Source organism: Pseudochaenichthys georgianus, chromosome 8 (assembly GCF_902827115.2).
Source record: "Pseudochaenichthys georgianus chromosome 8, fPseGeo1.2, whole genome shotgun sequence".
Lineage (NCBI taxonomy): Eukaryota > Metazoa > Chordata > Actinopteri > Perciformes > Channichthyidae > Pseudochaenichthys > Pseudochaenichthys georgianus.
Genome location: NC_047510.2, coordinates 14,715,615 through 14,859,793, shown reverse-complemented (window position 1 = coordinate 14,859,793; position 144,179 = coordinate 14,715,615). Strand labels below are relative to the sequence as shown.

The 144,179-nt window shown below is 41.0% G+C and overlaps 4 protein-coding genes, 1 long non-coding RNA gene and 1 other non-coding gene across 9 annotated transcripts in view; 3 read left to right on the top strand and 3 right to left on the bottom strand.

Moving 5' to 3' along the window:
* Positions 1 to 993, top strand: part of LOC117450719 (neurogenic differentiation factor 2-like) — a 4,920-nt gene extending 3,927 nt beyond the window's left edge. For both annotated transcript variants that reach the window (XM_034088642.2, XM_034088643.2), the window contains exon 2: positions 1 to 993. This exon is cut by the window's left edge and continues 1,255 nt beyond it. The gene's annotated coding sequence lies outside the window, so the exon portion shown is untranslated.
* Positions 994 to 49,926: 48,933 nt separating this feature from the next.
* cdk12 (cyclin dependent kinase 12) lies at positions 49,927 to 73,977 on the bottom strand. Of its 2 annotated transcripts, none has more exons than XM_034088555.2 (14): positions 71,655 to 73,977; positions 70,141 to 70,821; positions 69,081 to 69,260; positions 68,850 to 68,989; positions 68,568 to 68,738; positions 57,569 to 57,758; positions 55,108 to 55,164; positions 54,606 to 54,707; positions 53,536 to 53,613; positions 53,300 to 53,416; positions 53,080 to 53,211; positions 52,661 to 52,866; positions 51,932 to 52,354; positions 49,927 to 50,338 (listed from the first exon to the last, which is right to left on the bottom strand). In XM_034088555.2, the coding sequence occupies exons 1-14, from the start codon at positions 72,833 to 72,835 to the stop codon at positions 49,941 to 49,943; spliced, it is 4,056 nt and encodes a 1,351-aa protein (XP_033944446.1). In that variant the 5' UTR covers positions 72,836 to 73,977; the 3' UTR covers positions 49,927 to 49,940. The 2 variants fall into 2 exon arrangements, with proteins under 2 accessions (XP_033944446.1, XP_033944445.1); XM_034088554.2 differs by having other exon boundaries at positions 52,649 to 52,866; positions 71,655 to 73,976.
* A 1,614-nt stretch (positions 73,978 to 75,591) lies between these two features.
* fbxl20 (F-box and leucine-rich repeat protein 20) lies at positions 75,592 to 92,274 on the top strand. Its single transcript, XM_071203999.1, has 16 exons — positions 75,592 to 75,685; positions 75,992 to 76,177; positions 79,470 to 79,531; positions 82,177 to 82,231; positions 82,370 to 82,444; positions 83,155 to 83,249; positions 83,369 to 83,437; positions 84,215 to 84,310; positions 84,653 to 84,779; positions 86,168 to 86,242; positions 86,793 to 86,923; positions 87,708 to 87,768; positions 87,938 to 87,982; positions 88,076 to 88,132; positions 88,235 to 88,447; positions 89,161 to 92,274. The coding sequence occupies exons 2-16, from the start codon at positions 76,136 to 76,138 to the stop codon at positions 89,266 to 89,268; spliced, it is 1,311 nt and encodes a 436-aa protein (XP_071060100.1). The 5' UTR covers positions 75,592 to 75,685; positions 75,992 to 76,135; the 3' UTR covers positions 89,269 to 92,274.
* Positions 92,275 to 97,053: 4,779 nt separating this feature from the next.
* On the top strand, positions 97,054 to 121,076 carry LOC117451509 (SH3 and cysteine-rich domain-containing protein 2-like). 2 transcript variants are annotated; one of them, XM_034089842.2, is made up of 11 exons: positions 97,054 to 97,558; positions 107,161 to 107,509; positions 108,871 to 108,965; positions 110,826 to 110,910; positions 113,008 to 113,123; positions 113,897 to 113,966; positions 114,138 to 114,238; positions 114,333 to 114,421; positions 117,163 to 117,214; positions 118,217 to 118,354; positions 120,424 to 121,076. In XM_034089842.2, the coding sequence occupies exons 1-11, from the start codon at positions 97,472 to 97,474 to the stop codon at positions 120,520 to 120,522; spliced, it is 1,281 nt and encodes a 426-aa protein (XP_033945733.1). In that variant the 5' UTR covers positions 97,054 to 97,471; the 3' UTR covers positions 120,523 to 121,076. The 2 variants fall into 2 exon arrangements, with proteins under 2 accessions (XP_033945733.1, XP_033945734.1); XM_034089843.2 differs by lacking the exons at positions 113,008 to 113,123; positions 113,897 to 113,966.
* Positions 119,090 to 119,162, bottom strand: trnar-ucg (transfer RNA arginine (anticodon UCG)). The gene has a single exon. It is a non-coding gene; the product is annotated as a tRNA-Arg (tRNA).
* Positions 121,077 to 135,301: 14,225 nt separating the features above from the next.
* LOC139434314 (uncharacterized) lies at positions 135,302 to 136,895 on the bottom strand. The gene is made up of 3 exons (XR_011643674.1): positions 136,796 to 136,895; positions 136,354 to 136,445; positions 135,302 to 135,972 (listed from the first exon to the last, which is right to left on the bottom strand). It is a non-coding gene; the product is annotated as an uncharacterized lncRNA (long non-coding RNA).
* Between the last annotated feature and the right edge of the window lie 7,284 nt (positions 136,896 to 144,179).

Below are 144,179 nucleotides of genomic sequence, written 5' to 3'. Positions count from 1 at the left end.
AGTCAGAGATGTAGTGGAAGATCATCCACCTAAACCACCACCTGATTCTGTGCAACAGCTTAAATCAAGCTGAAATTAATCTCTAAAAGGAAATTTGCTGAGCAAATCATATTAAGACCAAGATGATATGGGATTTTTCAAAAATGTTAATGTTTCTTAAAGTGTAACTTGGTGTATCGGTGGTTGTTTGCATTTTGATGACTGAAAGTGTAACCCACTTATTTATTTACCACTACATCACTGGCTACAGCTACCTTGACATTGGGGGTGACTTTCTATTATAAAGTCCAAAAGAAGTCAATGAACAACAAAATGCAAATCGTCTGTACGTGCGAGATTTGGTTTTTGGAAATAGTGAAATATATAGAAATGCAGTTTAATGCTGAACTGATTTAAAAAAAGTGCTGTTTGTGTTGTGTAAGAAGAGCCTGCAGCAAATCACTCATTTCGCATCTATGCAAAAGCCGAGACCACAGAGCAAGGCAATAAGGCCCAAAAAGATACTGCACACACACACACACACACACACACACACACACACACACACACACACACACACACACACACACACACACACACACACACACACACACACACACACACACACACCAATTTTGACAATGGCTGGGCTGGTCATAATCGTTCGGTTTCTAAAAAAAAATTCTAAATCAAACATGTATTTTATAATTGTATTCACTCTAATTTATTCATATTAGCCGTATTCTTCTTCTTGAGCCATTGCACCATATTTTGGTTTCAAATCAACATTTTGGTTAAACCTTTTCGTTTTGATTTGCAGTGCTATGTTGAAATATGATTACTATTATTATCATTATTATTATTGCACGTATTTATTGTGTTGTTTCTTTGTAATTAAAGGTAATAGTCAATGGAACTGAAGGGATCCTATGTGTTGCTAAGCATTTTTTCATAAAATTCAAGTCAACTTTGTATTCAACCAACTGTGTGGTAAAATAAAACAAGAATAAATGAGACTGTGCAACTTGATTCTTTGTCACCTATCGAAAAGCCTTGGTATTCTATAAATCATTCAACATTAACCAACTTTCTTATAAGCATGTACTTTTCAATTCATTCATTCGTTTTCTTCCATCGAATTTAAATAGGACATTTGTAATATGAGGATAAAGAAAAACATGAACCTGCAGCAGGCTTTTTGTTATTGGTGAAAATGGGGCTGAACATGCCTGCTGCCACAACCTGCAGGAGTCCCTCACAGAGCCTCAGGGCCTTATGTTGTAAACTGGGACAGGAGGAAGAGGGTTAATGCTGTCATTCTTCAAGATGATGCAAATTGGTGCCAATGCGTAATTTACTCTTGGCATACAGCTTTCATTTACAATGCAGTCTTTAAAATACATAGAATGATTTAAATTGCAGGAGGAAAACAGATTTGGTTGGTTAATATACGCTTATTAAAATCTGGACAATAATTCAAAAAGTGCATGTTAAATGTTAAATTTTAAATTTGCAAACACTGCATTGTATTTCATCAGGGAAATAACTGAGGTCAGCTTCATATGATCTTGACCGTTAAGACAAGAAGTCACATGTGTCTCAGCGCCGCGGAGAGCTCCTGCAGCCCCCGCTGATTCAGACGGGTTGAGCTTCAAATTGATAAAAATCCAAACAATCTATACATATTGTAGGCAGTATGTGTTTTGCTAACAATACTAATAATATGATTATCATTATCATATTGCTTTAGTGAACACACTACCCAACATCTCCAGAACACACATGTTCTGCAGGTGTGTTTCGTCAATGCACAAGAAATGACAGGAAAGGAAAACCAATGTCACATCAAGACATTAAGATACAAATAATTAAAGAAAAACATAATCCTAAATCAGGAGATGTGTGTTAATTCAAGAGTGGATACTTGTTGAAAGAAAATCGTTACTTTTCATCCTTTCGAATCTGTGAACACAAAAATGAACTTTACGGCAATAGAGCTTTGACGCAAACTGACAAAAGGTAAATATTAATTTTTTTATCTTAGATTTCCCTCTCTCGATAATGCATTAAACATCACATATGAATTATGAAGACGACCCCCCTTCGCTACACCTCTTGTTACTTTTAACACACATCTCATATTTATGTCAAACATCGATTTGGATGGCATTATAAATGTATCCAAGGTTGTTTAAATCAATTAAATAACTATGTTTGTTGAATCTATGTAAACATAACACGCTCAAGCATTTACGTATCCATATAGGATAGGTACGTTTTTAACTGTTCGTTCATAAACGAAACTGAAATATCAGTTTTTAAAATGTGGCGACCACACACACACAAAACACAACACAAACACACACCCACACACACGCACACACACACACACACACACACACACACACACACACACACACACACACACACACACACACACACACACACACACGCACACACACAGTGCAAAGGGCAGCCGTTGCCACCCCGGCTGAGTTTGGAGCGCTGCCCCGGGACCCATATGTTACCCAAAATGTCCTGGGTGCTCTCTACTGTAGGGACACACCCTTTGGATGACGAGTGCTGACCAATGTAAATACGAATATTAATATCAGAGGCTCCAATATTTTAACTCAGATTATCTTGCATTGTATTCCAAATAAATCTGCGTGGGCATCAGCTGTGGGTTTTGGAACAGAAAGCTTCAATACTAATCGTGTAATGTTGATAATCAATTATATAAACATGTATAAATAGCCTTTCATTTCAAAGAGGAGCATCTTTTCTGGATCAACTGATTTAGCGATTTTTCTAGCAATGTTTTTCTTGTCTACAAGAAATGAATCTCTTTATATGCAGGTTTAAAAGTGTTGATGGTAAAGAAGTAACATTATAATAAATAAATCACTGCTTGTGCATAAGTAATTCTACAGAAGGATACATTATGATCATTTCAACAATTGTGGGCATGCTTTGGAATATTTGATAACAATTGTGGTATCTGCTTATTTCTATAAGGCATGGAAATTACCCTTGTAACTTTTTAACAATTACAAGTATATAAACTATGAAATATATCTGAAGGTTTTATAGGTCAAGTTTGCACATAACACTTGTGGGTTCATGCTACTGTGAATTTCGTTCTTTGCACTTCATAAAAGAGCAGAAATATTATTATTGTTAAATCTCATCGTCATGGCAAGACGATTGATAGTATCCTATAGTCCGTGAAATACTTGTATACTTTTTAAACAGGGAATAAATTCAGATATACATTTCGTTTTTATTTTATTTATTTAAAACAACTCTGTTTTTAGGTTAATTTCAAACCACCTTCTTAAATTACTTTGGCCTCAGCGATTGGCAGGCCCTACCTGTTAATTCATTCATTAAAAACTCCAGGTTGGGAATCAAACCCGCAGCACTGCAGTACAGGCTATTTTTTAACCCAACAACCAAATGCTTGTGTTACACTTTTGAGTTGTAGGCCTCTAACTCTTTCTTTTTTTGCCCTAATCAGCTAATTTAAAAAAAGTTGCTTGCAGTTCTGGAGTAGCAAGCCCAAAAGAGAGGCCAGCAAGCTTGCATTGGGAGAGGGCATCTATCAAAATACTCCCCGACCCCCTCACACCACCTCCTCCTCCTCTTCCTCCACAGTCCGGAGAGAGTGGGAGAGAGAGGCTGGCAGGCTGGCGAAGGGGAGCCGTGCCAAGTCCCTTAATGTTCCCCAGCAGCAGCACCAGGAGCTCCGGAGAGGACAACCCAGTGTGTGCGCCAGTGTGCCAGTTCACCGGGCCAAAGTGGCACTGCTGGGAGGAGTCGATGTTTCTTTCCTAATTTTTGCAGCATCTGTTCATTATCCAGGACGTTTAAAAACGAGAGCGCTCATCCCGAGTAACCCCTTCTCACGCGCACACACTCACACACAGATACATAACACTGAGGCCTTTTGGTAAAGAGTTGGCCTATGAATATGCATACCTCTTATCTTATGTTATGTTGTTCATGAGCTCATGCATCGAGAGAAGGCCGGGTTGCATCTTTAGAATTCACTGGTTGTTTTTACCAGTCCTGCAACAAATAAGAATCGACACACAATGAAGCCACATTTGATTGAAGGAAAATTACAAAATGTTGGTTAAATTTGAATTCAATGAGTTTGCAGTATGATTTTTAGCTTTGAAGGAATTTTTGTTTTACTTTAACAAAAAAAGCGAATCCGTTCATGGACATGGTTTTATTTGTCAAATGTTCAATGTTAAGTGTTCATAGTGATAAAGAATCAAGCTTCAAGATTCTGCAGGACATATGTGTGTGTGTGAGTGTTATTTCATTAAAACAACTTTTTACAAAGTTTCCTAAAAAAATTGATAATATTTGACATTGAAAATATAAAATATGAATGCTTTAAAAAGTGTTTTTAAATGACATAAGTGATATTTAGATAAATTAAACAGATATCCACAAGCTTAATTTTTTTTGCACTTTTGCAAATTAATACTTCAATTCTTTGCCATAAACATGAACAACAGTCTGACCAGTAACTTGCAATTGCAGTCAGTCTTGAGAAGAAAAAAACAACTTTCAATCTATGCTCCACTCAAGATGAAAAGTGAGTGAATGAATCTCGCTGTTTAAATTATCATGTTCATGCCCACTCTTTTTCTCACTCAAGTTGGTAAGGGAAAAAATCAAAAGTGTTTGTCCGACATAACAGTCAATAGTGCGATTATCAAAATGTCACAAGTATTATGGTGTGAATTCCAATTAACGTGTAGCTAAAATAATAACCGAGTGTTTTTGCAAAATGCAGATATCACATCATAATATGAATGTAAAATATGTGGGGAATAGAGGCATTTAGGAGGAAGAGCAGATTGGGGTAGGGGTAATCTGATCATCTGATTGTGAGCATTTGTAATCTGTCAGTGATTTTTTTTTAAAAGCATGAAAAAATGAAGCTGAGATCTGATATTCAAAAATACACACAAGCACACACACCAATTGTCAACTCTCTGGCCCCACACTCCTGCAACACCCACATTATGAGGAAACAATAGTGCACATTTAGGCCAACATCTTTGCCAAACTGAGAACAGGCAGCCCCCCCCCCCCCCCCCCCTCACATTGCCAGACAAGGGAGAGCAGGCCTGTCATTGGCACAGTCCATTCAAAGGAAATTCCACAACATCTGTTTGTTATCACACAATGGTGCACGGTGCAGCACGGGCACTGGGGCAGAAGACAAGGCAGAAGCTAAACTGAGGGTGTGCTACTGCTGGGGGTCCCGCCAGGGGAGAAACAAGGTCTGCGGGAGGGGGAGGATGTTGCGTAAAGGGGGCAGGAAACAACCGGGTGGGGGGGGTGAACAGACAGAGGTGGAGATCCGGGTGAGCGCCAGGTATGTTTCAGGCCTTTGGCGGGTGGCCAGATGTTGACGGGGGGTGTAGTGTTTGTTCGGAGAGTTTTACTGGTGAGTGTGAGACAATCTTTCTGACCTGACCGACAGTTCTCCGTCATTCTCACGCACGCCCAGCGCCGGTATGTTGCGGAGGGTCCGGCGGTATTGCGGGGCGTGGCTGGCCCCTGTTTAGGAGGTTAAGTAGGAGCGTGCACGGGGACGCAACTGGACCAGAGAGGAGGGGGGGGGGGGGGTCGATGCTGGTCTGCACAGATGGCATGTGTGCGTGCGCGTTTGTTATGATAGGGTTGGATGATGCCCTGGTCACATGGGCAGCAGTAATTGGCCTCCATATTGACCAGTTTGCAGCGCTGGGGGGCGGGCAGTCTCCCAGCTGGACCTGTCAGATGGCATCGCATTCACCTCACTGATCACCCCCCGGACGACCTCCGTAACTCTCCCCTCTTCCTTTCATCTCTCCGTTCTCCTTCATCCCTCTCGTCACCTTTAATCTTCCGTTGCCCGCCTTTCTGCCATTGCCTGTCCATCACCAACGCTGTCTACTTTCCACAGCTCCTCCAAACTTTTAGGACTTTTTAGAAACTTTCTTTTCCTAAGCAAGACATTATATCCATATGTTTGGGTAATCAGTGTCGGTTGATTAAGATATAGGACCACTGTAATGTCCATGTAAAGGAACACATTGAACCTTGACGCCAACCAGATTAAGCACATTTGAGCTAGTTTGTCTATTTTGGTTTGTCTTCATGAAAGTATTTCTTCTGATTTTACCCCTGCTGCTGGGGATTCATTGATTGACACTCATTTTGGGTGACAGCTTAAATATGCATGTGATCTTCTGTCCTGCAAATGCTAAATCAATCAAACAAATCTGATTTGGGCTAGTGAACAGTTTTTGGAATTGCTAAATTGTTAAAAAGCAGACAATTATGATTCTTACAAATACCTCTTAAAAATAAGGGCAGATCATTCCATCAACAAAATGTCATTTAATACCAGGATAATTCAATAAAAAGGATTCAATTTGAATTAGCTGCTCAAATGTTAGGTCTTAAGTTTTGCAGTGTTGGTGAAAAACAGACCTTTGTGTGTATCCGACTGACTTTTAGCGCGGTGTCGCCCTCCCATCCGGAGCAGTAATGGTGTGTGTTTTGCTGTGAGATGCCCGACTGTGAGGAGTTAGCGCTATAGAAAGGATTTCATCCCAGACTTGGCAGGGGAGGGTCTCTGGGTACGTGGAGAACAATCGTCTCTCCTTCGGTCCTGACAGCCAGCAAACACAGAGAGCTGGCACACGCTCAGTGGGGAAAGATCGGGAGTGACAAGGGGATGCACACACACCATCACACACTCAGACACACTTCTGCCCATCCCTTCCTCACAGTACCAAAATGGGTTCTGATGATGCCGCTGGGGGTTGTGGGTTGACAGGCCGGTTCTACAAAGTGGATGGGAGGACCTCATGAAAAAAGACTGTTAAAATGACCAGAGTGTTAGCCTGTCAGACTAACAGACACAGAGAGGGCGGGAGGAGGAGGAGGAGGAAAATAGAGGAAGATAAAGAGAGGAAGAGCAACACAATGCCCGCCATTCATGCTCCTCTGAAAGCTCACATGCTACATATATAGGATTGTCAGTGTTCAATCTACACTCGGTGGACACGTGTCTTGACCCTGCAGCTCTTTTGCTATCTGTGTTTCTGAAAACATGTTGATGCATGAGTGTAACTCCATGCTGTGTGAGCATGCATGCATGTGCGCCTTTACGCGTGAGCAAAAATGATGAGGAGGCGGAGGATGAGAGGAGAGGAGGGTGAAGTGTGTTTGTGTGTGTGGAGGAGGAGGAGGGGGGTGGGTATGCACGTTTAAATTCTGTGACATCTGTTCATTACAACTAGAGTGTGTTTATTTGTATACAGCCAGCCACAAGCAGAGAGCTCGGCTGGCACCGCTGGTTAATGTACCAGCCTGCTGCGACAGAAAGCAAATGAAATATTAACCGGCAGACAGAAAGAATGAGGAGAGAGGCGAGGACAAAGGGAGAGAAAGAGGAAAAATGACAAGATAACATGTGACAAAAATGCGCACATACAGCGTCTCCACTCACACACACAAAGTCCTCATTCTGATCTGATTAAGAGAGAGACACCATCAGCAGCTCACATGGAAAGGCCTAGAAAAGTGCACTCTTCGTCACTGCACGGCAGAAAAGGAACATGAAATGTGTCCAAAATGTGAGGCTTTATGGGAACAGGTTGCTGTACGTGAAGAGGTGTCTACTCTTTACTCCAAATGATCGACCTTTATTGACAGTTGAAAGCAGTAACACTGTATCTGTTCAAGCTAGAAGAGGACACTGCAAAGAAACCGATACATCACAAAGAGCAAGATGGAAGGAGTCGGAATGAATTCAAACTATAGGTTAATATGAAGGCCATTTCCTGTTTGGGTTCAAAGTTGTAAAAGTGTTGGTTGACTGGCTTGTGATGCGCAGATAGTCCTCAACATGTTAGGAAGGCCTGTGGCCACACGCTTATGCGATATTTGTTGTGTGATTTTATATTTATTCATATTTTGGTGGTTCAGATTAAGTGAAATGCTCTTATGCTTTTCAATCAATCAATCAATCAATCAATCAATCAATCAATCAATCAATCAATCAATCAATCAATCAATGTTTATTTATATAGCCCAATATCACAAATGTTACATTTGTCTCAGTGGACTTCACAGTTTGTACAGAATATCAGTATGACAATACGACACCCTCTGTCCTTAGACCCTCACATCGTACAAGGAGAAACTTCTGGAGAAAACCCAGTTTAAAGGGAACATGTGGATACAAATTAAGTGATATTGTTTGACCCTTTATCCGTGGATAACCTTGACTGAGTTTTATGATTCTACTGTTTTAGTAGAATGATGTATGTGATTTATTGTGGTCTGCGTGCATTTTCTTTTTTATTATTCTAATTGTTTTAGGGTGATACATTTGTGCGTTTGGGATATTTATAAATGCATCTCTCGGTGCATTGGGACAAAATCTGGATGCCATTCTCAATGTGAAAACCGCTGATGCGTCGAGCTCAGTTCAGGTCACTGTGTCCTGCTTTAAAGCCACAACTCATGAACGAGGGACCAAGGGAGGCGACCCTAACACCCCTCCAATCATCCTTAGCAACCAGACCTTTGCATCAACAAGCCCCCTCCCCCCAACCGCCCCCAGTCCCACTACCGCCCGGCCCCACTCCCATGCTCCCCTGGGACGTCCTGCTCTGGAATGCTGCTCATGGGGAAGAATCTTGCTGCAGGCGCTCAATATGTCACATGTGTCTCAGAGAGAGAGAGAGAGAGGGGGGGGGGGGGGGGGGGCGGAGAGAGAGAGAGGTGTGGCAGGTATGGTGCTGTACTCCTGCAAGGCGGTGACAGGTTGGCTGTGTCTATGTGGTTATGTGTGTGTGTGGTTGTGTGTGGTTTGTGTGTGTGTGTGTGTGTGTGTGTGTGTGTGTGTGTGTGTGTGTGTGTGTGTGTGTGTGTGTGTGTGTGTGTGTGTGTGTGTGTGTGTGTGTGTGTGTGTGTGTGTGTGTGTGTGTTGTGGTGTGTGTGTGTGTGTGTGTGTGTGTGTGTGTGTGTGTGTGTGTGTGTGTGTGTGTGTGTGTGTGTGTGTGTGTGTGTGTGTGTGTGTGTGTGTGTGTGAGACAGACTCCCAGATGAAAGGTTTACAGGGTTCAGAGGAACGGCTCAGGACACCCTGCTCTGAGCAAAAGGGAATTGGGATGGCATTAACGTCTCCTCTGCACCGGCACATTAGCCATTCATTACCGTGTGTTTGCACAATCAGTACCAGGCAGCCCCTCACTCCCCTCTGCGTTATTGCACTCATGACAATGTTAACATGTCGCGATGCTTTGTTATTCATAGACCATTAGCAGGTCTATAATTCAACTATTACTTATCATCAGGCAATTGTCACTCTAGAAAAAAGTCATTATTATTACTATGTGTGATTTTTTTTTATTTACACCCTTGCACTGCAATGCCATTTCTGATTTCTGCTACACAACAGTATCTATTTTTAAAGTGCTACATGTGAGATGTTCACATCAGTACATTATTATATCAAATGTGATTGCTAAAAAAAACAAAACACAGACGAAGCGAGGAAAGCTTGTGAGCCACAGCTGCTCTCTGCACTTCTGTGTTGTGTCTCTGTAGACAAAAAAGCAGGTATAAGGGTTGAGTCGGCTTTTAAGATATAAGGTCTAACATGTGTTTAGTACCATTTTTTTATATTATATAACCGCTAAAATGGAACAAGTAACCATTGCCAATTAAAAAACTGTGAACAAAAAATAGGGGAAATAGGGGAGTTGCTCAGTCAGAAATTAGCTCGGGATTTTTTTTTTCTTCTACAGTGGATGTCATGTTTGTGTTTTCCTCCCAATCCAATTTCTCCTTTTTTTAAACTTAGCTAGAGAGGCCATGATAACTCAGCTATCAGTAAGTAGAAAATAATAAAAACATTTTTGATTTGATTCATCGTTAAAGTTATCTTAAAGGCAAACATGTCAGAAATTGCTGTCACATGTCAATGTTGTGTTCACACACACAAATAAGCTTTTTGAGGTCTATAATGCAACTTCCTGTTTTGCCCAGGAAGCAACAGGATGCTTCGTAAAGGTGGTGTCAAATGTTGTAAATACCATCAGGACCCTAGTGTGAAATCAAATACAGGCTTTTAACTATGGAACATTGTATACATATACTGAGATATCTCAATAAAATTGGCATTGTAAATTGATGTTTGAATAAGTGTTAAAGGAGATGAAAAAGCTCCCACAGAATAACACGCCAATTAAAGTACAGCACAACTCTCGACTGCAAACTTTTCCGTGTTGTCTGTGCCAAGAGAGATGTGAAGACATGGATTGACACACCATCTCTCCTCCAAAACTCCTCATCCCAGCCAGATTAAGGGATTACCAGGGAAGACGAGCGCTAAAGCTGGCTAATTCTCACCCAAGCACAGAGAGCTAAGGCTAACAGAGCCTCAGAGCAGCTGTGCGGTGCGGCGAGCGCCGGAGCTGCCTCCCTCTGAGGAGAAAAGAGGGAGAAACCAAAGCATCAGTCAAACACATTCACATAGTGTTATGTATGCTTAACACACCCATACATAATACGTCAAATAACAACCTTTATCTCCATTCCTCTTTTCGTGAATTTCACATGAAATGTTTTTAATGTATTGATGTATTGTTAGTGTTCTCCAGTGCATGAACTCAGTTTAATTTTGTACACCTGTCAATGCAGTTTGTATTCATTTCTAAAATGTGTCCCCGTTTATAATAGTTGCTTTCTATCAATAATGTTCTCCTTTTTCTTATGTGTCTACTATTACTTGCTGCTCAAATAATCATAAAAGTTTCATTGAAATGACTAATTCAATTAAAATGAGCAAATCAAGGCGAACAGGAAGGAATACAGTAAAGATCCTTTTGCAGTGAGAGTGATCCAGGCCCGTCTGATGTCAGCGAGAGCTCACACTGAGTCACTGACGATGGAAATGTCAACTGAAAACACACTTATTGGATAGAAATAAAACTTAAATGAATATTTGTTATCTTGAAACACAAAGGACCTTGCGTTTTGCACTACATGTACCTCTCACTGTTGAAGATGCTCCAGCAAAGCTGTCTGTAACGTCTTGATCTCGAGCAGTGACTTCCCACTCAGGATCCTCTCTGCTCTGACTGGTCTGTATCGTAACATCAACAGGGAAGTGGACCAGAAACAAAGGATTCAACCAACCAATCCATCATGGGGGCACACACCAGATTACATTCCCAGATTTCCCTTTGACAGCGATCCAAGCTATCGACCATTTACGACGGCACTATAAAACAAGATATACCTTATTTGGATGAAGGTTGGGAAATTGGGCGGGACACAAAGGCAGACCATGAGGCACGGGAACGGGATTTCCCAACAGTGTTCCATCACAAACCCATTCATCTTAAGTTTCGGTGCACTTTGGAGACCGAATGCAAGCAAGCGACATCCATCTCAGTTCACGTACGGTAAACAAGAGGGAAAAGAGAGGAAGAGGGGGATAAAGACAGAGGAAGAGAGGGGCCACGGCTTTGGCGCGTGCTCTCCAGCGGGCAGAGGACAATGCAGAGCTGGCAGAGTCAGGGCCTCGTGCCAGAGGGAATAGAGTGCCACATGGTGCCCCTTATGAGCAGGGCCAGCCTGGAGGGGGATGAGGGCCACAATGCATGTACGCGCGTGTGTGTTTCTGCCTGCTTTTGTGCATGCACGTGTACGTACATGTGTATGCATGACCATCCACACATACGGTGTCTCAAGGCGTAGAAACAAGAAAGATGGAGCTTCAAGTTTTGGGTGTAATATATGTAGAATAATTCAGTGTGTTTGCAGAGTGTAAAACTAGTTGTGTGAGCGCATGTGTGTGTGTTGGAGGGGTTCAGAGAGGTGGGGCACGGGTTGTGTATGTGTGTGTATACGGAAAGAGAGGGTGGGGGGGGAGTCCCAGTTCCCTTTTGCATCTTAAATTCCTCAACATCTGTTCATCCCTTCTCCGCGGTAGCAGCAGCGGGTTGTGATGTCTGCGTGTATGTGTGCGTGTGCGTGTGTGTGTGTGTGTGTGTGTGTGTGTGTGTGTGTGTGTGTGTGTGTGTGTGTGTGTGTGTGTGTGTGTGTGTGTGTGTGTGTGTGTGTGTGTGTGTGTGTGTGTGTGTGTGTGTGTGTGTGTGTGTGTGTGTGTGTGTGTGTGTGTGTGTGTGTGAACAAGTGCATATGTGCGTGTTGAGTGTTTGTGTCTGTCTGCATAGTGCATGCTCTGCTGAAGGTGCTGGTTGTTACCCGCACCTTAATTAGAAGGAGACAGAGACTCCTTTTCGACAATACTTGCAGGTAAAGTGATCCGCTCGTGGTGAATACAAAAAGAGGTCCATTCACCTCCAAAAGCTCCACTCACAAATTACAGCTCAAGTTCAGAGTCTTTGATCAAAGCCATGATGCATGCTGCAGGTTGTCCTGACAGACCCAGAGTACAGAAGAGTAGGCTGAGGGGAACACACACACCAAGTAGGTCACCCTGCATGACACAGGAGAGAGTCCTAGCTGCAGTCAATACGCCTGAGAGCATTTAGCACAGTATTCTAGCACATATTTGAAGAAGTCAGCGAGAAATGTGGGTTAGCAATAGCATGCCATGCGCACGTATGAATGTGGAATGACAAAGATTTTTGAAATTAAATATTGAAGTCCTGTGTGCCATCTCCTGAGCGAGAGCGACAGGAGTTTCAAAGCACACAGCTGTGGGGCTCGTCAGTGTTGAGAGGTATGTTTTCTCAAGTATGGAACGCGTTTGAAGTGCTTACACTATATTTTTAAACAATTTACATTGTGGGCTTCTTTACATTACTACTTTACAAATTTGGATTGTACACATATAACATATAATGCATTGCTAAATGTAGAATTATATATAACTTAGATTAAATTAACGCCAACTCAAACAATTATAACATTTAAACAAAGCTTACAGCGCATTTCCCGTATAATATGTGTGTACTTTAAATAAAGTAAATCTTGTGTGGTGGTGCGACTTTTACCTCTGACAAGGCAAGTTGATTTTGTTTGTTTAAGGGAAGGATGTAAACACTTTCAATGTCAGAGTTAGATACGTAAACAAAGAGACTGCACTCCTCCCAGACACTGTCCACTCGGCCCCCCTCACTAACCCGATGCCAGTCTTATGCCACCTTGATGCCAAGCCTGCCAAACTTATGTCACATCAGAGCAGACCCGGTGTCAACTCCTCACAGTACATATGCCAACCCGATGCCCTCCTCATGCCAACCTCATGCTACATCGGTGGCAATACTCAGACAACAATATGCCACCGGTGGACCTCTGTTTGGCCCAGTGGGCGATCCCCTGACTGTGGGCACCGGGAGACACGGTGTGGAAGTGGAAAAGGTCAGAAGTCACTAGTGAGTTAGGGTTCTTCTTCAGTAGATGCAATTAACAGCGAGATCCGGCTCCCAAGCCCCGCTTAAGCTCTAATCTCAGAGGCTGTGCTCCTTCCAGCCAGCCTCCCATCAGCCCGTCTCCCACCAAAGCCCCTCACCTCTGCCTCTCTCTCCCTCCTGATGCCTGCTGGCACTTTGGGAGCAGTGCCCCTCCAATCCCTGTACCCCCCCCCCCATCCTTCCCTCCCTCCTCTGGATGCCAGCCGACGGCCCTCACAGTGTGGCACGCCATCTGCTGCCGCCCGCCCCGGCAACCCAACCACCCCACCCCTCCTCGCTAACTCTACCCCCCCACCCCTGCAGACAGCAGCTACCCACAATCCCCCTCTGCCTCAGCCGCGCGGCACGTAGAACAGGAGGCTTTCGCACAGATCACTTCACCCCCCGATGCCCCCGCCAGAGAGGAGGAAGCTGGGTAAAAAATGTGTGTGTGTGTGTGTGTGTGTGTGTGTGTGTGTGTGTGTGTGTGTGTGCGTGCGTGCGTGCGTGCGTGCGTGCGTGCGTGCGTGCGTGCGTGCGTGCGTGCGTGTGTGTGTGTGTGTGTGTGTGTGTGGTAGAGGCGTCAGCGGCCTTACAAACAAAGTAGTAAAGCTTTTTGTTCTGTGTGTAAATAAAAACAAACACACACACTCGTTATAAAACACAACTCTGTTTCTGGTTTAGTGCTGACATGCATTTACATTCAAAAGTTATCGGTTTAAACCTACAGTCTATGGTTTAAACACACACACACACACACACATTAGTTTTTTGGTTGATGCGCTCATGCCTAGACGTCAGAGCTAGTCTACGGCTTCCCATAAAAACATTGGTCTGTGTTGCGATCGTTTTCCTGTAAGAAGGTGTTTACAACATGACTAACAGCAATTTGTCTCTCATAATATCCGTAATACAGTTCCATGTACGTGTTTTGTTTTGGTTATGGGGCATCTTCTTTTTCATACGCATAAATCATCATGGAATGCACCTACGTACAGGTATGTTTAAAATGTAGATGTCACACACACACACACACACACACACACACACACACACACACACACGGTGGTGCTGTTGGGGATCCGATGGTGTCTTTGTGGCAGAGCTCTCTGATCAGCGTTTAGCTTTGAAAAAGGGAGAGCATAAGATGAGAGACATCAGACTATAGCAGGAACGTGCGGGAGAGAGAGAGAGAGAGAGAGAGAGAGAGAGAGAGAGAGAGAGAGAGAGAGAGAGAGAGTCAGTCCTACATCCATCTTGTGTGGGTATGGAGCCTCATGGCTGGCACTCTATCCATCAATGAGCGCAACATTAACTCTCTGGATCACAACCAACATCCCCAGATCTCTCTCCATCCTCTGCCCCTCCCCTCACTCTGCCAAATACACACACCAACACACACGGACACACACACTATTAGTATTCCTCTAACATCCATGAAAGACCTCAAAATACACCTATCTACCTTACCCTCGAACACGACCAGATCCTGGGGTTTTATGTATTCAAAACTCTATAACTCAAGTTCCTCTCTTCCTCTCTCGGTCTTTACACACCTACTAACCGGCTAACCCCCTCAGCCCCTCTCTGATGTCTACATCGCCTCCTCTTTTCTCCTCTCCAGATCTCCTCTCCGCTGAACTGCCTGATCCGCTCCTCTCTTTGTCTCTCCCCCAGTTGGTGTTAATAATTTAACTACTGAGCTGCTGCAGAGCTGGCTCGCGTCCAGGCCTCGGATTGGCACTGTCTGTCTATTTATGACACTGTGTGGCGGCACACATGTGTGGGATGTGCAAGAGTGAGAGGACGACACGTGTGTGTGTGTGTGTGTGTGTGTGTGTGTGTGTGTGTGTGTGTGTGTGTGTGTGTGTGTGTGTGTGTGTGTGTGTGTGTGTGTGTGTGTGTGTGTGTGTGTGTGTGTGTGTGTGTGTGTGTGTGTGTGTGTGTGTGTGTGTGTGTGTGTGTGTGTGTGTGTGTGTGTGTGTGTGTGTGTGTGTGTGTGTGTGTGTGTGTGTGTGTTGGAGACACAGTCTTATCCAAAACAGTGTTATAGTGTTATTAGCTGGCTACTGGTCTTTCAGGCTATGATATGCAATACTAAAGGAGGTCTGCTTGGTAAGAATTCTGAAATAATTTATTGAAGAAATAAGGCGGAGATGAGAGGAAAATGATGAACTATGGGACCTCCAAGTCACATAACACTGATGTATGACATATATATGCCAAGAATGGTAATAATGTCATATGTTATTCAAAATAAAGGATGAAAATATGACATGACTATCAGATTTCTCAAAAAAACAGGGGTTATTCAATCAATGATATCGCCCCTCTTTATCTTCAGAGGTGTCCTGCATAAGCAGACAGCCTCCCACTAAGTGGTTTGGAAATTATGTAGCAATAGAACTTGACAAGACAGAAATAATTAGCACCCATTGAAATGTAAAACGCTATACTTCTGTCGAAACTTTGCGTAAAAACTTTAACAAATATTCTCCAAAATCTGTTCCAGCACATTACCTGAAGACACTCTATACACCACGGATTCAACCGTTCTGAAAAAAAAGAAGTGACATTTCCGAAGAAAGTACGTGACACCGTGTGAATCTCGATGCCACCTCCCACACCTCTCGCACCCTCCTACAATCCTGCCCACAAGAGATCTCTGCCGGGTAAAATCAGTGCAAGCAGCGCACGGCATTCATGTATTCATCACTGGTATCATCAATCATCCTTAGAAACAGACGTCATCCTTTTTAAACATCACTAACGGTATTTAAATAATCCACTCATTTCACGAGTGCTTTTCCTCAGGGCTATTTTACTTAAATGTTAAAACAAACAATGAGATTTCTACAGATCCAAATGTCTTTGACCTTGCCTTATCTACACTTTGCCAACAATGCTTTTCACACTCAATTTGCTCTTCTGGTGTCTTCTCTAAAGTGTCACCAACAAATTAGGATTGTTTCCATTTGTTTGGTTTAGCAATGCATCTGTCAAAGTCATTTAAGTTAACTTGTAAATCTTGTGTGTTGAATCCATCGGTCGATCGGTTAAGGCCTTCTCGGGGATTCATAGTAAACAGACATATGCAAGGCCGCCCACCTTACCTTATATACATTTGATATCTCATAAGGGCCTTTCACACTTGCCGGAAAACATAAACACACCACAAACGGCTGCATGAACACAGAACCTGCACTGTCATTCATTTCAGAGACGGAGGGAGGTCAGTGTACCAGACGGTGTTTGTGTGTCTGCGTGCGCGCATGTGTGCAGGATCGCATGGATGTAGATGTGTGCTCACATGTATGTGAATGTGCACGTCAAAAATGGGGGAGGGAAACATGCATGTGCAAGCACAAACACACACGCATACACGCACCGGTGTTGACAGGTGGCTGTGGTAAAGAGGTGGTCCCTGAGCTGGGGTCTGCCTGTCTCTGGCTGAGAGAGAGAGGAGTAAAAAGCTCCCAGCAGCTGTCGCCCTAATTCCTCTAACACGGTGCTTGTGCTCTGATTAGAAAACAGATCTGGCCTCTAATTTACTCCTGACATCAACTAATGCTCTATATCTCAATTTCTCCGTCCCTGCTCGCCACTGGCCTGCCTGGCTGGACACACACACACACACACACACACACACACACACACACACACACACACACACACACACACACACACACACACCTGGTGACTAAGTGAGTAAGAAACGTACAGGCATACAAGCACACAGAACACTGCAAACCGAGAATAACATAGAGCCATGTAGTCCTTACCTGGTATCACCAAATATCACGCTCAGACACGCTGCTACTGAGCTATGAGACTGGATTGTTCTTCTATCCTCAGTCTGCAACACCAGGCTTGAAGAGGCTTCATGACAATTTTAGTTATCAAATTACTATTCATTTCCCCTCATTATCGGCTTGTAATACCTTTAGAATAAGAGTCTGCCCTTAATCAACAGTTGTGTATGTCTAGAGAGATGTTTTGCTTTTTATAATGGTTACAAATTATGACACCAATGCAGATGCGAAGAAGTGTATCATGAGGTTACTTAATGTCTATGCATGTGCTGAAATAGAAAATAGTTTTAATTTAATTAATGTGTCAATTCATTCCATGTTTTCTGGAAATAAAATCATTCAGAAAAACAACTGTGTGTAAGTACTACCAATCCTCTTTTTATCCTAAAACATATATCCATGCTTCCTAAGGTCTCATATTGTGCTGCAAACAAGGGAAAGGGAAAAAGGTAAAAAGTCACATAAAAATGTATTTTTATAAAGATTTCTTTGTGATATACTGGATGGAATAAGTTTACAAATTAATTGGGCATGCAATTTAGTGAAAGCTAAACTTCCCAACATTTTTAAATGATACTGGCAGTAGAGTTACAGATAGACAATGCTTTCTAATAAAGATTCAAATGCCAAATAGTTTTGGCATGTCTAATATAGATTACAAATGACTGCATGTTAGTAGGTCTATCTGTTTCTCAGAGAAGTTGAAGTGAATGAGGGAGAGAATGGGAGAGAATGGAAGTGATGTTCAGTGATACCAGTTCATCGGGGGAGGAGAAGGCTGGCCGGGTGTCGGGTGCTGTGACGGGGTTGGCCCAGCAGGGGGCAGAGGTGCGATGCAGGGAGTGGGAGGTGACAGCTCGGTGTCACACTGCACACAGGGTGTCACCTCACCAGGCTGGGAGAAAGAGAGAGACACAGAGAGACACAGAGAGACAGAGAGAGACACAGAGAGACAGAGAAAAAAGGTGAAAGATCTATCTCACTCTGCGTTCTTTTCCTCTACCTTTGTGAGGACTTGAGTTTAAGACCTTAAGGACATTTATGTAACGTGAGGATGTATTTAGATTAAGGTTAGGCTTAGTGAATGCTTTATTGTATTGTGATCAAGCTATACCTGATTCAACTGATAAGGAAACACACATGAAACCCCATTAAGAAACCCAGCTTAAAGTGTGTGAGCATGTTGCTGTGAAGGGCTTGTAAGAGGATAGTAGGCTAGGTTTCTTTGTGTAAGAGTGTGTGTGTGTGTGTGTGTGTGTGTGTGTGCGCGTGTGTGTGTGTGTGTGTGTGTGTGTGTGTGTGTGTGTGTGTGTGTGTGTGTGTGTGTGTGTGTGTGTGTGTGTGTGTGTGTGTGTGTGTGTGTGTGTGTGTGTGTGTGTGTGTGTGTGTGTGTGTGTGTGTGTGTGTGTGTGTGTGTGTGTGTGTGTGTGTGTGTGTGTGTGTGTGTGTGTGTGTGTGTGTGTGTGTGTGGGTGTGTGTGTGTGAAATCCTTTTTATTTCCTCTTTCTTCTCTCTCTGTCCCCTGTATCTGTCTCCTGGGACTCACTTGGCATCTCTCCCTACTTTTAATTCTCGCTCCGCAAACTGCTGCTGTCTGAACACAAGCTGGCATCACACACACACACACACACACACACACACACACACACACACACACACACACACACACACACACACACACACACACACACACACACACACACACACACACACACCCCTTTAATGGGCAATGGAAGACACACACAGCCGCCCCACTTCCGGTTCAAATGCAACACAAACCCTTTCACATCAGTGCCATCTGAAATATTGGAAATCATTTCAGACACATACAAGGGACATCAATGATAAAGTACAAGTTGAATTCAGAGAGAAACACACACATACACACGCAGTGATGAAAGACCGAGATGCTAACAGCCTCCCAGGAAATACACACTCACTCCCAAACGCACACACATTTCATCCCTGACAGTAGAGACACAGAGAGACAGCATCTCTGCTTCTCAGAATACAAATCCAGTGTGAAAGAAACACACACAAGATGAGCCCTTCAAACACAAATCGAGGAAGTAAAAGAACATGAACATTCCACCTTTATTTGTTTATTTTTCTCTCCCTGCTAGCTGCTCCTTTAGTTTCAAACGGGCTAAATAACACAACTGTCATCGGTGCTCACGCAGCCAGCCGCACGCATACAAGTTCTCCAGCAAAACATACATACTCTGACAGGCAGCCCAACTTCAAAAGCCAGAAATAAATAAATGAAAGACGAGTCTGATAGGGATGGATGAATAAATAACAAGAGGAGAGAAAACAGGAAGGAGTGTGCAGCAGTTAGAGAGGAAGCAGAGAGGGAGATGCAGTGATTTCTGGAATGAGGCTGGAGGTGCAGGCAGAGAGGCTGTCACACACACTTCTCATCTCATTTAAGTTAAACTGGCATGCAGAGATGGAAGCACACTCCAGAGATAGATGTGTGCAGCCATGCGTATGCTGCAGGTGATGAGTGCAAAATGCAGCATGAGGCCGAGTGACTTTGTTCTCTTTAGAGTTTAACACTGTGTGTCCTTCCTTTACAATTATTTGGAGAATGGTGTGAGTGTGAATGCAAATATGCAAATGGAACGGTTATTATTGCATTGCTCATCAAGCAGCGCGGAGCAGACATTAATAGGCTGATGAATATGCATGTGAATTTGTTAATTAAGTTAATTATTCTGCTGAAAATGCATTCGTCTTCCAAGGACATCTTCCCCAGGATTCCAACCTGCTCCACTCATTAGTCATGCGATATTTTACACTGGGCGTCGGGACAAGAGGTAGGAATGGGAGGGGCAGGAGGGGCCACCGGGGTGGATATGTATACAATATAAGGGCATCATGGCTTTCAAATCAACTTAAGAACAGCAGTAAGAGCCTGAGAAAGAGATATGATGGCATGATGATGGCATCCAATCATTCATCAGCGCTTCAAAAGTGGAGGGTCAGTGAAGGAGACAAAGCCCCGCGCCCTGCTACAGCGGGGCGTAGACGCTCCTAGTGGCCAGACATTCGCTCCATCTCTGCTTTTCTCTTTCCTCTCCAGTAATTCCCCCTCTTCGCTGCTTTTCCTCTAATTGCTTATTAAAACCCTCTTAAATGAACTTTTTGTGCCAACTTTCCAACACATTAATTAATTGTTGTAGCCAATTAAGTGTCGCTGCGCAAATGAGCTTCAGCACAAATGGTCCTGCAGGGCCCGTCTAGCCCCCCCCCCCCCACCACCCTCCTCCGCCATCCTTTGCTGACTGCTTTCCCAGCAGCCCCTCTGCCCTTAAAGCGGCAGCATCAGCACAGACAGGCAAACATAATGTTGCCTTTGAATTGAATTGGTAATGAGATGACCTTGGAAATATACTTTGCTGTGCAAAAGTGCAGCATCATGCAGAGAGGTTGAGGTTGCTAATTTGGAGAAAACTATTCAAACATAATGAATAAATACCAGTGTGTTCTCACTTTTAAAGGTCCCATGACATGGCCATTTCTATTGATCAGAATTCCATTGTTGAGGTCTACTAGAATAGATCTACATTGTGCAATGTTCCAAAATCACATTGGTTTCTCACAGCATCTCTGAATAGTGTGTGTATTCACTCTCTGTCCTAAACGCCTTGTTGGAGCTCCTGACCCCCCCTCCCTGTGAGCCCAGTGTGCTCTGATTGGTCAGCTCGCCCACTCTGTTCTGATGAGTCCACCACCATTACAGCGGAACATCAGTGGTTATGTGTTACAATGGCGTTTGTTAGCAACCAGAAAATGACACCAGTAATGACAAACAGATGAGAATGCTGCGTGCGGTCTGGGTGCCGTGTTGGCGGGACGTTGCGGGGCTCGCCGCTCCGCCCTTTGAGGCTCGAGGAGCGGACAGTGTGAGCTGGATTACTGGTGTAGTTTCCTGGTTGCTGCGTGGGATCTGCGAGACAGCGAGACAACTCAGCCTGAGCGCACGCACACGCACACACACACACACACACACACACTTAAGAGTGTGTGTTTGTGCAGATATCCACGGCTGAGAAAAGTTAAGGCTGAGTGTGTGTGTGTGTGTGTGTGTGTGTGTGTGTGTGTGTGTGTGTGTGTGTGTGTGTGTGTGTGTGTGTGTGTGTGTGTGTGTGTGTGTGTGTGTGTGTGTGTGTGTGTGTGTGTGTGTGTGTGTGTGTGTGTGTGTGTGTGTGTGTGTGTGTGTGTGTGTGTGTGTGTGTGTGAGTGAGGAGCCGTTACGTCACTATGACCAGGAAGTAAACGATGGAAAAAGACAAATCTCCAACGAGGAGTTCTGGGGCAGCACAGACAGGTATTTTCTGTGTTAGAGTTTTACTCGCTACAGGGTGTACTTTGAGGGTTTGTAACTCTGCAGACCGTTTACATGCAGAAAAAGCTGCATAGCACACAAGGGGACGGGTAATAACCGGAAAAGCATGACATGGGACCTTTAAGCTTTCTCTCTTTACAGAATACTCATGGAGTGGACACTAGAAAAACTTCAGTAGAAGGAATGTATACCAAAGGAGTTACTGCAATCCTGGATCATTTTTGGTTTATGACCTGGCACCAGCAACTTTATACAAAATCACGAAACATCTGTATCATCTGCCAATCCCAAAGGCTCCTAACAATTCTTTGGTTGGCGTCGCTGCTGTTGAACGATAAAGGAATAACGAGTGTGTGTGACAGCAGTTTCTCACAAAACTATAAACTGAGTAGAAATGGAGATGGTGTTATGGCATCAATAAAGCACGCTGTTGCAGCACTAAAGCATATATCACTGCCGGGATAAAGTCAATAAATTTTAGAAATATCACATAAATAAAGATGTAGCCATAAACGGAATGACTGACATTACATTTTGCTTGATAGAAGACAAAGAAGGGATCTGATGAAGACAGCAAATGTTGCTCACCACCCAAGATGCATTCATAATGGATTGTTTTTTTTCTGTTGCTTTGCTATAAAAGGGGGAAAAGGGAGCGAATGTATTTGTAATCTTTTGATTTTTACATGTTCAGTTAATACTCCACGCTTTGCTCTGTTCACGCAGCACGTGTGTGTGTGTGTGTGTGTGTGTGTGTGTGTGTGTGTGTGTGTGTGTGTGTGTGTGTGTGTGTGTGTGTGTGTGTGTGTGTGTGTGTGTGTGTGTGTGTGTGTGTGTGTGTGTGTGTGTGTGTGTGTGTGTGTGTGTGTGTGTGTGTGTGTGTGTGTGTGTGTGTGTGTGTGTGTGTGTGTGTGTGTGTGTGTGTCCTTCTCCCCTCGCCAAGTTTACACATAGTCATTGATCAAACAGCCTCAGTCATCAAACTCAACATCAAACTGTAGCATTGCTGAGAGACAACCGAGGCCCAGATTTAAACAAAGGAGTTAGCGCAGACACAGAACCACACAGACTAGCACATAGAAAGTCAGTAAACGGGGTATTACTACAGATCCCATCGTTTTACCTTCGATTTTATGTCGAATTTTATTACAGTAACGAGTAAGAGTCATAAAATATGAGTGACTGAATTTATGGACTGCTTCAGCAGCAGAATTCATAGTTATGTTTTGTCTGGAGAAGCCTTCTAACTTCTTCGTCTCTAACTAAAACTGTGCACTTAGAAATGTGAACAAGGACAATAATCTAATGTTGAATGTATTGAAATGTTTACCAAAAACATTAAATGAAGGATTACTCACTTCTTTCTCCCAAGCCATTGCATGTCTTCCTTCCTTTTCCATTACTCTCGCCTTCTCCATCCCAGATCTTCTTTATTTTGCATCCTGAGTGAGTTTTCTGCCAAATTGAAATGTAACAAGAGTTCAGACAAACAGAAGTTTTAGAGAACTCTTACATGTTTGTTGTGACAAGCGGATAAATGATAAAGAACGTTTTGGAGCCTCTAAACCAGACTTTATAACAAATAGAAGAAATGTACTATGATTGAATGATGCATGTGTGGCTGGTCGAGACATTCATTTTGTAGTGGATGCTGTGTGTTTAGGTAGCTAAGCGCTCTTTGCAGTCAGTCAGGGTACAGCAGATGTGTGATGTGTGAGCTGGGTGCATCCGTTACCATACATTTAGAAAATAAGCTGCTATTTGTTGAAGGTTGCCAGATTCTACATAGAGGACAAAGGATACTTAACTGCTGAGAGTGGTAAAATATGTCTTAGATTTCAAATGTGTGCTCCACCAATCCCACTGAACAGGGACTAATAAGACAAAATCCAAACGCATACTTATAATGTGGCATGTATTTAGTGAAATTAAGTGCGTGTCCATTTACTCTTTGTCTGGAAGTATACCAAAATCACTGCAGCAGACAGTGAAGCGACAGCATTCAAAATGGACGCTCCATTTTGAATGCCGCCACCGTTGCCCGTCTCTGCGTACGTGCCTCAGACTGGCAGCGTGGCACATTTATGGGCATTCCCCATAAGGTGCCTTCCTGATTGATGGCGCAGCCTCGTGCACCTCCCTCTCTTCACTCCTCAGTCCTGATTTATTCGTCTAGTCTCTGTGACTTGGCACTGGCATTGCCCACTACTTCTCCTGTGGAAACTCCCTGTGGGCACATTCACTATTATTTGGTGTCCCAATGGGCAAAAGCATCAGACAGAAACATACAGGCGCACACACACACACATACAGGCACACACACACACACACACACACACACACACACACACACACACACACACACACACACACACACACACACACACACACATACAGGCACACACACACACACACACACACACACACACACACACACACACACACACACACACACACACACACACACACACACACTACACACACACACACACAGAGAGAGAGAGAGAGACAGACACATACCCAGTCTGCGTGAACCTAGCAGGCTTCTCTCTTTGCCAATCTGCAGTTTATGATCCTTGTCCGCCTGTCAGGATATTCATAAAGAGATCAACCCAAGTGGTAAAGATATCAACACATAGATAATTCTATCATATCATAGATAATGATTAGCCCTTCATGAAACATGTAACTGTTTTACCTGATGCTATTGCTGATGTGATTATGCTTCTTGCCACTGCACAAATGGCCTTCTGTATTTATATTTGAATTGTATGTTTTTTTTGTTTAATGCCTTTGTTTTATGTTGAAACTTGTTGTGTGCCGTGTTGGTCAGGACTCCCTGGAAGAAGAGATATTGTATCTCAATGGGACATTCCTGGATAAATAAAGGATAAATAAAAAAAAAAATAAAAAAATAAGATGGATGCATAGGCAGCACTTCACCTCACTGTCTGGCTCAATCTTTTATACTTCACTTTCATCGCGGTGTATAGGAAATAATTATTTGATTCACAGGGAAAACCTAACCGTAATAAATATATAGTTTTTAAAATATGCCTCCAGCCCCGTGTACCAATACCAAATTCATTTGAAATAAGGCATACAACATATTACATAAATAATACAAATATGCACATTTTCATAAACATGCCTTAAATATTGAAAAAGCGTTTCCAATAATTAAACGGGATGGAAAAATGCCTAATAAAACAACTACAACATAGTCTTTACCATGTTTAAGATGTAGCATTGCATATTCATTGGGGCCAATTATTATTTTTAAGACTTTATGTCTTTCATTTCAGTTGATGTTTGTTATGTTTTTGGTCGAGTCATTTTAATTGTGTTCTTGTACAGTGTTCCTACAATTTCGAGCACTTTTTCTCCCATTAGTTTATGTAAATTGAAAATGCATATACACTTTTATACAATTGTTGCACTTTATTCAAGATTCAAGCACTTCAAGTGTCTCGCTGTCTCGCAGACCCCACGCAGCAACCAGGAAATCGACACCAGTAATACAGCTCACAATAGGCTTGTTTGAGACAAGCAAGACCTGCGCAGACCTGCGCAGTTGCGATCAACGTCTTGCTAGTGCGTTGCATGATGGTTAGTCATTTTGTCCGACTTGCTCTGGAAGCCCGCCCACATGAGACTTTGAAATATCGCGGGACAAAGACGCCCGCAGCCTTGAGAGCGAGGCGAGGCGAGTTGGCACAGTTGCTCTCCACGAGCTGCGGAAGCGAAATGCTTGATGGGAAACGGCTCGCTGGTATCTCGAGCTGAGCGCTCATTGGTGGTTTTTACACGTGCTGCTGATGAAACTCTCCAATTGGCTGGCAAAAGTTTGTTGTTGTTTTGTGTCAGTTTTACGTCGCCACATCCATTCCCATTTTTCATCATTGTTCCACAATGTTTATCATCATGAAATTAATATCTATATATTTTATACTATACTGCTTACCGTTTTCATACTTTATATATCTTAGCATATTCATACACACTGTTCATACTGCTCACAGGCTGATATCTAGTGTATTCTCATACCCCACTGTTTATTCATCATTCAATTCATTCTATATGTTATTCTGTAGATTGTGTACATTACTTTCCACTTCACTGCTTGTTGCACCTGGTTAGAAGCTAAACTGCATTTCATTGTCTCAGTGTCTGTAATATGTGCAATAACAATAAAGTTTCTCTTTAAGTTAAACCAAATCATTAAAATAAAATCTATTGTAATGTAATGATTTGGTTTAACCTTATTTATTGAATACATCATTTAAAATGGCAAGATTAAATCAAATTACATCCATGTTGTACACGTCATAAAGCTTAAAGTGGCAGCTAAAGAATTAACACAGCAGCAGGTCTGTTCAATTCATGCTCATAAAGCTTCATGTGTGCGGATCTGAAGGGACTGATCATTTGTAGCCTGTCCACCTATCAGTTTTGCAAACATTAAGAGGGAGGAGCATTTCTAATTATGGAACCCAGTCACTGGTGTGGTTCATCATCATGACTGAATTAACAAACCTATAAAGCAATGGAGATCACCTTTGTCTACAGTGGGTAAAATGGAATTTCCGCCATTTCAAACCCAGCCAGTCAAGCCGACTCCGAGTCCGAGCTGTCCGACTTAAGACAAGCTTTTTGACACCTCCCCCGGCTGCGATCGGCTACTCTCGTCTACTTTCGAGGCGAGCCGCAATGTGTCTCAAACAAGCCTACTGTCTGCTCCTCGAGCCTCAAAAGGGGCTGAGCAGCGAGCCCCGCAACATCCCGCCAACACGGCACCCAGACCGCACGCAGCATTCTCATATGTTTGTCACAACAAGTCCTCCAACTCATACGACCAAATGGGTCGATTGTTTAAGAACCTTATTACGACCAAATATGTCGTTTGTTCAAGCGCTTAATACGACCTATAATTACGTTTTAAAATTGTCGGCCTCTAGTGCTCCCGTTCAATGCAAACGTTACAGAGGGTTGTTTATTCACAAATAACCCTCTCTCTAAAATCCTAAATTGTAGGATAGTTTGGCCATTAAAACGCTTTATGATTAGATTTCTAGCGAGAAGTATATATTGTAATTTTAGAATCCACGTCCAGTCGATATGTAGGATCTATAGTTTGATAGATATTACGAAGATGATTTGAGGTTTCGTCAGGACAACGTGTATATGCGGCAAGCTTCCATGTAAAGTTACGGGTTGAAAACAGTATTTCCGGTCTGGCCGTTTTCATAATAAAACCAATGATCAAATGATTTAACAGTGATATCTGCACTACTCATCCACTAAAAAACATCAGTTTATCCTAGTTAATTATACGACATTAATTGGTTTAAATTCTGTTCAATGCTTTTGTGTTTTTCCCATAGGTTTTTCTCTTTCGATTCTGAGACACCTTTCTGTTTTCAGAGGTTTTGATAGGCTAAAATCACGCCGCAATGCACGTCGGGATATGGTGTTTATGTGATATGAAATCGGAAAACATTCAAAAAATAATAATAAAACTTTATTCCGAGTGCTCTTGCTTTTCTCTTTGAAAGTCATCACATAACGGCATTGCAATACACGGTTCGGCTGCATTAAATATTACATATCTGCCGTAGATATGTATTTATAGAGCCCTGATTAGAAGACCTTTTGACAAACTGGAAGAGATGCCGCCAAAACTGAATACGTGAAGTGGACCATACATATATCAACAATTAAACAACATCTTCCATTTCTTTTCACACAATACGTCTCCTTGCAGTATCAACACTAATTCGGCTGACTTTTATATTTGATCCAATTAGTAGATAGGCTGTGTTTACACCATAAAGGTGATATAAAGGGACTTTTTTGTAGTTTTTAAAGATATTACTGATTTTCTGAACTACCTTTCCAACTCCTCATGCAGTTGACTGTTACATGTCTATACAAGTTCATGGTACAATGCATAAGCTTCACATCGAGAGACTGAAACTGTATTTTCCTTTAACGTTCTGTTTTAATTTCCCAATAAAGTTTATAGTCATATTATGTACGATATTATTATGTTGTATTAACTAGACCACTGGTCTAAACCGCACCTCCTAGTGGTTAAAGCACGTTATTGAATTTAGTTGTAGAATAAGTTATATTTGATGAAAACATTTAAATATTAAGAGTAGCCTACATACAAAATAGGGGTCAATGATAGAAATATAGAATGGAAAATATCAAGAAGATACTGTAGTGATCTCTACAATAAAACAATTTAGTGCAGGACGTCCAAAGATATTAACAGGAGGATGTGCAAAACAGACAAACTGATAAGGCTGAATTTTACTCAGGTGTAACTAAAGTCTGATTTAAGGGTTGTTTATATTTCACATCATTAATCAGAATCTGCAAAGTAACAAAAATAAATGTAGTAGAGTAAAAATACCAGGTTAACCTCTGAATTGTAGTGGAGTAGAACAAAGTAGTACATGCTGCTGTAACAAAAACATTTCCCAACTTGGGATCAATAAAGTATCTTATCTTAAGATGATCGATGGCTACTGCCATATTTGCTAAATGTTCATCTGAACCTTGACAAGTGCATGTTTCAGGCTTATCAATTAACAACAGGAGGGGTCACAGACATAAGTCCAGCTGTCATGTGGTATTAATGCTGCCCATTATGGACACAAGCAATTTTCACCCATGTATTAATTATATGTTTTAAATTTGATAACCAATGTGTTTCGTATCCCCTAAACCTCCAGGGATGTATACAGTTTAATACTGGCAACTTCTAATTGTGGGAAATACGAAAACGTCTTTTAAAACTACATTTCCCAGTAGAGACGTGCCATAGAACATGTTGCGAAACACACAATAGCCAGCATGTGTAGTTCTGGGGGGGTCCAAGTCCAGTTTTGGATAGTCTGGCGTGGTTCCATTCCATTTCAAAGAGCTTTGACGCTCAGCGTAACCTTGTCACACTGCCACTCCAATATCCAATCACAGAGCTTGAGGGCTAATCACGGGGTTTGTAAAGCAAGGCGGATGTTGTAGTCCCAAACGATAGCTGGGGATTCTGGGTAGTGTAGTGTCTTCGGAAACTCTGTCGTGTCTAAACTCCGAAAAAACAATTTGTTTCTCCGAATCGAAGGTTAAAAACACAAAAGCATTGTACACAATTTAAACCAATCAATATTGTGTAATTAACAAGGATAAACTGATGTTTTTTAGTGGATGAGTAATGGAGATATCACTGCGTAATCATTTGACAGTGTGGGGAATACTTCCGGTTTTATTATGAAAACTTCGAGACCGGAAATACTGTTTTCACCCACGCTAACTTTACATGGAAGTTGCCCCATATACAGTACACGTTCTCCTGGCGAGACCTCAAATCATCTTCGTATATCTATCAAACTGTAGATCCTACACATCCACTGGACGTGGATTATAAAAGTACAATATACACTTCTCGCTAGAAATCTAATAAAAAAGCATTTTAATGGCCAAACTATTCCACAATTTAGGATTTTCCAGAGAGGGTTATTTGTGAATAAACGACCCTCCGGAGCGTTTGCAATCGACAGGAGCATGTTGTTTCTTACACGACCACTAGAGGCGCTACACTTTAAAACGTGTCTCTGGGTCGTATTTAGCTGCTGAACAATCGACCTATATGGTCGTTTTTTGTAGGAGGACAGGCTGGACAGGCACATGTATCTCACTAATTTGTAAGTCGGCAAAAATATTTACAATAGCACATGTTTCAATGCTGATTGCTGAAATGTTACATTTATAATTTGTAGTTCAGGACCATGGAAAATGCAGCTTCCTTGCATTGACAGTTCTCTGTGCTGAATTTCTGCTGAGTTTCCTTTGCCTCATTTTTAATGTTGTGACCTGTCTGGTTTAAATGAGTGTGTTGCTGTTTTGATGAAGCCTAATTTGATACAGTTTCAAATTAATTTCTGAAATATTTCGTTAATAAATATTTCATGAGTAATATAGTTGTCTTTGTCACATTTTATTTGGCAATAGTAAATAATTATTCACATTTACAAATATTTTACATGATATGAGTGATAACATGTGTTATAAGGGCTATTGTGCACAATAGGTGTGCCTTGAGATTTTTACTTGTCCTTTGGTGTGCCTTGGACACAAAAAGTTTGGGAACCACTGCTCTAATGGACTCTTTTACTCCCTCCTCAGCCGGTTGGCGTAGTTTTGGCACAATTCCATTGTACAGACTGACGTTAACAGCAGCCCTGTCTGTGCACATGGAGACCGACTCTGTCGTCCGGTGATCTAACCGCCTTCTGGAAAAGCTTCACAAGTACGTCTGTACGCAAATGCGCTTTGTGACACAAGTGACGGTACGCATTTCAGATTGTTGCTGCGCATGCGTACCAGTGATGTGCTTATATTGTTTGTACACCTGTGTTTGCGACCTTAATGTTTTTCTCTTCTGCTGTTTAAGTGGTAGTTTATCTTTATTCATGGAGCCTTGTGCTTAGTGTACACTGGTTAATTCTAATCTACTCAGGAATGCATATTTTATTATCAGTGATCGGCTTCTCAAAATGAACATATCTAAATAAAATGTATGCAGATAGTTCTACTTCCAGATCAGCAACTCATCACAATCCTTGGTGTGGATTAAAATGGTATTTGCTTGGGGGAAACAGGAAGTCAGCGAGCCAGTCCGCCTCAGAGATCACTTCAGACTTCCAGTGGTCCGAAGTGAGATAGTACGGAAAGATACTCACAACAAACTCCTGTAGTGGTAGCAAATCTGACCTTAATCTGGATTTCAATTGGACTTGGAGTCATAATTATAATTATGACTTACAGGATTTATTTTAGATTTGTTCTGTGGCGCAAACAGGCTGCCATACGTAAGTACCCGACGTTACAGCAAAAGCTAGCTCCGTTCACTTAATGTACTGTAGCTGTGGCAGGAGTTTGTCATTGTTTGTATACTGTCACTGCTGCTTAATACTTCAATAGAAATGTTCCCTTTGTTAACATACTATCTATATGGTCATTTCTGTATGCTCTTTTTTTTTAAATCTCTGTTGTGTTACAGTTTTACAAAAAAAAAAGCTCCCCTCCAACGTCCACCCTACTATCCCACCTCTTCCTTCAGTGTCTCTGTGTAGCTGCTCAGAGTGGAGTTGAAGAGATGCCTGCTGGTGAAATGTAGTAACACAGATTATATACTGCAAAAAGGTAGGTGCATTGTGGAAGATTGTTTCAGAACATTTAATAAAAGAGATCAATATTAACCAATTCAAGCAATACATTTTAAAAAGGCCTTATATTGTATGTTCTGTTCTTTCATATTTTCCATCTTACTTCATTTAGTTTTGTAATACAAACCAGATTATCAGGTTAAGAAGCGCTGGTAGCAATCAGCATGCATGAGATGATTGATATGTCTGCCTTAAAAACAGTTTCTAAAACATAATATTTGATTCGATACTCATTAATGTTGAAATATACTCAAGTAGTGGAATTTTTATTTTTTTATTTTTTTGCACAAGTAAATAAACAAATTAAATGATTCAAACAGATTGTGATTGTGAAATATAGAAATACAGAAATATATATAACAACTCTAAGCAAAAGTCACTGCAGCAAAACCAATATAATCCGTGCTGTATCTGCAGTATTGTTTCTTAATGTTCTGGCAGCAGCTAGAATTTTTTAGGATTGTGCATTTATTTATAATGCAGGAAAAAACCAGCGTACCTGGAGAAAACCCAATTTTATCTTATTTTACAATCCATTAGATTAAATTAGATATTTCTTTTCAATTACTTTCTAGGGGATTATTTCTTAAAACGTCTGAAAAAGGAAACCACTCTCTTTCTCATTCGCTGAAAAACATTTCGCCTCTTTGGTAATCCTGTGCGCGTTTTGTCGACATCGCCCTGATCAGTAGGTGTGATGGCGGCTGCAGCACCATCGTTGGAATTAGGTGTGGACTCGTTGTGTGTGTGTCAATATTGGACTTCTCTAGATTTGAATTGTGAGCAATGGAAGTCATGGGTTGCTCTTTCTGTGAGCTTTCCCTAAAAGATGTGATGGGAGGATCTTGACAGAAACCATCTGGCCGTGCGTCTGCATTACAGGAGATTTCCATGTCTTTCTCTCCACCACTCGAGTCAGTTTCGTAATCATTGACAGGAACATCCGATGCGTCAGAATGGTCCAGTCTGCAGATGGCCATCCACCTGACAGCATCTGTTACATAAGGGCTGCAGTCCAGGTCCTCCTCCAGGTGACCCATTGTTACAAAGCTGTGAGTCAGGGCTTGCTCGGGTGTGATTCGTGAGTTAGCATCCAGGTCAAATAACCGTTTAAGCAGTTGTACAAAGGCCATCCTGTCTCTCAACTCAACTCTGCCCTGTTCCTCTACGTAATACTCAAATGCTTTATCCAAACTTGAATACTGGTCTAAAACACGCTCTGAAATGTCAGACTCGACACCGGTTCCTTCCTTGTATTCCTCTGGTGTTTTAAATCTCCACTCTGGACTATTTTTCCGTTCCCTGATGAAGTACTTGGAGGAGAACTTTCCAGCATTTAGCAAGTGGTCTCCTGGTTGGCCAATAAGATGGCAAATTACTTTCATAATACAGTATTTTGAGCCGTGAGCGAAGAGGTGAGCAAAAATATACATCCCTGCAATAATACATCCCAGTGACCACATGTCTATGGCCTCAGAAATGGGGAGGCCCAAGTACACCTCTGGAGCTCTGTATGCTAGATATTGCGTTTCTGTTCCAATTTCTACTTCAGATGTTGGGATGGCATCACCAAAGTCGATCAATTTAATCCTAAAGGGCTGATTCTGCTGGTTCACAAGCATGATGTTGTCATGTGTAAGGTCTGAATGAATGATGCCAATGCTCTTCAGGGCTCTGAATGCTACAAGTAGCTGCTGTGTCATTGGACGGATTTCATTAAGCGTAAATGCTTTCTTTCTGTTTATCATAAAGTCAAAAAGGCTCTGATCCAAAATCTCAAATGCGAGGCAAGAAACGTCTCCGAAAAAGAAATTGTCAATACATCTTATAAGGTTGTTCTTCTCTGGGTCAAGTTTCCTGATGATTTCTAGCATTCTCACTTCTTCAACTCGATCTTCACTGTCTTTGTGAATCTTAATGGCTATAATCTCTGAGGTTTTTAGGTTGACACATTTTGCAACCTTGCCAAATACTCCTTCTCCAATAAAGTCCAATACTCGATATTCTGCAGACATGCTGGAGATTATGTCTTCTTTCTCTACCTGAAATGTTTCAGAATTGTTTGCAACATCCGATGAATCTGAAGGGTCCAGGGTGCAGATGCTTGACAAGCTACCTACTTCTTTTACAAAAGAGCTGGAGCCCAGGTCCTCCGACTTCTCTAGATTTGAATTGTGAGCAATGGAAGTCATGGGTTGCTCTTTCTGTGAGCTTTCCCTAAAAGATGTGATGGGAGGATCTTGACAGAAACCATCTGGCCGTGCGTCTGCATTACTGGAGATTTCCATGTCTTTCTCTCCACAACTCGAGTCAGTTTCGTAATCATTGACAGGAACATCCGATGCGTCAGAATGGTCCAGTCTGCAGATGGCCATCCACCTGACAGCATCTGTTACATAAGGGCTGCAGTCCAGGTCCTCCTCCAGGTGACCCATTGTTACAAAGCTGTGAGTCAGGGCTTGCTCGGGTGTGATTCGTGAGTTAGCATCCAGGTCAAATAACCGTTTAAGGAGTTGTACAAAGGCCATCCTGTCTCTCAACTCAACTCTGCCCTTTTCCCCTACGTAATACTCCAATTTTTCATCCAAACTTGAATACTGGTCTAAAGCACGCTCTGAAATGTCAGCCTCGACACCGGTTCCTTCCTTGTATTCCTCTGGCGTTTTAAATCTCCACTCTGGACTATTTTTCCGTTCCCTGATGAAGTACTTGGAGGAGAACTTTCCAGCATTTAGCAAGTGGTCTCCTGGTTGGCCAATAAGATGGCAAATTACTTTCATAATACTGTATTTTGAGCCGTGAACGAAGACGTGAGCAAGAATATACATCGCTGCAATAATACATCCCAGTGACCACATGTCTATGGCCTCAGAAATGGGGAGGCCCAAGTACACCTCTGGAGCTCTGTATGATAGAGGTTGCATTTCTGTTCCAATTTCTACTTCGGATGTTGGGATGGCCTCACCAAAGTCGATCAATTTAATCCTAAAGGGCTGATTCTGGTGGTTCACAAGCATGATGTTGTCATGTTTAAGGTCTGAATGAATGATGCCAATGCTCTTCAGGGCTCTGAATGCTACAAGTAGCTGCTGTGTCATTGGACGGATTTCATTAAGCGTAAATGCTTTCTTTCTGTTCATCATAAAGTCCAAAAGGCTCTGATCCAACATCTCAAATGCGAGGCAAGAAACGTCTCCGAAAAAGAAATTGTCAATACATCTTATAAGGTTGTTCTTCTCTGGGTCAAGTTTCCTGATTTGTTCTAGCATTCTCACTTCTTCAACTCGATCTCACTGTCTTTGTGAATCTTAATGGCTATAATCTCTGAGGTTTTTAGGTTGACACATTTTGCAACCTTGCCAAATACTCCTTCTCCAATAAAGTCCAATACTCGATAGTCTGCAGACTTGCTGGAGATTATGTCTTCTTTCTCTACCTGAAATGTTTCAGAATTGTTTGCAACATCCGATGAATCTGAAGGGTCCAGGGTGCAGATGCTTGACAAGCTACCTACTTCTTTTACAAAAGAGCTGGAGCCCAGGTCCTCCGACTTCTCTAGATTTGAATTGTGAGCAATGGAAGTCATGGGTTGCTCTTTCTGTGAGCTTTTCCTAAAAGATGTGATGGGAGGATCTTGACAGAAACCATCTGGCCGTGCGTCTGCATTACTGGCATTAAAACGTCTGTAAAAGGAAACCACTCTCTTTCTCATTCGCTGAAAAACATTTCGCCTCTTTGGTAATCCTGTGCGCGTTTTGTCGACATCGCCCTGATCAGTAGGTGTGATGGCGGCTGCAGCACCATCGTTGGAATTAGGTGTGGACTCGTTGTGTGTTGTGTCAATATTGGACTTCTCTAGATTTGAATTGTGAGCAATGGAAGTCATGGGTTGCTCTTTCTGTGAGCTTTCCCTAAAAGATGTGATGGGAGGATCTTGACAGAAACCATCTGGCCGTGCGTCTGCATTACAGGAGATTTCCATGTCTTTCTCTCCACCACTCGAGTCAGTTTCGTAATTATTGACAGGAACATCCGATGCATCAGAATGGTCCAGTCTGCAGATGGTCATCGACCAAACATCATCTGTTACATAAGGGCTGCAGTCCAGGTCCTCCTCCAGGACACATTTTGCAACCTTGCCAAATCGTCCTTCTCCAATAAAGTCCAATACTTGATATTCTGCAGAATTGCTGGAGATAATGTCTTCTCTCTCTACCTGGAATGTTTGAGACATTTTTGCTTTCAAAGGTTCTTCAATGGTCTCTAAATTGAGTCGATTTAAAGTGGATTTCTTTGTCCTACACTGAATGTAACCAAATGTGATAGAAACGGGTTCTTCCTGTAGGCATCTGGAACATGGAATGTGACATCGTTGTGAGTTCATACCACGCATCAAAGTAAAAGCATTCTAAATGTGTTGATGACATCATCATGACTCCAAAGGATCAAGCCAACAGGATTAGAAATATATTCAAATGATAATATGATGACATCATCAACACAGATCCAAACGATTTTTAAATGTATCTTTTACAATAAAAAAACAATAATATATTCCTGTTGTCCAATCCAAGTTTCTTAGAAAAAAAGTTTGTTCCTGTCACTGAGACAGAGTACCACAGCTCCTTACTGCTTACAATACAAATAACAATTAGTATTTAAATAACGCCTTATTTTAAATACATACAAAAAATAAAGGTTATTCACTTAAAACCATCAGCTTGATCAAATCACTTTTGGTTTCTTCTTTACATTGCAGAATAAGTCTAAGAGCTTATACGCGTACCTCAGAATAATTCATTCCACTTTCCAGTGATGATCGACCCGACCCAGTCCCCCATGGTTGTTTTTGTGAGCGGCATAGAGTGGTGCAGTGACGAGTCCTAAAACCCGGAAGTGAGTTAGCATTTTACCACTACCGGTTCCCTCGTCTCAGAGTCAATGGGATTTCTCCATAGGATTTGGGAAAATATCTGGAAATAAGGTCTGTGGTTGACACACATTTAAGAGACAGATCACGTTTTGTTCTTCGACATTAAATCCATCAGCAGTGACCCCGCTGGTGATTTCTGAAGAGTTTACGTGTCTGAAAAACGATGGTTGTTAACAAGTGGCTGAATAGGACTACAGAAGTTGTCGAGGACGTTGTACGTCATTACACCGAACACGTAAACACTCCCGCTAAGTTTGTTTGCCCCTGTTCTACTTGAAAGCAAGTCCCTGCGCTCTTGCAAACTGTTAAAACAAACAATTCAACTTGTACAATTTAGAATCTGTATTTTTGAATATGGATCTTAAGTTGGCATGACGTTGAAGTCGTGCTGCTGTACTCGGCTGTAGTTCCTTTATGGCATAATGTTAGCATTTTGCTTCTGGCGATTAGATTTATGATTCAAAAATTATAAAAGTATGGGTAGACATGTTTTCTATGCAGGTTTCTATGAATCCCACCCTCAAGCATTTTTCAGGGTATGGTTCTAGGACTGGTACCAATAAATGGAGCAAGTTTCATGAATGTCACACTTTTATTTTGTACGCATAGCGTATATAATAATATGACAAAGACTATGTAACATTTGTAAACATATATTTTGATTATTAGATGACAACTATGTAAAATTAAACAATACATTTTAAAGCACGTTTATACAGACAGGACGTAACAATAATGATAAAAAAAAAGATTAAAAAAAACTAAAATTGAAAAGGAAGTGACGAATGAATTTCGACACCTCAAATACGGAGCGAAAAGTTAAACCAGAAGAATCAAGACTATGGGCTACCACTAAACAACTCACAGTCTGACAATTACCATTAATAAAAACCCTGAACGTTTACTTTTCGTTTTAAACATCGTTTTAAGGTGTAAACGTGTCATTTAGAAATGCGCGTTCCCGTGACAAGGGGGGCATTTCATGACGGGGGGGAAAATGTGACACAACACCGGCATACATAAACCACGTGACCGGCTGGTGGGGACATCGAAGAGTGTCATAACTCTTATCTCTCTAGGCGGCAGTGGTTCCCAAACGGTGTGCCGTGGGATTTTGTGACAACCATACGTTATTATTGCAATATACAACTACACAGAAATAATAATTTTTTTATTTACTATATCAGTACTTTGTAGGTTTATATGTACGTAATCTGCGCGACTTGCGCGTCCACATCTCCACGTGCAGTGCTGCATAAACATGGCTGAGTCAGCGATAACTTTCGAGGGGTGGAGGTATGCCCATTACTTTGAGTTCGTCCGAGGAATAGACAGGAATGTGACGGTGAGGTGCAAACTGTGTCCAGGCCAGAAGCTGTTATCCACTGCTGGAAACACCACGTCAAACCTCAACAAACACCTGCAAAGAACACATGCTAAGGTGAAGCTACCGCACACGCTATTTGTTGTTTTGTTTATATCACGTAGTTCTTCTTCTCTGTCTTCCGGTTGTTGCCTGTTTTGAATGACAAATACACACTACCGCCGCCTGCTGGTAAGGAAAGTTATTGCCACTCACGCATGCGCAGTTCGTACGTGCTTGGCGAGTAAAGTAACGAGTTACTTTATGTAGATAGTAACGAAGACGAAGTAGTGTAATATATTACATTTTTTTAGTAACGACCCCATCTCTGGAGTTGGCGTTCTCTACTCTGATTTACATGAAGAACAACAGGAGGTCACGGCTCTCTGTTGAACAGGACTTGCGAGTGGCCCTCTCCTCAGTGCCACCAAGGATTACAAAATGCTGCGTGCCCCGACAGGCAGGGGCGGAGCTTCCTACAGGCGATATAGGTGGTTGCCTAGAGCGCCTCCCAGAGGGGGCGCCAAAAATTGGACCAATACTTTTTTTACCCCTCTATATCTGCAACCATTATTCTTACATACAAAAACAATATTCTAACATAAGGGGAAATGAGCCAAAAATCTAAAACGGTCGGTCGGTCTAAGAGCCTCGGCTTTAGGTGTTCACAGTCAGAACATGCTTGAGCGCTGTGCATTGATGGGTATCGGTCAAGTGTTTATAAAATTAAGCGCTGAGGAAAGAAAGACTAACGTTAGAGAACTATGAAGAGGCAAAAGCCATCCGGGGCGCAGTATAAAAACAGAAGAAAAGAAGAAGAGAAACGTGCCAAGGTGAAAGGTTTTGTATTTATTTGTTTGTTTATTTAGCATATTATATTTTGATTATTTGATATGTGTAACATATTTTACATTTCTTCTTAATTTTCTTTGAAAGCAAATTTGCACATTCTTTTATTGTTTGTTATTGTTGTTGTTATTATTATTGTTTGTTAGCTAAGTTGTTTGTTTTAATTCTTTAGTGTGCACTTTACATTTATTCTTAGCTCTTGTTCTTGCTTTTAATAAATAAAGGTGCAGTACTGTCACAGCAGGATTTGGAAAAACTTGTCCATGCTTTTATCTTCAGTAGACTGGACTACTGTAATGGTGTCTTCACAGGTCTCACTAAAAAATCTATTAGAAAGCTGCAGCTAATTCAGAACGCCGCTGCTCGAGTCCTCACTAACACTAAGAAAGTGGATCACATCACTCCTAGTCTGAAGTCTTTACACTGGCTTCCAACAAAATAAGTTACCATAGCTATGCAAATTACATTTCTGACCTCCTGCTAAATTATGAACCATCCAGAACTCTCAAGTCGTCAGGGACTGGTCAGCTTCCTGTCCCCAGAGTCAGAACTAAACATGGTAAAGCAGCGTTCAGTTATTATGCTCCAAGTATCTGGAACAAACTCCCAGAAACCTGCAGGTCCGCTGCAACTCTGACTACTTTCAAATCCAGCAAGAAGACTTTTCTTTTTGTCGCTGCTTTTAATTGAACTATTCATATCTTAGACTGCACTGTAACTTTTATCCATGTATTTTTTCTTAATGTCTTTCATTTTTCTTTTAATGTTTCTTTTATTATCTTTTACTGTTTTTAAATGCCTTTATCTGAATGTCTTTCATTTTTGTAAAGCACCTTGAATTGCCTGGTGCTGAAAGGTGCTATATAAATAAACTTGCCTTGCCTTGCCTTGCCTTCCTGTGTGTCAAAGAATAGATTTCAAAATACTGCTGCTGGTTTATAAAGCATTGAATGGTTTAGGCCCAAAATACATGTCTGACCTCCTGCTAAACTATGAACCATCCAGATCTCTCAGGTCTTCAGGGACTGGTCAGCTTTCTGTCCCCAGAGACAGAACTAAACATGGTAAAGCAGCGTTTAGTTATTATGCTCCAATTATCTGTAACAAACTCCCAGAAACCTGCAGGTCCGCTGCAACTCTGACTACTTTTAAATCCAGGCTGAAAACTTTTCTTTTTGTCGCTGCTTTTAATTGATTCACATCTTAAACTGCACTGTAACCTTTATCTTTTAATGTTTCTTTTATTATCTTTTCTTTTTAATGATTGATTTTAAGTGCCATTTTCTTAATGTCTTTCGGTTTTTGTAAAGCACTTTGAATTGCCTTGTGTTGAAAGGTGCTATATAAATAAACTTGCCTTGCCTTACTTTACTGTATAACTGTTAAGATGTTTTGATTTTTTTTGGGGGGGGGGGGGGGGGGCGCAGTGGTGAAGCTCGCCTAGGGCACCAAATGTGCTAGGTCCGCCCCTGCCGACAGGCACATGTATCTCACAAATTTGTAAGTCGGCAAAAATATTTACAATAGCACATGTTTCAATGCTGATTGCTGAAATGTTACATTTATAATTTGTAGTTCAGGACCATGGAAAATGCAGCTTCCTTGCATTGACAGTTCTCTGTGCTGAATTTCTGCTGAGTTTCCTTTGCCTCATTTTTAATGTTGTGACCTGTCTGGTTTAAATGAGTGTGTTGCTGTTTTGATGAAGCCTAATTTGATACAGTTTCAAATTAATTTCTGAAATATTTCGTTAATAAATATTTCATGAGTAATATAGTTGTCTTTGTCACATTTTATTTGGCAATAGTAAATAATTATTCACATTTACAAATATTTTACATGATATGAGTGATAACATGTGTTATAAGGGCTATTTTGCACAATAGGTGTACCTTGAGATTTTTACTTGTCCTTTGGTGTGCCTTGGGCACAAAAAGTTTGGGAACCACTGTTCTAACTTATATATAAATCATTCAAAGCCAAACTTTTGTTTGACACTTACTGTAAGCTGCATATCCAAACTATAAGTTATGATACAGATACTTGAGAAATGTCAGAACTCAAAAATCATATTTGAAGAGTTTTAGCTGATTGCATATCTGAAGTCAAGCTCTAGTAACTAGACAAGTGTAAAGCAAAAATCTTTGAAGGTCCATCAAAAGTTTTTTCTGATGGTTCACACATAAATTCAGTTTTAACGTTTCAGTTTTTTTAAATGGTCTTATCAATAACCATATGTCTCTTTTTAGGTCATTATTGATCAGCAACATATCAATTAATTTGATTGATTGATTGATTGTACATTTTCCATGTCACATGGCTGAGAAAACCATGTCCATTTTACCTTTAACAATATTTGCCAAAGTTTCCAGTACATTAGTAGCCACAATAAAAGCAACTGTATTTGTTTATATGTCATGTGGAGCATTCATTTCAAACATGTACGTAGTATCAAGCGCACAATCAGTTACATGTTTATGAATCTATAAAAAGACAGGACACTGAATTCGAGAAAAAAGGTTATTTTCTAAGTGGACAACACTATAGAAGGTGACTGACAACACTGATAGAACAATTTCACAAGAGAGTATACAGCAGCTGGATGTTACAGGAAGCGTCACCAGGCTTATCAAGGCTAACCAAATGTGTTTAGTATGAAGAGTCCTCATACAGTTTTCATGTAATTACCCATTCAAAGGTATCACACAATGTGATACTGTACGTTGCATAATTGAGCTAACAAACTGCCCTTATATCATTCATAATGCCTGGAAAAGCATTTAATAATTTATCAGGGTGACAAATATTTCTTGAAAATAAGAGTGGAATTATCATAATTGAACAGACTTTCTTAAAACTTGGTCAGAAAGTGTATTCATAAGGCTGGAAGGACTGAAATCATTTTGCGAGCTGGTTCAATGCCAAACAAAAATTTAGTGACAAGAAGGTGACGAGACTCACGTTCACCATCTCGGTCTAACACAATGTGGATGAATCACCTATTCACCCAGGACAGAATGGCAGGCTGATCAAAATACATAAGACAATCAGAACACCATCAGATAGAGGTGTGTGTGTGTGTGTGTGTGTGTGTGTGTGTGTGTGTGTGTGTGTGTGTGTGTGTGTGTGTGTGTGTGTGTGTGTGTGTGTGTGTGTGTGTGTGTGTGTGTGTGTGTGTGTGTGTGTGTGTGTGTTATTTTGAATATGCAGACCTATGATCCAGACTGTCCAGATGCAGCAGGTCATCATGAATGACATGAACAGATCGTCTCTCAGCTCCTTCCGATCCTGCAGCCCTCCGTCGGCCCTGCAGTGGGAACCAAAAGAGGATCAGTCTCAGTTGATTCAATAAAATGAGTAGAGTTTTATTAAAACAGGTTTCGTAGTGGAACCTAAACAAATAATAAACAAAGACTGAAGTTGCTCATGAATTGCATTTTTGAATTTAATTTTGAGTTTTGATATAATAATATGTAGAAAAGTGAATTGAGTTCTACCAAGCTACAACAAAACATTATTATTCCACTGCAGATCATAAACAATATCCAGATGTATTATAGGTTCATTAAATACCAATTCACCAAGTTCCTGAATTTTCTTGAGATAAGTTGTATTTTTAATCAAATTCATGGAGCCTTGCGATCTCCTATAGCTCTACTCAAATAATATTTTATTTATGAATTATAAATAAAAAAAATGCCTTCCCAGTTGCTTGTGTTTCATTGGACTGGGTTGAAATCTGACCATCCAAGAAACATTAAGGATCTTTTACAAATTGCAAGTGAATAAATATATAAACAATAAATGCATTTGAAATGCAACGTCTAAAGACCTGAGGTGCACAGAAAGTTTGGGCTGTAAAGATAAAAGATTAATATTTTTGTATAGAAAACTATGGGCCACAGGTAGAACAATTGCATCATTTTCTTATTTCAGCAGGTGATCATTTTAAAAATTGGAATTTACTGAATCTTCCTCGCTGTCATTATTCTATAACGCAGTATCAATCAGTGAACTCAAACTTAAGCAGCCCTGAGCCTTAAGCACAGGACTGTTGTTTCCTTCACTGTGTGTCAGGCTCCCAGAGACCCGGGTATAATCCAAGAGAATGAGGCTGACCCAGAGATACAGTATACCTCCACATTAGCAGCCTGACCCTCAGCTGGCAGACATGCATGGCTCCTGTTTGGGCCACACTGGTCTACCAAGATCCACAAACACACTCCTTCTTCCCTACACTGAGTAACTGAATCTTTGACATTTAATTTAACTAATTACTGGGGCATCAACTAGGCTACTTTGGAAAAATGCTAAACCAGAAAAGTACACAAAAGTACATAATGTGCTATTTCAGGCAATACATCGATGCAGTTCCCAGTTTTGTGAGCTGTCAATGTGGGTATGTTTGCTCAATTATACCTTGTTGTCCTACTTCTTTGTTTGGTAATCGTCTCATAAAGATGTCTGACTGAGATCCTTAAAGTTTCTTCTTGAACAGTTACTACTAGTGATGTTACGTATTGCGCCGAGGCTTCGGAGCGTGTGTCGAGTAATCCCCAAAGCTTTTTGTGAAGCATGTATCGAGGGTTTTGGGCCAGTGACGTCATCGATGACAAACGAAGCCTCGCTGCCTGTCGATACCACGTGACTGCTTCATGAAGCGATTCAGATCGGTTGAACCGTTGAACCACAACGCTCATAATACCCATGGATGTATAATAACAACCATATTACCCCTCCTGTACCCGGGCCCGGTGACACGATGGAATCAAGAGAGCTCAGACCCTCACTTATAGAGGTCGGAACATGTCATAATAAATAGATACAAGCATAGATAAATGTAGGAATAAAAACATCAATAAATACAGGAATACATATGTGTGCAGTGTTTTCAGGGAGCTTTAGTGTGTGTGCTGTGGCTCAGCTGGAAAGCAGTTGACCCAAGACCGCAGGGTCCCTGGTTCAACGACTGAACAATACGTATTTTTTGTTGTTTATAAAAGCTACAGCTAAATGAGATAATGTAGTTAATAAATGTATTCTTTGATATGGTTTAGCCTTTCTCAGGCTACAACATGGTTAAGTTTATGAATATTATTAAGGAATACAAATCCCTCTTTGCAATGTTTACCAGCCTCCTTAGGCTTTTCAATCACAATCATTCAACTGGAATAAATACACTATTGTTAACATGAAAATATGATGTTATGTTCGTTGTTTAGAGTTATTCTAAGGCTTTACTCAATGGGAATTCGGTATGAGATAGAGCAGTGCTTCTCAAAGTGTGGTCCGCGGACAACTGGTGGTCCGTGAGCGCCCCCTAGTGGTCCGTGAGTATATTGGTAAAATTTCACATTTTAAATAAATGTAAGTTTTCCGCACTCTCGCGGGAATATCTCCGCAATGGAGCGAGTTTAAGTTTCACTTTCAATTGCATGATATAGCCCAGCACAACACCTTCATCACACATGTGGCCACTTGTTTGTACCATTTTCAGGCGATTTATAAAAAACGATGTGTTTTTGGATATTTGTGGAGTGAGTCCGCGAATATTTTTGTAGTGGTTAAGTGGTCCTTGGTATGAAAACGTTTGAGAAACACTGAGATAGAGCACACTGTTGAGATGTCCAACCTGCCTGTTTTACACACTTTGACCAACAGGGGGGTTTGTGTTCAAATGAAGCCCATGATGAAGCCTCATGAGATGAACCCTTTTGCGAACAAATTGGCTGGAAAGCTTCAAAGCAACACATCCTCACTCCCAGGTCGGCCTATGTTGACGTTATGTCAAGTCCCCTGCCGGCTTTTTCCAACGCAAGGGGGGGGGCCTTAGCGTCCATTTTCAACGCAAGGGGGGGGGCCTTAGCGTCCATTTTCAGCTTTCCGGGATGTCCATGTGCTTCTATGGACGCTCATGGAAGCACGTGTGGCGGTGTGGGTTTCATGTACTCTCGATTTGCCCACCTGGGGGAGTTTCGCCCCCAGGAAATTACTAAAAACTAAAGTTTATACAATTTCATAAAAAGGCAATCAGGTTCGTTTGAACACCACAGGCAGAGACAGTATAAAAGATATTACAACAATTGTTATTTTATTTAGCACATAATTGTATTCCTAATAATACACAATATAATATTCTAAAAGTCCTCCAGGGAGGAGGCAGAAGGACAGTGCTGGGGCTTACCACGGCGGCAATTAACAAAACGGGGAGGAAGGGGTCAAATCAAAATCACCCGTGACACTGCACATCAAACAAAACGGACACGTGAAGAACACCACCACCAGGGATTGGGTTTGCCGCCTCGAGCCCACAGCACCTGTCCGGCACAAGAGAAACAGTTAAAAATCAGTAAGATGATAAAACGTGGTTGGAGATGAATAAACAAAAAGGAAAACAACTAAAATAAACCAAATCTAAATAACCGTAAACAACAAAAACTTGAGTAAACTAATTTAACAAAAGAAAATAAACAAAATCACACAATAACAAAATACTCTGAATGTACTCAAAACATGATGCAGAAAACAGCTAATCAAAAGAAATCAACTAAACAATAAGTGTCCTTAAAATTCCGCGACCTCAAAACGGCCCTAGTGACAGTCCAACACGGAGTAGTCAGGGCCTGTCAATTTAGATGACGCCACAGCTCGGTGCGAGAGCTCGCCGAGCCAAAACAGCAGGTAGGGGGGGGAATGATGACAAGAGGTGGGGAGAGTGGTTACGGCGTTCAATGGAACCAGGAAGCTCAGTGTTGTCATTGAAATGGACAACCCTTTTCAGCAGCCTGAACCTCTTTGAGGACATCAGGTTGGCAACTTGAGGGATTCTGGTCTCCATGGCCCAGTAATCTTCAACAGATGGGAGCTCTGAAATCCCCATATACATCAGGATGGACAGAAATGTCATTATCTCATTCTCATTGGTGGTGAAAGTGGTGTTAATGTCCTTTTGAGTGGCGTACAAATTAGTTTGGTAGGTGATATGAGTAACAATTTCGGGGCCAAAGTACCTTGTGAAGTACTGAAAAGGGGTTTTAATGTAGTCAGGGGGAGAGTGCTGGTATTCCGGCAGTTCTGGGTTTTCCAGGTCAGCTTTGTGCCAGGTGGTTGGCCTTGCTGCTGACTTCCTGGGTTTGGTGGGCCTCTTGGCTTGTAGTGCTGGCTGCTTGTCGTCATCGTCGTCGTCATCATAATCGACCTGGAGCACTGCAGGCTGCATGCACCTCCTCTTGGCAGAGGGGTCCATGTCACTTGGGCCTGGAATGTCCAGGTTATGAGTGGGTGGGACAAAGTCAGGGTCTTCCACATCGTCATCTTCCTCCTCGTCATCGTCACTGATGGCAGGGTGTGCTGGCACAATGACAATATCCTTTCTCTTGGAATAAAACATCCGAGTGGACAGTTGCTAAAAATTAAACACATGCAACAAAACTGTTATAAGGTCATAACACTGACAAAATAGATAAAATAGAATATCATATTCACTATTTATAGCTTGAAAATGTCTAGAAATTGGTTAAACTTTTCACTGTATAGTGTTATACAAACCTTTGGCAACATTATAATATAAAATCCTAAATTGTATTGCCTTATTTGTAATTAAAATGTGCTATGTATGGCTTCCGCATCGGGTAGACAGTTGCTAAAAATTAAACACATGCAAAAAAACATAAAACAACTGCTATAAGGTCATAAAACTGACATAATAGATAAAATAGAATATCATATTCACTATTTATGGCTTGAACATTTCTAGAAATGTGTTAAACTTTTCACTGAATCACTGTATAGTGTTATACAAACCTTTGGCAACATTATAATATAAAATCCTAAATTGTATTGCCTTATTTGTTATTAAAATATACTATGTATCGCTTACTAGACGGATCGGGCGTATGTCCAAATATGGTCATATCCTACTAACTCCAGTGTTTACCTGAACGGGGCGTATGATCAAATATGGTGCCCGAACTTTTCATGCCGTATTTTCACTAATTTCACTCACTTTTCCGCTAACAACACAAATGTCCTAACCTAGCACAACTATTCAACCATACAATGTGTGAGTTTCGTCAACTTACCATGGTTAGTTTTGTTGTTTCACAGAATTCCGTGAATGCACGGAGCCGCAAAATTGCCTTTTTCCGGATTCCGAGAAAACCGGAAGTTTGAAACGTTTCAGGTCTCTGCTGATTGGTCAAATTCCCCAATGGCGGGCTTTGTGGCGTAGAGTTATCTTCGCTGATTGGCTGGGAGAAAACCATATGCTTCTCGACCTCACTGAGTCGCAGCAGTGACGCCATGTTTGGTGTGTGCGGAAGTGATCAAATATGGTTCCTCGCCCCATAAAGGGTTAACAGGAGGATGTGCAAAACAGACAAACTGATAAGGCTGAATTTTACTCAGGTGTAACTAAAGTCTGATTTAAGGGTTGTTTATATTTCACATCATTAATCAGAATCTGCAAAGTAACAAAAATAAATGTAGTAGAGTAAAAATACCAGGTTAACCTCTGAATTGTAGTGGAGTAGAACAAAGTAGTACATGCTGCTGTAACAAAAACATTTCCCAACTTGGGATCAATAAAGTATATCTTATCTTATCTTAAGATGATCGATGGCTACTGCCATATTTGCAAAATGTGCCTCTGAACCTTGACAAGTGCATGTTTCCGGCTTATCAATGAACAACAGGAGGGGTAGACATAAAACCATCTGTTAAATAAAGCTCTTCTGACCTTAGGTGTCATGTGGGTATATTATTTCACCATTTATTAATTATATGTTTTACAATTGATAACACCACTGTGTTTCGTATCCCCTAAACCTCCAGGGTGTACACGTTTAATACTGCCAACTTCTAATTGTGGGAAATACGAAAACGTCTTATAAGACGTCTTATAAGACGTGCCATATATTGCGAAACACACAATAGCCAGCATGTGTAGTTCTGGGGGGGGGGGGGGGGGGAGGGAAGCTGGAGCCGGGGGCTGGACCCGTCCAATTCCAGTTTTGGAAAGTCTGCCGTGGTTCCATTCCATTTCAAAGAGCTGTTTGACAGCGTAACCTTGTCGCACTGCCACTCCAACATCCAATCACAGGGCTTGATGACAAATCACGGGGTTTGTAAAGCAAGGCGGATGTTGTAGTCCCAAACGATAGCTGGGGATTCTGGGTAGTGTAGTGTCTTCGGAAACTGTAGTGTCTAAACTCCTAAAAAACTATTTGTTTCTCTGACTCGAAGGTTAAAAACACAAAAGCATTGTACACCATTTAAACCAATCAATATTGTGTAATTAACAAGGATAAACTGATGTTTTTTAGTGGATGAGTAATGCAGATATCACTGTGTAATCATTTGACAGTGAGGGGAATATATCCGGTTTTATTATGAAAACTTCGAGACCGGAAATACTGTTTTCACCCACGCTAACTTTACATAGAAGCTGCCGCATAGACACGTTATCCTGGCGAGACCTCAAATCATCTTCGTAATATCTATCAAACTATAGATCCTACACATCGACTGGACGCAGATTATAAAAGTACAATATACACTTCTCGCTAGAAATCTAATCAAAAAGCATTTTAATGGCCAAACTGTTCTACAATTTAGGATTTTCCAGAGAGGGTTATTTGTAAATAAACGGGAGCATGTTGTTTCTTACACGACCACTAGAGGTGCTACACTTTAAAACGTGGCTATGGGTCGTAATCTGGTGCTTAAACAATCGACCTATTTGGTCGTTTTTTGTAGGAGGACAGGCTGGTTTGTCATTACTGGTGAAACACCAGAGTTGGGTGTAACGCGTTACTGTAATAATATTACTTTTGTCGGTAACGGAGTAGTGTAACGCGCTACTTTTATAATTCAGTAATCACACTACAGTTACTAACATTGCCCCGACACGCGTTCCTTCGTTACTTACTAAAATAATAATAAAATTAATCAAACCTCAACAAACACCTGCAAAGAACACATGCTAAGGTGAAGCTAACACACAGCTATTTGTTGTTTGTTTATATCACGTAGTCTGTTCTTCTGCTGTTTTCCGGTTGTTGCCTGTTTTGAATGACGAATACACACTACCGCCGCCTGCTGGTAAGGAGAGTTATTGCCACTCACGCATGCGCAGTTCGTACGTGCTCGGCTGAAGTCTTGGCGGTGTGTTCCAGTGCAACACATGGCCAACACGCAGGAGAACACGCCGACGCAACAGCGTGAGCAGAGATATACTGCGCAAAATACAGATAGGAGACAGAGGACAGCCACGGTCAGATAGGAAAACATTCAGGAGCTATCTGGGTCAGTCTGATGCGACAATGGAAACTGAACTAAAGAGAACATTTGAAACTTTAGCAGTCTGCGTAATCTGCCTGTAGGGAGGGGCGGGCCGGCCCTGCGAGTAAAGTAACGAGTTACTTTATGTAGAGAGTAACGAAGTAGTGTAATATATTACTTTTTTTAGTAACGACCCCATCTCTGTAACACACACATTAATGTTTTTCAATTATTTCCAACACCCATGGGAACCTTGCTTTTATGATCCGACAGAACTTCCTGTAGAATGAAAATGTGTAAACATGAGTTTCCAGGTCCTACGAGAAAGCATTTATCTTAGGTGATAGTGAGGTTTTCAACTATAACCAGGCTTTGCCGAGGCCGAACTGTGAGCACTTCCTGTAGTTTGATCTGAAGTATGAGGGAATGCCTACCATCTAGTGGCCACTTCACAGAAACATTCAGAGATGCCAAGAGAGAGAATTCAACTGGTCGCATAACTTCCTTTAATAAACTGAACCAAGAAAACACATATTACAAAATATTTTTTTCTTTTTTACATACACAAATCATTTTCTCCTTCAAAACCAAAAAAATGCAAACAGAAACCATGGACCATTTTCAAAGCGTGTATCATTTTCTTTATGTAGAAAATAACTGCAGCAAAAGAAAAAGCTTTTGTTGCACAAGTTGGCGGGGAGGCAACGACATATTATACAAGGCTTTCACAGCCCACCAGAAAAAGCCAGAGAAGTCAGTGTGTGCGTACGTACGTGTGTCTAGCTTTTATACAAGTGTATCATGGAGCGATACGTTGAGAAGTAGTGGTTTGATCCATCTTTCAGACAGATAAAGTGGGCACTGCTATGACACAGGTTTGGGAAAATCTTCATATGGACCAAAAACATATCGCAATTCAGTTTAATTGATGAGAAACTGAATACAATATGGAACAGCCTTTGAGTAAAACGAAAATCAGTCCTGTAGATGGACGCTGTTGCCATCAAAAATGGAAACTTAACCCACACTTTCTTGCCAAGCCGCGATCATTCAGGGGTCGCTGGGGTCACAAACGAGGCACAAGGCTGAAACGGGAGCTAGCCAGCACGTGAGGTTCAATGAGACACAACTTCACAAACCTCCACTGTTCTTATCAGTGTGCTCAAAGTCTCAAATATAGATACACAGGACTTTAGCTTCCACCACACTGGGACAGACACCGCCCCATTACAGAGTGGAGCAAAAATGACTTCATCTTCATAAAGCTCGTGGAACTTTTTTTTAGAAGTGGGCACTGCAGTGGACATGACAATCATTTGTTTTGAAAAAAAAAAATCAAAGCTGCTTTTTAAATTTGAGTGTCAGCTGCATGGCACTCAATTTGAAAAGCTAAACTTCATTCAAGTCGGGACCTTCAGTCAGGGTGAGAGCAAAGGGACTGCAGGTGGTGACGTTCCCAAAGGTACAAACACTCTCTCCGATTCAAAACGACAGAGGGAAGTGATGTTCTTGACCTGAGGCCCCTTACAACATCTTTGATTCAACTTGAACTACCTGCTCATGGTCCAGTGAATCCTAATCTGTAGGTGTCCCTCTGTCTTCTTCCTCTGCGTGTCCTTCAGGCAAGGATTGCTGAAGCTGCCCTAAGATAGCCTACTAGGGGGGGGGGGGGGGGGGGTTCAGCGGGCAGCTCCATGGGTGAAGCGGAGGTCCTGGTCCTTGGGGAACTGTGCTGCTGTGTTCGGTCCTGCTGTGGCCTCAGCTGCAGCCGAAGGTTTAGGTGAGGAGTCAGCCATCCAGGGTGGAGGGGGCGGTCCCCGGGCCTCTGCAGCAGGAGAGGGGTCCTTGCTGCGCGGGGGGGCCCCTTCATCCGAGTCCTGCTGGGAGATGAGCTGGAGCAAAGCAGCTGCCACAGCAGGGCTGATGTCCTGGCTGGGCTGCGTTTCAGACCCGGCCTGCTGGGCATTTCCAGGGAGGAGAGCCGATGGAGGAGGACCGGGTGGAGAGGGGGGACGCTGCTCCCCAGGTGGAGGCACCTGGTTGGCAACCAGCGGTTTCCTTTTTGATACTGCACCATCTGAAGGGGACAAACAGGAAGGAGGACAAAACATTAGGTTGAACACATTTGACATGTAATGTTTCACTTAATTTTAGGCTTATCTACACAAAGACCCTTACGCCTAGTTGCCCCTTTATGTCTTATTTACACTCACTACGTTTTAGTTTAGAATCAAATGAGCCTAATAATGTGACATCCCTACCTTCACCACAAGAGGGAGGGCAAAGCACTTGAAGTGCATCTTCACATTAAGTACATCACCATTGTAAGGGCAAACATAAGATGTCTGTAGGCACCACAGTTTGCATTAGTTCAAGTTAAGATTGCCAACACTGACATTGATTATACGGTACATTAAATGCTACAATTATTTAGCCCTGAAAACAAAGATGTCAGGCCTATGAAAACTCTCCAACAATACCCCTATTTAGATATCAATGTTGAGAAGGGAAAGAAAGTTTAGTTTTACCGTGACTATCAGTTATTATTTAACACAGTTAAGCATTGAAGTTGTTCACTATAATGGTCCCAAAATAATGGCATTAATGTATGCAAAACAGATGCAGCTGAATTTGTTTTTCCTTAAAAAAATAAAAAAAGATGCAGGAAACATTAGGAAGGGCATGTAAAGCTGGAAAGGGTTACGTATGTAGGAATATTTTAAGTATTTTAAAGGTCAGGACAAGATCACTGTAACAGGTTAGTCTTGAAACGTTTTTCAATCCAAAGCCGTGCAAGGCCAACCGAGGGCAAGGGTTTCAGCAGCATGAAAAGAGAAATAACCCGAAGAAAACAGGACCGTTACCATTCCAGTGTCAGCACCATAGTCAATAGTTTTATTTCACTTGCTAAAAACATTTGAATTAATATCAGAGTTGAAGTGAACATAACAAATAAATAAAAATGTGTGACAAAGAAAAGGGTAAAGAAACACATGCAGGTGAGGCCTAAAGATTCAAAACATTTATTTCCACTTGATAATTTATTAGACTTTCTTCATAAAAAGGTGGACATTACAGACGGTTTAAAGCAACATTGCTTTCTGTGAAGAATCCATGAGACCTCCTTTGTAATGAAAATGAAATGCGAACAGGATGGGACTGATACAGAAAAACAAAAACTCAGAATGAAACAAGAAAGTAGGAGAACAGTGGAGTGGAAGAGAACAATACAATGTGAACCTTTTCTTCCTTCTTCTGGTTTATTGGGTACACCAGTGAGAGACGTCCATGTGCACCAAACCTTTGTCTGGTTACCAGGGTCACGTGACAACGAACACTCGACAGACATTTTGCGAAGTACTGCATTTTTCAATGTGTGAGGTGGTTAAAGGGGAAGATGGTGAGCATGAGTTTAAGGAATGTCAGGGTGAAGGAAGGGGTGGGAGATGAATGATAAGACTATTGGCCCAATTCATATGGTTAATTGACCATTTTGTTGATTTTGTCAGGTAGTCTAACGAGTCATTATTAGAGTATATAGGAATTTTTTGTCAGTCAGCTCCTATTATGTTTTTCTCTACTCTGCTCTCTTCGTTCTTGTCCCCAGTGACTTTCACCTGACCTTAGTTTGCCTTTTTTACCACCATCTAGAGACTAAACCCAGACTTGCCCTTGCGTTCAGTAGTAGAGGCGGACGAGCCGCGCATTAGTGCCTCCTCTGATTGGACACCATTGCTCTCATCGCCTTGCTCCTCCCTTTGGGGCTTAATGATGTGGCCCAAAAGGAGAGCGAGCAGGTTGGCCTGGTCCTCCTGGCTGAGCGGGGGGTCTCCGGATGTCGGCGAGGGTTCCTGGGGTTCAGGCGGCGGCTCCGGGGGCTGGGACCTGGCAGCAGTGGGGGCCTGGTCCTCTGGAGCCCCCTGGTGGTCAGAGGCCTCACTGAGGGCTGACAGCGACTGGCTGAGAGTCTCTGGGGTGGAGAGGTTGAGGAGCTGGGCCACCTGGGGCAGGCTGAGGTCCGTCTGCCCCTGGAGGAGGTTCATCAGCACGGCCAGCTCTGTCGGGTTCAACTGGTCTGCTGCTACTCCCAGGCCTGGACGAAGTCACACAACCACAATTCAAATCTATGAAAATGCAATACAGTGCAAACACAGAGGTCTAATTCTAAACGACTTTTCCGTGGAAAGCAGTTCATCAGTATGAAAGCAAACTGCAGTAAGAGAGGAATGATAGAATAATCAGAGGGAAAATGCATTAAAGGCCTGCTCTGTAGTTCACAGTTTGCGTTGTGTACGCAAACTGGAATAATGAAACGCATAACACAGAGTACATATCTTATAACCATGTTTTTTTTTGTGGTAACATTTTATTTAGATGTGTCCGTTACCTGACAACTCACTCTCTAAGGTGACTGGGGGGGGCGGTTTTCCTGGGGGAGGCGGTGGGGGTACAGCCGGGCTGCTTTGGGGCCGGCTGTTCTCCCCGCTCGAGGTCCCTGTCGTTTCCTTACGGGGCACTTTGGGCACATCCTCGGGCACCCCGCTCTGACGTGCACGTCGTCTCTTCTTACTCCACAGCTCATGGCAGTCCTGATGGTGAGGAAGACTGGAGGTATGCAAAAAAACAAAATGATTATAGTACAACCATTAATAAAGAAATCCTAAGAAGAAAATAAGACAGTCCGAGATAAGACCTAAGCAAACAAAGTATTCACAGCGTGTATTTCAATGCTCTTTCATTATCTCTCACAACAACAAAACACAACATATGATACTATATAAACAAAAAGGTGAAAGCGGCGGCCATGGGGCTACTGACTCTGGTGGTGGCATCTTGTTGGGCTCAACATTACTCAGGAAGACACTGACAAGAGCTTGCTCTGCTGAGCAGCGCCGCGCGGGGTCAAGGGTCAGCATTCGGTCCAGCAGGTCCAGGGCAGCAGAAGGTAAACTGTGCAGAGGGTAGAGATTTTAAAACTGCAGAAACAAACTAAGGGTAGATTACAGTTTGTGTGGGTACGCTCAGCAGCGCTACGTACAAGGCAAACTCCTCCCGCAGGCGTCGTCTGTATTGCTTCTTGGGTTTCATGGTGTTGAAGAGGGGAAGTTTAATGACGTCCGGCCAGACTGCAGGACAGGGACTACCACACAGACGGCTGAGGGACATGACAGAAAGGCAAATATGGGTGATAAAGAAACAGAGACTTCAGTGTGGGAAGTTTGCAGTCGAGTTTTCTACTTTAAAAAAGGGCTGTGGTCAGAAAGGTCAGCCTACCTGATATGCTCCAGCTGTAGAAGCTCCTGGTTAGCCTGGAAGATGGGCTTCTTGGTAAAGAGCTCTCCCAGAATACACCTGAGACATGACAGAATGTGTAGTGTTAGTAAACAAATATACAGTTTTATATACGAACAGTTTCAGAGGATAAATAATACACACTTTAAGCAGGTGCAAATGTATCAGAAAAACTCCATCAATAACAAAAAGGTAGCACCTGCACACTAACATTACTTGTTATACTTTGTTGACTCATCCAAGTAGAATCAAAACTAATGGTGTCAAAATTGAAAAATATGGGAGGGGATTATGACCAGTTTGAATACAAATATTTATGACATCCCTTATAACATTTTGGAAAACTTAAATGGCATGGAGCAAGTGTGTAGGCATTATCTTTTTATTATCTGAAATTGTGAATGACTCCCAACAGTGACCAATACATCATACTACTTCTGAATATGATACATTTCAATTAGAACACATCCTTTAAGATAACATTTCCTATCTGATTTAGTAATCATAAATAATACAAGTCTCGACATTGTGTAGTATATTATAGCTAGTGCAAATGTTCACAGCAATGTTATTTTTCCACAGATAAGAAACCAATTTGCATGAAATAGTCTTCTGTTATAAATACACTAGATTTTGGCAGCCCGCTTGAAAACTAAAACATCTCACTGAGCTTCATTTGCCTCTTGGTGCCCATGTTTAATAATAACTGACTCTGTGGCACAAAGATTACTCTGCAACAATTACAAGTGTTTTCTATTAAGAGGATACCAAGTAGAAAGAACATTTGTAAACAATCTTCTTTAAAAAGGTTGATATAGCTTTGATGACTTCTCATTTTTTCAGTGATGTTGGGATGAAAAGGCCATATTTTATGTTTGTTAAAAAAAAAAAAAAAGGGCTTAGAGAAACTACACCCATTCATTAGTTTATGAAGATTACACGACATGAGAAAAGTTATAGATTGGAATTGTTAAAGATGAAACAATGGAATTGTTAAAGATGAAACAATGTAAATGTAGAACAGATATGTTCTGCCATGACAGTCTACTCACCCACAGCTCCATACATCGATGGCTGGAGAGTACCTCTCCTCTCCCAGCAGGAGTTCAGGGGGGCGGTACCATAGTGTGATTACTTTATTAGTGTACGGCCGACTGGGGGCAGGAAGAGAGGACAGTGAGACTCTGTACACATTCACACTGCAAAGCATGTGCACAACCGAGTGCACAACACACACAATCCAGGTTTCACTAACAGGGATATCTGACAACAATCTGACACACACTGCCATCTAGTGGAGATGCATTGAAAATAAAGAGGATAATCCATGTCTCCAGGAGCTTTAATATATATTTACATCAAAAAGTTTAATATACACTCTCAATAAGAATAAATTATATATACAAGTATTGGATAACAAGCAAAAGTGTTATTTTTCATAATCGTTTCATACTTCATATCATTTCATTAACATGTTTAAATTATGCATTTGATGTTGTTATGTTATATTTACAGGGATATATATGTAGATATGCACAAAAACTATTCCCTTACCTTTCCTCTGAACTGTAAAGCCGAGCCAAACCAAAGTCTGCAAGTTTGATCTGACCTCTATACAAAGAAACATAATAAACCGGGGTTAGGAACCACAATGCACAGGTTGTTTTCAATAACAAGTTTGCATAGAACAAATTATGAACAGCTTACTGCAACTATATAAAGCTATTTTGATCTGATTCAGGTTGCTAAACACTGATTCAAGTGCCTCCCCAGAGCCTCGCTGCGGGGAAGCTATGGACCTCTTTCGCCTGTCAGTGCAGCCACGCAAAAACTGCGGCATGTGTACAGCTCCTTATGGGTACTGCAATTTGTGAAGTGCCAGCGCGGCGTTCCGGTGTGCTCCGGCAGCACCACACCCCTGATCGTTTCACCACGGAGGAAAGCAGCAAGTCGACTGGAGTTAAAGAGAGCGGGGCCTAGAAGTTATCCTTCTGCGCTGCGTTGCGCACATTAGTTCCTTCTGCACAGATAACGGGGAGACGCGCTCTGGCGGCGGTCTCGTTCAGGATCCGGAAATACAATTTAAATATTTTGCACACTTATTCCACTTATTATTATTATCGTGTGCCACTGGTTACGGTACACGCGCCTAGGGTTGTCGACCCCTGGCTTACACAATAAGACCTGATAGAAAATGTTCACTTTTTTCTCATGATTGAACAGACCAAACAGTCTATTAAGAAAAATTATAATTTTCAGATAGTCATTAATCTAAATAAAGCTAAGTTGTAGAGAGGGAGGCAATACTGCAGTGTTGCTCTAAATCAGTGGTCACCAACCTTTTTAAGCCCAAGATCCCCGACCTTGGCCTTGGTGAAAGGCGAGATCTACCTATTGCAGAATTGAGTGAAAAAGACGGCCCAGACCATACTTCCAATTTGAGGACTTTTATGTAAGCTAATTGCATCTGAATTACATCAAATCATTTGGTGCAACTTCCAATTTGATTAAACCAAGAACACAACATATCTAACATGTCAAAAAGGATAAATACATATATTTACATCATATATCATTTTAAGTTTCATTCATTCCTTCATTACAATACTAAATATAAATGTACGTAGCTTATTTTCCATTTGTTTGAGTGAATTAGTCAATTATTTTGTTGACAGCAACAACAACGAAAAAAATAACATCTTGCAGTGAGCAGATAACATAAAGTGCCATTTTAACTGTGAGGCTTGTCCACTGAAACTTCATGCAAGTGCAACATTTAACATTAAAAACTTATTTTAACACAATTCTGACAAATTCAAAATTCTAACAACATTCTTTATCCATTAGTGCGTTCACACCGGACGCGATGCGACTTTTGGGGGCGGCGCGATTACATGTAAATTCAATGCAAAGACGCGAACGGACCATGGATGTATAAGAACAGACAGACACGGTTGATGCGAATGACGCGTTCACGCGGTAGCCAATCAGCGGTGAGGATCTCAGCCACTGACGTTGAATCAGAAAACCAAAACATAAACAGTTAGCTGTTCGCACACAGAGCTCACAGCTCCTCATATCGGTTCAAAAAACTGGACAAAAGTTAAACAAGTACAAACCACAGACTGTCTGTGTCATGGCGAATACAGTCGCTGGTTTATTTCTGTCTGTATGACGTTGTTGTGAGTTTGGACGGAGCATATACAACATTAGCTTAGCCTGATCGATCTGTTCTCCATTCAGAAAACACGCATTTGAAAAGGTTTTTCGCCTGCCGTCTTGTCTGCACACTTGTCAAAGCATTAATTCATGCTTTTTTACTAACCGGTATCAGTATGTAGTTATTCCGGCATAATTTTAAAATGTGTATTACAATTAAATCAAGGTAAAATGTTCATTTTGTTGTAGTTGGCATGTACCATAAGTGCAATGAGTTCCAAAATATGCAGCATCACTTTAAGTCAGTCTATTATTTTCGGGAGCGACAGGGAATGTCTCAAAGATACGTCAATCAAGTGGCACCTGCTAACGGGGTGGTGGATGATAGGCTTACATCTAAAAATAATATTTTCTTTTACATTTTTTCTATAACAGTGCGCGATCTACCCGCACCACATTCGAACAGTGCGCGATCTACCCGCACCACACTCGAACAGTGCCCGATCTACCCGCACCACATTCGAACAGTGCGCGATCTACCCGCACCACACTCGAACAGTGCGCGATCTACCCGCACCACATTCGAACAGTGCGCGATCTACCCGCACCACACTCGCGATCGACCAGTTGGTGACATCTGCTCTAAATGCTCTGTTTATCTTCTAGCTTTCACTTGTATCCTCTATGTTTGTAGAAAGGACACAGAATTGTAAAAAGCAAGTGTCTGTTAGAAGTTGCTTTCATTACTGTTATTTGAAACAGCCGTTACTGCTAAACAATTTATTGTAAAAGCCAAGTTGCATGTATAGCTAAACAACAATATTTCACTTCTGGTGTCCATGTCTCCTGTTCTTACCTGTTGTTGAGCAGTATGTTGGAGCACTTGATGTCTCTGTGCAGGAAGTTGTTCTTGTGGCAGTAGTCCAGCCCCTCCATCAGCTGGCGCATGAAGCTGCGGACGTGCTCATGGGAGAACTGGACCAGGCCCGACTCCAGCAGGCCCATCAGGTCATGGTCCATGTACTCAAACACCAGGTAAAAAGCACCTGAACCCAAGGAAGATAGATTCAGAACTGGGAAACATCATTCATATTTTTACATTTTAAGCTTGAGATTTTGGAATAAAGCTTTTAACAGACTCATTATAATTTATGACATCATTACCCCAACACAAATAACATCTTTAGAACAATTTGAACACAAAGTATTTTTTTTTTTTTTTTTAAATCAACTGTCTGTGATGAATATAACTCGTCTGTTCCCTTATGGTGCTTTTCCACTAGGGGTAGTTCCGGCTCAGGGCTACTTTTTTACCTTTTTTCTGGCCCTCCAAAATCAAAGTTCTTACCGGGCAAACAACCAGGCTGAATACCCCACCATGGGGTCTAGAGCCTTCAGCCGCTCTGCACCCCGCCTCTGGAACTCCCTCCCACCTGACATCCGCAACACTGACTCTCTCCCCATTTTCAAATCACGCCTCAAAACATATCTCTTCACACTCGCATATCCACCCTGATCGTTATCCATCACACATCCTCTGTTTTATTTATTTGATATGTTATATACTGCATTGTCTTGTTTATGTTTCTTATGCTGGTGTTAGGTATTGTGTATCTTGTTTTTATGTGTTTGTACGGCGACCTTGAGAGCCTTGAAAGGCGCCTATATAAAATAAATGAATTATTATTATTATTAATATGCTAAACTAGTGACGTAAACACTCGACTGCTGATTGGTCAGAGAGAATCGCTGGCAAGGGGGCTACAACTACAACAAAATGAACATATTTTACCGTGATTTAATTGTAATACACGTTTTAAAATGATGCACAAGTAACAACATACTGATACCAGTCTGCAGACAAGACGGCAGGCGAAAAACCTTTTATGCGGGTTTTTCTGAATGGGATCGATCAGGCTAAGCTAACGTTGTATATGCTCCATCCACACTCACAACAACGGCCTACAGACATCAATAAACCAGCGACTGTATTCACCATGACACAGACAGTCTGTGGTTTGTACTTGTACTTGCTCCGCCCGCTGAACAGCCAATCACCCCGCCTACTCTGCGTTACTATAGTTACTACCCCAGTAAACTAAACTGTAATGGAAACACAGCATAGAGTGAGCCTGGCCTACCAAAGCCTAACCATACCGTGCTAGGTCCTGCAGTGGAAATTGCAAAAACTTTTGTCAAATGTATTGAACTGGTGATCACAGTTTGAACAGTTGACAGCTATAGGCCTACAGCTTTCATGCTTAAAACATAACTTGGTTTTTTAATTAAAGAGGAATCATACACTAACAACATAACAGGTTAGGGCAACGTTTCTCAAAGTGTGGGGCACGAAAGGACGCAAGATTATTATTTATTTATTTTTTAGAAATGTTTTGGACCTCAGGCCGGAATCGAACCTGGTGCCTCGCGGACGGTAGTGGACTGTTACAGCTGGAGACTCGCAACGGCGGTGGACTTTCACAGCGCTGGAGCCTGGCAACGGCGGGTGTTTGCGGCGGCAGATGCGGTACCGGCGCTGTGAAAGTCCACGGCCCACCTATGCCAGAGCCAGCGGCCCCCCAAAGGCAGCAGCCCACCAACAGCAGCAAATCTCCCGATGGCCAATCCGAGCCTGCTCACACAACTGAAACCAAAATCATTTACAGGCATATGTAAAATGCGAGCCTAACATGTGAAAAAAGGGCTTAGACCTGAGAGTTAAACTTGGGCCCGCGGCCAGTTTTACTGTATTTTATTTTGAAAATCAACAGCGGAGGTTTGTGTCGTACTACATGCGGTGTATTTTGCATATCTCTCAGTAGCCAACGATCTGTGAGTCTGTTGGCTCGGACATAAACTCCGTAATAAATGTAGTCTACATTTCATAAGAGGTGTAAAACCTGAGCATTTTGAATCGCATTTGAACTAAATGCTTATATAATCTGTATTTGTATTGTTGATTTATTGTGTGAACGAGGCGATATAGAGAAGGTTAAGCTGTCATTTAGTGGGAATGCTGATACAGCATTGCAACTATCTGTTATGCTACGCACAAAATTCTTTATTATTCCGCCGGGTTATTTTGCACCTCTTCTTCTTCATCGCAGAAACTCCGTTCAAACATCAAAACGTTCAGCTAGATCGGGAATCGATGGCTATTACTTTTATCATTCATAACTTTCATAATTCCAGAGATACATCCCATAATTCATCACATTTTTAACATGGAAGTCAATGGAGAAACTTTTCAGACTTGAACAATCTTCATGCAACTTCAACTGCTCCTTCATACTTTCACTCAGAAACGTCATTCCAACTTTAAAATGTTACACATCCTTCTGACATTATTCGTGTAACACAACTTTTAAATCTGATTCGTACTTTTAGAGATATTAAACATTGTTCAGACCTTGGTAAAGAGGCCTTCTTCAGATTTTACAGTGCGTGATGTCACAGCTAGAGTGGAAAACAGATTTAATTTTGCCTTCATATTTTCTTTTAAACCTGCCATAATTCCCAAACCCTACATTCCTGAGACATAATCTTTCATGAGAAACGTAGGAAAACATCTCGTAGCTTGAAAAATTAAAAAATATTAAGCAAAAATAATTAAACAAAATGCCTCTTGAGGGCATGAAGTGACAAAAACGTTCAACATGTCTCCATTAAAACCCATTGTAAGTTCAGCCTCATCTTTCCCCACCCAGGGTATATGCAGGAATCCTGAAGTCAGGACATCGCGCGCTATCAAGCAGTGAGCGTGCGATGTACTGTTCAGATGACTTAAAATCCAACGGGATGCCATAAATAAACGACACAGAATCAGACTACACACCTACGCAATGATTACATTAGGGCAAATTTAAAATCACAACCTCTTTGGACAATTTATATACTTCTTGAAAACAAGCTACAAAATGTAATTATGACAGAGCGGATCACAGAGTGACTGACTCCGCCACTGACAGCCGACACACCAAACATTTCCTGCTCTCTTCTGTGAAATGAACCATGCAATTTCTTATTTATTTTGCCTTTGTTAATTATGGGGAATGATTACTCTTCTGTCTTGGAATAGTCTGCAAATTAAATGGAAACTGAACAATCTGGTGCCACTAAATGTTTTTAAAGCTCGGTTGGATGCTAGTCAATCGGAAGCTATTGGTACCTGTTTATGTGGATAATTATGTAAATGATGCTGTATGATGTCCTTTTGTTGTTCCATTTATGTTTTTATGTTTCATGTGGAACTACTTGAGCAAGTCTCCCTTGAAAAAGAGATCAATGATCTCAAATGGGATTTATCTGTATAAATAAAGGTTTGAAATTAAATTAAATTGTAGTTAACCTGTTTATGTTTGGGTTGGATTTTTTTGTTGACAATGTGGTTTGGAGTTTAATTGTGTCACCTGTTGACGGTAAGCCTGGTGGGAGGGGCTTTGGGTTCAAAAGGGACGGGGTTTGGCCCTGGAGGTGGTCACTCGGGGGAATGTTGCAGTGAAGGCAACAGCTGGGACGTGTTCGAGAGATCGTTGCAGAGAAGGCAACAGCAGAACACGTTTACTCTCCGTGAGTGATGGACGGCCTGATTTTGACTTTTTAAATTGTGCTGTTCGCTATTTTTTTTTATGCTGCTGTGATTAAAGTTTTGGAGCTTAAAACAACCGACTGGGCCAGTGTTTCGAACGGACAAATAGAACCCCGTCACAGTAATACCTTGGAAGATGCCGTTTAATACTTTTTAATAGCCTTCATTTTCGCTAAATTGATTTTTGATTTACAAAAAGTACACTTCAGGTGCTCAAGTTCCTAGACATGCTTCACGCTTTGAAATGTCATCAATATCTGTTACGGTTCTTCAACAAAATGTTCACATGTAAGAGGTTTCATCTCATTCAGAACAATGAAAATGCTCTCCTCTCACTGATTACTGCACATCACCATGGAAACCTTTGATCTCTGGACAAGTCGTTAGCACAAATATAAACACCTGTGTCATGGAACACGATGATGTCATAACTCCAACTGACATGCTCAGAGCAGCAGACTTCAGATCAGAGTTTCCATTAGAATTTTTTTTCCGGTCAACATGTCCGTTAAAGTTGAAATCTTCTGGACAAAATGAGAAAAGTGCCGGTCAAAGGTCTTCTTTGTTATTTATTGAGCTTTAAAAACAAATTGATATGATTCGATATTAAACAAACTAATTATAGTAGATTAACTACATTATTCAAAAGTGTACAGTAACACAGGAGTTTATATTACTAGTTATATAGGTAGTTTGAGAGGTAATTAAAATAGCTACGTGTGATTTTCTAACCTGAAGTGTGTGTTTTGCTCCGCTCACCGCTGCAGGTGATCATGCAGAGCTCCGTGTCGACTTGTCAGCAGCAGCTGATCTCTCTCTTCAGATTAGACTTTACTCGCGTCCATATCGATCAGATCTAGCTAGTTCTAGCTAATGATAGGACTACCTGCTTATCAAAAGACACCTCAACAATAAGCGTCGCTATGCAACCGGGTGAGGCCGCAAAGTATAGCATTATGCATTTGTTTACATGCCCACCGGAACCCCGAGGCATTACCAACAGATCAACGCACAATCAACCCATACAGGAATACAGGACATCTCTTTCTCCACATTAAATGTTAGACATTAGAATTGACTATTCTTGTCTGTCACATACTATTCTTGTCTATGACATAAGTGGCGCAACTGATGCGGTATAGCGCTAAGGGAAAATAATTTTGACCGGACATTTTGACTGGAGAGATTTAGATTTGCCGGCCAGCATATTTTACCGGCTAACGGAAACTCTGCTTCAGATAATGGTTAACACAGCTTTACGTCAATTATGATGCGTATCCCTCACCATAAAACAAGATGTCGCTGTAACTCCAATGGACACGGTCCGATCGTCCCACAAACTTTGCTTGTATATCACCGGTCCATGCCTCAACAGCTCTACGCCAAATCTGAGATCTCACCATAGGCTGTTTCCATGGAAACGCATCCCTCGCCAAAATATGAAATGAAAATGGTCAAAACACCACCAGACTTCAGGTGACATTAGTGAGTTTTCCTCAAAAGCTGTTGCCATGGCATCCCTCGCCGTAAAACACGATATTGCTATAACTCCTATGAAAATGGTCAAAAAGTGCTCAAACTTCACGTGTGCTAACAGTCCAGCCATGAAGACATCTACGTGACAGTTTTGAAATTTCTTCAAATACACAATGCTCGCTATGAAACGCGGTTCTCTCATAACTTCAGTGAAAATGCTCCAAACGGCCCAAAACTTCACAGGTTTGGTAACGATGCAGCCATCAAAACATCCAAGCGTATTATGGGGTGTCATCAAATACCGTTGCCATGGCGACAGATCATTCGTCATCAAATGAGTTCAATAGTTTGCAGTTCAAATATTCTGCTGCTTTTCCAAGCTTTTTTACTTTATTTTCTTCTCTTATCACACATTCAAGCCCCCAGTGTTCATGTATCATTTCAATCTAAATTCTTCACTTTCTTCTTACACATTACATTTCAGAATAGCAATTCAGCGTCAGCTTTTCAGCATAAAGCATTCCCACTAGCAATTTCTTCAGGAATTGCATTCTCTAGTTATTAGTAGGGATGCCAGCGATTATTCGCTACAGTCTCCATAATCGAATATTATTTTTAAAAATCGATTTTATTTATATATATATATATTTTTTTTTTATGTATTTTTTTTTTTTTCCTGGCTTAGTTTCAACCAAAATATATATAAATATATATATATGCTAGTAATAGTATTAAATAATTGTAAATGGTCATTGGTCACACCACCAGTTTGTTTTACTGTAAACTTGGAGGAAGCCTGCGTGCAGAGCAGACTGCTTATGCAGATGGCCAGTCCGCCCCTGAAAAATGTCTATGCACACGTTATTATTAATAATAAATGAAAAAAAAATTATAAACATTTTAAATGATTTGTTATTGGTTGTGATCATATTCTAAAGATGTTTGGATTATTGAAAAGTATACAGCTCTCTTTCATGAGTGTTGAGAGCTGTATCCATAAATTCATTTTGTGCTCAAAGTGCAACAGATTGTGAATGCCCCTGGACCCCCCTAGAGGATGTGAGGTCCACCCCCCCCCCCAAATAAAGCAGGTTGAAATAATTAGATTTTCTTTTAGTAAACACTGAAAACGGGTCCCACATACCCAAACAGCACACAAAGGTTAAAGGTAAGCATATAATAACATTAAAATGTGCTAAATATATACACTGCAAAAAAACTAAAAAAGAGGAGTAAAAGTAGCTCACGACCTTTTTTTGTTGTTGAAAGTAGCTCTTATCCTAAAAAAGGTTGGAGACCCCTGTTATAGAACGATACATTTGACAATTTTAAGCTTGGCCTACCATTTTATTGGAGCGATGAGGAACAGGTGGGGCTTGAAAAGGCCCACCTGTTCAAAGTGGGGAATGACAGAAAAAGTTTGAGAACCACTGGGTTAGAGCAACGTAACCCTATTACAACAGATCAACAACCTATAGCAGGGCCTATGCACAGAATTAGGGCTGCACGATATTGAAAAAAACTGACATCGCGATTTCCCCCCCCTGGGGTATATATTGCGTTTTTTTTAACCTGTTAAGCCCCAAAGTCCCGGCGGGTTCTTTACTTTTTTTTTCACGACACTGTGTCTCAGGGGATCTTAATATTTAAGAACCTATTAATGTGTTATACCAGATTATCGGAAATAATCTTAGCTAACTGACGCTACAAACCATTTTTACCAAAACAAAAACACAAGTCTCATGAAGCGAAAAATGCTAACGCCCTTTGGCACAGAACTCAAGATAAAAGTACCCTTATTACTTATCCTAGCTGCACATACAAGATATCCGATTAAAACTGAGGTTCCACAGATTATTTAGGTATATAGTATCATCACTGAGTGATCCGAACTCGGACAGGGGAAGCAAACACAGACATCACAACACGTACCTTTACGTAGCTTCTAGGGGAGATGTCTCACTGTAGCTGTCAATCTGATCAAAAGACGTGTTCAATGGCATTAAAACGAGAAAAAACGCGACTGAATCGGTTAATCTATAGGTTTTTAACATCTCTGTATAAAAAAAATTATTTCATTTATAATCCATAATTCCATTTTTATGTAAAAATCGCAGAGCAAAGGTTAGCTGCTAATGGTAGCCTCCAGAGTGGCTACTGCTTCCGGTCTTGGCTATGCGGCAGTCCAGCACAGTATAACACAAACACATTACCAAATAAGGAGTGAGAGTGGCCAAAACCGGAAGCTGCATACACTCTGGTGGGTACCATTAGCAGCTAACTGTTGGAATGGAATTATGGATTATAAACAATTGCTTCAAAGCCAGATACATTATCAACCTATGGATCAACTGATTCAGCCGCGTTTTTTCTCGTTTTAATGCCATTGAACACGTCTTTTGATCAGATTGACAGCTACGGTGAGACGATCTCCCGTAAAAGGTACGTGTTGTGATGTCTGTGTTTGCTTCCCCTGTTGCGAGATCGGATCGCTTAGATACTATACTTAAATAATCTGTGGAGTCTCAGCTTTAATCGGATATATTGTATGTGCAGTTTCGATAAGTAATAAGGGTATCTTTATTTTGAATTGTGTGCTAAAGTGCGTTAGCATTTTTAAAAAAAATGAATAAAACCGCACGTCCCTGCGGTGTGAATATCGCGCATGCGCATATCGCGGTTATCGCCATGACACTGTACATCGTTCAGCCCTACACAGAATGCAGCTATTCAATACTCATTCTTGTTTAAGAATATGAGCATGTCTACTCAGGGGAGAGGCGGGTACGGAAACGATTCACAATCAGGCAAGCTGTAGAGAAGACCCTCTCAGCTGGAATTTGGGCATAAGATGAGGTTTGAGTCTGCGTGATCTGCGTGTAGGGAGGGGCAGCAGCCATATCATTAGCTAGAACTAGCTAGATCTGATGGATTTGGACATAAACGCGAGTGAAGTATAACCGGACGCAAGAGAGAGATCAGCACCTGCAGCTCTGCCCACTGAGGGACCGGTGAGCGGAGAAAAACACACTAACACACTTAGCTATGGCACTGTCATATACATTGAATAATTCCATTTGATAATATGTAATCAACTTAGGCACCCCTCGCAACAAAAATTACAATAAAAATAAATAAAAATATTCGAATACCTGAATCATTTTGAATATTAAATTAATCCTTCCCATCCCTAATTATTATATCTGCAACTGTGCAAAAGTAGAGTTTAAATTGTATAATGAGATAAAAAAAAAAAGAAAGTTGTACAGCATTGTAAATGTTGATTTTGTATGTGACCGTTTAAGTGAAGCTTAAAAAATGTCTACAATTTGTACAGCCTGATACTTGAAGTCTCGGGTTGAGAGAATTGGGCATGTGGCACAAAGATTGTCATGTACTTTGACCAGCTCAGAAATGTTTACCTACGGTGTTATTCAAAACCATACTGTCATATTAGTCAGTATGCCAGGAAAATATTTAGTATGCTTAAATAAATAGTAAGTGAAATGCTATATGCCCAAAGATTTGAGGATGACCTTCTGCATCTGGTGGCATTATTTTTTGGCTTTACTTACCCACAATCCATTGCACAGGGCAGGGGTAGACATTAAGGGTAAAATGCCACTGGCCCTCCGGGCCGGTGGAATTGTATTATCACTGGCCACACCATTGTAACCACTGGCCCGGAGCATTCGTCCACCAAAAAAAGAAATCGACTAATAATGAAGAAAATTAACACATTTGTTGCAATAGTAGCCCAATTTATGCACCAACTACATTACTACTTGTACTACATTTGAATCATCAGTTCTTCCTCATTTTCCTCAATTGTTCATATTTGGTTTATTAAAATAATGATATTTTGGTTGTTAAAAATGTCTTTTTAAAAATGCACTTTCTGCCTTCCTGTCATTAGGAGTTAGACATGTAATGGCTATGTAATTGATTTGATTAGAACCTTCATTATCCTAAACTGATGGGACATTTCCCTAAAGCCAATACCTTTATTTTCTACTCTTCACTTACTTGTCAGCATAGGTCGGCATTGATGTACAGAGCCGACAGAAGACCTTGTTTATATTGGCATCATATTGAGAGGTGCAGCCAGTGACGAGTCCTAAAACCAGGAAGTAAGCTGCTGGTTCCCTCGACAGAAAGCAATGGGATTTCTCCACAGGGTTTTGGAAAATAACTGGAAATAAGGTCTGTGGAAAACAAACCTGTTTGATAAATGCACGTTTTGTTCAGCCGGATAATCTCCACATGTCTACCCTACTTTTATAATTTTCGAATCATAACTCTAATCGATAGATTATAAAAAGGGTTTTAGGATGCGTCACTGTACCACTCTATAGAAGCCAACTCCATCGATCAAGCTGAAACCTTCTCTCCCTCTTCTTCTCATTCTCCCTCTTCTTCTCATGCTCCCTGTCACTCTCCTTTAACTCTTCCGGTGACTTTCTTTTATTTGAAGATGTTTTTTGCCCGGCTACCGCTGGTATTAAAAACATTTTGGTGAATGGTTAGGTGGCGCGATAGTCTGTAGTGAAGGAGCGCGCTCCCGCTCACGGGAGCCTGCTCACGCTGCGCTCTGCAGCAAACAGCTGTTTGCTTTCCCCCCAACAACGACAACCGACTCACGGAACGCTATGTTGCAGCGTTGATAAACGAAACAATTTAACAAAATTGCTAGTCAAAATACCAATACCTCAGGACATTTTTTTAAAGCAATATTTTTAGTGGCCCGAGCGGGCAAGTGGAAAGTACGTTATGCTGGCCCGGGGTGTCTAAATAGTGCTTCCGGGCCGGCGGGCCATTTATAATGTCGAGCCCTAACAGGGGATATCTGAGCTAAAGGGTCAATGTTCAAGTTGCAGTAGTATGTCCCAATTGTATGCATATAGCACGCAGCCTCAACTTAGTAGGTTAGAATACTGTGTATTAGTGGTGCACGATAATTATCGGTCCGATATTAGGAATTATGACGTCATCCCGATAAAAGTATTAATAGCCCCGATAATATACAATATATTTTTTGGGTAAAAAAAGGAAAAAAATACTGCGGTGTGGGTGGATTGGGATGAGGGGCGCTTGTTTTTTTACTCGGCTCCTCCCGTTTTGCCAGTACTGTGGTGTTAGTGGTTTAGGAAGAGGGGAGTTTTTCACAAATCCAGCACTCCCTAACTCATGCCTGGCTGTGACGTAAATGGTGTGCGGCCGTGAAGCCAGGACAGTAAACAAACATGTCGTCGGTAGTATGGGACTATTTCAAAGTTTCAGAGTTAGATAGTTCGCTTGCTATTTGTATTAACAAATGTAATGCAGAAGTTCCACGAGGAGGGAAAAAGGCAACGAGCTATAATACTTCCAACCTGATTAGTCACCTGAAACATCGACATCGCTACGATGGTGTGTTAAAAGCGTACGGAGACGCCTGCGCTGCTAAACTAGCGGCGAATCCAAAGCCAGCTGCAAAGGCAACGGGGCTTTTACCTATCGACGAGGCTTTTGAAAAAGGCAAGAAGTTTGCCAGAGACGACCCCAGGGTTAGTTTTGTTCATAGTAGTAATGCTCATGTCATTTGCTCACTACTAGTCTTTTTTTTACCACCAGGTGTGCAAAAACCACAGGTACATTTAATATATATATATAAATTATATTATTATCGGTTATCGGTATCGGTCTTGAGAAGCAGGAAGGTATCGGTTTCAAAAAACCAATATCGTGCATCCCTACTGTGTATATGTGTCAATGTTACCCAGTTATGGCATAAAATATCAGATTATTTTACCTTTGTCCTTCTTGAAGTCAAGTGCATCCTGCTTGTCAGTGACAATCTCCTTCATGTTGACCACACTTCGGTGTTTGAGCTGCCGCAAGATCTTGATCTCTCTGATGGCTGTGATGGGGAAACCCTCCTTTTCATTGTCCAAACGTACTTTCTTCAGAGCGACCAGTTCACCTGCCATGTTAAAAAGAGAACATATCACAATGAGAATTGACACTCTGCCTGTATTTACATTAAACACATTGGAGTATCATAGTGACTCACGTCTAGCTATAACTCCCTTACCAGTTTCTTTGTCCTTGGCCTTGTACACTTGGCCGTAGGTGCCTTCCCCTATGATGCCAATAATATTGAATTTATCTACACAGCGTTTGCCCCAGTCACTCTGGGTGTGTTTGCGCTCACCATATCGCGCGCAGCAAATCCTGTAAACCATCAAATAAAATAAAAAATTTGACTTGATTTGGGATGAAGAAGGGGAAGTTTGGACAGGGGTAAGTAATGAAAGAAACTGACTTTGGTCTCTTCTTAAGGACTGCCGGGGGTAGCGGTGTGGCCTGGCGGATGGGGCACTGTGGTGGTGATGAGTCGCCTCCAGGCAGGCAGGGCGGTAAAGGAAGGTCGATCAGTGATGTCCGGCTGCGAACTTCCTTTTCCTTCCTGGATGGCCTCTGAGGAGGGGTGGACTTCTTTGGACTGACGGAACAAAATAAAAAGAGTTTTAGAGAAAAGTATAAATTGTTGAAGCGACAAGAGAAACAAACATTAAATATATACTTAAAACTGTGGACGAACAACAATGTAACTCTAAGGTTGGGACAGAGCAGACCATGAGAGCATGGGACTTGGACCTTACATTAATAGAGGATTTGTAATCATTTATTATCAAAGTTATCAGCTGCCTCTTACTCTGCTTAGAAAGATTAAACATGGGGGCCTAACAGAGCATTTAACATACAGTAAGAACATTATGATAATTTATGCAAATTATGGGGGGAAAATGTCAATAGTAACTTGTTTGTGAGTCTGTTATGTACTCTTTTTAACCTGAGGCTCAAGTTCATGTGTTTCTATGTGAACATTTACATTAAATACATGCATTTTACATTTTTGGGGGGAATCGGGTGTGGAAGTAGCAAGACCTGGGAGAACTTTTGTTTGCACGAGTGGTTTTGTTTTGTTTCATGTACTGTACTTTGGTATATTTGCATTAAGGAGACACTTGAAAACAAAATGGCTCATCTTAAGGGTCAATATACTTATTACCTATTTATCCAAATTTGATGCATGAAATGGAGTGCGTCACTTTAAACTAAGATGTGTGACGTTATATTTGTTGCAGTATAAAAATGATTGGAATTAAGTAACAACTGAAAGAGTCTGAAGTAATAGCATTAACTTGTCACAACTTAACAAAAAAAGTGATGACTCTGGAGTCATAATGATGTTAAGTATGGTTTGGTGGCAAAAAGGGATAGAATTCATTGCACAAATCATCACTTTCACTTCATATAAGAGATGCATTAGGACCAGTGGGACGTATAGTGTATGTCTGTAACCTTGAGGGGGTACTCACCTCCCCTGAGTGTTTCCCAGCAGTGCAGGTGGTAAAGGCAGGAGAGGCAGAGTCGACGTCTTGTGAAGGGGCATCTGGCGGACAGGGCTGCGTGGAGGAGCCGGAGCTGGAGATTTGGCCTGGGATATGGTTGAGGGTGTAGGAGGCTGAATACTTGCTTCGGCCTGAGGTTGCGGTGGAGGAATCTGGATGACTGGGGCGGGTGGCGCAGGAGGAGAGGGAGGAGGAGGTGCAGGAGATGAGGTGGAAGAGGAAGGTAGAGGTGCAGAGAACTGATCTTCAGCGATGGGAGCATCCTGGGATAAGGGCGCAGGTGGTGCGGGCAGAGGTTCAGCTGGTGTTGCAGAGTCTTTTTCTGGTTGGGGAGGTGCAGGTTTAGTGGGCCTTAGGGCGGAGGTGCCTGCAGATTTACGTACTGCCGGAGGAGGGGTGGAAGCACCACCACTAGCACGAGCAGCCGCCTCAGCCGCCTGCCGTTCCTTCTTCCTGCGACTTAGCTCTGCTCCCAGGCTGGAGTTGAGTGGCAGGCGGGAGGGGGGAGAGCGGCTCGTTGGCCGACTGCTGTGGGAGCTGGCCCCCGCTGCAACAGAGGAAGTATGTCTCTTGCTACGGGGACGAGAGGTGGAGCGACGAGAAGTCGAGTAGTGCATCGGGGAGCGACTCCTGGAGCGGCCAGAGCGGCTAAACAAAAGAAATACATTTTATAATGCCATAAACATTTTCTAATATACTGCATTTCTACATTAAAAAAAGAGAGCTTTGTTAAGAGTGAGTTTTTGAACCGTTTACTGTTAAATCACAAGCTGCAGCTCTATGCCTTACTGTGGCAACTGGAAATAATTAGTGGCTTTGACCAGGATGGTTATGGCCTAATTTGTTGTCAGTGGTGATGTTATAGCCTTACTTTTTTTAAGCTACAATCATGGGATTACATTTTTTGTAATTTGCTTTTATTAATTCATTTGTATTTTTGTTATTCTAATTTGGATCACTTAGGGCTGCATGTTTGTATGAAAGGTGATTTAAAAAAGGAAGTCGAGTTGACCATGTCCTGTTAGCCAAAGTTTGTGGTATACATTTTGCAATGCAAAATTAAACAGCTGCAGTGAAACCATGCGGTCACGTGTGGACAGTACCTTTTCAGCCTTTTCATGTTTTCACCCCCAGGCTTATGTCTACAGTATAGGGTGTTTAAGATAATTGACAAGCTTTCATTAACAGTAACTATTTTTGCTAGAGGGTTGGGGACTCTGCAAGTGCAACAAGTTTGCCTGACTTTAAACTTACAATTCAGGTTTTTATAATCATATAGTTGGAATAGTTGTAAGCTCAATTATAAAACACCAAATCAAGTTTCACTATGCAAACATAATACCAAATATGACTTGAGGGTTAAATTGGTATTCTATGTCATCATGCCTGAAGATACTTAACACGTTTCCAATAAACAAGTGTTTCTAAGTTAAAGCTATTATTCCCTAAGATGTAAAGACCAACCTGCAGTTTATACTCACCGAGACATGGGGCTGTTGCTGGAGGACCTGCGGGTGCCATAGGGGCTGATGGAGCGTCTCCTTGAGTATGGGCTGCTGTCCCTCTCATAGCTGGAGGACCGGTGTCTGCTGCCATAGGGGCTGTCTGATCTCTGTCTGCTGCGGCGGGAAGTGTCCCCATAAGGATTCGGGCTCTGCTGGGCCACCCTCCGCCTGGAGTAGGTGTCATCCACCTGCTGTCCATACCCACTGGCCTGTGGACTCTCGCTGCCAGCCGCTCTTCTGGGACTGGGTGAATGAGCAGCATTTGCGCCCTTCCTGCGTGGGCTACCCCTATTCGAAGACTTGCCCTTAGGGCTGGACTTCAGGCTCTTGGAGGCCTTGCGGTGGGTCTTGTCTGTTCGGTTCCTCTGGGAGGAGCTTTGGCTGCCCTCCGCTGCTCGGCCCTCTTTCCGCTGCTGCTTCTCTTTGCGAGTCTTTCCTGAGCGGCTGCTTTCCTTGCTGCGAGATGAGGATGTGGAGGAAGTAGCACTACCTACACTGGCTGCAGGCTGTGTGGTGAGCATCAGCTCCGCACGTTTAGAGTCACCCTCTGGCTGGACATGGCGTTTGGAGGAGGTACCTGAGGAGGCAGCCTTCTCCTTGTTCTTTACAGCAACCCCTTTTTCGTGGTCTTTGCTGTTCTTTTTCTTGATGCCACGTTCACCATTCCCAGGGTCTCTAACTTTGTTGGGGTCCTTGGGCTTTTTTCGAGAATGTTTGTGTCCCTTGTTCTCCATGCCACCTGTTTCTGCCCCGGCAACCTGCCTATCGTAGTCTGGTGACGGCTCCAGTAAGTCCCCGCCCCCCCTCTCCGAGGGCCTGGAGGACGGTGGGTCTGAAAAAGTGTCCGAGTCCGAGCTGATATCGTCGTACTCCACGAGAGGCTTCACCGTGTTGACACCAGGTGGCGCCGCCGCATCGCCGAGGGTAACATATTCGGCTCCAGGTGCAGAGGATTCCCGATTATGTTTGGTTAATTTATGCCGTTTGCGTTTTGTAGAAGAAGCGGACATTGAAGATTTTACAAGCACCTTGCCTTCCTTGCTCGTCTTGTCTCCAGCGGAGGTACGAGTCGAGGCCTGGGTCTGCTGTGGCACGCCGCTAAGGCTGCTGGATTCCGGCTTCCTCTTGGTCCCATGGTGTCGGTCCGACCCAGGCATCCCTCACGCCGGCGTCGGTGCCTCTCCTGCGACTGGGCCTCGGTGGTCCAGGCAATTCATTCACAAGAGAACAGTAGCTACTCCAAATGCCAAAATAAACGTGTTACTAAGCAGAAACTGGGCAAGAATACACAAAATAAACACACCAGGCCTGTCACGTCCAGTCCTCCTCAAAGCCAATTCATTCCTCTGAGATCCCCAACATAGTTCGTCAAAGCTGAAAGATGACAAGGTAGTTTTCCAGTGCTGTAAAGTATAGTACTTTGAATTAGTCAGTGGATGAAAAAGATCCCAAGCAGACATCGGAGCATTGTGGGGTCGTCTCCGTCTCAAATATAGCTAGCACCGCTAGCTAATGCTTGGCGGCTACCGAGCTGATTCGTAAAAAAGAAAAAGTCCCTTTGTGAAAGGTGTCCTTGTTCGGTGCCAAGTTAAGTAAAGGTGCTTTTATTCCACAGAATTACGGTTTAAGCATTCAGAAACAAGCAAATGCCTTCATTAAAAGCAGCTCGTTTCTCGAACAAAATGAAAACTTGACCCGGTTGGTACTGTTTACATGTTCCCTTTTTAATGCAAGTTTTATCCACTATAAATTCAATATTGTTTAGAAATCATAGTATTTTCGTGTGCAGTAGATGTTCCAGTTTATTATCAATGGCTCTGGGAATCAACCAGGCCTATATTTAGGGCGATGCTAGTGGATTTAATATTATCCACAGCCCTATCTGAAGGAGACTACAAACGCCATTGTGGCTCCTGTGACTGGCAACTTCTCGAATCTCTGCTCATAGCGGAATGAACCGGAAACAGGAAAGCTGTCAATCAAGTGACGTATCTAAGCAACGGCCAATCAGAACACTGTTGTACACAATTTTCCGCCTACTGTACACGTGATCGAGCGACAGCTGCGCAAAATGCTCAGAGAGGCAACAATCTTTGCCTGTTGGTACCTGCTTATGTGGATAATTATGTAAATGATGCTGTATGATGTCCTTTTGTTGTTCTGTTTATGCTTTTATGTTTCATGTGGAACTACTTGAACAGGTCTCCCTTGGAAAAGAGATCAATGATCTCAATGGGATTTTATCTGTATAAATAAAGGTTTGAAATTAAATCTGTCCAAGAAAAAACAAACAAATAAAGTTTTAACCATGAAATGAAGGAACATATAAAAACACTGGTAACACAAAAGTGGGAAGCTCCCCCTGGGTCTTGTGAACGCCAAGATGTATGTCATCTGGTTTGTTCTAATTTAAAATAGGACAATTACCCATTAAAGAACAACAACAACTGATGTCATAAGGGAACATTTAGTAGGTCCTGTTTTACTGTCTCATTTTGTTTTGAGACTGGCCTTTGTGTCTTAACTCATTGCATGTTCATTCTAAATAATCTAGATGTGGCCATGTTATACCAATACATAACACAGAGAAAAATGTAAAAATTGCACTGAGATGACATAAAACAATTTGTACAGATCAATCCGTATGCAGCAGTTGTAGTAGGCTGATGTTGGAAATAGGGAAAACATAAAGAGTGAATAAAATATGAACAATTAAGGTGATCAATAAGGTGCACAACTCAGATGTACACAAGGCCTGTATTGCAAGCAGTAAGTGTAAATAATTTGTAACCATAAAGAATAACAGTAAATTGAAAATATAAACATTCCAAACGTCAGGAAACAGCTAGGTTTATTCAAATCAAACAGATTGAGGGATACAAAATTGCAAATCCAAAACAGAGCTAAACAGGGTTTAAACCACCTCAGGCCCTCATGTCTCTGCTATCAGTCTTTAGTGTGGGTTTTGTACGGAGGCTACTTTTTGTAATTCAAAATGATCATGCATTAATACAAAGTGAACCTAGTCATGTGAAGTTCCCGTTTCAATTCATTCATTGACAGTCCACTAAACGTTCTAGTTATTGTTTTACTAGTGTAATTTTAGACCCTTGGCTTAATGGTTAATTGAGTTAAAAATAACCCTTAATTTTCTTCCAGAATTCTAATGTTTATTGACATTCACTAAAAATATGCTAATCATTTCTTATTATTTTCTTAAATAAAATTCAAATGTGTAATCAAGGACCACCAATCTTGAGATCAATTAGTTAACCAGATACATGTTTTGTACAATTTTGTAATGCTATTATTCAATGTGTTGAGGATAACATGAATGATTTCTTGTGTGATTATAAGAGCGTTTTCTTAATTGTAACAATAAGTGCAATAACAAAGAAAGTAGGTTCCACGTTTAAAGCACTGTTGTCAAGCATGTTCCTTGGTTCGATTACGCAGAATGACGAGCAGCCGATGCCGATGCTGATTGGCTCCACTGTCAAACTGGGGCGTGTCCAATGAAAAACAAGGAAGTGGTGTTTTCTACAATAATAACAAAGTTACAATGAATGCAATAGAATAAATAAGAGTTAATAATATACTCTAAGTCATTGATATGGAAGTGTGTCTTAATAGGAAAAATGTAATTGTGATAATAATTATGAGCGCTTTGTTGTACACTTCTAGGACAGGGCCTTCTAGTGTAAACGACATTAAAAGCGCTATTTATTATTAGAGGAAGGCTGTCTGAAAGATATCACAGACTATATGCTCACGTAATCCTAACTTGTCTTTCTTTGTCTTCAAGGGTGACAATTTATACCGACCACCTGGGATCAAACTAAATTAATGTAACATAGCTCTGAAAACCTGTTGCCTCTAGCCAGGCATTCGTGCTACGTGGGCTGTCGAAAGGTTGACACCCCACTTTGATATTTATCTTTGCTCATATGAGCTTGTAGCCTACTGGACCCGCACTGCGAGCTTTGGTTTTAAGGAACAGCCAGCAAGTAAGTAGCCAGAGTCACTCGTGTGAATTGTGAAATAGCCCTATACATGCTTCGGTTCAATGTCTTTATATTTATTATTTTTAAAGAGATGTAGGCGTAAGACCTGCTCCATTTTAGGCTGCCAGGTCCTATTCCTTTCGGTCTTTTGTGTGGATGGATGGGAAGCTGTGTAGGGGAGAGGAGGGGGAGGAGGTGAGGGCGAAGCAAGCAAGCAAGCAGATAAGAGAAGTGGCTTATTGGCTGTCTGCTGCCTGTAGCTCATATTCTTTTAATCAAAAATAAGAGGTATTGACGTTTGTTTTACAGGCCGAAAAACAACAACGACATCGCACCCCACTGAGAGGACGGTAGCATGATAGTCGTGGAGGGGAATCGGCGGAAGACGGTCCGTGTCTGTATTTTACTTCGCCTGCACCGAATCCATTGAGTCGGTAACCACCAGTGTCCGACATGGGGAAGGAGGTAAACGGTGTTTCGCGGAGTCGGTTTGAGGTGAGCTAACCATCAACATTACCTGACAGTCACTGACACGCATTCAACGTAGCTGTTTAACAAGTTAGGATATGGGCCTACACTGAGGCTGTCGCTGTATTTATTGTAAAACTGCGTTTATGGTGAGGCTGTTGATGCAGCTTCCGCAGTCAATGTTTGGGATTAGGTCAAATGCTGTTGTTTTGTTCAAACAACATATCCTAAGCATGGCATGTTATGTCGTTCAGAACTCGTGTCGCTATTATCAGTTAGCATACCCGACTGTTAATCGATGAATGAGAGGGCTTTAAAGGACCTCAAATGTTCCACTCGTTTCGCCGTCAAAACAAAGACACTAAGCACGCCGAGGACAGCTCCGGCAGACATTAACATATGTATTAAGAAGAAATGTGTGGGCTTCACTTTTCTAAGAAGCAGTTTTATTATGTTCTTCATATATGCCAGGGTGTGATTATTTACCGACTTTATTTGTTGGGGAGTCTGTCGAGCCGTATTGTTGTGAATGGCCGCTGCGGTTGTGGGGGCCTCGGGTAGTGACTGCTACATGAACCCCCTGTTAGCACGGACACTATCAACAAATAGGCCCAAGCCACCCCGATGTAACGCACCATAACCTGTTATGATAGCACCAGGGCCACATTGATGCTACACACATGCTACGGTGTTATGTAGCATTTACCATTGAGTAAACTTTGTGTCGCAGCCGCAAGAAGCGTAGCTGAATATTTTGGTGACACTTGCACTCAAACGCTTTGTATCCGGCCGGTGACATTGGGCGGCGTGGCCTGTGCACTTGGTGTTGTTTAATCCCCGACTAGCGTGGGATTTGTGTGTGGTTTTATTTATTTTTAACAGTGCAACAGCTGACTACTCGGAAGATTCAGGTCGTTACCTTCTGGCCCGACAGCTGCGGTAGAGCTGCTTTGTCAAGTTAAGGGGATTTGGGGTAGGAAACCGGAAGTGCCACGAACTAGACTTCAAATTAAAATGGTCACATCTTTTTAATTTTTTTTTAATTTGAGGTACCTGTTTTAAAGATTTTTTGTTTAAATGGGAGAAAACACCAGTCTTTTTTTTGTAGTCTCCTAGTATTGGTTTAGCGGCAAATGTGGTTTTAATTATGTATACTTTTGAGTATACATTTTACAAATCAGCTCCCTTCACTTTGCTTTAGAAAAAAATAACATTGTCCATATACTATTTCTAATATGTATGTTTCATCCTGTATTCATCCTAGTCAGTATATGTAGATATTATACAACTGTGATGTCTCCATTGGGGCAGTAAATAATAAACATAATGTGGACAAGTTTAAAAGTCCATCAGGAATAAATTACATCTCAGTTGGTTGGGTCGGATCCCATCGGGTATCTTAGTATAACATTGAGTGTCTGTTACAAATCTTTGATAACAAAACTTAAAATTGTGTATAAGTTTATCAGAGAAACTCATGCAGTCTGTGAAATGGTTGATGGCATGATTGATCTGATATTTTGTTTAAAAGGTAAATATGTCATATATTTCTTAGTTTATTTGTCAAAGACAATGCTTATTCTTATTTGGTTGATTTTGAAAATAAATGCAATGTATCTAGGCTTCCAAGTAGTTGAAGCATATAAGATTAAAACACAATACATCATTTTGGCTTATTTCACTTGTCCAGAGTTAGCCCAGTAGTCTAATTGTAAAAAGCCTGAAGCCTGAGACTTGAGATCAAATAGTTACAAAAGCAATTTCTAAACTGTTTGTGTGGAGAGTTTTATTTTAACAGGCATTTCCAGAAACTTCCTCTTGTACTTTGTCTGGCTTTACTGCTCTGCAGCAGATAGTGATCTGATGAATACCAGCTCTAAACAAAAGAATACAGCCCTCTGAAAAGTTGACGGGCATTAATGATCCCTAATTCTATTTCCCAAATAAATAGGAATTCATTTACATTAGTTTGTCAGAATCGCAAGCGAAAACATACAAAACGATTTTTCCAAAAGATATATTCACTTTGTGTTTTGCTTTACAATAATCTCCAGCTGGCGGTTACAGCTCACCCAGTTTTCTACCTCCTGCCAGGCCTGCTTCACTAGCTATAGCTGACCAGTGGAGAAAACATAATGCTCTGCATTCATGCAGCATTAGGTTCATTTTTTGTTAGATTACAAAAGGTGACAGTGTATGCCTGTCGACCATCTGCTTCTTTGGAAATGGCCCTGGATTATTTGGCCACAAAGTAGCGTTGTGGAAGGCGAGCTGTCAGAGTCAATTTGCCCTAAATCCAAATGTGAAATGTCTGTCCTTTATACCCCGTCACAATTTCAAACATCTGCGCTGGCAGGCAGACCCTGCATAGACAGCTGTGATTTTGTGGAGTTTGTCTGTTTATCAGAGAGACATAGACCCTATGACCCAGAGAAGGCTGGATTTCTAAAACGGCAGACCTGTCAGTTTGTTTTTATGAGCTGATGAATAGAATTGTGTAAGTCCCTCAAAATCAGAAACTATTGTGAATAAGGTTTAAGGACAGACACCTATAATAAAAAAGGCACGCAGTAAATTATGTTAATACCCATGAATCAATGTATTTACACAATAAATATTTTTATTTATTTATTATGGGATCATGGATGCTTCATATTTGTAACTGTAAAGAATTGCGCAAATAAGAACATGCTAATTCCTTGTTGATGTAGACACAGATGTTTGCCTCTTGTAAATATCATGTACATGTTTTATTTACACACTTAAGCCCCTGCCTCTCAATTACTCTGTCCCCTGTTTAGATTTATCTTCCAAAGAATCTATGGAGGAAAATGCATTTGGCCAGACGTTGCTTTATTTGCCTTCTTGCGACTCTGTGAATGACGGTCTTAGTTCTGCAAATCCAGCTTACAAATTATGGAAACCCTAGTCATCAATAACTGTGTGTATTTAAGTATCTGGATCTTGATACATGCTTCTGTGTACTTAGGCTTTTTCTGTGGGTCAAGGACCTGTATTTGCTGAAACAACATACAATGATTTGTGTGGAAATGCCTTCTGTTTGAAGAATGTGGACCAATTTGTTGTAGACTCTCAAACTATATATTGTAACTAATTCCAGGGTAAATCCTCAGTAAATACTGATGGAAATGTAACAGTATAAACAACACCGGAATCATGGGGAAAATATGCATGTTGCACTGATTTTGCTTCTAGAAAATGTCTCTTTGTTTTTATGCTGGGGTTGTCCTTGTGTGAGGCGTTTGGATAGAGGGGGCCCTGGCTACCAGGACTAATATTATCCTCTGCAACCTTTCAGATGTTCACAAATAGTGATGAGGCGGTCATCAATAAGAAGCTGCCCAAGGAGCTGTTATTACGGTGAGTGACATTTCAAAACACTTAAATCAGAATCTCTTTAGGGTTTTTGTCAAGTGAAAATGGCATTATTGTATACTCCCCTCCCTGCCTACATTCCCAATCGGCACATCCAATCATACACAAAAGCACAATTGACCTTGCACTACGCTCCTTCTCAACAGATGCCTGAGGCTATAAAGCATTGCAATCAAGTTCAGGCTAAAAAATATAAATAAAATCCAAGAGCCCCTGAGCACACAGCAAATGAAGGCCATAACTCCAGCCTCGGCCTCGTCAGCCCAGCTGCCTGTGCTGTGGGCCAGGTTCATCACCCTGATTTGTGAGGCTGGCAGGCTGCAATGGGACTCACTGCATCCCTGCCTCAACACTAACACAGGTTTTGCTGCATTGAGTCATTTCATTTCATTTCATTTAATTTCAAACCTTTATTTAACGAGATTGGTCCCATTGAGATCATAGATCTCTTTTTCAAGGGAGACCTGCAGCATATAGGTTCCACATGAAACATAAAACAATAAAGGACATTATATTTACAGGATACATAGTTATAGACATTTACAAGTGCCCATTGTATCAGCAAGCATTTCATTTAGCCTAGCTTTAAAAACATGCAGAGGAATGAGATTGCTCAGTTTCAATTCTTGCTGAAGATTGTTCCAAGCAAGTGGAGCTGCGCACATAAAAGCTGTCTTACCTAAGACAGTCCTTGCTCTTCGCACATCTAACAATACTACATCATGCGATCTCAGACAATAGCTGCTTGCAACTCTCTGTGTGATCAGAGAGCAGATATAATACGGGAGTTTACCCAACATGGCTTTATAAATAAACGTGTACCAATGACTGAGCCTCCGTACAGAGAGTGATGGTAAACCTGCCTTGGTATACAGTGTACAGTGATGTGTAAGCGCTTTACAATTTGTGACAAATCTCAGAGCACTGTGATACGCAGCATCCAATTTGCTCAGGTAATTGGCAGGTGCATTCATATAGACCAGATCCCCATAGTCCAGCACAGGTCAAAAGGTCACAGTGACTAGCCTTTTCCTGGCCTCAAGCGAGAAACAGGACTTGTTTCTGAAAAAGAACCCTAGCCTAACCCTCAGTTTTTTAAGCAGGTTATTTACATGAAGTTTAAAAGAGAGACAATCATCAAGCCAGATACCCAGGTATTTGTAACAGGCAACCACTTCAAGTTTTGTTCCTTGCGTAGTTACAATATCTAAAACAGGCTCTGGTGTCTTTTTTGCTTTTGAAAAGAGCATTACCTTGGTTTTATCCACATTTAAAAGAAGCTTTAATTCAGAGAACTGAGTCTGAATAGTGTTAAAAACAGCCTGTAATTTAACACCAGCCTCCTTAATGGAGGGACCTGCACAATACATCACAGTATCATCCGCATAAAAATGTAAAGTAGCTTCATCCACATTATCACCTACGCTGTTAATATATATGGAGAATAAAAGTGGTCCTAAAACAGAACCTTGTGGTACACCATTAGAAATGTTTAACCACTCAGAAGACAGTCCATCAAAATGAACACATTGGGACCTTTCAGAGAGGTAGTTCACAAACCACCCCACTGCATGGCTGGATATGCCAATACTGAGTAGCCTCTGCTTTAAAATGCGATGATCAACGCTGTCAAACGCTTTGGAAAGGTCAATAAACAGAGCTGCACAACTCTGCTTATTATCTAAAATACTCGTAATGTCATTCACCACTTTCATTGTCGCAGTGATGGTGCTGTGTTTCTTTCTGAATCCTGACTGATGTTTAGACAGGATGTCATTTATACATAAAAACTCCTTTACCTGTTCACTCACAAGTCGTTCGAACACCTTAGCCAGAACTGAGAATTTAGAGATTGGCCTATAGTTATTTAAAATAGTTGCCTCCCCTCCTTTCAGTAAAGGCAAGACATAAGCAGACTTACATACTTTTGGAATTGCATTTGTGCTGAGGGAGAGGTTAAAAAGAGAAGTAAGAGGTGGAGCAATAAAATCTGCAGCTATCTTTAAAAAGAAAGGTTCTAAGTTGTTGCCGGTTTCCTAGGATCTAACTTGGATAATGCTTCATGAACAATACCAATAGTTAAAGGAGTAAAACTGAAAGGGTTTTCCAGACCACATTGTTCAGAGTCAAGGATTGGAGCAAGTACAGTCAGTGACAGAATCAAACCGAGAGCCACAAGACACAAAATGCTTATTAAAGCAATTTAGCATAGTAGCCCTGTCTGATATAATGCCAGATGCTGTGGTGAGGCATGGAGGTAGCTCATTTGGGATATCACCAGTGGAAATCGATTTTATGGCTTTCCAAAATGTCCTAGGATTATTCAGGTTTTCTGTGGTAACTGACAAATAGTACTTTGATTTAGCACTTTTTACTTGAGTGAAGCTTATAGTAAGTTTCCAGCTCTATTGCTTAGAAGCAGATTGTGTGTCTTCCTCTCCAGGTCCCTCTCTTTGAATAAACAAACAGGGTACATACATTTTTAGTCAAAGACAATAGTAGCTGTTTTACTGACACCCGTGTGTTGTGAGGGTGAGCAGAAGCAGGGTTGAGTTGGCCGGTTTACTGTAAAGAGGAAGCTTCTCGCAACTGGCATCAGGGTCTCTAAACCGTCCCTGTCTGTCTTTCAGAATCTTCTCCTTTCTAGATGTGGTGACACTCTGTCGCTGTGCCCAGGTCTCACGGGTGAGTCTGTGTTCACCAGGTGTGCGTATGCATATGTGCGTGACGGTGCCTGTTTGTCTGTGTGTTTTAGTTTGTGTATGTGGTATGTTTGAGAACAAACTTGACCCTAAACGTCTGTTTCTTCCCCCCTGCTCTCAGTCCTGGAACGTTCTGGCCTTGGATGGCAGCAACTGGCAACGCATCGACCTCTTCGACTTTCAGAGGGACATTGAGGTAAATCTGATCTTCATTTACTTTACTCCTACCTTTTAACTTCAGTCCTTGTTATGTACTCTTCCCTTCACGCTAAAAGGAGTACTCAAACCCAACATGGTCGTTGGTATACCAGTGACTCACCCTGTGTTACCTTGATTTGTGAAGAAAAACGTTTCTCACTAAAAGAGATCAAAAAGAAGAAGAATCAAAAAGCAAATAAGTGTTTTGATGAATTGAAGTAAATGGGGTCCGTGTTTTACAAATCTTTTGCAAAACATCCTTTCACTAACACCCCCACAATCTCAAGCGTATAAACAAAGTCCTACGTACTTAGTCATATGCTCACTACTTCCTAATAAACATGTATTTTTCTAAAACCTTATTATTTGATTATATTCTCACTACAGTACTTGTAGCACGTCTCTGCAAGCTTGACACTGTTTCTGTGGAGATAAATGAGACTTGGATATCTATTGTTTGTAAACGGATGTGGTGATATTAGTTTTGCTCTTCTTAAACGTGGCCCCCATTTATCTGAATTCAATACGTCTTTGGATTCTTTATTCAACGTGGAGTCATGCTGGAAAAAACAAGTTCTCATTAAGAGTTCAAGGTAACACTGGGTGAGCAGTTGATTTTAAAGTAATGTTTTTATTTGCTATGTTATTACTTGAAGTTGAGGTTTAGAAGCAGATACAGCCGGCTGAAATAATTGTTTTTGGTTGCAGGGCCGGGTGGTGGAGAACATCTCGAAGCGATGTGGGGGGTTCCTCAGGAAGCTGAGCCTGCGGGGGTGTCTGGGTGTGGGTGACAGCGCCCTGAGGTGAGTTTGGAGAGGACATGGCCTGACAGAAATCTTAGTTCTAGTTCAGAGTCTGGGGTGAGCGAGACCAGCGAGTTCCGTGTAACTGACATCACATAAACAATGTTTTTTCTTCGTAGGACTTTCTCGCAGAACTGCAGGAACATCGAGCTGCTTAGTCTGAACGGCTGCACCAAAATCACTGACAGGTATGCTTATGTGTCTTTTGAAAGTCTGTCTGATGAATTCTACAGATCTTCTTATGTGTATTTATGATGTGTATTCGTAAGTTCTTGCCTCGTTATTTTAAAACTATTGTGTATCTTGTTGTGTCTATATCAGGGATGTCCAAACTTCTTTCACCGAGGGCCACATACACAAAAATATATGAAGGCTGGGCCACTCACTAGAGGTGAGGTATATTGCCTCATATGCTAAATTATGAGATAAAAAAAATTCAATCAAATGTAGGTAAATTAAGCTTGATACTTGAAAATGCTGTAAGAAACACAACAGCCTACATCACAGCTCTCCATAGGGTTTCATTTATTTAGTTTGCATATCATCTCTTAAAACAGAAGCTTCAGATTGCTTATAAAAAGATTTGTTATGCAAATAAGTGATTGGGCTTTTTATATGAACTAAGATTAGTTTGAAAATGTTTCCAACTTTAATTGATTGAATTTATTTGAAAAGTGCGCACACATGAATACTTCGATATATATTTGTACATATATTTAATTAGTACAGTATATGACAAGCACCAGTTTAATTTGTGGGCCATATTTCATTATACTATTTGAACTAGCTGAGGGCCGTTTCAAAATGGGCCGCATTTGGCCCCCGGGCCGTAGTTTGGACACCCCTGGTCTATATGTTCATTGTAAAGCACATTGTTAAACTGGTTTTGATATTAGCTATTATAAACGTTATTATTATTATTATTACTTCTGCTTGAAGTGGCTCATTGTCTTTCTCCTCTGCAGCACGTGCAATAGCCTCAGTAAGTTCTGTCCAAAGCTGAAGCACCTGGACCTCGCCTCCTGTACCTCAATCACCAACCTGTCACTCAAAGCTCTCAGGTGTGTACGGTCAACATTGTGTTGTCCACTTCCACTGCATTTACAACATCTAAAACACCCTGATTCAACACTCGGATACAAGCTTACATCCCTCATTTATTTCCTTTGTTCAAGCCACAATTGTAACAAATCAGATTTAATGAAATACTCCCACACTTTACAATCCTAGTGTATTTGGTTTGCACAAAAGGTTTGTAAGATGTCCCTCACATTGTGTACTTTCTGTGTACATTCTGTCCTGTATTTGCTCTCCCTCTCTCATTGCTGTGTTCTTGTTTTGCGATCTTCATCTGGTTTTGTTTCCATCTTCTTTCCTGACCTTTCCTTGTTTCCTCTTGTCAGTGAGGGCTGTCCCCTGCTGGAGCAGCTCAACATCTCCTGGTGTGATCAGGTCACCAAGGACGGCATCCAGGCCCTGGTGCGCTGCTGTCCTGGGCTCAAAGGCCTTTTCCTCAAGGGATGCACACAGGTATGCCCAATTATTTCTATTCGTTTATTTCTGCCCCTATTTTTATTGTTTTTATCTGTTTTATGACCTATATATTAATGTTGCATTGGTGGAGGAGCCTGGGACTTAAGTTGTTCATTGCCATATCTACACTGTAGCACTGTGCATATGACAATACAGCTTTGAATCTTAATCGAAATTTTATCGAAATCCCAATATCTGAATCACAGTAAGCGCAATATTTGTCAAAATATCTGAAAGTATTTTGGTGCTGCAGAGAAGTCCTGGCGTAAAATAGTATTCTACCAACTAGATCATTTTAATATTGATTTGGTTTTAAACTATTGTAGGATTTTTTTCTTTTTTTCACAAATTTACTTTTTAGGAGCCCTTGATTTAGGTAAGATCTTTATTGAGCTTTGAATTTAAACATTCTATATACAATACATTATGAGTAACCTTAGCCAATATGGGATATTGGAAAACTGTAGTGCAGCACTGCACTAGGTTTAACGGTTTTTGTACATTTCTTCATAGCGGCCATCACTTATCTCACCAACTACCAAGTTCCTCTTATTTTCGTTCTAATACAACCAGTTGCTGCGACTGCAAACACTTCCTGTGCAATCGAGTATTTCTGAGCAATGCCAGACACTGTTTACAGCCAATGTGAACGCCTTCATATAGCACCATCCGGTTCTATTAACAGTCAACACTGCAGTGTGAAAATACAACCACATATGTATTTAGGGTTGTCACAAATAATCTATTTAAAGGACAAAACAAATCACAACAGAGGCTGTGTTGCCAGAGCCGTCGATTCAACCTAACAGTCATTTTAACGTTTGTTAAATTATATTGTGTTGAATGGAGATGTGTTTGTTTGTAGAACAACTCTTTATATCAGTGACAGTAGAGGGTTTAGGTGTGATAATCCTTATATGTTGGTTTGTTCGATTTTTTTTTTTACATGTTATTGCCATTGTTGTATTTCCTTCCTTTTTAGGCAGACTGTATAAAATGAATTTAATTTATTTTATTTTATTTATATTATTTTATTTATGAATTTATTTAACAATCTTACAGTTTTTATTGCTGTATATCTTTCTTGCCGGACACGTCTGCTATTTATTTATATATTTATTCAATTAGAGTTTGTCTTCACTTTCAAGCTACTACTTAGATTTGTATCATACATGATATTTCCTTTTGGCCCATATGAATGTGAAATTATGTCTTTGCTGTAAAAGAGGTCAATGCTAGTCCCCTGAATAGACTATGTTGGATGACGATGATGATGATGATGATGATGATACATTTACCAAATAATAATAGTTATATAATTATCAAAGTACCAAACATTAATGAATGTTCACCCTCTGTCTTTCCTCTGCCATTCTCCCCCCCAGTTAGAGGACGAGGCTCTGAAGCACATCGGGGCTCACTGTCCGGAGCTGGTCACACTCAACCTGCAGACATGTTCAGTAAGTACAGACAACAAGGCGAGAAGATGAAGGTGGAGAACGTCCTTTTTTTTGCAATTTCACGGACATTTTTCAAATTGAATGCTCGTCGGTTAAATGAAAATGAAATTTCAACTCCAATCTCATTGTGGACTTCCAGCTGTTACAGCCTATAATCCACACAACGCGGATATATTTCTCTGGCGGTACCCGTCTTCAAAATCCCCCCCCTTCAGCACCTCCTGAATGCTCTTCATCTCTCCATCTTCTCCTCATCTCACACCTTAGGATCTCATCATCTCCTCTTGTCCCAGATGTTCCTTCCCTTGCCTAGCTTTTTCTCGCCTATCTATCCTCGGCCTGATCTCCAAAGAGTTTTCTTGAGACTTGCTTGAAACTAAAAATGCAAGGAAAAATAAATTGCTGTCATTTGCTGAGTGTCGAGGTGGAATTCATGAATAAATATGTTATATTGCACATAGCTACTTTTATGCACGGGAAAAGTGTTCTCATCTACCCTTAGATGGATTTAAGTGTCTCACAAACACCACTATTGTTTTTCTGTGAGCAGCAGATCACAGATGAGGGCCTCATCACAATCTGCAGGGGCTGTCACCGCCTGCAGTCTCTGTGTGTGTCGGGCTGCGCCAACATCACAGACGCCATCCTGCACGCCCTGGGACAGAACTGCCCTCGCCTCAGGTCAATTCAAACGCATACACACTGTTCCTCATACTGAGGCACGCTGCACCACTTCCTCGACACTGCTGCACATGTGGATTATTTCTTTACATTTAGTCTGAAAATCTGTTTCTTTTATTGAGTCATTATCGTCTTTACACTGTAACACAAATTGACTTGAGTACTATATATTAAATTCAAGTATTCTGATTGAAACTCCTTGAAAACTGATAGCTTTCTTTGACTTGTCTGAAATGTTGGAAACAAATCCACTTCATTTTGTTATTCTCTCTTGCATTTTTGATTCGTGCAAACAGGTTTTTAACACTTATATATGAATGAATTGCTTTCAGGGAAGGATGTTTTTGTCAGTCAAATATTTGTAATAAAAACTCTTAACAAGAAGGGAATTCACTAATTGCACGCAGACCTCATTGAAGGCTGTTTAAATAAGTGACAAATAATGTGTGTATCTGCTCTGTGATTTCAATCTGCTGCAAGTTGATGTGCTTTTCTTTCTTTCTACACTGTTTAACCAAGTTTCAAGAGAAATCTGGTCAGTAGTTCTCTCTGAAATCCTTCTGACAAACAGGCAATTATGATCATTGACCTCCTTTGCAGAGGTCATTGATAATCCTGCCATAAAATTGAAGCATGGAGAATAAGAATCTGATGGCTAAGAATACAAACATTGGCCTTTCTGCAGTAAAGCTATCTCAAGCTGTACTACAGTAGACTCTGATAGATGACCAGCCTGTAAGTAGTGCTATTGAATAACTCTCTGCTCCTCTTTTTCTCATTTCAGAATACTAGAAGTGGCTCGCTGCTCTCAGCTTACAGACGTGGGCTTCACTACATTAGCAAGGGTGAGTGTGCCATCTTGGTTACATGCAAAAACAAAGACTTAATGAACACACATTTGAAGTTGATGTCTCATTTGCTTTTATTCCAAAATCATCTTGAAAACAAATATATGTCCACATTCCCAACGCTATATCAGACATTCCCCTCTGTTTGTCACTTTCTCTGCTGCAGAATTGTCATGAGCTTGAGAAAATGGATTTAGAAGAATGTGTGCAGGTAAGTAAACAAACCCAGCAACACAAACACGTTTCCCGCCGCTGTTGCACGAAGACTGCCGTTTGTGACATTTGTCTTTTTCTGTCTCCTCAGATCACGGATGGAACACTCATCCAGCTGTCTATCCACTGTCCTCGTTTGCAAGTCCTGGTGAGTGTCATTAGCCACTCCTGTAGCACTTACCCAAACCCCAGCACACCTTGTTCTGGCAGACAGCTGAGTAATGGAGCTCCTGTGTTGGTCCTCCTGTAGAGCCTGTCTCACTGCGAGCTGATCACGGATGACGGCATCAGACACCTGGGCGGCGGCCCCTGCGCTCACGACCGCTTGGAGGTGATCGAGCTGGACAACTGCCCCCTCATCACAGACGCCTCGCTGGAGCACCTGAAGAGCTGCCACAGTCTGGACCGCATCGAGCTCTACGACTGCCAGCAGATCACCCGCGCAGGCATCAAGAGACTAAGGGTGAGTTGTGTGGACTGACATTAGAGAGAAAGCGCCGATTCATATCTAGAATGTACTGGAAGCGCCACATTTGTGAACCTCAATTTTCGCGCAATGTTGTTTTCATTGATCAGTGGCCGTATGTTTTAATTGCCTTTTTTTAAGGTAATGATGTTGTAACCCTAACTGCCCATTGGTTGTGAGTTCACGCTCAAATATCCAGGCTAGTTTTGGACTCTGGAAGGTTATTAATTGAAGTAAAGAAGTCCTTTACCAAAACAGCTTATCACCTCTCAACCTTATAACCTGTGAAAGCTCCGTGCTGCAACACATCATGTATTCAAAATGTGTTGTGTTTTAAAGAAAACTCAATAAGGCAACTTATTAATGAAAGTGTGTTGAAAGTATAAACTATTTAGAGAAGTATATTTATTGTCAAGTTGGGTGTGGAGCAACTCACTTCCTGGGTAGTAGTAGTGGTTTAAATGATGCATGAAATTCAAGATGGCCTATAATTTCAGCTTCAAAACAAAGATTGATTTTTATGAAGACATATATGTTTCCATCAGTCTGGTAAGGGAAGCAACAGAGTTTTAGATGTCAAAGATTCATTCCACTTTATCCTAATTAAACGGCTCTCCACCCACACAGTGATGAATCAAGTGAGTGAAATGTTTGTATTTGAAGTATTTGTACAATCTATTAAGACATTTTTCATTATTTTCTCTCGACAGACCCATCTGCCTAACATCAAAGTGCATGCGTACTTTGCCCCCGTCACTCCGCCCCCCTCCGTCGGGGGCAGCCGTCAGAGGTTTTGCCGCTGTTGCGTCCTGCTATGATGTAAAGACAACATCCCCCTTCCCTCTCCCTCGAACACGCTCCCCGCAGCTCGTCACTTGACCCCTGACCTGCTGTCCTCCTCCTGGCACCCCGTCAGAGTACGTGCTGGTGTGCCCCCCCCGCCCCACCACCCTACCACCCTTTTCAGCTGCAGAGAGGGAGAGAGCAAAAACACTCTTCAAGATCTTGGGTAACTTTCCCCCAAAGAAAACATTGCCTAACCTCTCCTCAAACACAAATACAGTTCATGCACAGCTGACTCTCCGATGTGCACACACACATTTAAACACACCGATTTACTCTTCAAAGAATGTCACAACATTCCTGGTCTGTGGTCAGTGGACAAACCACTATTACAAAGAGGGTTATGTAAAATGCAATGCGGTCCTTACTGTTCAAGGGTTTTAACTCTCAATCATATAAAGTAAATAATAATATTCAAATCCAAAAACCGTCGTTCTGTATTTGAGAAGAGTGATACTATTTATTTAGCACTTTGAGACGGATTACAGTCATAGCCTTTAAACAGAAAATTGAAAAAGCCCTCTTAACCTCTCCCAAATCCTTCCCTCAGTGTTAACAGCTACCGTCTAGACGGGAACTGCAGTTTGTCGAAAAGAACAGCGATGCAGCTAGTAAACTGCCGACACCTCCAACACACACATAGAAAGCAGCAGAAAACCTATTTTTGTGATTTAAAAAAAAAATACTTGCAGCTATTTGCACTTACAGTAAAGCAAGGATGAGACACTTTAAAAAGATGACCATCTCCGAATCTAAGACTGTCATTCTACTAACAACACACACAACTACAAATCTCCATGCACACACTGAGCTTGCTACACCCGTACCCTCGCCTCTCTCTGTCTCTCCGTTACAATCAGATGCTTCAATATACTGAAGAGGAAAAAAGACAAAGTTTAATATTTTTCTAAAGATGGACCCCAATTAAGACTCACAAGTTGGGTCTCGAAAAGATGCCAAATGTTGCATGTAACACCTCTAGTTTTTTAAAATCGAATTGTAAATAAATTTGGACTGCGGAGTCCGAGAGTCAAAGCCAGCTAAACGACAGATGATGTTATGAGATCAGGGCAGAGGTTTCTGTCAGCGGGTCTTTCCGAGGGAACTATGGCGACGCTCACACATGCTGGGTAAAGTGTCTTCGAAATATGTGCTGGCGCTTGATGGACCATCAAAATGAGCCGTCACTTAATCTGGAGTTTGACAGAAGAACTGACTGTGACTGGACTCTGAAAGGTTCTGTCAACAGCAGAACAAGACGCTGTTTCGACTGGAGAAAAAAAAAAAGTCTGACATTCATGTTGTCAGACGAGAAGAATGGAAAGAAAAGGCCAACTGAAAACAATCCAAGTACGTTTATTTTCAGTAAGTTTGATTTCATTTAGTTGATCTTGTTTTTGCATCGGTGACGTTTCTGATGACGAGGAAGTGGTGTGCAGCGGTGACTTTTCGACTCCCATGAGGACTTGCAGCGTGTGACACCCTGCCAGCTGTGGCGCTGCCCGATGTATAGACCAGATCAGTCACTGAAGGAGGAAGTCAACTGAATCTTGAGCGCACAATTCTGGCCTACTGACAGATATGATAGAATGATTTTTGTCTCATCGGAGGGCGATAATGGACTTCGGAGCCACGCCCCATGAAGTATTGAAGCCTTTTTCTTATGGATTATCTTCTCCTGCACTTGCACCTGCTTTATTCTGTCTCATTTTCTTCAAATTTTCTTTTTATAAATGTGTCTTTTACTGCTTTTCTTTCTGATTTCCTCCACCTTTTTTTTTCCCCCTCTTCTTTCGCAGTTCTGTTTTGGTGTGGTTTGGATTGCGCCTGCTTTGTGTTTGAAGTCATGAGTTCAGTGTCTCCAAGTTGAGTTTGAGCCCTCTTCCAGTCCTCAGTTTTGATCTGATGGTGTTTGTGTTTTTATTCAGAGTTTATTGTTACTAAATGTCCAGAGTGTAGCCTTTGTCTAGGGGAAGTGTTGGAGCCAGTGCAATTGTAATAAATGTTCAAATCTGAGTTGGATTTTTTTAAATGTGAGTTGAGAAGGGGTTCACGATATATGTATGATGTAGCTTCTTCTTATTGAATGTTTCCATCAAGGGGAAGTCGTCAGGATGGCTGTTCAGGCATAGTTTGCCACATTAGCAGAATCAGATTTTTCTCCCATATGCACGCTGACCTTCATTGAATGCCTTGCCCTCTCAAAATGCACCCTGCCCAAAAACTAAATCTATAATGACTGTTCTATTCACTTTGAGATCTGACGGCTTCAGCAGGCGGAATAATACAAACTGCGATGATTCAGTGTAATCCAGTCTGATCTGTTTTGTTTGAATGAGGGTTTACGGGAGCTTAGGGAACAATTTAGAGTCAAGATGGCGGATATATGTAACGTATTCTGTCACTTGCCTTTGGGGTTAAGGAGGTTAACTGGAGGGAAAAGGAGAGGGTTGCAGGATTACAGACTGTGAGCCTGGTTGTTAAAACCCTTAGCGCCGTGCACTGTTTGTTGCAGTGCTCTTTACACTAGTGCTCAAACAAGTCCGACACATTGAAGGGATTACAGGTCTTCTTTGACCTGCTCCGGATGGTTTTATATGAACAAAATAAATGTTTTATCAGTCTTTTCATGGTACAGTATACACTACAGGCTCTACAAAGCAAACGTATCTTTCCTCACTGTATCAACCACCGCTTCGTCCTTCTGTCAGACCTTCCACCTGTTCATTCGGAGGTCGAGATTCTGCGCTCTGGATGTGTTTGTTTTATGTCCCAAACACTGGAGTGAGGACGGAGGGCAAGAGATGAATCCAAGGTGTGTGTTCGTGGGAAATTGACACCTGAGAAAATTTAAAAAACAATTTTGACAATGACTGTAGCTCGTATAATTACTGTAAATCTTTTCCTTTTTTTCTTTCTTTTTTTATTAACCGATATAAATGAATATGTACGTATGAATAAATATATACCTATATTATTAAGACGTCTGGATTTCTCTCTGGTGTTGAACTTGTTTTCAATTCACAGCTAACGGTCGTTTCTGGTTGTCAGACAGCAGATGGCAGCAATGACTCAGTTGTAATGCTCGCTCCATCACTGCAGGTCTGATCTCAGCCAGCCAGCCAGCCAGCTGGAGGCAGGGTTCAGGGTCTGTCAGCTTATTTAATTAGTCCAATTGATTTTCTTTAGTCAGGGTTAAAGTGAGTTAAACCTCCAGTTCCCAGACTGCTATATATGGTTTATTTGAAATAAAATGATCGAGGTGAATAGTTTGTTTTAAAAAAAAAAAAAATCTTGGCCAATGGATCATTTCTTTAAGGGAAAAAAAACTGGATTCTATAGTAATTTGCGGTAACACACATTAATATACATATTCTTGTGAACTTTAACCTTCATATTCTTGGTAAAAATATGTACACTGTAAACGTTTTTATTTCTATTCAACAAAACCACTACAGCAATGTTTGTTAAATAAGGGTTTATGTGTTGATTGCTGTTACAATTTCTTTCTTTTTGCCACGGCAGGGTACATTTGATATTGAGGACCAAATGAGCCACATCAGAACACACAAGTGGACATGCTTTACTTTCCCTTTCAGTTATAAAGATGAAAATATCTTGTAGGATTAGAACTGGCACTTGGCTAATAGAAGATTTTTTGTCTAGTCCATTGAAAACAATAGTCAAGTGTCCATATGAACATTTAGGCAGGGTTAGCTTGCTGTAATGATCCTCCTGTGCATACTGGCTATTGAAAGATCCCTAATACACTTACATTGTAGGCGATCGGGGACAAACTACATAGTCCTTTTTCTGTATATATTCACAAGTTTATCTGAAGATAAGTGCAAAAATTGTTAATCTTTTGGGTCTATTATATTATAACATAATTTATTCACAAGCACAGCTTGTTTGTCAATTTGCTCATTTATGTTACAATCCACAAGAATCCAAAAGCACAGCCTTTGTCAGATGGGGGAATGTGGTTCAAAATGTGACTGTCTGAGCACGTTGGACACTGCATGCAGAGTCAATTCTGTGTTTGCTTACGTACACATTTCTGAGATGAATTCACAGATGAACAATCATGATCAATTTGTTCCAGTGGAAAAAGCAGCAGCTCCGGCCCTGTTACTGCACCATGACGACTGCTGTCATGGCTGGGAGTTGTCTTCCGCCGCATGGGCCTCATTTTCTTCGTCTCATCCTCCTTTCGTTTCCCTTGTCTCCAAATCACTGAGTGTGTAATGTGTTTCCACTGTCGTCTTAATGTTCATTTTTAGCAGCCTTGTTCCGGCACCTGGGGGATCACATGGTGGATGAAAGGTAGGAGACATTGGAATGTGTTTCCTTCCTACAGCATTTCACTTTTCTGTGTGTTCTTCTTTAATCGCTGGCAGATCACTGCACAATGCCCCACCAAGACATTGTGTCTCGGTTTATTTTTGACGGCGAAGCCACAGCTAGAAAACTTTTGACTTGGCTTTTTGTTTTGTTTATTCACAAAGTGTTCCCTTCAGCAGTCACTCTGCTATCTGCTCTGCCCTTGCTGTGAAGCAATAATTAACGTGATAACAGAGGCTCCTTCCCTTTGTCTTCCTCCTGTCTCTTTTCTCCAAGACACCCACACACAAGCACTTTCTGACAGCTTGGAAAGAACTTTGATGTTAGACTTAGATAAAAAAAAATATACACTCTAATCCCATTTCTTTGCAGTATTTGCTTTGAATCACCTTTAAAATGCTCCTATCAGATAAACTATCCCTGTCTTCATACCTTAGCGGGGTTAATGCCAAAATCAGCAGCTGTGACTGCACCCTATTACTTCATTCTCTTTCATGTGATGACATCTAAAGGGGCAATCAATGGAAAAGCCCCCCTGAAGGGTTGTGAAAACAGGTAGGAAATGTGATTGAATTTGACATTTGGGGCAGCAATCATCGAGCTTTAGCTGCTTTAAATATATAATGTGAAGAAAATATAGCCCATAGCCTATACAGCTGCTTCAGTATTCAGTGCCTCCGAGGGCAGGTGGAAAATGACATGGAATACATTTAAACAGTGTTTATTTTCCCACCCAAAAAACAAACCTAAAGTAGCTCATCCCACATGGGTCATGGGTCTGCTATAGGAAATAATGACCATGGTGACTCACAGCTTCGTTATACAGCCTGCAGAAATTCCTGCATCAATGTCATCCACCCTCTTCTGTCACTACTTCAGCATTCTCCTGACATTGATTCATAATAATGACATACTTTATGTTGTTTTTATATGGTGTCACTAGAAGGCTGTCTTCAACAATCAAGTTTAAGTTTCTGTTTTATTGGTCTCAAGTTGGTTGACAGAGGTCTACAGAGGCATGTGGCATAGTGGGTTGTCCCCACTGCAGTCAGAATGTCGTTGTGTCCCTGGGCAAGACACTTCACCCCAAATTGCTCCTGTGGGGATTGTCCACAGTATTGAGTATTGAAGTCACTTTGGATAAAAGCGTCTAACATGTAATGTCAACATTACAAGTACAATGAAATGAGTCGCATAATCAGAGCACTACTCTTCTTTATATTATCATCTAACACACAATTCCAAAATTGTGGAAGTCAGCATATGTCCTGCCTTTGCTAAAAGGAGGGGAGGCCACCTTATTAAATAACTATAGGCCAATCTCTAAGTTGTCAGTTCTGGCTAAGGTTCTTGAATGCTTAGTGAGTGAACAGGTAAAGGTGTTTTTATGTACAAATGACATCCTGTCTAAACATCAGTCAGGCTTCAGAAAGAAACACAGCACCATCACTGCCACAATGAAAGTGGTGAATGATGTGGCGAGTATTTTAGATAATAAGCATAGTTGTGCAGCTCTATTTATTGACCTTTCAAAAGCGTTTGACACCGTCGAACACCACATTTTAAAGCAGAGGCTAGCCAGTATAGGCATGTCCAGCCATGCAGTGGGTTGGTTTGTGAACTACTTCTCTGAAAGGTCCCAATGTGTTCATTTTGATGGGCTGTCTTCTGAGTGGTTAAACATTGCTAATGGTGTTCCTCAAGGTTCTGTTTTAGGTCCACTTTTATTCTCCATCTACATCAACAGTTTAGGTGAAAATGTGGATGAAGCTACTTTACATTTTTATGCGGACGATACCGTGATGTACTGTGCAGGTCCCTCCATTAAGGAGGCTGGTGTTAAATTACAGGCTGTTTTTAACATTATTCAGACTCAGCTCTCTGAACTAAAGCTTCTTTTAAATGTGGATAAAACCAAGGTAATGCTCTTTTCAAAAGCAAAAAAGACACCAGAGCCTGTTTTAGATATTGTAACTACGCAAGGAATAAGACTTGAAGTGGTTGCCTGTTACAAATACCTTGGTATCTGGCTTGATGATTGTCTCACTTTTAAACTTCATGTCAATAACCTGCTTAAAAAGCTGAGGGTTAGGCTAGGTTTCTTCTACAGGAACAAGTCCTGTTTCTCGCTTGAGGCCAGGAAAAGGCTAGTCACTGTGACCTTTTTACCTGTGCTGGACTATGGGGATCTGGTCTATATGAATGCACCTGCCAATTGCCTGGTCAAGTTAGATGCTGCGTATCACAGCGCACTGAGATTTGTGACAAACTGTAAAGCATTAACCCATCACTGTACCCTGTATGCAAGGGCTGGTTTGCTTTCACTAACTGCACGGAGGCTCAGTCACTGGTACATTTTTATATACAAAGCCATGTTAGGGAAACTTCCATCTTATATCTGCTCCCTGATCTCACGGAAAATTGTAAGTGGCTACTGCCTGAGATCGAATGCTGTGGTTTTATTAAATGTGCCAACTGCTAGGACTGTCTTAGGGAAGACAGCTTTTAGATGCGCAGCTCCTCTGTATTGGAATAGTCTGCAAATTAAATGGAAACTGAACAATCTGGTGCCACTAAATGTTTTTAAAGCTCGGTTGGATGCTACTCAATCGGAAGCTATTGGTACCTGTTTATGTGGATAATTATGTAAATGATGCTGTATGATGTCCTTTTGTTATTCTATTTATGCTTTTATGTTTCATGTGGAACTACTTGAGCAGGTCTCTGATCAATGATCTCAATGGGATTTATCTGTATAAATAAAGGTTTGAAATGAAATGAAATCATATGTAAATCTGTATCACAGAGATTTTCCAGAAAGGACAAAGCACCACTTCAAATATTATAGATGCGCTCATAGGTTTCTTGGACAAAGTTATTCAGCATAAAAAAAAGTAGTCGTCTAAGACTAAAACAACCAATTAGTCGACTAAAATGGAGCATTCTAATCTCTAGTATTGCATCATGTTGTGTCTGTGTGCTTGCTTTGCAGTGGTCTGAAACCCATTTAACCCTATGTATTCTATATAATAGCTTTTTAACAAAAGGCAAATTGTATCATATTTAGTCTGTTGGAATTAGTTGCAATTATGCACTTACAGTTGTAAGTATTTAGATTTTCACCAATTAGGATAGGCTACAAAAATAAAGACATCCTGCTTTTGTTATAAACGACTAATTTCCTCAAAGAGAAACCCAGATCTTGCTTACAATTTAAAAGGTAGTCTATATTTGGGCTTAAAGCATCCGCCCACGACAGTGAATCCTGATTATGTCTAAATCAATCTGGGTAGAGTTGTAAAAATTGAACCAATCATGCGCCCCAGACGCACGAGAGGGCGTGCCTCAGGTTGCGCTTAAATTTAAGTCTGTGCAGTGGTGAAGGACACAGTTCGCTTTGGATTTATAGCCAGCGCCTTCCAGATCACAAGCTTTGTTTGGATGTAATCATACTAAGATATTTTTTCCACATCGACGTTTTGCTGCTTTCAATCTTTTTTTTGTGGGAAACTGTCGGAACTGTGTCACATTGGAGTTTCCAATGCGCCATACGGGATCCTGAATGCTTGTCCTTGCATGGCAGGAGTGAAATATAAACAGCTGGTGTGTGTTTATGTTTAGAAAGTGTTTAATCAACCTGCAGTCGGTGTGTGCAGAGTTAATGGCCATAAGGCGTCCACCTCGCAGCGCGCACACATTCCTGTGATGTGGATCTGTTACACTTTTCCAAGCTTTTATATGGCTAAAGCTCGATATTTCTTATCGACTGGAGACAGTTTGAAGAGGTTTTTTTAATTGTGTGTGTCCTCAACGACTATTTTCTTTACGGTGTCAATGATGACTGAGAACAATGAGATGGAGAGCGACACTCAGCTCCAGCGCTCCCCAAGCACCATGTCCATCCAACCGATGTCATCCAAGGCAAGTTGAGCTTTGCTCCGTAAATTAAATACACTGTAATTTCCTACAGTTACAGATCTCTGTAACTACCTGAAAAAGGCGATCAACTTTGCACAGCAGCTTCCTTCACAAACTGAAACAAAAATATTATTTTGTATAACGGGGAGAGATTCTTTTAATGGTATTTGTGTTGTTTTGTTTATTGTTAATTGTTGCTAATGCCTTCCTCATTATTTCACTGGTTTATGTAATATTGATGTCAATCCCTCACAATTGCAGTTGTATTGTCATGACTGCGTCACTTGGTGTAACTTCACGCGTAAGGTGTGATGTCACTCTGTCTGCCCCTTTCTCTCTGCCGCTCCAAATTCACTTCCTGCTCTCTCTCTCTCTCACACACACACACACACACACACACACACACACACACACACACACACACACACACACACACACACACACACACACACACACACACACACACACACACACACACACACACACACACACACACACACACACACACACACACACACATCTATGCTTAGTATTAATATGCATGTGAACGAGTAAGGATTTCTTGGAAGAACACTACATTATTTTCAGATGTATTACTCGAAGCTCCTTTTTTTCAAGAATGACTTGATGAAATCATATATTTCCCTTCCTTGCTGCTTTCATGCGCACTTTGTTGTAAACCATATGCGGTAAGAATGTTTTTATTGCAATAAACACAAATGGCCACGTTTATTTATATGCAGACCTGGATCTCTTATAGTACAGTGTGGGCCTGTCTGAGGCTCAAGTGTCCTTGCACAGTGTCCTTATGATTCCATCCAATTTGTTGACTAGACTTTATAAACAAAGATATTAAGTGCTGTCCTCCAAGTGCAGGAGCGATGAAAGCTTTCTGAATGTCTGCTGTTTAATGAAGGGCTTTTAGGACACTTGATTCATCAGGTCCAAATATGATGCAACTTTCCCTCAGCTGAGTCTCCATCATGCTTCCTCTGGCCGCCAAGGCACAAACACATGCTGTGGAAATGTTTGAGGAAAAGTTACACTCAGATGTTTCATCTAAATATTTGATGTCCTCTGTGAGATGCAGAAAGTCAGCATTGTATAGCAATCTGTCTCTTGGGTATTCCACTCAAGTTCCAACTCCTCACCAGCTGCTACCAACGAAAATCAAGCGGTATCTTGTGCCAAGCGGGACTGATTAGTATTCACATCATTCACTGGCCAGCTTCACCACATCACACATGTTTGCCACAAAGTAATGTGGCGACCATTCAATCACCCAATCCCCCTGCTCTTCCAATCGATTGATTTCCAGGGCTCTGTTGAATGGATTTGACTTTAATCTTCAGCTCTCATGCTCATTACATGGTTAATATAAGGTTTGTTTCATGTTTGGGGGAAAACGTAATTGTACTTGCCTATCTTTTGAACCTCCTTTTAATGTCCAGGAGTGAAAGCTCTATGCGACTAGATCAATCAATGCTAATTTTCAACCCTGTAGTACCAAGCCTTTTAAGGAATCTTACAGGAAACTATTGAAGTTAATGTCAGCCAGGATATCATATGATGTGTTCCCAGGAGATTGAAATTCTTTACATGAATATTCCACCCATATCTATTTTAAGCACTTAATCAAAACCATACCTATACAAGTAAAAATCACAGCCCAAGGGTTTAACTTTTGAGGGAATCTAATCAGACACACAGCCATGTGTCCATGATGTTTTTAATTAGATAAGGATGACACTGCTTACTCTAATAATAACTGATGCTCCCCCCTGAAATTCACCAGAAGCAAATTCCCCACCAAGATGGATATCAGAAATCAGGAAGAGAGGAGAACTAGTCTGTGCCAGAGGATTAAGAGGAAAGGATGCATGGACTTTCTCTCTGGCTCCCAACAATGTACTGTGGCGTATTGGCTGGCAGAAATGTGATTGGTTGAGCAGATGAAATCGCCTGAGCAGCTATCAGCGGCATGCACTGTCGCTCTTTGTAGAGAGCTGTTTGCTCCATAAGGACTGTTTATGCTTTGGGAGCCTTTCTGTGATAAAACTACACAGGAACATCTCCTTTTTATGATGAGTGCACTGGAGAAACCTCTGAGTGTAAGATGTCAAGATGTAAAAATGATACAAATCCTCCACCGTGTTTTGGGACATTGGCCCGTTTGTCAGCTCGCCCACTTTGTGACAAGAACATTAGTTTCTTCTGTGTCCCTCCGGATTCTTCACACACATTTCTTCACTCAATACGAGCACTTGCTCAGTCAGCAGAGTGATAAAAGGTGTCTGGAAATGCCTAGGTGTGGAAAATTGAGCCGCTTAGCTAAATCTAAACACCAGCTGTCACAGTTAGATCTGTTTTGTCGGATGTAATGCATAACTGTCCTTTGGAACAATAGAATAAATAAATTGTGTGCCAAATGTAGTCGTTTGCGATAATTATACTTAAACAACATCAGAAAAGCCAGGTTTTTTAGGCTGTATGCCCAGAGATGCTTTGAGCTGAATGCTAATGTGAGCATGCTAACATGTGGATGCTTAGCATTGTACTATATTTGTGAACTGTGAACGCATGCTAACATTTCATAATAGGTGCTGGAGATCGCACGATAAGAAACATTAAATTACATTACATGTTACTTGTTAGATGCTTTTGTCCAAAGCGACTTACATACTCAATACTGTGGGAAATCCCCAGAGGAACAATTTGGGGTGAAGTGTCTTGCCCAGGGACACAACGATATGCTGACTGAAGTGGGACTCAAACTTGCTATCCCCTGATTTGAAGTCCAGCACACTATCCACTGAGCCACAGCCTTCCCTAAATAATTCAACAAGATTGATTAGGGAATTTCTAAAAAAATAGCCAAAATCTGCAGGATTCATCTTTTGGGGACCATGAGTCCCTGTGCAAAAGTGAATTGCAAATTGGTTGAGTGAGCGACTGACAGACAGTGATATCCTTTCAGCCAAGCTGGCAGCTTTTCTAAAACTAGACCTCATGAAAGTATCTCTATCCATTTCAATATTAAGGTTTCTCAGACACTCGTGATTAGGCACTTAAGCAGTCTGGTTTTATTATTCACACCTGTTTACACAGGCCAGTGTTAACTGTAACATCTAGTCACTCACTCACATCACACTGCTAATGCTAATGATGTACAGGGTATACATCGATGATTTCTAGTTACTATGCTGTCTTTTTACAATGTATTCTTCCACCTTCTATTTGAAACCTAATGTCACTTCACATTTGGATTTACTTTCTATTCAGATGAAGGGAGATGACACTTATGCAGAGACGTGTGCGGGGAGGTACAGTTGCAGAGGGAGGCCAAGGTCTTTATTGATTAATGTAACACCTTCACTGCTGTGATGTTTATTGATGTGACACTAACGAAAGAGGTGTGAGCTGCTGAAGAACTGGATACTAGGAGGCAACAAGTAGCTTATATGATAACTGGCTGTATATCTGTGCGTATCGCTAACGAGGGGAAGAAAGTATCTGTTTGGGAGATTTATTTGTCGCCTTTGATGCTCACTCAGAAATAACATCCTCCCCCCGTCGTCAGACAATGACAGCCACCGTGCTTGGGGTGTTCAGTGTGTGAACTGTGATTGGGTGAGTGAAAATGGTTGGATGATGAGTTACCAGGGCAGAGCTGCGTGGCAGGGTTGGCTGAATGTGGGCGTGAGGAATTACACTGCAGAGAGGGAAGTGGGTCTTATCCACGCTACTATTTCAAACACAGTTTCGCTCTACAATAAACAATCAGGGGGAGAGTGTGTATGAGCTAGCCTGTGATTGGCTTTCTGTGCTTGTGTGTGTATGTGTTTGATCGGGACAGAAGCAGTTGGAAGCAGCCTGTGATTATCTTGTATTCAAAGCGGATCTGCCATGCTGCCGTGCATAATGACAAACTTTAGCCGAGAAGGGGACATGAAACTGGTTCACACAGTTTCTGTGTAATGACAAAGACCAAAGCTGTTTGAAGGCTGTGCTAAAAGATTTATTTATACGTGTACTTTTTTGTGTCCCATACTGTGTGTCATTGTAATAAATCATTCAGGTTGTTTTTACCAGTTGTTTCCTATCTTCTTATTAAGGTTGTCCATTACTTACCCAAAACAAATGAAGCCATGCCGTGAGGCTGTGAATGCGTCATGTACACCTGGTACCTGAGGTTGACAATTCCCCTTGAAAGCACATATTCTGAAGTCTTAGACCTGGATTTAGCCAGGAAACTGTGTCTCTCTCAGCACAGTTATCCTTCTTGAGACGCAAACATCCTCATCTAGAACAAGGTCGCACACTATGACGGTGACCATGAAGAAAGACAGGTTGTTAAAAGAGAACCTAGTATTTGAGGGGGGGCAAGGCGCTAGGACAGGATTCAAAAATTGAAATTACAGGCTTAAATATTGCATGTACATGGATTTTGTTTTGATTCAAACTGCAAAGTGGGTGTGTCTGTTGTTGTGTTTTCCCAATTTCTTCTGCACTTCCTTTTCTTCTGCTGCTTCGTACACAGGTGTGATTGGCATCGTTCAGGAGTGAAGATGGTGGTAGAATAACAGATATTTAGAGAAAAGCAGCACAATTCTGTCCATTTTTAGACCCATGTACACCTTACCACTCTTTAAGCGTTGTAACTGTTTGACTGTTGGTTTAAGACCAATACAAAAGTTCAGTAATGCAAACTCTACCAGCAAAACCTTTTCACCAAAGTGAGATTATATTTTGACTTTACTGGATGACCTTCATTGAAATTGAAATGCTATCCACTTGGTGAATCATTTAAAACGGTCCGTACTAAAGTATGTCATGGCCACAGGCTGTATTTATGATCATATTCCCGGCAGGACTCATCTTTTGTTGTTCAGTCTTGACGTCTAAACAGGCTGCAGCATATACGTCAGCCTGGGCCCATACTGCTCTGAGGGAGGGAGGAGGAGTTGTCTGTTTGTATGAAATAAGAGCTTTATTATTGAATGATGTCTACTCAAACAGTCCATATGGAGCATTGATTTTTGGACATCTATGTTGGCTACATAAGAACAATTGGAGGTTGGTATGTGGATCGAAGATTTGAAAATGATGTGCTTTTACGGGTCTGCTGAGACAGTCTGTCGCTTGAAAAATATTGTCAGTGCAGGTGCGTGTGTTCAACGTTTTGCATTTTGCATGGAATTGTGAATCATTTTTTAAATGTATAAATAATTGATTTAGAGAGAAACATCAGCAAGCTCAACTGAACCAAAATGTTTCTTTTTGGGAAAGCTGCATTTTTTGCTTAACATAGTTATAGTAAGAAATACATTTAGTAGAGAACTGAAAGAATAGTGCGGTAATTCTCTTGACAGGTACTGTCATGAAATTACAGGGGATCAATAATACATAGGACTAGAACATACACTGAACAAGAATATAAATGCAACACTTTTGTTTTTGCTCCCATTTTTCATGAGATGAACTCAAAGATCTAAAACATTTTCTATATACACAAAATAACCATTTCTCTCAAATATTGTTCACAAATCTGAAAAAACCTGTGATAGTGAGCACTTCTCCTTTGCTGAGATAATCCATCCCACCTCACAGGTGTGGCATATCAAGATGCTGATTAGACAGCATGATTATTGCACAGGTGTGCCTTAGGCTGGCCACAATAAAAGGCCACTCTGAAACGTGCAGTTTTGCTTTATTGGGGGGGTCTGGGGGGGTCCGAAAACCATTCAGTATCTGGTGTGACCACCATTTGCCTCACGCAGTGCAACACATCTCCTTCGCATAGAGTTGATCAGGTTGTGGATTGTGGCTTGTGGAATGTTGGTCCACTCCTCTTCAATGGCTGTGCGACATTGCTGGATATTGGCAGGAACTGGAACACGCTGTCGTATACGCCGATCCAGAGCATCCCAAACATGCTCAATGGGTGACATGTCCGGTGAGTATGCTGGCCATGTAAGAACTGGGATGTTTCCAGCCTCCAGGAATTGTGTTCAGATCCTTGCAACATGGGGCCGTGCATTATCATGCTGCAACATGAGGTGATGGTCGTGGATGAATGGCACAACAATGGGCCTCAGGATCTCGTCACGGTATCTCTGTGCATTCACAATGCCATCAATAAAATGCACCTGTGTTCGTCGTCCATAACATACGCCTGCCCATACCATAACCCCACCACCACCATGGGCCACTCGATTCACAACATTGACATCAGAAAACCCACACGACGCCACACACGCTGTCTGCCATCTGCCCATAACAGTGAAAACCGGGATTCATCCGTGAAGAGAACACCTCTCCAACGTGCCAGACGCCATCGAATGTGAGCATTTGCCCACTCAAGTCAGTTACGACGACGAACCGGAGTCAGGTCGAGACCCCGATGAGGACGACAAGCATGCAGATGAGCTTCCCTGAGACGGTTTCTGACAGTTTGTGCAGAAATTCTTTGGTTATGCAAACCGATTATTGCAGCATCTGTCCGAGTGGCTGGTCTCAGACGATCTTGGAGGTGAACATGCTGGATGTGGAGGTCCTGGGCTGGTGTGGTTACACGTGGTCTGCGGTTGTGAGGCCGGTTGGATGTACTGCCAAATTCTCTGAAACGCCTTTGGAGACGGCTTATGGTAGAGAAATGAACATTCAATTCACGGGCAACAGCTCTGGTGGACATTCCTGCTGTCAGCATGCCAATTGCACGCTCCCTCAAAACTTGCGACATCTGTGGCATTGTGCTGTGTGATAAAACTGAACATTTCAGAGTGGCCTTTTATTGTGGCCAGCCTAAGGCACACCTGTGCAATAATCATGCTGTCTAATCAGCATCTTGATATGCCACACCTGTGAGGTGGGATGGATTATCTCGGCAAAGGAGAAGTGCTCACTATCACTGATGTTTTCAGATTTGTGAACAATATTTGAGAGAAATGGTTATTTTGTGTATCTCGAAAATCTTTTAGATCTTTGAGTTCATCTCATGAAAAATGGGAGCAAAAACAAAAGTGTTGCATTTATATTTTTGTTCAGTGTACATCACAATCAGGTTATGACGCTGGTAAACTTCGGCTCTCAATCTGCCTCATTTTAAACATCGGCCTCCCTCCTCTATTGGATGTGGTATCCCTCTGGCTTGACTCAGGATCATAATGCTCTCGGCTAATGTTCAAATCTAACCAAACAGCAATACTTTTAGGCACGCTCACTGACTGATGATTCGATTAGCTGTAATTGAGACATGTGCTCTTGCCAGAGCTGTTATTCCACTACTCAGCTGCTCTGATGGAGAGAGCATAGCTCAAGACTGTGACGCTGCACCGAAGACACATTAACATTTCATCCTCTTCAGCATGATGTTAATATTTAAATTAGCGTCTCATTTAGAGTTACATAGAATATGAAGCAGGAAATGCTTTTAGGGGAAGGTTACCCTTTGATTGACATGTACCGTGATGCTCTCCAGTCTGGCTGTTCTCTGTGTTTTTGTCTTACAACTTTAACCTTTTAACAGTTAAACTTCAGTTCATTATGTTAATTGTTACATTTCAGTCGCCTAAAAACGTCTTGTTCAGTGTTTGGTTACACTTTGTGTCACCCTTTCCTGCCACTTCCGGATGCACAAAAATGGTGACAATTTCAATTACAAAGCTCGAGGCCTCAAAACCTTCCGGAAACCAATTGGTTGCATCACAATGATGACATCCTATTTTTGTATACAGTCTAAGAGAGTGTGAATTTGAATAACCTGAATTGACCCAGAGGGAGTTGTGTGAAGTCTGATACATTTCCTCAAGTGGTGTCACTTAAAGCAGCGTCTGTTGCACTTAAGCCAGTAACAACACTGTTTATGAGCACAGGCTATATATCAATGCCGGTAGTTTGTCTTTAGATTATAGTATAGAATTACAATCTCCTGCCAGAGGCTAAAAACTGTACTGAATTACAATCAAGGCCATGAGTCAGACTGACACAATAACATTCTATGCACCCAAAGCTACAATATTGTATTAGCTGTCCTTCATCAGTGTACATCTGATGAAGGAAATTATCTAATGGAGATTTACAGGAAGCATATGCACACACTTTCATAGAGTTGTGTTTCTCTTGCTCTGCCTATGTGTGCCTTACAAACGCACACACACAAACTGAAATAGACAAACTGTTTTCATATCTTGTTCCCAGACGTGTGGAGCTGTAAACAGCATGTCCCTGTAAAGTGATTATGTTTGGCACTGAGCACAGAGCAAGGGCAGGGAGGCAGACAGGCAGGGAGGCAGACAGGCAGGGAGGCAGGGAGGCAGAGCGTGTGCACACGGAGGGTCTGTGGCCTACTGATGATCTGTCTGCTTGTCTGTCTGTGTTGATCCATTCTCTCCCCTGCGACACGGCCACGCCCTGACACTGCTCACCCGCTGCCACTGCATACATCATCATCTGTTCACAGAGCCAGAGGAAAACGTCAGGAAACATGCATTTATCTAGCCAATCAATGCTTGATGGCCGCAGAGAGCAGAGCTTACAGGCTTTGTAGCTTGTGTGAATTGCAGCAACCATCAATTGTTGAAGACTGTTTGGTCAATGCAGCGGACAAAATACAAGCATGGGCCATCATGTCAATACACAGGAGGCTACATGCAATTTGAAATGGTTGGATGTTGTAGGCCTTGTGTGCTTAGTGCAGGCCTGTGGCACCATCAATCGGTCCAACGATCAGACTCCATCAGATTAAGGGCCCTGAAGATAGGCTGTTGATAGATGATAACGCTTTGTAAACTGTCTTGTTTTATTTCATCACAATAGCCCCCCTGCCACTAAGAAAATGTCATATGCGCACAGTAGTCCTCAATGTATGGCCGTGGGCATTCTGAAAGAGGCTTATCTTGTTAAACCCTGTGATGCACACGCTGCTCTGTTAGATGTGTGTCTGCAAAGGATATGCGTTGTATCACTAAAGGAATACATCACCCTTTAAATTACTCTTCATCACTCTGTCTGTGTTACCTTGAACTATTCATAAAATATTATTCTTGGCATGCTTCCACTCAGTAAATTATTGATGAATTGAAAAACAGCAATATATATAAATATATATATATTCTCCAATATAGATACTCCAATTTATATTAAAAGTCAGTTTTCACAATCAATTAATCAACTGAAAACTCGCTGACACTTTTGCTGAAATCTAACTATTTAGAAGACTTTCGCATGAACAGTCTCACACCTGCACAGGTTGTGTGAGGGTTTACAAACAGCTACTTCATTCCTCAATACTTTTTTGATTCTTTGTTCACCATGAAGGCATGTGAGGAAAATCTTTTTCATAGGTTAGGGTTATAAAGTATCCATTAAAGGGAACATACAAGTATCTCAGCTATCAATGTGTTGTTTCCATATGAGGTGATATTGCATGAATGAGTCAGCCTCTTCCCGATGGTATACAGATTGGAGCCCGAGGTATTACATGTGCTGCCCTGCAGGCATATTGGACATTTGTTATTGCTCCCAAGTATGCCGCTGCATTCTTGCTCATCTATTGTTTATACTTAGTGTGCCCTCTTTCTTTCTGTCAATGTGTGTGTGTGCAGCTCCAGAGACTAAAACGCTCGATGTCCTTCAAGACCATCATGCGGAGCAAAAGCGTGGAGAATTTCTTCCAGAGGTCCTACAGCGACGCCCGCCTGCCCCCAGACTTCATCACGGACCCACCTCCTCCTTCCCCCCCACTGCTGCCTGGCTCCCCTCTCGTCGGCCACCGCTCCCCCTCCGTATCACCATCCCTCAGCCCCAACCCCTCCATCTCTTCCCATTCCCCAAATCTCAGTCTTTCTCCATCACTGTCCATAAAGCCTCCCCAACCTCAGATCACCCACTGTTTCCAGGACCATGTCTTTCGCAAGCCCACCAACTGCCAGCACTGCAAGCACATGATAGTGGGTAAGACCTCCGCTCTTCATCAAGCCAACTCATATCTGCAGTTTTCACAGGATTTCTGCCATCCATGTCTTCATATATACAGTATGTTGCATCCCATCTCGTGCAACCTGGAGAACAACATGCTTGAGGCATTTATCATTGTTTTATCATGTCTTTATTACTACCGAAGGATTTGAGCAAAAGTTTTGATGTTTGTCGAAATGCATACATTAACCATGTCAAAATCCTCCACATACAAGATAAGATAAGATGCGAGACACTCTATTTATCCAAAATTGTGAAATGTTTGCGTTGCAGCAGTATAAAAAACTGCAAAAAAAGAGAAATTAAAGAGTAGAAATAAATTCTAGAATTTAAACATCTCAAAATAGAATTAAAACAGCATTAAAAAGTAGAAAATATACAGTAGGCTGTGAAGATATAAAATCTATAAACTCTGACAATAGACAGAATATAAAGCAGTATATTATTCACATGAACTGTGTAGGGAATGGAATATAAAATGAAATATAAACATAAAATGTATAGTGTGTCCAGTTGTCCAAAGAGAAGCTATGGAGCAGTGGGTTCTCTGCCAGCCAGATATGTTATAGAAAGATGGTAGCATGAAGGTAATAGTCACTTGGTTTTAAAGACACATTTTAAATAACCTCACCTCAAAGCCAGATTTTCTTGCTCGGTTTATTTAGAATAACAGTCCACATTGGAACGTTAGTCTTCATGCTGCTTTGCTACACTTTCTATCTGAAGCAGTGCGCCTGCTGTGCTGCAGATGTGTGAGTGCTCTTATCCCTAATTGCCTGTATGAACTCCTAGCTGCTGCTAGTATTTTTGCTAAATCCACTTGATGTCTCTATGATTAATTTCAGCCTCCAACCTGCTCCTCTGCAGGCTTTTTTTGCATGCATTGTGATTTGTTTCTCTCTAATGCATCACCTGGCTCCTGCAGTCCATTCAAAGCAGAAGCGGTAGTTTAATTTTTAGTAGTTTGCTTCCCCATCTACAACAAATCAAAACATCTATCATTGCATAACATCTCAATGCTCAACATTTCTATTACTGAAGCACCTGAAAGCAAATGTGAAAAAGCAACGGGCCAAATCAATTAAGATTGAAATATCTCCAGCTGGTTTCCAATCTCTCCAGGTTGTTTTTGAAGGGGAGCTGTTGATTGTGAAGCTGTTAGTGTCAGTGCCAGCTTAATACAACTGGGACAACTCTTGATTAAACTCTCTACCTGAGCGCAGGAAACATGTACCTATGATCTGAAGGACACTTTGGTTTGTTAGGACTGCAGCCTGCTGTCTGTTTCTTTTGTGTGGCAGTCTGCGTCATTCTCTCATCTCTGTCCCTCTCTGCAGGAAACTCCAAACAGGCCCTGCGGTGTAAAACCTGCAAGATGGCTGCTCACCTGTGGTGCACCTCTGAACTCTCGCAGCAGCTGTGTTATGGGAAGGTGCGAAGACGCTCACAGAATTTTGATGATATCATTCCCTTTAAATATATATATATTACTTTTTATTTTTTCAGAAACATGTATGAATATCTTGGTTTGCTCAGTGTTTTTTTTCAGTTTTCTGTGAACCAATCTGTGATTCTGTGTTCATTTATTTGGCAACTTTTTTGGAGCAGCAAATAAAAACCTCTCTCAAACGAAGCATGTCAGGATCAGGATTAAATAAACAACCCATGTTGAGTGGCGGGCTTTAGGACTATGCAGATTGTGTTACCGTGGTAAGAAAAGGTTAACTGGCTGTTTCTATTCTTTGTGCTGAGCTAAGCTAACCCGCTGCCGGCTGCAATATTCATATTTAACAACAATTATTAGAGTGGTTTCGATATTAAATGCTTTTTAACAACAAAGATGTTGCTAAGAAAAATATCCTTGGCAGGTAAAATAAAGGTCACCACATAATATAGTGTGCGTTCGCCGTTCAGTAACAGTTTATCATGTTTTTTTGAGATTATAATTACTCAGTTTGCCATTTTTTTTGCAGATAATACATTTCTCCTCCCTAATCCAATTTTTTGTTCCTCCAATTTCTCTCCCTGACATTTTTTTTTAGGTCGGATTAAAAACACACCAGCAACAATAACAGTTCAGATTACATCATGATTTAAATAACCTGAGCAGGAACATTGTTACCATGGTAACTTTACCATGAAACTGAACTGCTTTATTGCGCAATTTCACCTGCATTCGCCAATAATTAAATATATTAGTGGAACAGTGTTTCAAACTGTGCATGGATAAAATAAAAACATGTGAACACTGTTGATGTGAGGAGAGTAGGCTTCAAATTGGAATGAATTTCAGACAGAGCTTTTGGGTTTGTCCTCTCGTGCAGGCTAGAGGACATTAGCATGGAGAAAGAGGCGAGACCTTCTGAGAGCCACTTGGAAAATGTAAGAGCACTGTGTCCAAATCGACTCAGAGCATTTTGATAGAAATGCACAGAGAGGGAGAGCCAGGGGAACGATGAGGGCAGCAAAAGGTACAATATTATCACACAACAACCAGGTTTTTGTAACAGGAGCGCTGGTGTCAGTGTGTTCCTCTCGTCATCATTATATGATACACTGGCTGGCTCATTTGCAAGTCAATGCAAAGACAAACTGATACCTCAGCCGAGTCACCTACTGCATGAAATTGTACCCACGCAGACACACGCAGCATAACATGTCCCTGCTTGTGTTAAAGTCATTTGCATATTTCCGGTGGTTGATTGAATGTATTGTTCATTATAAGCAGTAAATAGAACCTCAGTTATTTCAAAGTACTCCTTAAATGTCCCAATGTCACTACATAGATGGAGCCATTTCCCCATCAGCTCAGTCTATAAACAATCATTAAAAATCATCCTTTCTTACCTAGTTCTTGTGATAAGAATAGCGATCATTAAACAAATTACAAGGGATTGGCTAAAAGATAATAACTTAGTAAACTCACAATGGAATAACCTAGTAAATTAAATCTATGTAATGGAGGAAACAACTATGAGAATTAGAAACCAAATGCATATCTTTGAGGAAAGGTGGGAAAACTTAGTAAAGTATAGAACACTATAATAAAGATTTGTAAGGAACATGAGGTAAGAATTGATAATTAATGTATACCTGAGTATTAATAGTGTATCCATTCTTTTATTTGCATTATTATTATTATTATTATTATTTCCTTTCGGATTTGTCAACTGTTATGTAGTTAATTTATGTACCTATGTGTTCATTTTGTTATGTATGCTTTGTGAATAATATTTTAAAATGCAAATAATTCGTTTTTTAAAAAATCCTTCTTTCTGCTCTCCTCCGTTAGTCTGGAGCGTTCAAGCGAAACTTCAGCTCACCACTGCTGGTCAACGATCAATTGTCTGTCGTCAAGGAAGTTCAACCGAGCCAAGGTGAGCATACCTGAAAGACCGTGTGTGTGTGTGTGTGTGTGTGTGTGTGTGTGTTCACGAGTGACTGCTTTGTTATGTACGTGCTTTTGTTTCGTGATGTTGCTGCTGTCTAGCCGTTTGGTTCATTTGTAGATGTTTGTGTGCTTGTGCATGCACTGTAATAAAACCAGAACTGTCTCCATCTCACCTGACGGCCGAGGAGCATGAAGTGGGAAAATGTAAAGAGGAAGAACAAATTCAGCTTCTCTTGGTGGCGGACGGACGCACCCTGAAAGTATGTGAATAAATATTCATACATTTTTATATTTCTGTTTATGCTTTGTATTGTTACTCCTTGCACTTCAGTTTCATTTGGTTTTAACCTGCCTGAGGATTATAACTCTTCAAAAAATGATGTACATTTTATTTAGTTTACAATAATGGAAGCAAACAAATGGGACACTTTCTCGTTTGTCTTTGTCAAGTAAACCTGCGGAAGGTTAAAACGCAGGGACAAGCACACACTGAATTTGTTCTTCTTTTCATCATCATCTCTAAATAAGAACTTGTTTTTCCTAGCCTATACCTTCGGAAGATATTATATTATATATTACTATTATATATATATAATATGTGGAGATGCATTCTTTCACCTCCCAGACTGTATAACTCATTGAATCAGACATGACACCTCATGCTACCTTGCACGTTCCATAAAGCAGGGAACAATTAATCGACAGCTCTGTCACCCCCCCGGGCGGAGCAGCGTGACGCCTGGGACTCCTCCAGCTGAGGCTGCAACCTGCCAAACTCACAATCACACATTTCAAAGTGTTCTCGTAATTATGCTCACTAAAGGCCTGGTGAAATGCTGAACCCGCATAACATTTAGTTACAGATCGGGTCATTTCCCATCAACTGCCTTTTGGCAAAGCAGTGCCATACTGAACCATAGTTATGAGTGTGAGAGGAATAGCTGCAGGAGAGAAGTACTTAACATTCAATGTTATAGGTTGCAATCTCTGAATGACAATTCAAATCATATTAGCTACCAATTGAAATGTGTGCAAGGATTCTTCATTAAAAGAAACACAGCTGTGTTGGGTTGATATATATATATGGTGAAAGAGCTTTTTGGACCAAACGAAAGACAACCCCAAAATGTGGGCTCAATTATGAGTCACTTGTCAAACCCTGGTTGTTATTCAGTGTATAGCTTATAGTCTGTCAAAGTAATTACGTCACAAAAGCCTATAAGGTTGAAAAAGATGAAGCCATGTCACACATAATTCTCCTTTCGGCACTGAAAGGAAAGCTGAAGGTCACTTGCTTGGTGAAAATAATGATGAGTCTCAGTAAGACTTTCTGCTCTTTACTCTCTTCCTCTGCATGCTCTAACGTGCAGAACTGCCAGCGTCACTGAAAAGGCTCCAACCTATTTAAAGCACAGGTAAACCTTATCGCCTGTAATTGCATACAGCAGGTGCACTGAAGGCACTCCTGTTTAATTTATCCCCAAGAGCTTTAAGGGCGCTGACGTCGATATATGGAACTGCAAATTATTATGTCTTCATCCTGCAGACTGCCAGAGCGCCTGGCCCTGGAGGAAAGTCATCATTTGAATCGTTTAGATATGGATGGAAAAAGGAGCAGAAAACCTAATACCTCACTTCAGTAATACTCTCGTGGCACCAAGTGCTGCCATCCGCATGAAATGAAGGACTTTTTTAAGCTTTCCATCTTTTTTTATCTTATCTCTTATTCCACTTCTCCCCAACAACAGCTCACCTTATATAACCTCAAATGAACTATTGAGACGAAAACACATTTACTGACATCAAGTATGTGTATTAAATAAATCAAAGCGCGTAAAGTTTTGTAAAGTCTTGATGTCTCGTTCACTTTTGGCTGCTGTTCTCTGTCAGATCTAAAGTGGGTCAGTTTGGCCCAGCACTCTACTTTAGTTATATTTAGACCCTCTGGTTCCTCCAGATTGGCACGCAGTGTAGCCCAAGATGTGCGTGGAGCTGTATCTTCGCGTGAATCATTTCAATGTGTTCTTAAAGAAAGGGAATATAACTGCGCATGAGTTTATGAATGTGTGTTTGTGTGTTTCAGAGGCAGCGAGGATGCGTGTGGACCCTGTGTACGCCGCCCTGCGCTTCGGGACGTCCTTGGCGCATATGAGCCGCTCCAGTTTTGGCAGTTTGTCAGAGTCACCAACACGCAGCCTGGTATGACATCATCACCCTGTGTTGGGGTTGAGGACGGTATGATCCGTGTGATAAGGACGTTTTTACGAGACCCGTCCATTTGTTAACTCACTGGTGAATTATGGAGACCCTAGATACTGCAGTGCAGGGATGTCTACACGCCCAAGTTCATATTCTTCCATCGTTTCTAAAAACTTTGCAAATCATCTAAAAATATCAATAGATGGGGAGATTGTTACCTCTTTGGCTTTTGGCCTCATCTAACAAATGACTGTAAAACACATTAGATATTGATTTGATAGATAGATAGATATATTAATACTTTTATACTTTATTGATCCCAATTTGGGAAATAATTTTCTCGCAGAAGTTTGTTCAGACATGAAAATACAAATGCTTAAAATACTTAAAAAAGTGGGAAAGATAATTAACAATTACAAATTAAATGAAAACATTTAAATATGTTATCAAATACAAACAATATAAATAAAGCAATATACAATATTTGGGACATTTATCGAAAATGAGGAAACATAGTTCCCTAAAATTGTAAAACTGTTGCTTAAAAACAAGGCTTTTTAAAAGATTCCTTATCATGCTAGTCCCCTACTTGAAATCAAACCCACCGAAAACTATTTCAATAGTGATTATGGCATGTATGCAGATCTGTTTACAACACCAAGTACTACTGATCTGTCTTTTGTGCTTCTGACACATCTCTACGCCCACTGTCAAATGTATACTCTTTGATATCCTGGTGTTAACTTTTGATTTGTTTTTCCTTCTTTGACAAGGGGGAGGGAGGTGAGGAGATGCAGCAGAGACAGTACAGCATGGATGAAGAGATTACTCAGGAGACAGGGGGTAAACACTGCTGTGTGTCTGTGTATCCATGCTTTTGTGTCTATTATTATGCTGTGTTTACTGTGCATGCCTTTCTGTGTGTGAGAGAGACTTACTTGTTCAAAAGGTCACGCCTGATTGCATATATGTGAATGCCTGACAACTTCTAAGAAAATTCCTCGCCGCCCTCAGACAACCCTTTCCCCGACGCTGAGATGGAGGAGGAGGAAGAGAGTGGCAGCCAGCTGAATCTCGCAGAAGCTCCGGACCCTGCAGAGGAGAACAATGTGATGGTACACATGTGCACTGTGCAGACTGTCACATCTTGTTGTGTTCCTCCCTGGAGCGTGTATATCTGTATCACGACATCTTCGTCCCTTTGTCCAGGTTCCCAAGCGCATTGAAGTTCACTCCATCCACACCTACGTAGCGCTCTACAAGTTTCTGCCTCAAGAACAGAACGACCTGGAACTCCAGTGAGTAGAAGTCACACTGACTACATACAGGAACCTTTGTCTGTTTGGAATACAAATGCCACAGCGCTTGTTTGCTGTTATTTGCTTGTTGTTAGTGGTTGCATTTTTGCCCCAGCTGTTGTTCCTGCTGGATAACATGTCTCCACCATCTGTAGAGGACGGGGCCGGGGTGCCCTTAAGGACGACTAATTATAAACCGGCAGCCCATCCCTGTCCCTTTACAGGGCTGTAGTCTGAGCTGTGTACCCATCAGGGGGGAGGATGGAGAAACTCAACAACTGAGAAATGAAAGAGCGGACAGACACAAGGGAATAGGCATGAAGCTGAAGTCTATTATAGGCAGAGAGGGAGAGAATGGGAAAATAGGCAGCGAAAAGTGCAGCTATAGAAGTCAAAGCTCCATAAAGGAAGGGTGAAGATAGGAAGGACAGAACAGTAAAAAGAAGGACAGGATGTGTGTGTATGAATGGTTAGGGGACAATGGAGGGACATCAATGAGACCGTTGTCAGCCATCTGCGCCGTGGCTATGTGTCTGTAACTGCCCACTATATGTGGGCTAATGATATCGCAGTGTGTCTCTGTGCTTCAGTCAGGGAATTTAGCAGCATGTACTGCACTCAAATTAGATATGCACGAGCTTTACTTCTAATTAATTATTTTCCCACATTGCACATTTACCCAAAGCCATCATGTTCAAATGACTGAGTTGAAATTCTGAGTGATAAGCATGCATTGGTGTGGCCTGAAAAGGATATTTTGAGAGAAGACTGCACTGGACAAATACAAAAGATCTATGTTTGGGTCATTTAAAATGATTAGAGTGTAATTTCAGGGCAATCTTCCTATTTTTTCTACACAAGTCTAGACCTTGCTTATGTTCAAGCCTTCAATATAAATGTGAAATAAGATTAGTTTAGCTTTATTCATAAATTGAATAGGATGAAAAAAGTAGCTGATCAAATCAAATCAAATCAAGTTTTATTTATATAGCACATTTATTAACGATTTTTGTTCGAGCCAAAGTGCTGTACATATAATAAAAATAGCCTACAGTAGAGACACTTTACAGCAAATACAACAGCACAGATTGTTCAGAATATCAGTATGAGAAAAACGACACCCTCTGTCCTTAGACCCTCACATCGTACAAGGAAAAACTTCCAGAGAAAACCCACAGTTTAAAGGGAACATGGGAGAAACCTCAGGGAGAGCAACAGAGGAGGGATCCCTCTCCCAGGACGGACAGACGTGCAATAGATGCCGTGTGTAAATCGAAGAGATAATACATTTTACAGCATATAGACCGAATGTTAGGAAACGCATGTGTCTGTAATAAGAAGATGAATCCACGAGGATGTCAGCTACAATCCTGTGGAAGCCATCAGGGAAGCAGCATGACGAGACCCAAGGCAGGACCGCAGAGACAGGTTCAGCCACGACCCGAAGTCCACGACTTAATCCAGAACTCAGGATAGAGGATCCAAGACACAGGACTACAGCAAGAGGATCAGCCTCGACTCCGGATCCCGGCGTAGATATAGATACAAAACAAGAAAAAAGATTTGGCTGGGTTAATCTGAACAAGAGAAAACACAGACACAGACGGAGAGGGAAAAGGTCATTGGATAAAAGTTATTCTTGATAACCCTCTAGAAAGATCTCATGAACTTCCCCACTCAATCTATCAAGACCCGAGCAGTTCTATTAGATATAGGATAAGAAACAGAGATAGGGAGCATAACAACCTATCGCTTCGTCAGATGCACTCCCCCACTTATCTAAGTGACTCTGTACCCCGTAAGATGCCTAAAGATAAATGTATTCTACTCTGCCTTTTCTCCGGTTTCCATTTCATTAAGAGAAAACCCAGAAAAACCAAGTCCCTCACATTGAGCTGCTTTTCCTCTCTGGCTGTAGGTGCACAGACACAGGAAATACTGATGCAACATTTGATATATTTCCAAATGTTAAGATTGCGAAATGACATTTATTTAAATTACAACATGTTCCCTATCCATTATTGGAGAATAATTAAATGTGCTCTTTCTGACACAAATGAGCAAATCTGCCAGTTCCAAGGACATGTATTTAACTAGGCCGATCCCACTGTTCAGCTGTTTCTTTTAAATAGCTGTGAAAAACATTAGTGTAACAAATGATTGTTTCATATGTAAAACATGGTCAGTTTAAGTTTGAGATATATGGGTCTTACCCTACTTTGAGTTGATGTAAGTGTGCAAACTAAAGTGTGTGTGTTGCGGCGATCATAGAGGGCAGAGAGCAGACACCCAGGAGACTGCATGTACAGAAATGCATTCCGAAAAGCAGTTTCAGTGAAACTAGGACAACTTGTACTCCTTTTTGGGGTGGAGGGTTGGTTTAAAAAAAAAAAAAAAATAATAATCTGGTAGTGACATTAGCATTCAGGCCAGGTTAGCAGATTTGGTCCGGCCTTACCCTCTGCAGTAGACACTACTTAGTCATAATTCATGGAGTCTCTGCTGCTGTGTAAACCGAGCGACACCACTTTAACCACTTTGTAACCATGGGTACAACAGCTTTCTCTGGCAGTTTAATAATGTGGTCTTCAGCCCTTGTATTCAACTCTTTTTTTTTCTTGATGTGCTTGCTGCTCTCACCCTCTCACCTCCTTCTCCTCATCATGTATCCAACTTCCCTCCCCCTCAATCCCCTCCCCTTTATGCCTCCTTTACCGTCTCTCATGTCTTATCTCCTCTAGACCTGGTGATCGTGTGCAGGTCACTGACGACTCTGGTGAGGAGTGGTGGAAGGTGGGTATTAATTCACTTGCAGGCATATTTGTGTGTGCTTGTTGGCGGGGCATCTGTGTAGATAGTGTGTGTTTGAGAGCGTAGACATTTGTGTACGTGCATTTATTGTGTGCATGTGTTAATTTGAGGCTTTAAAACAACTATTGCTTGACACCTGCTTAATTTCTTCCAGAAACATGCAGGCAGCCACAGACAGAAATAGAACATAATTTCCTCTGAAAATTACAGAGTTTAACATAATGAACCTGACAAGTGCTGCAACCTCAACGAGGTCTTTATTGAGTCGGTAATGAGCATTGCTCGCTCCTGATGAAAACCAATGTGCTTCTGTACTGTAAGTGTAGGTTTTCCATCGCAGAAAAAGGAAGAAGCACCAAGTCTTAAATAAAGTGCAGTCTGTTTATCTTCCATCAGCGTACCAGTGTTTACTAGCACTTAGGTGGCCTAAAGTAATGCAGCAGTCATTAAGCACTTAAAAATATACACTGCCGCTCCAAAATTCTGTTTAATTTGTGAATCATCTGTTCATCACTGATGTATGGTTTGTGCATAACTTCAATATGCACATCAACACCTGAGGCAGAGGGTGATAAACAGAATCATTGCTGCATTGCTGTTATTCCAGCAAGCAAATTCTTTCTGTATTCAGAAATGAAATTGCCTCTTAATTTGAGTAATTTGAGTGTTCTGTCTTCCTAATTCTTTACTAGTCTCTGCAGCCTCAATGATTCATCACTGCACAGTTAGAAGTGTCACTTTTGATCTCACTTTGTTTTTTAATGTCCCATTACTATTCAGAATGGAGAAACTCCCTTTTCTACCAATGAAACATAATGAAACACATTATTAAGTTCAGAAACGTTAAGCCAGTCTGGACCTCTGTGTCAGACAAAACATTCTCATCATCAGCCACACAGGGAAAACTAATATATGGTACATACTAAGTCGTCTTTCAACAGTATATTATCCTGACACCCACGTTTTTCTCCTTTGTTTTTCCAGGGCAAGAGTGGCGACAAAGTAGGCTTCTTTCCTGCCAACTTTGTGCAGAGGGTCCGGCCGGGGGAGCGAGTGTGGCGGGTCGTCCAGGGCTTTCCAGGAAACCGAGAGAGAGGACACATGGCCGTGAAGGAATCCCAGGTACACTGAGATGAGCTAACCTTTTAATGACTTATTCCACTGTGTGTCTTTCTCTCATTTATGTTTATGATTCTCAACCCTCATCCGGTTGGTGTACCCATGGACCCCAGGGTAATACTTATTTTCAAATGTCGCAGATGCCTATATGATCATTCCAATGTTTCATTACTGTGTTAATCAATTTGTTCCTAATGAGTTTTATGTTTTCTTGGTTTTAAAAGCACCACTTTACAAGGCAAAAGCAAAAGCAGGCACTTTTCAGCCAATGCAATATTTAAGGGGACCTATCATGCAAAATACACCTTTTGATGTCTTTCACAAAGTGTAAGAGAAACAAAACCCTCTCTCTTTCCTCAAATCCAGGGGTACAACGGAGCTGATCCAGATTTGCGTCCGATATGGCATTTAATCACGGCAGTATTTAGATAGATAGAATTGGAGGGATGAAACCCGACGGCTCACAGTCCAAGCCCCGACTGACTGAGACACTGATCTCTGCATTTGACCCATCCTAGTGTTAGGAGCAGTGGGCTTCCATTAAGTACGGCAACTGGGGAACGACGCCTTGCTGCAGGGAAACCTCGGTAGCACTTGGTCTACTGGGGCTTGAACTGGTGACCTTCCAGTTGCCAAGCCAAGTCCCTATGGACTTTGCCGCAACCACCGTATAATGGAATACCATTTTTCTGAAGGCAACGATGCCACGGAAAACAGTCATCTACAATTACAAAAATTCGACCGCGGCAGGACTCGAACCTGCAATCTTCTGATTCGAAGTCAGACGCCTTATCCATTAGGCCACGCGGCCACGCTGTGGACCTTGTCGTCTTTTTTGTTTTTTTTCATCCGAGGACCCAGAATCAGCACTTCTCTAACAGGGCTGAAACAGAGGGATATGAGGGATGTCTAACATGCATGATCTCTTTGGTATTTTGAGAAAAACACATTATAGAAATGTTTTTTAGATATTTTTTCATATATCTGAGACCCATAATATATGCCTAAAAATAGCATAATAGGAGACCTTTAACAAAACAAATAGGATACATAGTTAAAATGAACACCATGGGGCCTGATGTCATTTTGATTTAGACACACAGAGATTACTTTATGTACTCTGTCTATTTTGGTTTAACCCAATATGCAGATTAACTTTATTAATGTATTAGTTATTTAGAACGTGTATTAATTAATTGTTTTTTCTGGCTTAGATAATTACATAGCAATGTCATGAGATAAAGAAAACATATTGCTAGTTTTTTTCTTGCAATAGTTTATTCTTGGGGTCCTCCACCCGAGTCCTTGTAATATGTTAGAGGGTCAAGGATCAAATCACTACACTGACACTTTGAAGGAGAATGTGTCAGCCTGCGTAGTTGGGATGATCTATTTGTGGTACTCCTTTATCCTGTTCAGAGTTGCAGGGTGCGAGAGCTTATCCCATAACCCACTGGGTGAGAGGCGGGACACATCCTGATCGGTGTTTGATCAAAAGATTGGCAACAAAATCATTTCTGTGTCTGTGTGTTTATTATGAGGCTTTTTTACATTATCTTTTACACACTCAGCATGAAAACACACATATTTTTGTTTTTAATGTCATTTCACAAATCCAAAACAGGTTGTGTGTCCACTATAAGAAAACGCTGTTTACTGTCACCATAGTTTACCATAGTCACCATTTTCCTTAAGCGCAGTTTACAAAATCTTCTTGATAATGAAAAATAACCACAAATGAGTTGTCTGATAATATAGTATTTCTAAATTCAAACTGTCAAAAACTAGACTATTTCTTTTGTATTAAAAGTTGATTATAACAAAGATATAGCAAGCATTCATTATCTTCAATACCTGTCTGCCATTGGCACTTACTTCAAGCTTTGTAATTCATTCTGATGGCGGTAATGCTCCAGGGAAAGATGAAGACACTCCACATCATCTTCTGCCAAGATGGATATTCTTGTGGACAATTCCCCCGACACAAACCTATATTTTAAAAGTGCTATTAATTTTCTTATCATTTCCCTAAAAGAAAATGTAATGACTCCTTTCTTCCCCCTTCCTTTCAGATCTGTGTGGGGAAGCGGGAAGAAGGCGATGTGTTTATGAAGCTAAGCAGTGGGAAGAAGAGAGGGCTGGTCCCAGCTGACTCCATAGAGGAGATCTGAGCCTCTGTGCTCCCATCGCCATCCTTTCACTTCTACTCCCCCCAGGAGGCTCCCATCTTCAGACTATCAGCATCACCCCTCCTCCCCCTTTCCCTCTGCAGAACAACAGCTGCAGCCTTCTGCAACCAATCCTGCCTGACTCAAACCAAACACACAGAGGAAAAACGAACACCTCTGCAAAGATCCGGGACCACAGCCCTTCACGAGCACACGGTTTCCAATTGATTTGATCTACTGGCTTTCAAGAGTTTTCAGATATGCAGTAGTCCTGTTTTAGAGAGGAACTGTTTTCAGCACTTTTATCTTAAAGGAATGGTATGCTCATGACACTCATTTTAAAAAAATTATCATCCGATAAAACAGACCAGTCTCTGCCAGTCTCTCTCTTTTTTTTTTTAATCCGATGACATTATCAGTGATTTTAAACTGATTATATACCGAAATAACATCAACACTGTGGGCGCCGCCATTTCCCGGACGTGACGTAATCCATGCGTTTGGTTTTCGAAGACACGTTGATCTCCATGTTATTTACTGTAGTTTCTCTCTTCAAATATGCCTCACTGTATCGCGAAATATTGCCATAATTCGGATAGGAACAATCCACGGAATGCTCGGTTCCATCTGTTGCCAAAAGGTAAGCATAAGAAGTACATTCGGAGGCAGTGGCTAGCGAAATGTGGCCGGCCCGAACCGAGAGATTTACAGGCTCATGTATGCAGCGAACATTTCACATTTCCGGACGACTACTCTGAGAGTATGATCAAACATAACATGGGATTTATGGAACAACCATTACTTAATGGAGATGCAGTACCATCGGTCTTTCTGGTGTCATCACCGACCAGGACACCAGTTCGGCCAGTTGAGAAATCGCCCTCTGCAAGTGTGAAGCGACGGAGGAGCAGAAGTAGTGCTCGGAGTAAGAATAAGGTATGTTATAGCGCATTTCCATTGCAGCGGCTAGCCCCGTTTTAACGTCCAGGCCAAGCCAGTTTTTGGTGGCCTTTCCATATAGCGTAGTACCGGCTAGTGTGTATTTCCCCCCAGTTTTTCCGGCCCCATAAAATCGTGATTCTATGGCCAGGGACAACGAAGCTGAGTATGCTAAACTATAGAGAGGGAATCGCTAGCAAGGGTGGTACTACATGCATACATATAGTATCTTATATCATCTTCCCATTATACACACATGCATTTCCAAACATTTGGACTACCTATGTTGCAAATGTATTATCTTTTCAATTTACACACGGCATCTATTGCACGTCTGTCTGTCCTGGGAGAGGGATCCCTCCTCTGCTGCTCTCCCTGAGGTTTCTCCCATGTTCCCTTTAAACTGTGGGTTTTCTTCGGAAGTTTTTCCTTGTACGATGTGAGGGTCTAAGGACAGAGGGTGTCGTATTGTCATACTGATATGTATGGCTGAATTCCCCCATCCAATCTCTTCACATTGGTCAAAACTTGTTCCTCTGCTGACGAGTCCGAACTCAAATACCCCGCCATGTTTCCGTGTGTTGACAAAGTGAACGCATGGATGACGTCACGACCATCACGTGACTACTGAAAATGGCAAACATGGCGGCGGCCAGACGGAATATACAGGTCTTGATAAAAAAGAGCTATAAAATCATTATTTACCGGGGAATATCGCTGATTTCTTCAGGGTATGGTTTAAACATAACGTTTCACTAAATACTGAAGTTTTGATTAATTATCTAATGAGTGAACCATTCCTTTAACAATACAAGACCAATGTTTAGTTAGATAAATGTTGAAAGTGAACAGGATTTGAATATGCTTGCCAGATGCCAGTCAATATATTGTTTTCCTCCGTTGTAAAGAGGTCGACCAGCGTGGGAGGAGGTTGAGTCCTGTCATGAGAATATTGTGTCTCTGTCCGAGTGCTTTTCTTGTTTCCTCACCCCCTGTGTGTCTAATCCATATCTGCTCATGTCAGGGCGTCATAACATTGGACAATTGCCAAGCACAACCACTGCCAGAGAAAACTGCTGCCATGTAGACAGAGAGGAGATTCAGATGAAAGGAGAAGACACAATCTGAAAATCCTCAGCATGTGTGAGTTGTAAGTAAGTGCGCTCGCCAACTTGAGACGGCACAGACGAGAAGACAATCAAAGGAAAATGTAAGGCTTTGAGGATCACAGGGATTATTTTTCATTTGACTTTTTTCAATATAAATTAACAATGAAAATATAGTATAAAAAGTGCTTAGGCATATTTAAATTCCTGCGTAGGAAGCATAAATCAGCTGAATTTTGCTATCTACTCGACAGCATCTTAAACTTACAGGGATTTCATGAAAGAATCCTTTTAATTTTCTTCTGAAAAATTGCATTTCCCTACAGGAATACACTTGGGTGTGAAATATCTTACATTCAAATAGGTCTTAATCTGTCCTCTTTTTGTTTCAGTTAAATATAACAGAGGGAAAATATTTTAAATAGTCTCTCTTAAAAAGCATGGGGGCTGATCACAGAGCAAACGCTTCCGACTGTAGCAGCGGCAGTTCTCCTGTTTTCACATAAAGGAGCTTGACCGGCATAAAGGGTTGGTTTGTTCAGAGACCAGCCAAAGAGCTGCAGTGGGTGTTGCAAATGTTGCACCGCGTTATTACAGGACATCACTAGAGCTGGAGCAGTGGGAAATAAAAAACATGTCAATGGGGATCTCTGTGACCATGAAAAGGAGTTTAAGTTTCACTGACAGCTTGGAGGAGGTGCAGTGAGCGGAATGACATCAGCATTGGGCCATTATGAGTCAGTGTATGCATGCAGGTAGTGTTGTAGCCAAGGGTGCATCAGTCATCATTGATCAAATGTCATCTCCATCTTCCCTGTTTGGCCTCGCTCATCCTTTCTTTATCGATGTGACTGTTCAGGTATGACATAAAGTGAAGGTGATTTTCTTCCCATGTATGGAGGTAGACTTTTGATGTTTAGACATCCATCGATTTCTTTTGACCCTTTTTTATTGTTTTCTTCAAAAGAACTACATTTTGTATCACAAACAGGATGAAAATGTTGGTTTGAAGCATAAAATGCAACAGTAGAATGATGGCATTGAAAATGATTTGAACCGTATGTCTTCTTCCAGAGAACTGAGATCTAGCTTATATCATTTAGTCGACATTTTAATACATGTGAAAGCATTTAGCGACTGTGAGACATAAGCTACTCTTCTTGTTATAACGAGAATAGAAATGTATTTCCTCCCATCTTTGTAAATAGTGCTTTTTGTGTCTCCTTCATATATCTGTCGTACTCAAATGGTTGTCAACGCAAAACTGGATTTATGATTTTTACCCATGTTACCACTTTTTGCATTGGTTGGCCACATACCTTAATAAAACATCTTTACAAATTCGTCTCCGTCCCTTACATGGACACTGAATGCTGTTGTATAGGGCATTATGATAGCTCGTAGCTTTTGTTGTTTTTCTGTATTTGAAAATAAATTCATGATCTCGAAGATAGCAGCGAGCTCCCGAATAGGCCGCTGTAATTGAGAGTTGAAGTGCCGGCCATGCATAATGCACCATCCTCCATCCAGTAACACACTGCCAAAAGACTGAGAGCAACATGAATATCACAACATGGTATGGTAAAAATAAAATCAAGCCCTTTATTTGTTCACTCACTCAACGGGGAAATGTGTTTGCCTGCACAGCAAGTTAGCTAGAACAGTTATAAATGAGCAGCTGAAAACAATTCTCAAGAGTGCATGTTATAAGCCAAGCATCCTGAAGCCAAACATGTCCCTAATTTGTGATTAGCTGTTGTTGAACGTATACCTAGGTAGGTGTTCCAGGCACGTCCAGCTGAGAGGAGACCAAGGGGCAGACCCAGGACCAGATAGAGGGATTATATCTCCACGCTGGATAAGCATAGAAGATGGATGGATAGATGGATACAAGTATACTTGCAAGGGTTCATTCTGTAGTTGATGTGAACTCAAGCTGTTTTTATGTTTACACCTACTGTACTGTATGTGCGACTGTACAGTAGGCAAGTGACAATTGTGATGTCCCACCAAATAAAAGAGCTTGAACAAGCGTCTCACTTGATTAGAATTTGTGTATTTGTTCATACTCCACGCACAAGTCAATGTGTATCAATGACTGTTCTACTACTTGATGAAGCTCAGCTAACTAACTGCTAATCAGCGTGTCATCCTCTCCTTTGAATCTTTATATAGAACAAATTCTGTTCTTCTTCCTTCTTGATCTGTAAGTAAGATCTGTAGTATTGTAATTTGCATTATAAGTCACATTTTGAGCTATAAGGAAAACAACTGTGTATTCAGCTTTAAACGCATTAACGCAATCTTTTTCGGAGCCTTTCGTGCAGTTCTGAAGATTTAGTCCACATTCTAACCTTAAGATGTACTTTCAAACTGAAGTTTTGACATTACAGTGGATTAACACTGGCAATGTTTGAAGGCTGAATGTTTGAAGGCCAACTCTATTGATGCATATTCTATCTGTGGTTATTAATTTGGGTTTGTTTAACACCAACTGAAGAATAGCGAGTGTCCTGACAGAAGGGATCTTAGCTCGGGTGATGAAGCAGCTGCGATTCACCACCGGCAGTGCCTGCTATACCTCTATTAACACTTGACAGGGCTTCCCATCTGCTGTAACTCAGACCACAGGGAGCCTTTTGAGGCTGATGAAACTTTGCTAGTTTGGAGAAGCGTTGTTGAACAGTTCCATCTTTTTCTTCCTCTTCTAATCCTCTCAATTCATTGTACTGGCTCCATCTGCTCCACCCAATCACTCCATGCCTCCGTTTTTCCTCTCATCCTACAGACATTGATGCACATTGGTTAGACTCTCCCCTCTCTTGTACTGTTCTACTTAATCTTACAGCTCTGTCTCTCGGTTCCACCTTCATGACGATTTCTTTCTTGCATCAGTCTGGCTATGAGTTACTCTTGAGATAAGCAGACAAGGGAATTGTGCCTATTTCCTATCCCTTTTTTTGATCAGCTCTTGTTTTGACACAGCTTATGATTTAGGTTACTGACGGAGGCTCTATCTGGTTTTGCCTCGGCTGATTCTATTATAGAGAAATAACTGGGGAAGCTGCTAAAAGTAAAATGCCTATTAATAACGGCTCATTTCTGCTGGCTCGTGTAGCTCAGCTCGGCCATTAGGATGACTCTCTTTGGTAAGAGGAGGGGGATAATTAGGGCCAGGTGTAAATGTGGTTATTTTTTCAATCTGGCCCAGTTTCATATCTCGCTGACCGTGAACACACGCTGTAGGGGTTTGCTCCTGTAAAATAAATGTCCCCTACCATTATTCAGAATGTCCCCCGCTGTTATTATTACGTTTCGTGACCTTTTGCTGTGCCTCCAAGCAAGTGTCAGGACTAACAGCCTGTGCCTTGTGCCCTCGGTCCAGGTGAACGGACCCCATCACATCAATAGATACGAACAGAGAGAAAGAGAGAGCATCAGCTGCTTCTCTGAACATTGTGTTCCTCGTCTTTTATCGCTCATCCTGGATCGTTTTTAGTTAACATCAAAACGTTTGCGGTGTATAGAGGTGTGGGTGTGGACCAGAATAACAATATCGGAAACAAGAACAAACCAAGCACTACGGCTAAATAAATACTTCATCTAAAGAATCAGAAAATGTTTTTTTAAACACTATGATATATAATAGGACCAGGACCCGGTAAGGAAACATAATAATCATCTGTGTGAGATACAGAAATGGACAACATCCAAATTATGCGAAAACCTAATCCCTCATTAGCACACATAAAACCAATATGTACAGTTACTAAAAAAGGAAAAGTCACACAGTATAATTACCATTTTGCTTTTCCAAATCCTCTGCGAAATCATTTACTCTAACACACACACACACGTTTCTTTTAATCAGTATGCCTTTTCACACTTTTTATTTATGGGGTGGAAGCAAGCGATTAACGAGGCAAAGCAAATAATGACAATAGCAGCTGTCAGGGAATCCAATTTGAAAAATAATGGCTATTAAATAGTCTTTCTAAAGATAGTCATAATCACAGCTTGCTTGAATACAACAACACGTACAATACCACCCTGTCACGTAGGCTGACAGAACCATAAAGGAGTGTCCTTTAGCTGCGAGTACAACCTACCATTACCCTTTGCACTTCACCCACACAGTGAGCAATCAAGCAATAGCTATCAAGCTAACACACACATACATATACAGAGAGTATGGGTAGACAAAGTGTCACGAACCCAATAGCACGACTCAGATACAACCAGTATATAGTAATGTTCAGTTTATTTCAGGTCAAGGACAGGCAGGGTCAAAAGCAGTAAATCCGGCAGACAGGCAGGCAGGAATCGAAAACTGGGCAGGACAAAACTCGGGACTAGAGCACAACACTCACTGGAGAGCTTGGCGGAAACGACAAGACAATCTGGCAAAGGACAACTGATAATGAGGTGGTATAAATACTGTGGAGTGATGAGGGGATGAGTAACAGGTGAGGGGAAGAGCTGATTACAAGGGCCTGGAGGAAAGCGGGATCTGAAATGACAGCAGAGTTTAGATGAGCCATCAAACAAACAATAATAGAAGTGTCTAACTTGTGACACAAAGAGAGAAAAAGACAAAAAGCAATATATAATGCAAATACTAAAGTGTACACATGGCACCAGGGTTGACGGTTATTCTTCTTTTACATCCCCTCTATTGTAGTTACTCCCATGTTTCCTCTTCCTGTATGACACAGTAGGGAAACATGTCATGAATGGGAGTCAAATGCCAACACAGGCCTTTTTATTCTGAAAGAAAACTAAGAAGATATACAAACAAGCTATTGGCGGCACATTGTCCCAAGTGAACATTTGGAGGGTAAACTAAAGGCCGCCTGGGCAAGTTTTAGAGTGAGATTAAAAAGACGATCAGCAGTCCTGTTTTTATCTCACTCATTACTTTAAAGTAAAACTTGCTGATGACATGATACCTCTTTGTTTCTAGCAGCGTGCAGGTCAGAAGGATAAGCAGAGATTCAGGGGGGGTTGGACACTTTCAATATAAACATCATCACTCAAGTGCCTGGTCAATTGTTCTGGTACTCTCAGTTTTTGTTGTTGTTGTTGTGACAAATGGAAATGTTACCCTCAAAGTCTAGAACCACAAGCACAACTTGTTTTTTGAATTTGACTGCAAAAACGAAAAGTACAAAATAAACACAATGTGGAATTCTAGTAAAATGACAAATGAAAACCAAAGCACCAACACTCCCTCCAGAACACCTTGTCCAAAAGGCATTGATTTATTTGTCTGATAACACTCTTGTTGTTTCCTTTCATCTCTGAGGAGGCTGGCTGTGAATGTGCATTGGCAGCAGAGCATGGTTGCATACGTCAACGATACATCACAGTGGTAGTAAGAGACAGACAGGCAGACAGGTCAGGAGTCCGAAGTCATTTCACGTATGATGATCGGAAGTGACTGTCAGGTGAGGAGGGAGATAGGCAGGGGAGCTTCACTACCCTTCACCATAAAACATAATGACAGGAGACGTTGGTGTGATTGTGACTCAGCACGCAGTAATGACGGCTGATGCCTCCAACAGGCTGCTGACTCATCACTCTTCCTCAGTGTCTCAAGGCTCTCAGTGCTCTGCCCCTGATCAGCGCTGATTAGAGGTAGACTCACATGGATGCCACACCGCCTGTGAATCAGTGATTGCCCTACATTTGTTTAACACATTCTCCTTCTAATTAGAGTCAACTGTGACCTGCATCCCCTCATGCACTCATGCACACGCACAACAACAAACACACACTGCATGATATGCCCTATCAATGAAACATGAGCCTCATCCGCCCCACTGAGCATTCTCTCCTTTTCTCACTTTCATGTTGCTCTCTCTCTCTCTCTCTCTCTCTCTCTCTCTCTCTCTCTCTCTCTCTCTCTCTCTCTCTCTCTCTCTCTCCCAGAGAGTTAACAGCCAAAGGTATCGCTCATGGCACACAAACCCAGACACACACACACACACACACACACACACACACACACACACACACACACACACACACACACACACACACACACACACACACACACACACACACACACACACACACACGCACACACACACACACACACACAAGCTGTTATGGAGCTCATCAACTCATCCTTCCCTCCACACAGCTGACCTTCACTTGAGACGGTAGAGTTTAAATGAAACTGTTAGCGCGTGCTTCTCAGTGCCTGACTTTTTAGTCTTAGTACCAATATCCTTCTCCTGAATACACACAATGCAATGCAAAAGGATTGTACCCGAGTATACTGAACATAAAGATAATTCTGATTCTTCTGAAAATGAAATCAGTGACATCGTTTAAACTTTAGAGGATAAGTAGGCCTTTTCATTACTATTCTCTAAAAAAATTTAAAGACAGCTTCTTAGGGTCAGGATGATTTACCAAAGTAAATTAACCACTTTGACCGTGACTGTTCTCGATTTTCTCATTTCAAAAATGAAATGAAAGCAAATGAAAGCATTTCACAAAATGTGAAGCTGTTTCCATGAATTCTTTGAAAATCTGATATTTAATGTTTTTAACTACTACATTACCATTTCTGTGTAATATCCCCATCACACACCTATACTAAACCATAATGATTCTATTGTTGCACAAGAGCTTTGGGAACTAAAAATAGAGCCGGATTAACAATCTGAGATAATGCAGTTACCATTTTCAGTTACTGTCTTCTATTTTGTGTTTTCACAGTATCCTATTTTCCTCTCTGCGCTTAACATCCACTTTATTTGATCCCAGCCAAATTAATTTTGCTACCACCATGTCTCAAAGTCCCCAAAGGGATCCATAATGTTTATTTCGTGTGAACCTGCATATCAAGCAGGCTCCTCCAAGACTGCTTGATTTGTAACTTGTTTCTCCTCATGCTGTTGAACTCATGTAAACTAATCATTCAGGATTACATGGCTGGTAATTGAACACTGGTCGCCCCGCTGCTCTGTGTGCGTTGTCCTTAACGATGGTTTAACAGCAGGTTAAAATCAATCAGGGACTCTTTGCACGTCTCACACAGGCAGACACACAACCTTCAGCTCATGCAAAATTAACATTACTAGCAGAGAGATATGGTGTGTATCATGGTCGATTTAATTAGGTTCTCCGTTTTTGGCAGCTTTGATAAATTATTATCATGGCCAGAAATGTTGGCCAGACATTTCAGGTGTTAAAAAACAAGGTAGCTGTCACATTTCCTGATTGCTCCCTCGTAGCACTTTTAATTACTGGCCGGGCTTGGAGAGCATGACACTTATTGGAAGCCAGGCTTTGATTGATGAAGATGCAAACACGATGAATACGAGGAAATAGGGGCAATTTTGGATGTTGTGATGTCAACAAGAGGAAGTGCAATCAACCCTAAGTTGTTGTCTCTGGTAATCATGTCTCATCTCAGGCAACACAGATCAGCAGCTAAGAATATCACATCTAATCTGATCAAAATAACTCTGATAGTCTGCCAAGATAAAACATGTCAGCAGATCATTTCAGAGACTCCTGTTGCGTACACGACTGATTTATGTTGATTCTTGTCACAGTGAAGGAACACTATGGATATTTTCAAGCCATTCATCTGTTGCCCTTGGACATATTACTCATATTCACTTTTATCTTGTGCTGCATCGACCCAAGTCTGTATTACACCACATCATTTATCAACATACACAAAGCGATTTGTTATGGAAAAGATTATGTCAGTCTCTTCCTGAAATATGCATATTATTTCCTCTTAATAAAGTAATGTACTGGAAAAGTGAATATTATGCCATGGAAATGTACCTAACAGAAGACAGAGACAAACAGCAGAGAAGCAAAGGAGCGCTTTGATGTATGGTTTGACAGAATCTTAAGATCAACAAAACACGATAAACAGCCTACGGCCAAGGTCACTGAGGGCCGCTTATATAAAGAGGATGAGAGGCAGAAATAGATGTCCTTTGTCATGTCAATAGACCAAATGTTCCTTGACAGAGTTTTCGATGAAGTGCTCAAGCTGAGTGAAAAGCTTTTTCTCTGAATTCACAGCTTCACTGTAGGCAGTTGTCCACTTGGAGCCAAGTGGACATTTCATCCAGTGGTGTGACAAATAATAGTATAGTGGCTTTTTAACAAGCGTGATCAATTTGGTAGTGATGTACAAAACCTCTTTTCTTTTTGTCCATTATTTTGTGTGTTTGGGAGTGGTTCCTAAATAAAATAATAAGACATTTCTGATTTAACGTCATCTTCCAGCCAGGTTGCATTTTCTTTGCTATCTTCCTCATTTTAAGAAATGTGTAGAGCTCTGTAAAATCGATCTCTTCAAACATTTAAAAAACATTACAGATTTAAAACACAGGATATCTTTTATTCAGCCTTTAACCCAGAACAAGGTGTCATTAACAACCCTACCCAATGTCTGGGGACGGTCACATTAAAAAAAAAATCCCTTCACGTTTCAGTTTGGCTTGAGTGATGAAGGGTTATTTTGTATCGTTACCAAAGTGTCCCATACAAACCCGCTCACCTTTAACAAATGTGTGTCTGTGTGAAGTCTTTCTCTGCTGCTTTTGTTCAATAGCTAATTTGAATGTGTGGCTTGGATTTACAATTAACTTTGATTGAAGTTGAACTACAAAGCAGGGGCAAAACTGGCCCTTTAAAACTTTTAAAACATTCATGGAATACAGAATTATCTTGATAAAAAGCTTAGTGAGGGAATAGACAATGGCGTGTTTGCTTGAGCACACTTGTGCGTTAAATTTGCCCAAGGTTCTATGACTGACTGAATGATAGGATAAGGGATTATAGGATTTAAAGATCATGTTGGGTAGGATGGAGTGGATGCCCTTATAGAATAATGCAACAGATTCTAAGGTTTTAATGTAATATGCACATAAACTACAGTGTAGAAATGGCAATGAAAATCTTATGTATGTATCTCAGATAAATGTCACTGTTGGAATAAAACTCCAAAACTGTCGTCTCATTTGTGTGTAAGTATAGCTCAGAGGTAAAAAGCTGAAATGTCTCAAAAGAATGATCTCTAATGAAGAGGTCTGTCCATCCATCACTGATCCAGACTCAAATATCTTAAGGATTCCCATGCAGTTTTGAACTGATGTGCATGTCACCGTGATTTGAATGAACTTAAAATGTAAAAGTGTTCAACAGTTTGATTTAAAACCTATTGCCTTCAAAATACATAGTCATACTCCCAGCCTCAGTTGTACCTAATAAGCATATGATACCGTACCGTGGTAAAAGATGGTGAACATGATATACATTATCAGCCTGTTAGCATTATCATTGTAAGCATGCTGGTATTAGCATTAAGCTAAATCACATGGCTGTGCAGGCTGTATACTAGTAGTCATGTTCATTCCTCTTTTTCTTAGCAACGGCTTCAAAAGCCACATATTTCAAAACACAAGTTTTTCATTTTTTATCTCCACTCGTCTTTATTTAACGCATACCATCAGTCATGACATGAACCTTCTGGCATCCAAGTTCAGAAAAATGAAACCTCCATCATTTGTTCTCCTGCGGCAGTGATCTAGCTACCATCCAGACTCATTCAACTGTTTTCAAGGTAACACCTTCAAATAATACTGATATATTTGTTGGCATGTGCTCACAAAGGAACACAAATGAATCAGGTCTGCATATGTCATTTGAATTTTCAAAGCGTTCTTGCTTGGCACAATTTGTAAAAAAGCTTCTAATGCAGAGGAGCTGAGCATGTTTACACCTCTAGTTTAAACCTGTGCAATGGGCTCCTTATCTTATGCTTATTGTGTTAATCCTGTCATTTCACTTTCAGCAAGCTTGCAGTTGTGTTATAACTAGAAAACCTTTCTCCAAACAGGGCCATGGGAAAAGGAAGAAAAGGGAGGGTAGAAGAGCTTTTGGGTCATCTATTCTGGAGGAAGCAGGCTAAATCAGGGCATGACGACTGTATGGTTAACCTACTTTGATTTATCTCCTTGCTTCGGTTTTTTAGGCAACGTTTTTTTCTTGTTCTATGATTGCTTGTTTGTTCGCCTGTACATTCTGTAAAATAAAAAGGAAAAAATAAATGTGTGTTCCTGTTGAATAAGAAAAAATAAAGGATATGTATTTTTAATAAAAGGGTGAAAAAACAGTAAGACTCAGACGACAAGACTACTGCCCCATACATTATCCCAGAAATTACTTCTTCAGTCATCTAGTATGTATTAGCACTTGAAACATGTCCTCTAATTTGTTTGTCTCGGAATAATGCGCCTACATTTTCTTTATCTTCTATCTATTGTTTCCATTTTGGTTGATACATTTTGCATAAAAGTGTTGGCCAAATTAATTTATGCAATGTTTGTTTTTATATTTATAGTTGAATCACAACTACGAATAAACCTTATTGTTTCCAGGTTGATCTGTAAAAGTATAGCAGAGTAAGAACTTTAGTGTTGTTAGGAGTTGCTGTGTTGGTAGTAAAAGCAAAAGGTTCCGTTTTTTACTGTAGTGAAGACATCATTTCATAATTGTGTCGCTTGCTGAGTCACTCAGTAAGTACTTGTTCCCGTAGTAGGTCAAGGTGATGTTCATCAATGGGATGAAGTGATTCACAAAAGATTCAAGATGATTAAAGTATTTCATCCAACAACCAGGTAAATGTATGCTAGCTGTGATCGAAACTGAAAAGATAAGATAAGCAGAATACTTTATTTATCCAAGGGGAAATTGGGTTCCATGATGGTTGCACCAGTAGAGTAAAAATACATAAATAAATATTTATAAAAACATACATAGTTGAACAAAAAATATGCAATAAAAGTCCTTGTACCACTTTGGCACGGTGTAATAATAATGAAACCACTTATTTTTTAAGGCTTTTTCCAGCAGATTAAGACACATTGTGAGCCTTTGTATAAAATATGAACACACTGATTGTTGAGGCTTTTCCTTATTTTTTCATTTGACATTAATTATCCATTCCTGTAGATTTTCATGGGGCCTTTGAACTAGTCCCTCTGTGCCATTTGGAATGAGTGTCCCTTGCTGTGGTCGTGGCTTTTCCCCTATGCTGCTCTGTGATGCATATTCTGCTAATCAAGCATGGTGTTTTACAATAAAGGTCATGCTCACTCTGTGTATAATTGACATGGCCTTTCTGGAGCATCAGAGGGTGCTGGTGAAGTTTTTGGTATACGTGATACAGTTTAAAAGTGTTGGGCCTCAGCCCCTAAAACAACCTGCAGTTTCATTACATCACTCTGGGACTCGAGAGCACTGGTGGAAAACAACTCTGGCGTAAACAAGGAACATCTAATCACTTGAGTACTTTCCACACCTGCTGAACACCTGCAAACACAGTCTATTTATTCTAACAACACACACATGCAACACAGTAAACTAGGTTAAAAAAAATGATCACCATAGAAACAAGACCATCCTGCGCTGAAAAGTGTTGACTTTGAAAGGCTTAATCCAACACATTGCCAAAATGTTAAGAGGCACTCAGTGTCTGATTGATGCTTGTTTTCTTACAAAGAAATGAAACGTACAATAACTTACCGGAACGATAATTAGGAATGAAACAGACAGCTGTTGAAGCACCTGTTCCTGTTGCAAAGCTCTGTTGTGAAGCTGTGCTGCAGTGCGATACAGTTGCAGGTCAGCTCTGGTCAGATAGGTTAGTTACCTAAGGGAAGAGAGGTGGCCTGAGGCTGCAATGCAAAAAGGAGCCATTTAAAAGAACTTTTGAAACAAGGCCCCTTCAACATTTATGAAAAATGTTGTTTAAAATTGTATATTTCATTTTTGTATGAAGCTCCTCTCCTACTTCTTAATGTAAGCAACCACCAAAATCTATATTAAAACACCAAAGCGTCCATAAATATAATTATTTACCCTAACCTAGCCCTAACCAAACTAAAGCAAAATGTGAAGTATAATCTTCTTTTGTTTATTCTTGTTTAATCTTGTGTTCTAGATGCAAATGTTAAGGATTATTAGATTAATCAATAATTAAAACAAGAACATTTATTATAAACTATTTGGGAGTTTGAATCATCAATTTTAAAGGAAATATTAAAAAAGTAAAAAGATCTGGTTACAGTTTTCAACAGTGTGTGACATCTTTATGTAACTGGTCACATACCACAACATCCTGTTAATAAAATCTGTACTCCGGGACAATTTTTGCTATTTTCACTTCTGAGACTTTTCTTCACATAAGACCTTCCTGAAATCTCAGGTGGTTACAACCATAGATATATATATAAACACTAGATGACTCACCCGCGCTGCTGGCCAATTGAGACCGACGTTGCCACTTGGCCGCCATCTTGCTACAGGCAGTTCTCTCATTCATAACATTATGGTTTACTATTTAAATAACCATAGCTTGCTCAATTTTCAACCAATTTTCAAACGGTTTGGTTTTCAAAGATGTAGTTATGATACTGCATACTTATAATCATGGACTTTCATATGAAAATAACATTAATCAGATAAAGCAATAGCTATACACACACACACAAGGTATTTATATTAAATATTTGCCGGTGTATATATTTCCATTTATTTTATTATATTGTTAATATTTAAAATAAATTATAAAATTAAAATACATTTATATTTTATATATAAAAATCGGTCTCATGTTACCACTCTGTAAGCCAAGAGTTGTTAATTTAGCAATGCCTTAGCTTTAAGAACAGGGACACAACTAATGACAATAGCATATGTTGGTATATTATTTAGATATTCACACCTTTATCAGAAGAACCAAACCAACATAAAATGTGCTCACAGACAGGCCAGTTCTGTCTAATTTATCACAATTATTTTTGACATGAGATCTTCATATCATCCTAGTTTTGTATTTAGTTTCTAGATTTGTAAACAAATCCAGAACCTTTGAAATATGTTATTGAAAAAAGACCAAGAATAATATAAACTGTACCATGTGTCCTTCTGTAGTCCATTTGTGGTTTGTCTTGTCTCACCCCGGCTGATATATCACAAAATCCACTGTTTAAATTGTTCCCTATATTGCCCCTATGCAATATAGGGAACAATTTAAACATAAACTATCCTATGTGTCCTTGGGTGTTATGAAAGGCGGCCCCCCAAAATAAATGTATTATTATTATTAAGAAGAACACATGGCACACCAACAATCAATCACCGTCCAGCCTCAGCTTTGGTATTCTTTCACAACCATGTTATGGGTTTATTAGACTGAGCAAACATAAACATATGTGGGGAACATAGTGCTGCGTCTCCTGTCCGGTCAAATTCCTCACTCCTGAAGTGCTCACTGCAGAGCAGTGTCCTGTCACAGGAAACAAAACCGTCCCTTCTTTGGGCGAGTTCCCACTGCCTCCTCCTCTCTTTGGTTTTGGGAAACCTTAAAAACATGAGAAAGGTAGCCAGATATATAAATTATTGTCAACATGTTCCTCCCTTCTTTCCTTTAACATTAAGGGTAGGACAAAAATACACACCGAAATTATCATATTTTTGGTATGTATGCATGTATGTATAGCCTACTTTAAGAATAAGACAACCACACTAAGAGTAATAAAAAAGGTGTCCAATAGAAACATTAAATAATTGTGTAAAGAAATGGTAACAACATATTCTAAAGAGGCTGGGTCAACAACAATCTTGCAATACTATTATCTCACATAGCCCCACTGATCCTGTGTAGCAGGACTTGTAATGTACATACATCCACTAAGTAATTAACGATTATCCTAATTGTAGTCATAATATTGTCATATCTTACACGTGAAAGGTGATCCCACGGGTTCTTGTTTCCAGACTGCGGTGATTAGAGCATCCGTAGGCTGCACAAAAGTCCGGCATAGTCAGGTACTTCTGTAAACACAAAGCCAGCAAATTCCTGTATCATAATGCAAGATGTTTTTAACAAGCCAAACCACTTGGAAGAAATCATGTGTAACTTAAGTTGTGTTGAAAGAAAGAGCAGTTCTGCCTCTCCCACTGGTGGAGTTGTGGGTCAACTTTGTAATACTAGGTCTCACTGACAGCCTCTTGTTATTAGCCAGCTAATAAATACAACCACATACATAAAGAAAAGCTGCAATTCCAACATGTCCAAGCATCCTGTATCATAGACATGCTAATCATGTTTATAATAAACCAAACCGTTTGTAAATCAGTCAAGATTTCAGTGAGTTAAGAGTATTTTTGTGCAGATCACTCACCTGACAACAGCTACCATAACGCGAATCAGAGTAACTGTTGACTGTAGCAAGATGGCGGCCGGTCAGCTACGCTGGAAAATCTCCCATGAGCCATCTAGTGTTTATATATATATCTATGGTTACAACCACACCAGAAGGAATCATTAAAATAGTATAGCCATAGGTGACATGCCACGGTGCATGTTGTAACCTATACAGTCTATGGTTGTAACACACGTTTTAAAATGTGGGCTGAGCTCGATATCCCTGAATTCTTTATTTAAAATAAAAACACATTATGCAAATATTGCAGGAAAGCTCAAGCTAGTAATTCCATTAATTCATAAAGATGTTATATTTAGGCTTTACAAAACATGAAGAAAATATTAGGAAGGACACTCCTCTTCATGTTTTCTTCTTCTACGGTTGTTTTAACCCCTTCGGGACGTGCCGGTAATTCGAAGAACAAAGAAGAGAGGTGGGTTGCCGCTTAAAACTAATTTTATATATACAGTCTATGCTTAAAACATACTATCCAAATACAGTCTAATTCCAAATACTGAGTTGTAGGCCTACTGCTCGAATTTGTTGATACGTCTTCCCATGTTGACGCGGCTGCTATAGTTCTGCTAGCATTTATTTCTGTTTTGTCTAATATGTGTAGAAACTGCAGCGGCCAGTTATAACATGGAGATTCTCCATCAGGTATGTTTAGTACAGATGTAGCGCTTCATTTCAGACGCCTACCCATGCGGGTCCGTGATCGGCACGGGGTGGGCCCCTGCTGATAAGGAAAACCCCCCCGCAGGACTTGAAACGCCCCCTTGATAAATACATTTAATTATAATGAAACAAGCTGCAATGGATCATGGATCCACCAGGGGGAGCCGTGAAAAGCTGCCACACTGAAACTCATGTGAAATAAACAGCTGATCTACAGGGATCTGATATAGGATATTTGTTAAGATCCATATAGGCTATGTCACGGAAAGGATCATATTCTGTGCTTAAGTAAGAGACATGTAATCATTTACTAAACATCACCATGTTTTTATTTAACAAAATAATGTTTAATTCACGTTGGCGTAAGTACAAAACCATCGCTATGTTTTTAGATCAGGAAATGCATCCAGGGTCAAAGAAACGATGTTCGATCGTCATCCTCGCGATCATTTAATGTATCATATGTTCGCGAGTTTAAATGAATGCACTACATTTAATCCACGTGAGTTTACAACAACAACAATAATCGCTTTGTTTTTATATCACATCCGACGGAGGAAAATGCAGCAGCTCTCACTACCGATCATCCTAATCCCACGGGCAAACAATAATATGTACAGTGTTAATAGTGTACTGTATTATTAGTGTCTAATATTACTGCTACAATAATCACACATTGAGTTGTTGAAATCAGACCGTCGTTTTTTTTAAACGCTCTGAATGAAACGGCAGTTCTCAAGTGATCAGCTGTGTGTTGTTTACACAATAAAATATGCATAGTAATTTAATACCTTCCAAGTTCCAACACACATTGTAAGAACAGTTCTGTTTCATATGAGTGTTGAGAGCTGTATCCACAAATCTACTAATTTTGCCCTCAGTGCACCAGATTGATGCATTTAACTTCAATTTAAATAAAAACATCTTCTGTTGTAACAACAATAACATTAGAAATAGTAACATAGTATGGTATTGCACATTTACTGTAGCTTTGAGTGTTACTGGCCTGAGATTTTTTTATTATATGAATGAAGGTGACTGAGGCTTTTTAATATAGACTTTTCAGTGTCCCACATTTTGCACAGAACTGTCCCACATTATTGTCTGAGACAACTTGGCACTAAGAGTACTAATATGTCTACCATTTCTTTTATGAGTTTAATATCTGCATGTTCTCTTTTGGTTTGATTAGGACACATCCTGGGGATTTCAGAATGTTACTGGATTTTGATTTATTGTATCGGCTTCATGTCGCAATATATTCCCGAAGTCTGAAATGCAAAAATGTTCCACATTAGGGCAATTCACCCTACATTTAATCATTTTGTTTATTTTTAACGAAATAAATGTGGTTTAATCCATCATGAAATTAATGTAGGCTATTTACTTAGTACATATCTGACATTAACGATTAAACACGTTTGTGCATTCTTTATGAATGCAAACCGAGTCATTTCGTTTATTTTTAACGAAATAAATGTGATTTAATCCACATAATTTACTGTGTTAATTGTTTACTGTACAGTAGTATTGTTTACTTGAAGGTGCCTGATGTGAACATTTCCAGAATGTATTGTCTTCACTTTTTAAATGCCTCTGTGATGTGCTGCAGACCAACCCCAGCCCAACCCCCCATGTGTCCTATATGTATGTTGGGGACCCTTTGTTTAAAACGAATTGGCCATCGGAATGTGTGTCACATTCCACAGCTCTCCCCCCCCCTCCTGTGATCCCCCGCACACAGGGAGATCGCTTTTCTGAAGAGAGCGGACATAATGATATTGCAAGTTAGAAACGTAAAATGCATTTTGACAGACACTTGGGGGAAATATGCTGCATTTTGAATGTCCGATAGTCCACCATTAACACCTTAGTCCGTCTCGTCTCATCAACGAAAACTAAATATACATGACATACTTTGTTTTAGATTTCGCATGAGAGCAAAAGGAGAATATATGTGTGTAAGAGTGAAAATGTATGTATGTAAAATGAGAATATATGTGTGTAAGAGTGAAAATATGCTGCATTTTGAATGTCCGATAGTCCACCATTTCCACCGGAAATATCAAACATTTAATAAAAGTGAAAAACAATGAACAAGACTTAACGTATTCATCATAATTAATTATATTTATTTCGTTTAGATGTAGGATTTTTGACTTTGTTTAGAGCAGTGATCTTCTACTATATGAACATTTTGGACCCAAAATCACACAAAAAACGTAAAAACAGATTTTGAAAATGATTTTATTTTTCATAACACAAACATACACAACGAAACCATTTAAAAGCTGGAAATATATACATGGGATGTGACTATGATAATGTGAAAGTTTGATTGAGGTAGCATGGGATTTCATTCTGATAAGGCAAAAGTGTTATTATAAATATAATACAAATATATATATATATATATATATATATACACATTATGTACAACAATCTGTTTTTTCTGTCTTTATCTGTGCCACGCTTCAAAGCGGTTTCTGTCAACTACGACACAGAGGGCAACATCACAGATTCCTCCTCCTCCATGTCAAAAAACAAGCTTAAAGCTTGACTCACGTTCAGAGTTCTCTTCATCATAGTTGAGTCTTCAAAACTCTAAATCTATCTAACTATATCTACATTCTCAATATTTGTCTGTCACTTTACTTCAATCGCAGTCTCCCGCAGCCTCTCTTCGTCTCCCGCCGCCTGTCTTCGTATATCTTCGTCTCTCTCCATTTCCCGCCGTCTCTCTTCGGTTCCCGCCGTCCCTCTTCGTCTCCTTTCGTCTCGTTTCGTATCACTCCGTTTACCTGATTACCTCACCCCCTCCCTGGTAAATACATCCTGTTGAGCAGAATCTCAGTTTCCAGTATTTTCCGTTTCGTAAAATGATAAAATACGGCGAAGATATTAAAATATGTGCTTCCATTATTCATACTTCTGAAATATATCTGTATTAACTTTATATCATCGTATGTCCGTGTGTATTGGGTATTTTTGCATGAAACAAAGACTGGCATATAGTTTCAAGCCAGTACTTTCGACAGAAATACACATACACATCCTGTTGAGCAGGATCTACAGTTTCCAGTATTTTCCGTTTCGTAAAATGATAAAATACGGCGAAGATATTCAAATATGTGCTTCCATTATTCATACTTTTGAAATGTATTAACTTTATATCATCGTATCTCCGTGTTTACTGGGTCTTTTTGCATGAAACAAAGACTGGGATATAGTTTCAAGCCAGTACTTTCGACAGAAACACACGGCAATGTTGTCCGGACTGTTGTTTTTATGCAGCACCGGCTTGAACAGGTCATGTGATCTGATCACGCCGGCGTGACGGTCGACTCCAAAGGGTTAATATTAAATACATATAAGTATTTTTACAACTTGTATTTAGAAATACTCTGTTGTAATTATTGATGCATACATGTGTTCATCCATTTAATGTGGCATCTGCTATAATGGGGTTAATGTATGATATTACTTAATAATACAATACATTATAATATATGATATGATAATTACATTTTAGTTTTATTCATTTCTTATTTCATAGTTTCTCATTATTATTATTTTTATCGCTCATCTTATTTTTGATTTTATTAATCTGTGTGAATCTGCGCTGTCCTGTTTTTCACTCTCACCCTGTTGCTGTTTCAACTACTGAATTTCCCCACGGGATTAATAAAGGTCCATCTTATCTTATCTTAATGTATAAGTTGATTTACTTCAATCTACTGTACAATATTACAAGAAATATACTGCATAAAGCAAACTATATACTTGATTTGATCTAAAATATTGATGTTTCTACAACGCCCATTGTGTATTTTGTGAATGAAGCGCCATCTCATGGTTAAATCCTGTAATTGAACAAATGGGGAAATTGGGCAACGCCCTCTAGCAATTTGGCAACACCCCCAGCTACTGGCATATTTATAGTTTTATAGATTTATAATGAGTTATAATGAGAGGTGATCAACGTGAATGCTCAGGTTCCACCTTAACACGCAGACACGTTGCTTCACCATGAGCAGAAACCTTTATATATACAGTCTATGGCAGAAACACTGAAACTCTTGTTAAGTTTCTCCATCGTTGTGTACAAACTGGATAAAACGCGGGCTTTTTGTTGTTCAGGAGTTGATCTGCCCCTGCCTCGACGTAAGCGTGACGTATGTGGTGCTTTTGCTCTGGCCGGACAATTTATTGGTGCTTGAAACGAACCGGATTCCGGAGCTAAGAGGCTGCTCCGCTGCGGTGTGAAGAGGAAAACCCGGTGCTTTTCAAGCTCCAGCTCCGAACCGGCCCTGAAACACCGTTGGTGTGAACATGGCCGTATCCACCATTGAGGTCACCGAGGTCCGGACCTCGGTAATATTTTTCGAGCTGTGTTTACAAAACTTGTCAAATAATTGCACTAAACAGGGTTCTTTGTAGTATTTCCATTTACTGATGATGAGGGCGCTGCATAACTACGTAGCCTCGATTAAAGCAAACAGAAGAAGACGACATGTATCAACAAACCACCGCAGCCCGGACTTTTATCGGAGCAGCGATGAGGTATTTAGAGATCTGAGTCCAGCGGGCTGCTTGTGTTGGGTCATTCTACAGAAAAGGTGGAATCTGGGAGATACAAATCTGCTGAAATATATTCCTTCTAAAAACATCTAAAACCTGTTAAATAGCAATAACTAACTCTTAACTTGATGAATCCACAACAAGTAGAGCTTAAAGTGCCCTATTTTTTAAATTATTTGTATACTTTATATAAAGCTTATTTGTATAGGAATGTCACTGGTGTTACGTGTTACTAGGAAGAAGAGTAACACCAGTGACGGTAACACCAGTGACTATAGAGAGGCGAAGTCACGCCCATCTACTTCCGGCCCATGGGACCCCGGAAGTGAAAAATGTACATTGAATTCAATGGAGAGAGAAAACGTATCTTTTGATCCCGTTTGAATTGTGCCACGAACTACACATATGATGTTTGTCAATCTTAAACAATAAGTTCCATGTCAAAAAAGTCACATTTTGTCGTAAAACTGTTGAAATATAAGACTATGAAAAATACGCGACTACAAAGACTACAAATCCCAAATCCCATTCTGGCTCGCGTAAGTGATGTCACAGGCGATAATGCTCCAAGTGGTTGCGACTCGTAATTAAAGCGAAGAAGAAGAAGAAGATCTCATAACTGATTTATTCCCTCCAATAAATAAGAGATTGCTAAAAATAAATTCACTTTTACAAGATGCCTGTGTGCTTTGTACCAGGTTGTAATCACATAAGTGATCATACCACTTGCTCGTTCTATCGATTCCCGTCTGATGAAAGGACCAGGAGTCGCTGGATCAGACATATCAGGTAATACATATGTTGTGCATGATGGAACATAGTCAAGTTAGCTATCTAGCTAGTAGCGACGAGTAGCGAGCACGTTAGTTAGCATTACATTACTTAGCCTTGTCCCTTTTAGTAGCCTTACCATGAAGTTATTATTTTATTACATGAAGTAAACTAAAGCAAACAGATATTGTTCTAAACTGTATTAAAGTAAACAGGTATTATCTTGAACTGTATTGAAGTGAACATGTATTATTTGGGACTGTTTTAAAGTAATCCTATATATATAAACCTTCTTACATACACTTTCCCAGACACCCTGACACACACACACAATACACTCCCTGACCAAGATATCAACACACACACATATACACTTTCCCAGACACCCTGACACACACAATACACTCCCTGACCAATATATCCACACACACACACACACACACACACACACACACACACACACACACACACACACCACCACCACCACCACCACCACCACCACCACACACACACACACACACACACACACACACACACACACACACACACTTCATCTTACCAAACACACACACACATGTCCTTTTCAAGATTCTTTTTGGGGCCAATATAATCTTAAGTACTGATATATCTGTGTACAATGTTTGATACTAATATATCTGTGTACAATGTTTGATTGTTTGAGAAAGAATAGTTTGTGTGAAACCTTCCCTGGGAAATTAAAGGAGTAGAATCCAGTGGAAGATACGCAGTGACTCTCCATCCCAAAAATGTTCATATATACTGTTGTTTATTCATGCACGGGGCCCCCTGTTGCTGACTGGCTGGTCCCGATACCTGTATCACACGGCAGTGGAGCCCGGAGTGCTCTGTTACAGGGCACTCTGTATTTTCGTATTGTGTCTTTTTACCATTAAAATCAGATTATTGTTATAACTTTTATGCCGGTGTTTTGAACTCCTTCTCTTATTAATCTGACCAGGCTCATCTAACGGACGGCGCGGAGCAGAGCTGGGCTTTAAGCCACCACTACTGTGTCTGCTCCTACAAAACCAACATTTTAAACAGTAAGAGTAGTCATGATGGTAAGTATTTCGTGAAACATTTGAAGAGTAGCCTACTGCGCCATCCACCGGGTGCTAAGGAAGCAGTCAGGGAGAGTCGAAGGCAGGCAGGGAGCTTTGCATGACATTCTTCTGGACGTGTTTCATTGTGATGATGACAGTCAGGGTGAGTCAATCTGTTTGTTGGAAAGACAGTAGTTGAGTGATTACTGAGAGAAAAGTATTAGAAGAGATAATTATTCAAAGTGTTGTTACTTTAAAGTGTTGTT

What these genes read in the sequence shown, in the direction of transcription:
- LOC117451509 (XM_034089842.2), top strand. Translation starts at nt 97,472, where the DNA reads ATGATGACTGAGAACAATGAGATGGAGAGCGACACTCAGCTCCAGCGC. An exon ending in CAGAGGAGAACAATGTGATG is followed by an intron (nt 114,239 to 114,332) that starts GTACACATGTGC and finishes CCCTTTGTCCAG; the next exon opens with GTTCCCAAGCGCATTGAAGT. An exon ending in CAGAACGACCTGGAACTCCA is followed by an intron (nt 114,422 to 117,162) that starts GTGAGTAGAAGT and finishes TATCTCCTCTAG; the next exon opens with ACCTGGTGATCGTGTGCAGG.
- cdk12 (XM_034088554.2), bottom strand. Translation starts at nt 72,835, where the DNA reads ATGCCTGGGTCGGACCGACACCATGGGACCAAGAGGAAGCCGGAATCC. An exon ending in GTCCTTAAGAAGAGACCAAA is followed by an intron (nt 68,990 to 69,080) that starts GTCAGTTTCTTT and finishes GATGGTTTACAG; the next exon opens with GATTTGCTGCGCGCGATATG. An exon ending in CTGCGGGAGGAGTTTGCCTT is followed by an intron (nt 53,212 to 53,299) that starts GTACGTAGCGCT and finishes CCCTCTGCACAG; the next exon opens with TTTACCTTCTGCTGCCCTGG.
- fbxl20 (XM_071203999.1), top strand. Translation starts at nt 76,136, where the DNA reads ATGGGGAAGGAGGTAAACGGTGTTTCGCGGAGTCGGTTTGAG. An exon ending in TGCACCAAAATCACTGACAG is followed by an intron (nt 83,438 to 84,214) that starts GTATGCTTATGT and finishes TCTCCTCTGCAG; the next exon opens with CACGTGCAATAGCCTCAGTA. An exon ending in CAGGCATCAAGAGACTAAGG is followed by an intron (nt 88,448 to 89,160) that starts GTGAGTTGTGTG and finishes TTCTCTCGACAG; the next exon opens with ACCCATCTGCCTAACATCAA.